At 38.5% G+C, this 144,179-nt stretch overlaps 3 protein-coding genes across 5 annotated transcripts; 2 read left to right on the top strand and 1 right to left on the bottom strand.

Annotated features, from left to right (window-relative positions):
- The first annotated feature begins 44,267 nt into the window (after positions 1-44,267).
- On the top strand, positions 44,268-82,256 carry LOC127425242 (RNA-binding motif, single-stranded-interacting protein 3-like). Of its 3 annotated transcripts, none has more exons than XM_051670987.1 (14): positions 44,268-44,749; positions 51,185-51,342; positions 53,113-53,171; positions 58,209-58,300; positions 66,626-66,780; positions 67,117-67,196; positions 68,606-68,697; positions 74,372-74,415; positions 74,906-75,002; positions 76,603-76,653; positions 76,852-76,965; positions 78,621-78,704; positions 80,227-80,336; positions 80,435-82,256. In XM_051670987.1, the coding sequence occupies exons 1-14, from the start codon at positions 44,675-44,677 to the stop codon at positions 80,436-80,438; spliced, it is 1,215 nt and encodes a 404-aa protein (XP_051526947.1). In that variant the 5' UTR covers positions 44,268-44,674; the 3' UTR covers positions 80,439-82,256. The 3 variants fall into 3 exon arrangements, with proteins under 3 accessions (XP_051526947.1, XP_051526946.1, XP_051526948.1); XM_051670986.1 differs by having other exon boundaries at positions 66,623-66,780; XM_051670988.1 differs by lacking the exon at positions 44,268-44,749 and adding an exon at positions 46,530-46,636 and having other exon boundaries at positions 66,623-66,780.
- An 8,806-nt stretch (positions 82,257-91,062) lies between these two features.
- rnf5 (ring finger protein 5) lies at positions 91,063-106,181 on the top strand. The gene is made up of 6 exons (XM_051670994.1): positions 91,063-91,631; positions 96,249-96,267; positions 97,046-97,158; positions 98,888-98,942; positions 99,016-99,127; positions 104,496-106,181. The coding sequence occupies exons 1-6, from the start codon at positions 91,429-91,431 to the stop codon at positions 104,603-104,605; spliced, it is 612 nt and encodes a 203-aa protein (XP_051526954.1). The 5' UTR covers positions 91,063-91,428; the 3' UTR covers positions 104,606-106,181.
- Positions 106,182-108,284: 2,103 nt separating this feature from the next.
- LOC127425231 (choline transporter-like protein 4) lies at positions 108,285-141,918 on the bottom strand. The gene is made up of 22 exons (XM_051670971.1): positions 141,766-141,918; positions 131,123-131,171; positions 129,825-129,898; positions 126,593-126,671; positions 124,698-124,797; positions 124,329-124,460; positions 124,171-124,231; positions 123,940-124,063; positions 120,029-120,112; positions 118,855-118,967; positions 118,465-118,587; positions 118,198-118,297; positions 117,011-117,103; positions 115,324-115,426; positions 114,852-115,111; positions 114,009-114,103; positions 113,805-113,908; positions 113,617-113,690; positions 111,417-111,487; positions 111,234-111,328; positions 109,822-109,906; positions 108,285-109,717 (listed from the first exon to the last, which is right to left on the bottom strand). The coding sequence occupies exons 1-22, from the start codon at positions 141,809-141,811 to the stop codon at positions 109,611-109,613; spliced, it is 2,172 nt and encodes a 723-aa protein (XP_051526931.1). The 5' UTR covers positions 141,812-141,918; the 3' UTR covers positions 108,285-109,610.
- Positions 141,919-144,179: the final 2,261 nt, after the last annotated feature.

Raw genomic sequence — 144,179 nt, 5'->3', positions numbered from 1 at the left:
TGCTCTGCTTCATTGGTCCATCTCTTTACAGTCTTTACTACAGGTTTAGCTGATTTTAGTTTCTGCATGTAGGTTGGAAGAAGATGAACCAGACAGTGATCAGAGTGTCCTAAAGCTGCTATAGGGTCAGAGCGATATGCATCCTTTAATATTTTATAGCAGTGTCCAGTACATTTCTGTCCCTGCTGGGGCATGTAATGTGCTGGCTGTATTTTGGCAGTTCACAGGTGAGGTTGGCTTTGTTAAAATCACAGAGAATAATAAGAAGTGAGTCTGGGTGTAGTTGTTCCTTGTCTGTGATCTGATCAGCCAGCTGTTGCAGCGCTACATTCACGCACGTGTGTGAAGGAATATAAACACTCACCTGAATAAACGAGGAAAACTCCCACGACGAATAGAAAGGCTTACAGTTGATAAAGAGTGATCCAAATTAGGACAGCACATCTTCTTTGACGCTGTAACATCTGTACATCAACTTTCATTGATGTAAAAGCATGTTTCACCGCCTCTCGTTTTCCCCGTTAACACCGCAATGCGATCCGCTCTGAACAGCTGAAAGCCCGGCAGACGCTGTCTGGAATGGCTTCACTCTGCCAGGTTTCTGTGAAGCACAAGGCAGCAGAGTTTGAAAAGTCCTTGTTTTTACAGGTGAAGAGATGTAGTTCGTCTGTTTTGTTAAGGAGAGAGCGGAGATTTGCTAGATGAATACTTGGCAGCGTTGTTCGAAAGCTGCGCTGTCAGAGCTTGACCAGCGCACCTGCTCGCTTCCCTCACCTGCGTCTCATAGCGCCCTTAAACAACACAGCTGCGCCTCCGACTAAAATGTCCAGCAAAATGTCCGAATAGTCAAAAAACAGGAAAAGATTGTCTGGTATGTGCTGCCAAATGTTCAGCAATTCGTCCCTGGTAAAACTGATAGGATAAAAATTACCAAGCACAAGACAAACAAACAAAAACAACAAAAGAATGTGAGAGCTCCACACCGAAGCGGCCATCTGCGGCATCATCTTCATCGATCGTGCATATATACGTGCAATATGCTGTTGCTAGGTTGTTGCTATGTGGTCACTAAGGTGTTTTGCATGGTTGCCAGGGCTTTGTTATGCAGTTTCCAGGGTGTACCAGAGGTTGTAAAGGCCTTGCTATGCCGTTTCTAGCATGTTCTTGAAGGTTGCCAGGGCCTTGCTATGCGGTTGCTAGGGTGTACCTGATGGTTGCTAAAGCATTGCTATGCATTTTCTTGGGAGTTCTGAATGGATGCTAGGACGTTGTTATGCAGTTTCCAGGATGTACAAGAGAGTTGCCAGGGCCTTCAAGGCTGTTCTGAATGGTTGCTAGGGCATTGTCATGCGGTTTCTATGGTGTTCTTGGTTGTTGCTAGGGCTTTCCTATGTGGTTTCTAGGTTGTTCTTGATTGTTGCTAGGGCATAGCTTTGTGGTTTCTAGGGTGTTCTTGGTGGTTGCTAGGGCTTTCCTATGCAGTTTCTAGGTTGTTCTTGATTGATGCTAGGGCATAGCTTTGCGGTTTCTAGGGTGTTCTTGGTGGTTACTAGGGCATTGCTGTATGGTTTCTAGGTTGTTCTTGATAGTTGCCAGGTCATTGTTATGCAGTTTCTAGGGTGTTCTTTATAGTTACTAGGGCATTGCTATTCGGTTTCTAGGCTGTTCTTGATTGTTGTTAGGGCATTGCTATGCAGTTTCTAGGGTGTTCATGGTGGTTGCTAGGGCATTGCTATATGGTTTCATGGGTGTTCTTGATGGTTGCTAGGGCATTGCTATGTGTTTTCTAGAGTGTTCTGGATGGTTGATAAGGCATTGCTATGTGTTTTTTAGAGTGTTCTGAATGGTTGCCAGGACATTGCAATGCAGTTGGGTGTTCTGAATTATTGCTAGGGCATTGTTATGCGGTTGCTAGAGGGTTGCTATGCAATTTTCACAGCTGCTCTGGATGGTTGCTAGGCCATTGCTATGCTGTTGCTAAGGTGTTCTGGATAGTTTCTATGGCATTTTTTGCAGTTTCTAGGGTATTCCAGGGGGTTGCCAGGGCCTTGATGTGCAGTTCCTAAGGTGTTCTAAATGGCTAGGGCATTGCTATCTGGTTTCTAGGGTGTTCTTGAATGTTGCTACTTGCTGGGACACTGCGGTTTCTACGGTGTTGTTGATGGTTGCTAGGATGTTTTGGGTGGTTGCTGGGACATTGCTATGTTGTTGTTAGGGTGTTTTGGATGGTTGCTAGGCCATTGCGATGCGACTCTATAATTCTATAAATAATAATAATAGTGATTCTTGCATGAACAAACAACACTATTGACGTGTTTGTCTGTATGTTTTGGTGCGTGTTTGTGTGTGTGATGTTGGTTGTGCCCCTGCTGTCTGTGTCTTTTTTCTGGCACCCACAGTTGGCATCCTAGCAGCAGGCACCCCCTCTGGTCCACCTGGAATCGCTGAGACCCCTCAGGGTTTGGTCAGCACCCGGGTGGGAGTCGCTCCAGTCCCTCAGGAGGGTTTGAGGGGTGTCCTGCTCCCTGGGGAGACACCAGAGAGCCAAAGTCCAGCGCAAGACAGACCCATCTGCCCTAGAGAGCATGCCCACTAGATACACACACGCACATGCACGCACGCACGCACACACACTCACACACAGGGATAACCAACTGCTCGCCTTGAGTTCTCACACTACACAATAGAGTCATGCTTATGAGAAATACTGTATCTGTCATAGTAAAATAATCATTTGTTTTATTGTATTACAATTATGAAAATTGTGTGGACATGGTACCGTCGTAACATACCATGTTTTTGACACTATTATAATGGTAATACCATTTTTTCACCCCTACTGACTGAGACTCCACTTGGGACAACAGAACACAACACAGCTGCACACAAAACAGAGAACAGAACTTACTTAACATGTCTAAAGAGTTTGTAGTCAAAGAATTTATGCATTTCTATGCCCAGCCTTATTTTTTTGAATGGAGTCCTCGGAAATCAAACAGAAACACAGAGGAGCTACAGGCAGATACAGATATATCATGTCCTAACCTGACGGAAAACGATACGTGATAATAGGTATATTTTCTATAGTAATCAGAGTTTTTGTCCTAACCAGCAGTGATGAACGACGTTACATTCTATCGATCGAGTTTTCTGTTTTCGGCATCACGCGGGTAACTCTATCCACTGTGAACTGGCACCGGTCCAAATTTTTTTTTTACAAAAATAAGGCTGGACATAGAAATGCATCAATTCCTTAACTACAAACTCAAACAAGAAAGTTCTGTTCTCTGTTTTGAATGCAGCTGTGTTGTGTTTGTTGTCACTATTGCTATGGAGAACCTGTTTTTAGATAAACAAAACGAGTTTTCACTTGAACGCCCCAATGTCACGAGGGGGCTTCGTGAACTGTTGCTCTCATTCCCTATCATGAACGCACACAGGAGATCAACGGTCAGTGAACATTTTCACTAAATAATACATTAGATTTCAGTTTGTTTCTCACCAAACCTTATCGTCTGTTTTCATAACAATCACGAGTGGAATAGAATAATTGATTCGACTTCTGAATTATACTTTTGAGTTCTTTTGAAGCTTGAAGGGGTGGTCACCAATTTTCATTTTTGGCTGATCTAATCCTTTAATGATGCAAAACTCAAATATTTAGTTTTGCGCAAGTTGAATCTTAGTGTCCATTTACACTACAATAAGGCTAAGTTGTAACTTAAGCATGGTTGGTGTAACTGGCTCCAAAATATAATTCCAGAATATAATTTTGAGGGCCATACCCTCCTGTAAGACTAACATGACTAATCAAATGTATTCATTACAAACACTATCACAGCTACTGTGGCAAAATAATACATCATAACATAGTAATGTACAGACATTCACTCAAATCATATCTGTAAACTTCAGAGTTTTCACAGTTCATTTCCAGCTAAATCCCAAACAGAGTTGTTTGTACTTATTTTAACTTTATCTTCACAAATGTAGTGTGTGAGCATTCAGAGTGTGTGCATTTACTGTTTTGAGCGCTGCAGGGCGAGTTACTTTTAGTGTTCTGGTGAGAACTGTGAGTTTCTGTGCTGAAGGGATAGTTTTGTGCAGGACCAGCCACAGACCAAGAACTCTTGCTTTTGCGTATTTGTGTAAGTGTGTGAGCAGACACACACACACACACACACACACACATGTCAGTCTCTGATTTTTAGCTCATTTAATAAGAATCTTGGCCATATTTACTTTAACAGTACAACATTAAAACACTATGGTGTAACAGTGTAACAGATTAAAACGATGACAGCATACACGTGTAACAGTTTATCCTTGTAACAGTGTAACTGTGTAACACTGACCATATAAGAGAGTAATGATATAACTGTGAATTACACTGATTGCTCTTTATTAGCTTAAGAGCCTTAATGGAGATCTCAGTTATGTTTTAAGTATAAACTTTTCTAAAATTCCTTATGGTGAATAAAAATAGACACAAATGAGTCAATTGTTGACATACAGTGGGTGGATAGAGCTATTAATTTAATGTGACTAGCATTGCTGAGATCATTTGATCTTGGAAGAGTTTGATCACAGATGTTTACGTTAATTTTGAGAAGTCCAGGAGAAATTATTGAGATTTGAAAGAGATGTCATTTTGTGATTATTTTGTTTTTCTAAATGAATGAATCCATCATTGTAACATGATACCATTGAACATACTGTACAGTGTAGCCTACAGTGAAACAGAAAGTTTCACACTGATTCATTTAGTTTGAATCTACAGTTCAAGTGGTGAGTTAGCTGTCAGTAAGGCAGGTGATTTGTTTTTCTTTCGTTTGGGACGGATTGAAATAGAACATACCTGTTTCCTGCCCACACAACCACAACTCAATTCAGCTACAATAACAGCAGCCTCACAAATCACCTGTACAGTAAAAGAAAATCAAATAAAACCCACTTTAGGTTCAGCATAGAACACTTTACCTACAGTGCATTCAGAAAGAATTCAGACCCCTTCATTTTTTCACATTTTATTATGTCGCAGCCTTATGCCAAAATACTTTAAATTATTTATTTTTTTTCACATCAATCTACACTCCATACCCCATAATGACAAAGAAAAGAACAGATTTTTGATAACTTTTCAGAAAAAACTGAAATATCACTTTGACATAAGTATTCAGACCCATTGCTATGGCACTTGCAATTTAGCTCAGGTGCATCCCATTTCTCTGGCTCATCTTTGAGATGTTTCTAAACATTGATTGGAGTCCAGTTGTGGCACATTTAATTGATTGGACATTATTTGGAAAGGCACACTGTCTATATAAGGTCTCACAGCTGAAAATGCGTATCAGAGAAAAACCAAGACATGAGGTCAGAGGAACTGCCTGCAGAGCTCAGAGACAGGATTGTGTCGAGATACTGGGGAAGGCTACAAAATGTTTTGGCTGCTTTGAAGGTTCCCAAGAGCACAGTGGCTTCCATAATTCTTAAATGTAAGAAGTTTGGAACAACCAGGACTCTTCCTAGAGCTAGCCACCTGGCCAAACTGAGCAATCGAGGGAGAAGGGCCTTGGTACGATAGGTGACCAAAAACCCGATGGTCACTCTGGTTGAGCTCCAGAGATCATGTGTGGAGATGGAAGAAACTTGCAGAAGGACAACCATCACTGCAACACTCCACCGATCTGGGCTTTATGGCACAGTGGTCAGATGGAAGCCTCTCCTCAGTGCAAGACACATAAAAAAGCACCTAAAGGACTCTCAGACTGTGAGAAACAAGATTCTCTGGTCTGGTGAAATGAAGATTGAACTGTTTGGCCTCAATTCCAAGTGTCATGTCTGGAGGAAACCAGGCACCACTCATCACCTGCTCAATACCATCCTAACGGTGAAGCATGGTGGTGGAAGCATCATGCTGTGGGGGTGTTTTTCAGCGGCAGGGACTGGGGGACTGGTCAGGGTTGAAGGAAAGATGAACGCAGCAAAAAATCTGGTCCAGAGCGCTCAGGATCTCAGACTGGGCAAAGGTTCACCTTCCAACAGGACAATGACCCTAAACACACAGCCAAGACAATGCAAGAGTGGCTTAGGGACAACTCTGTGAATGTCCTTGAGTGGCCCAGCCAGAGCCCGGACTTGAACCCGATTGAACATCTCTGGAGAGATCTGAAAATGGCTGTCCACCGATGGTCCTCATCCAACCTGTCAGAGCTTGAGAGGATCTGCAGAGATGAATGGCAGAAAATCCCCAAATCCAGGTGTGCAAAGCTTGTTGCATCATACCCAAAAAGACTTGAGGCTGTAATCGCTGCCAAAGGTGCTTCAACTAAGTACTGAGTTAAGAGTTTGAATACTTATGTCAGTGTGAAATTTCAGTTTTTTCTTTTTAATAAATTTGCAAATCTACAAATTGCAGATTGCAGTTATCACAAATCTGGTTTTTGCTTTGTCATTATGGGGTATGGAGTGTAGATTGATGTGAAAAAATTATAATTTAAAGAATTTTAGCTTAAGGCATGCAAATGAAGAGGTCTGAATACTTTCTGATGCATTATATCTAGAACCATTTCTGGCTGTATAGGGTTCTTGAGTTGCTATATGGAGGTATATACAGTGTTGCCAAAAGGCTACAATTTATTTTCTTTCACTTTCTCGCCCTTTTAGAAAAAAAGAAAGAAAAAAAACATAATACTTTGTTGGAAAAAAAATAGCAGTCTTTAAAGTAACTTATAATATGCAGTTTTTAAGCCACATGACACTTGATTTAGTCTGGGATCACCCTTACAGAGGATACACCTCGTCAAATTGATCTATTGAATACATTTCGTCTCTTCTGCTTTATGATTGTTTTGCTGCATCTTTGAGGAGTTAATTAGATGTTGTTGTTAACTGATCAACTTTATCTAACAAGGTTTACAGAAAATTGAGAAAATATGAGCGTTGCCATATGGCAAATCTGTATTATAGATAGCGGCATCAATTATATTATTTCATTTATTGTGTGGTTTACCATATTATAATTGCATTTATGCATAAATAATACAATTATAATTTGTATTTCGTCTTATCAGACAAAAACGATCACAGCAGTGTTTTATGGAAAAGGCAGTATTCACTTCTGCTTGACAACAGTGAGGATGATCTAGACTTTAGTGACAGTGACAATGACATTGATAATCATATGCTAATAATTTACTACATTTTTTCGTTTGTAAGTTTGTAAGAATTCTGAGTATATAAATACATCAATTAATTAAAGAAATCTTAATTTAAGGACAAATTGATAATTTTTCAGAAAAACTTGTTTTGGGATTATTTTCTATTGTGGTACAGAGTTGCCATATGGCAACATTTCCCTTTTATTATTATTATTATTATTATTATTATTATTATTATATATTTTTATTATTAAAGCTATTTAATGTCAGAAAATCAAATGGGGATCTAATGGGTTTTACATCTCATTGGAGACATTTTTACAATGGATAGTATTTTTAATAAAAACTGATAGTGGTAATACTGTATATGGAAATCCACTTCAGCATCATCGATAAAAGCATTTATAAAATCCTCATTCAGTAATATAATAATAAACTACTGTGATTGGCCCATCCTGGCCAACACTGAGAAAAGTAACAGGTACCATGTGACACCGCCGTTTACGCTAGAGGGGATTGCACGACACTAGTTGGGTGATACAAACTCGTACAATGGCGGGGAGACTTCAGTTTTGCTATGTGGTTGCTAGGGTGTTCTGGGTGGTTGTCAGGGCATTGCCATGTGGTTGCTAGGGTGTTGTGGGTGGTTGTCAGGGTGTTGCTATGTGGTTGCCTGGGTGTTTTGGGTGGTTGTCTATCTATCTTTATTATGACGGCTGTTGCTAGGTTTGTGTCCTACATGCTTTTCTGAAACCAGACTATATGACGTATGCGGCCTCCGAAACATGCAGCATTCGAAACAAAACACAGCTTATCCATCTGTCTGTCTGTCTGTCTGTCATTCAAACACACTTAAACACTCTTTAAACAGGACAGGTACTGCATTATGGCTGTATTTACATCAAATGGCACATGTTCTACCCTGCAGCTCTGCATTGATAGAGAGAAAGACATGGAGTGGGCGGAGTCGATCTCAATACACTGACATGTGGCTCTTTATTACAGCGAAAGCTCTCAGCCGGCAGATTATCATTCGTTAATGAGCGTTTGGATTCGTCGTCTTCTCTCACGCTCTGCAAGTCTTTCTTGCGCTCTCTGCCTGCATCTCTCGCTGTGGGCTTTGTTGCATTTGTTCAGATGTAGTATAGACATGCCAGTAAAGGGGGGACAGACACTGGTAATTAAAGCAGCGGGTGGCATGTGTGTGTGTGGGTCTCCTCCTTTTTCCAGGGCACTCCCAAATTGATCATTGTTTAAGGCCAGTGTAGCCTCAGGCAGTTCTGACACATCCTAATGATGCTTTTCACACACACACACACACACACACACACACACACATTTTCTCTGTTCTTGAACACTCAGTCCTTTTGGCCTCTCTGTAAGTATAATAGGTATATTAAAGGTTGTCTGGTTAATAAAAATCCACACACATCTCTGGCCTACAGCTCTGTGGAGTGTGTTTGTATGGGCTCAGTCAAAGCCTGTTGGGACCGTCTCGCATATATCCTGATTAGAGTTGTGTATGGCAAGGAAAGACCTCACTGTGTTCACAAACACACACACACACACACACACACGCACTCACGCACACACACACACAACAAACACTCACAATTGCTGAAACTGTTGAAAAGGCCTGAATTGCTGTTCACCAGAATCCTGTATGTTGTGTTTTGGATGCTAGTTTGCTGGTCAAACAGCATCAGGCTTCTTAACTAGCTTAACCATCAACCAGAGAAATTCATGCTGGTCTTTTCAGCAGGGAACTCTACATCCTAGAACTGATATATAGAAAGTTTAAATCAGAAATACAGATCCATGGGCCATTGGGAACATTGAGAACTCTCTCTGGATTGAAACAGGTGTGTTGAGCTGAGGAGTGTTCAACAAGAGAACAAAAATAAATTTGTTGGGTGAATTCAGGTCAACTGAGCAACACTGAGATGTCTGTCAAAAAGTGACCCAGTTGACTTGAATTCACCTTCTGACCTCTGCTTGTCCACACTGACTGCTGTTGCTGGTTGTGTTTCAGATGTCAGTCAGATGACTCAGAGATGTTAAAAACAGAAATATGTCAAGTACTGTAGAGCTGAGAAATCTCACTTGTTTCTGTCTCACTCTTTCTCTCTGTCAATTGCAAGAGGTACACAGTGCCTCTTCCTCTCTTGTTTTTCATGTTCTATGTGAAGGTGTATTTAAATAATCTCACTATTAAAATGGGTGTTTGGTGTTTTGTTTTTTCTCTCTCTTGTTCAAACTGTTGTCATTTTTATCCATTTATGTTTTACATAAGTGTCAACAATGGCTGGTTAAAAAAGACAAAGAGACAGATTGTAGAAATTTGTGAGATGAGTGTACATCATCTACTCATTTCACTTATGAACCAAACTTATAAGACCTCTAACTCTTGGGAAAATGATGCTGAATTGCTCCGGATTAGAGTTTTGTTTTTGGCCCTTTTTGGTGCTAAATTGAACCTTTAATTTAGGTTCCATTAAGAATGCTTTAAATTGGAAGAGCCAAAAAGTTAAACCCCAATAGAAAGCAATAGTCTGGATCCGAAAGTAAAAATCCCATTAAATGTTTTAGCATAGGGGAATTTATTATTGACAATAACTTATAAACCTCTGAGGTTGTTAATCAATGTATACGCTTCTGTGTGCTGCTGATACAGTTCTACTCAGCCGTCATTGAGTCTGTCCTCTGCACTTCAATAACTGTCTGGTTTGGTTCAGCTACGAAATCAGACATCAGAAGACTACAAAGGACAGTTCGGACTGCTGAGAGGATTATTGGTTGCCCCTTGCCCTCCCTTCAAGAACTATACACTTCCAGAGTGAGGAAAAGGGCTGGAAAAATCACTCTGGACCCCACTCACCCAGCTCATTACCTCTTTCAACTGTTGCCTTCTGGCCGACGCTACAGCGCTCTGAGCACCAGAACCGTCAGGCACAGGAACAGTTTTTTCCCTCAGGCTATCCATCTCATGAACAGTTAAAACTGCCACATTGTGCAGTAATTATGTGCAATACACAGCTTAGTCTATTTATATTTATCCAACATACCATACCTCTTCTGCCATACATTCCCTTGCTTCTGTATATAACAGATTTGTATTTGTACATACTGTACGTATATATATATATATATATATATATATATATATATATATATATATATATATATATATATATATATATCGTGTATTTCTATATATACTTATATTTTATATTCTATTCTTTATTTTTATTCTATTTTTTATTATTATCTCTGTCTTCTTGTTGTATTGTTTGTGCATTGGAAGCTTCTGTCACCAAGACAAATTCCTTGTACGTGTAAGCATACTTGGCAATAAAGCTCATTCTCTGATTCTGATAAAACATATTACTAACAAGATCTCATTCAGTTCCATTCTGTGTCATTTGAGTCATCATTGAGTGTGTGTCATGTACTTAGCACCATCTAGTGGTGGCCATATGTAATTAGAGTGAATGATCTTCTCTGCCCATATTTGGATGACTTCCACCTCTGGTTGCAGCGATCTGAATCCTAATACGATTGGTTTAGCGTTCCATGACGCTGGACAACGTACTACATTATTTTCGATGAAGTCATCTGATCTGGATGCTAACGTGTTTTTAGCCAGAAAGCACATTATGTGCTGTGTGCACATTGTGCTTCATGTGGATTATCTAATGATCTATGCATCCGATTACCTTGTGTGTGGGCTTGTTTGAAAGATAATCACCTCCTCTAAGTAATGGTATGTCATATTTTATGTTCCTGGTTGTATTCTACTCTTTGAGAGCTTTACAGCAACATATGACACATGGATATTTGATCAGTTTGATGTTTTTACTGATTACAATAATATGTGAAGTGCAAAATTATTAATAAATGATCAAAACGGAACACTTCTGATTTGTCTGCAAATTTCAAAGCACGTGTTCAGTTGTGCTTCTACCTTTGGGTTAGTAAAGACTGTAGTTATTAATATCCCAGCTTAAAGGGTTAAAGCAGATTTTTTATAAAGAACTTCTCAGTATTCAGGGTTCTTTTTTTCTTTTTCTTTTTTGCATACCTGTAGTGTAGATAGACTTGTGTGTGTTATTTTCACCTCCATCTCTTACTTTGAAAATAAACCATCATTTTGTCATTAAAAAGTCTCGAGAGAAAAATGCAGATAATTCCCTCAGAAAAACTCCTCAGGCCTTTAGAGACATGTGACCACAAATCTGAGAGGGAAAATAGTATAACATTTCAGGCACATTAGAGTGCGTCCTCTGACTCTCTCTCTCTATCTTACTTTAATTTACACCTCTCGTTCATGTGTATTTAGGGAATTCTCTCACCACAGTGTCCGTTTGAGACGACCATCATTACTGAATCTGCTGTGAACACACACACACACACACACACACACACACACACACACACACCCTGTTGTCCTCCCCTGGTAATACTGACACTGTCACTCTATTAGAGTTTCACATGTTTGCTGGTCATTATCATTAAACTCCTATTGTGAAACACAACACGCACACAAACACACACACACACACTCATGCTCATACACATCCTTGACAGTCATATTTGTGTGACAAATCTTACTGCATTAAAGTCTGACACAATGCTAGAGCTTGATAACCATTTCACCACTAACACAAACACTTGTGAAAACACCCGCAATAAAAGTGAATCATTTATGCACACAAACACACACATCCACGCTTACCGTCATTAAAAAAGGAAATAGATTTTACTTTTTCATTTTGCTTTTGCTTCTTAATCAATATTGCTGCAATAATCTGTGACATTTAAAATAAGTTCCATTTTAATCATATCAAAGAAAGCAAATTGTATTTATTTTCCTTTAATTCCACCCCACCTCCTTTTATTCTGTATACAGTAGCTACACTGTTCAACAGAATGTAAATAGCAAACAATTTAAAATAAAAGAATCACACTAATATATCTTACTGGGCTGTGAAGTAGCATTGCATTACATATAGACTAGTAGAATTGTTTATAAAGCATTTGGACAATTAATTCATTACACGAAACCGTTTTTTATGTGCTGTACAAAAATACTTCAAGATACTTGATATGAAGGCAGAAATGCTTCTCGGCTGGTTCCAAATGGTGCAAGACTTTAATCAGTTTTGACACATCTGTGAGGGTTCGGCTATAGTTAGAGAGAGCTCACAGAAGCACCGTTTGAGAAAGAACAGGTGTGAAGCTGTGGTCGCTTTATCATTGACACCAGCAGAGCCAGCCAAAGCCTGCGCTCAGAGCCACGAGAGACTCATGCATGCACTGCTGCAACCAAAACAACATACTGCTGCTGAACTCTGACATCACAGGGTGGAGTACAAAACTAAAACAGGTTGACAATGACCTCAAAAGTACTTGAAAATGTCATCGCAAGTCATTTTTTTCAATGGTTTTTAATCGACTGTTGTCTCTTTAAATGGATGTATGAAGACAGTTTCCATTAAGTTCACACAGGTGTCCTAGCAGAGTAACCACATGTGGAGTTCAGAACTTGAGACACTAATGTTTAAAGAGGGCAAAATGCTTTTTATCTTCATTTTAACTAACTTCTTTTTGTCAGACATTTTGCTTTCACCTCCTGAGACCCTGCGTCCACTTACGTGGACATTACATTTTGGCTTCGCTATATGCTATGCATAATTTAATTTAATTTAATCCGACTGATCTCAATTCAGGAGACCCTGTGCTGTCATTAAAAGGTTAAACTTTCAACACACCGAGTCATGTGACCAAACAACATGCCGCCGACCACAGCTGAGTTTGTCTTTTGGAGAAACGGCAACAAAACTACATTTGGGAGAAAACTAATTACGTTTTTACATTGAAACCTGTTTGAGTCAAAAGATTAGAGTCTCTATTTTCATACAATGTGCCATTTTTAAAATCTGAGTGATTTACCGCGAAACAGCACGCAATGACCACATTTGTGGACTATAGGCAAATTTTCCTTAAAATATCCTATATTTACTGTGCATTATCACATTGAGAATCAATGGATGCATCCAAAAGCTGTAAAATGTTGCTTTCAGAGGCTTTATATGGAGTTAGGATGAAAATAAGGTGCATTATGAACTGTTCTGAGACCAGTGCAGACAGACAGCACACTGGAGGTTAAGTCATTCACTAAATAGGGACCAAGGGAGCATCCTATAGCTCTCTATGCAGCTAAGTGCATTCATCCAAAAATCAGGGGGATTGTGAGTGAGGGGGCACATGGGGGGGCCAGGTTTCTGTCAGGGTCCCCCCTCTAGAACCGCCCCTGAAACACAGTATATTTTTTACACCTTAAAGAACTCTTATGTACCCTTTATGGAGAGATAAGGTACATTCTGTAAAGGTTACAGTACAGTGGGTGTACTTTTGATGGTGCTGCTCCAGTGACAAGCTGATGTACCCCTAAAGGTACCATTTTTGGTACCAGGAATTGTTTATTCCTGCCAGTATAGGGGTCCAGTTTTCATCTGGGCAAAATGTTCGTCTTTTGTCCCTCCGTCGACGTTTTCACAACATTCAGTGATCTTTCGTTCGCTAGAATGCTTTTAATTGTAGGGATGCATTACTTTTCCTCCGAACATTTGTAAAACGCATCCATCCGTATCCGTGTGTTTCATTCTCTCATCAGACCTACTGACACCTTGTTCATTTTTCAGCAACTTTATTTTACCACAAACAACATAATTTTGATTTCTCAGGCTTTTTACAGATGTGGTCAGTTAAATGTGTGCCACATTGTGAACCACAGATTAAACATTAGATTTATTAGGCAACAGACACCATTGTAAAGTTATAAATGAAAAGTGTCAGTGTAAATTTGACAAATGTATAGTGGTAAGATTGATACATTCATTACAAACAATGACTATGTCCCCAGAAGTCTCAATGTTGATAAGTCAGAGAGTCTTTTTAAAGTAAAGGACATCGAATGTTTGCTGGGAGTCCTGTGTACGTCCCTCCTAAGCATCCTTTTAATGTTTAAAGAACCCTGGGGACGTTCTGGCGATCATTTTTTACACAGCTGGGCAGGTTCCAAAAGTGTCCAAACGTTTTGGGCCCACTAGAGTCTAGAATGTTACATCTATGCACATCTATAGACCTTTTTCAAGGACTGTGATGACGTGTTTCCACCTTATTTAGCAGCGTAAATCTAGCAAACATTTTTATATTAGCAATTTTTTAAATATTGAGTGTAAGTTTATAACATCATCAATATACAACAGCGTGGATGGTGAAAAAGTTCAATTGCATTAAGTTTCAAAAGTAGCGTCACAAATGGGACACTAATGTTTTTTATCACTACATGGAAGCATACGCTGTAGGACAAGCCACGACCACTGAGTGCATGAAGTGTCCAAGAATACACTCTCTGTTATTTTGATTGAAGAAGTACATAATCCGGGTACTCATAGTACACTTCCTTTTGTTGCATTGTCAATGAGAACAAACTACTCGCACTTATTACACAACAGAATGGCGTAGAATAGTGCAGAAGTGTGCGCTTTGTGACACACCTCATGCCTTTTACAATAAAAGATATATATATATATATATATATATATATATATATATATATATGTAGGCCATATTTACACTAATCACACTAAACCTCCATTTTCAGTTTCCTAACGACATTGTTTTCCAAAGTATGCGGTAACGGAGAGTTTTTCCGAAACTCAGGGGAGGAAAACACCATTTAAATCTGGATGAGAGGTGCGAACATAACGAGATCAAATGGTTTTAAAAAGAAAACGTATTTGTGTGAACTTAGATCTTTTTCTTGGAGCTGTGGTGCAGCAGTTTGTGCATGTGCTCCTGAGATGTGGTGCTCATGCGTTCAACACAGGTTCGAGTCCGGCCTGTGCTGCGATCCGCCTCATTCACCCCTTTTTTTCTGTACTATCCTGTTTAATTAAATGAACAAAACACAGTCAGATATTTCCCATATGTATTTACAGATTTTTGTTGTTGTTTTCAGATATTTGATTTCAGTCTGTCATGGGACGTGTAAACATTTGGGCGGTGATTGCTGAAAGATCTTTTTCTTAATAAAATGAGTTTGTGTAAAGTTATATATAATTCACAACTCTGTTCAACACTACAAGAAAAATATTGACATGCACAAACCACACGCATGACCTGTTGCTGCTCTTACAAACACACTCTTAAACTCTTAATACACTGTGATGTACGCTAAATCACAAAGTGACCTTGTTAGAGCAAATATGTCTAATGAACGCATCCCTGTGACAGTCTGCACACACACACAGACCCTGATGTACTGGATCATCACTAATGAGCTTTTTTCCAAATAACACAATATTCCCTCACACACCCCCTAACAACTTTTGGGCCGGTTTTTATTTACAGTCCAGAGTCCATTTCTCTTCCCAGTCAGAAGTATATTTTAGATGTTGTGAGTGGTCACCATTTATTTGAAGAATCACACATTTGAATCATTCTTTAACCTTTTTGAATTTAACTTAAATACTAATGTAGTGTGATACATTTATTTCAAAGAAATGTGTACAACATTTGACTCCAAATTTACAATATTTCATGTAGTATATCGGTTAATATGAGCTCATAAAAATGGCATGTATAATACCAATAAAATTACAGGAATGTTTAGATGATGTATAGCTTGTCAGAATGACCTGACACCACATCAGCTCCCCAAATACAGACTAAAAAGGACAGTGTGAGCTTTTTAATTTAAAGGCATTTTATTGTTCATCTAATTATTTTATGTTAATGAGAATGAGTAAGAGCTGTTGAGTTTGAACTGTGAACACACATGTGTGAAACACAAATGTTGTTGTTGTTGTTTTTTTGTTTTTGTTTTTTTTTGGTCTGAGTGGGCCACTGTAGAAACAGCAGCAGCTGCAGTTCAGTGCATGTGTGTGTGTGTGTGTGTGTGTGTGTGTGTGTGTGTGTGTGGATGGTGACCATCATCAGTGACTGAATTTTGCTTGTTCCACTGTGCTGTCAGTCACATGGTCCGGGGGCGGAGTCTGAGTCACAGCATCGCATGAGATGGATTTGACAGATATGAGTCCATCAACACACACACTGAAACAACAAAACAAACTGAAAGAATATGTAAGACCCAAATATATGTCCATAGATATGAACACCTAGATCCTGCATCAGCTGACCAGGTGTCGTGTTAACTGCACCTGTCATCTTGGAAAATTTGAAAATGGAAAAGGTCAGCATTTCTGATCAAATTCTTCCAAGATCAAATTATCTGAGCTATAATTTTCACATTCATTTTATAGCTCTATACTCTTACTGTATGTCAGCAATGGACTCAGTTGTGCCTGTTTCAACTTAATCTCATGATATTGTACGACTCGTACAAAAAGTTATGAATTTCAGACCAACCAATCAATGAACAGAATTTCAAATTTTAGCATGCCTCCTATCCTAACAAATTATTTTTAAAGAAAGTTAATGTCTGTAAATAAATGTGGTTATTCAATACATATTTATTCAAATGACTGAAACAACAAAACAAACTTAAAGAATATGTGACCCCTATACAGTATGTGTCTATAGATATAAACACCTAGATGCTGCATCAGCTAATTTTCCTATTAAAATCATATAGGTAACATTTTTTGGTTAGGTTTGTTATTGGTTAAACTTAACCGTTAAATGTAATAAAATCTTATTTACATAATTTATTAGTTCGTTTATTTTTTGTGGGAGTAAAAGTCATATGTTGTCCCACCTAACAGGAAACGTTCCAACAACTTTGGCTAACATTATTTTGAACAAATGTTGTTAAAATAACGTCTATGGAACATCCTTATGAACTCATTAGTATTAAGTCAAATGAAGTTTTCAGGAAGTTTTTACATTTGCAGGAATGTTATGCTGACCTTTAAATAACATTCTACTGACGTAAAAGGTGCTGTAAGCGATTTCAGCCGTTCTACTTCCACGAGACTGAGCTGTTGGATTAGCCATGCCCCCTCTTTCCAAGACCTCAAACTCCAAAGATACCAAATGAGCTTTATTGAGGCCGACATCATCCAGAAACAGTGTCAAAAACAACAGCAGCAAAATTGCGCCCTCAACTGACAACTGTTATGAACAACATGGCATAAAAATGGCATTAAGCCTCAATCATTTGCTGCAACCACAATACTATGAGAACGTGCAAAATGATTGACAGGCATAAAGCGTCATTGTCCGCGGACACATGTTTATTTGCTGTTTACAGAGTCTAGAGCTGTCACAGAGACCGGTGAGATATCTCACAACACTTATTTCATTCATATCTTTCAGGGAGTGTGAACATTTTTTAAATACCTTTCGATGAAAAAATCACTTACAGCACCTTCAAGAAAACTGGACTTTTCATGCTCCCACAACCACAATGTAACGTTTAGGAAACGTTTTAAAAACATACATTTGTTAGCTGGGTTTGTACATGCCAACTTGTAGGATTTCTTGCAATTTCGCAATCTCGTACTATTATTACGAACTATCAGGAAACAGGGTTATCTATTTCTAATTCTAAGAAATTTTAGGAGAAACATGTGACACCAATTTGACACAAAAGAAAGAACTCCATTTAGTCTCCTGAGCTATGAAAGAGCAACCTCTGAGCAATATAATGCCCCTCCTGTGATTCCTGGTCTAATTAATCTCTCCATCTGCACATCTTTTGATCTCTCTTCAGGTCAGGTCTCACATCCGTGTGGACGCCAGAGAGTAAAGTCATGAAGTGCCCTCTAGTGGTGAGAGCAAGAGCTCAGCTGTTCACCAAGGGACATAATATTCAAACTGTAGTCAAAGTGCTGACCCAGAGTCCATTTCTGCTGTGCATGTCGTAATGAGAGAGCTGTTGCAGACAGGTGGGAGCTGGTCAGCGTTCAGTGCCAGGTGCTGATGAGTCTCAACACTGGAAGCAGGCCTGTATTAACATCCTTCACTCGGCACAAGTGCTAATTGGAATAATTCTAAAGCGGAAACTCTCAGCTGTGCTTCTTAGAGGTTTGCAAGAGAGAAACGACATGAAGCCCAGCCATGATCTCCCCAGAGCGCTAAATGGACTGACTTAGACTAGAGCGTATGTGAAGACAAACTTGACGCAAATTATTAATATGAAATACAGTGGCGTTCGGAGATGAATTGACCTCTATCGGCTACACCACTGTGTGTAAATTTGCTAAAATTGTAAAACCATAGGAAACAACTGCTGACATATGGTGGCAACCAGCAGACACACGCAAACACACACACAACCACACATATACCCTAATAGCCCAAATGTACACCCCCAAAACACACACACACTGGCAGCAGCATCATTCCCCCTATCCAGAAGAAAACCAATTATCTGTGCTCTCTGGATAACAATGCCCTGAAAACATCTGTGTATGAGGCCCTATGAGGACCCACACAGGGCTGTCCCCGTGTGCCTGTTTAAATTAAACACAGCCCCTCCGCCGGCTGGGCACCGGGTGTGCGTCAGACGTCCGTACCCAGCTGAACGACGGACTCGTACCCCCTCGCTTGGCATCCGGCGCGTCAACACAGACGTGGGGACAAATGTGGGAGCAGTTGTGCATGCTGTACTGGTTTGGCGCGGCCTGAGATCCTTTGGAACGGTCTGGGATCGTTTAGCGGTGATGAGCAGCGAGTGCAGCCAGCGCACATGTGACGCCCCCGCTGAGGGTCTGTGGAGAACAGCCTGTAGGCCACATACACACCACACACACACAACACTAAACATACAGTACATGGACAGATAGACACACACACGCTCTCTCAATAGATAGATAAATATACACACAGATTAGACAGACCGATAGATAGATAGATAGATAGGTAGATAGATAGGTAGGTAGGTCGGTCAGACAGACAGACAGACAGACAGACAGACAGATCAATAGATTAGACAGACAGACAGACAGATATTAATGTTTGTGATTAATCTGGTCAGGTCGAAATGTTTGTTTACCAATAGACTCTTTTCTCTTGTCTAATTCCCCCAGATAAACCTCTCTAAGGCATCAGTTAACAGGCATTCCAGTGTTGATCATGACTAATTTTGGAGATTTTGTAATTGGAGAGATCACAGAGGCGTTTCTGCCGTTCTTGCAGAGCGTTTTGTTTTTTCTGTTGTCGCACTGTGTGAAGTCTTACTCACTCTGTTTAATTGGCTCCCGTAAAAGTCTGTGTTTGATCAAATTATCCTTGTTCGCACTGAGGCTTGTTAGAAATCCCTTAAAGAAAATCGCCTCCAGCTTCACAAGCTGTTGAGCTGGGGTGTGAGAGCCTCGGTTATATTCAAACAGAGCTGACTGGTGATGGTTTAAATGGACGGGAAGGAAGGATAACCTGCTAAAATAAAGATGAATATATACGGTTTCAGTACAGAAGACAGATATTGTCATTTTGCACATTTACGAAGGACTACCCTGCTGGAAAATCCAGTTTAAAAGCTGTTAGCTATGTTTTGCAAGACGGTGACTGGTTGGTTGCTAGTCTAAGCTGGTCTTTAGCTGACTGACCAGTCGCCATGTTCCACAAAACAGCTTGAATAGTTTAAGATTGATGCTGGTTCAAGACAGTCCTCCAGCATATGTTTCAGATGTTGGTATAATGGTCCTCATCATACAGACAACATGCCTGTTCAAACTTTTTTACTGCAAGACCACCTTTATTTACCAGATTATCCAGCAAACATCTGCTGCTTCTCTGGCTTCCCTGATGAAAAAAATATCTTAAACCAGACTCAGCTAGTTTGCTAGTCTTAGCTGGTTTAAGGTGATCTAGCTGGTCTCCCAGGACGACTATTGTATTTTCAGCACTGTGCAGTATGTTAGTACATTTACATTAAGTAAGAAATATTCTGTGTAGTTTTCTTTAACACATATTTCTATGAATATTCTTATACTAAAAATGTTGAGAGTCATTTTCACTCAAACACATATGGAGGAATTGAACATGGACAGGATTTGTGATGTACAGTCTCCACCTGCTGGTGTTTTAGTGAACCCAAGCCTGCCAGTGTTTCCTGAACACTTCACATTTAGATTTATGGGGTTCAATGAAAAGAACACCAGAAAAGTATTTAATAGGATCCATTTCAAACCTGTGAGTCAGCCGTTGAATCGTTAACTCAATTGATTCTTTAAAAAAACTAAAAAAAGATTCATTAAAAAAGTATTACGCTAATTTGTTGTTATTATCTTTACTAATACATGCCTAACTGACATGAAATATTATAATAAAAAAGTAATACCTGTGAAGAGAAGACGTTCCCTCAAAATAAACTCATTGCCACATGAAAAGGATGTCGTTGGTGAACCGAATCCGTCACTGGCACAAGCCAATCAGCTTTCAGTATCACTTTATGGCGTCAGTAAGCGTGCTCGTGGATAACGCAATTAGGTGAAGACTTTTACTGAAATTGAAATAGCGATGACCAAAAGCTGGTTTGCTAACTGCTAATAAACACATGAACAAGAAATATCGATGAAATCCGAATTATTGAAGATTCCTAAAACGACGTGAGAGACTTTCAAATGTAGCCAAAACATCACAGGATATTGAAACAAGTGAAAGACCGAAAGACTGGGTCATTTATAAATTTGCCACAATGAAGGAGCGGATCCTGGAGTTCCTCAATGTTCTGTGGGGCCCTTCAGTTATTTTATTGGTCAGTCTGTAACATTGCGTGATTTTGTTCCTTTCGTTAACTACAGTATATCGACAAGTGTTGGGTTTGTGATCGGAATAAAGATTAGGCCATTTTATTTTAACATATCATCAGAGATCTACTGATTTCAGTTTCATGGACCTGTTGTGTAGGCCTAAACAAAATTTGTCTACATTTTCGAGCTTGACTTGGGCGGTTCAGTAAATGAGTCACTTTTAATTCAGTTACCGCTCTGACTGATTCTATGAGTTCATTCAGTGAAGGAGTCATCAGATTGATTCAAACCGATAACTTGAATCATTAGGAGCGATTTATTAAAAGAACCGGATCGTTTGTTCGTAAATCGGACTCCATAGAAAACGCTGCCTAGTACGGTCTTTTACTGGTTTCGGAAATTCTGAGATGAAACCATCTTTTATTTTAGTGAGATTCTGCATTTCTCTGAGGAAGCTCTTCATTTATGAGTAAATATATTTATGCGAGGAATTACAAATAAAAATGATTTGACCTGAAATCATTTTTGTGTGGACATTTTATTAGACGTATTAAGAAAGGTAAATCGGAGGTCGAAAATCACCTGGGTCCGTGTAAAGCTTTATATACCATACCAATCCACATGCAAAAATAGAAAAACTATTTGAAACTTTAATTTTTTTAAGGTTAATTCAAGAATGGATAATTGTCATTTTCTTCCATTTTACTTTTTCTAAATTGTGACTTTAGTAATAATCTTTTTAATAATTGACTAATCACCAGTTTTCCATTTTTCATTTTTTTTGTCTTGCAATTTGCACTGTGGGCCTTACTATTAGCGCAGGGGTGTTAGTTAGAGAAAGGACTGTATGTACGTTAAGGAGTAGTTTAAAAGGCTTCCCAAGGGGTAAACAACCAAAGGCACACGTGCCACCTTTGCCATGCGGAGGGGTTGTCACATGGGCAATAGCAAGAGAGTGGACAAGCCAGTTGCGCGACCCACTGTGCGCCATGCATGTCTCTACACTTTAAGTGGGTTGCGCAAGCATTGCATTGTGGATGATAGGGGTTTGATCTCTCTCTGGCTGGCAGAAGCTGGCACTGACGGATCACATGTGTCATTCCTCCTGCCACTGTATCACTTTTTTTGTATCAAGTTTATTTACAAATCATAGGATACTAGCAATAAACAGTGGTGACCTCTTCTGAACTGCTTTTCATTTCTTTATATTTTTAGGATTATTAATCTTTTCTTATGCATTAAGACCTTTATACAGAGTTTACTTGTAATTTACCCGGTCTGTTTATCCTTGTACGATATTCACTTCTATCTGGAAGGAAACTTGAGCTCATTGGTGGCTGGCTGAGTGCCAGCTACTATTGTGATGAACAGCTCCGAATGTTGGGCTATCTTTCCAAAAAAATAGGCTACATAAATGTATGGATATATTCTAATGTAATTTAATTTCAAATCATTTTCAATGTTCTTCACTGAGCCAGCCACCATATGGCAGTTTTTTTAAGTGAACATCATACAAAGAGAAATGGACCATGGGCCTCGTTTCCAATGACGATTAATCTTAGTTGTTAAGAGTGTTTTGTTTGAGCAATTTTACAAACTTTCTTTATTTTTTACTTGTGTTTCCCAAAACTGCACATAACATAAGGACATGCTTTAAGTGCTACTTAAGAGAGTCGCTGTCCGTGTGTGAGGTGCTGAAATGTGACCGTATAGTGTTGCTCGTCATTTTAACTTCATTATATTTGTGTATAACTTTGCATGAATGTGCCGGGTCTGGAATTAAAGGTGCTGTAAGTGATTTCAGCCGTTCTACTTCCACGAGACTGAGCTGTTGGATTAGCCACGCTCCCTCTTTCCAAAACCCCGCACTCCAAAGATACCAAAATTAGCTTTATTGAGAGCAGAAATGATTGTTAAAAACAACAGCAGCAGAATAGCGCCCTCAACTGACAACTGTTATGAACAACACGGCATAAAAATGGCATTAAGCCTCAATAATTCGCTGCAACTACAATACTGTGAGAATGCGCAAAATGATTGACAGGCAGAAAGCATCATTGTCCGTGGACACATTTTTATTTGCTGTTTACAGAGTCTAGAGCTGTCACAGAGACTGATGAGATATCTCACAACACTTATTTCATTAATATCTTTCAGGGAGTAGAAATATTTTTTGCATACATTTCCATGGAAAAAAATCGTTTAATTCTGCTCTGCACCAGCTTCCGTACCTGGGTAAAATTGCTTGTCGATTAGCGCCACCTAAAGGTGTGAATGTGCTAATGGCGAGCATTCGTTTCCTATGTGAAAGGGCCATTCATTGACCCATAATTGCATCACCTTTGGTGTGCCAAGGCCTTAATGGTTTCCACTACAAATACCATCGTGAATGTAGTGTGTCTGAGGGCATATTTCATTGTTTTGATGATGAATATTGGTCGACAAACACAGGTCGTCAAAAGGGGTCAGTGACGTGACACTTTTTTTTTTTTTTTTTTGTCCAGATCTTTTAAATGATTCAAAAACATTAAAAATGCAATTCACACCAAACAATTACTTGAATACACATTAACTATGATAGTTAATGACATGGGGGTTCTCAAAGTAGGAATTCGCTTAAAGCCCTTATATACTCAGAAACAGCCCTGGGTGTAACCAACATGCAGATAGTCATTTTGTTGTCAAAAACCATAAAACGGCCCCCTTAGACCCCTAAGACTGAGTGTGAAGTTTTAAAAATATATCCAATATTTTGGACATTTTTATGAAAAGGCACACTAGATTTTTAAAATATTTCTCATGTTTATCATCTACGATGCAGATATGTCTATTATTGCATTTTAACACCCATGGAACTAATGGCCCAACTGGGCCAGCATGATATACTGTTATTGTTGAGCCCTGTATGTGGTCAGATTTGTCTTGTCTTTGGGCAGAACAAAATTCAGGACATGTTTCGGGTTCTTTTTGAAGATGTTCTCATTCAGATTGGAATTGGCCTTTAAAACTCAATTGACACTCACTTTTTCACTCTACACAAGCTTCTATCATCTTTACTCCTTATTCAGCCATTTTAATGGCTTTAAGAGGACGTGTTTGATATCCTGGAAGGTCCTGACACTCACACACACACACACACACACACACACACACATATACACACACTCCTCAAAGCTTCTTCTAAAGGTAAAGGCCAGCTTTGAGCTCCTCAATCTTTTATTGACCTTTTGTAGCCCTCAGTAATGCAGCCTGTGAATGAAACACATCGTGTGAACTGCTGTTGTGTTGAATATTGAAGTAATTGGTGCTGTAGCATCCAGGTGAACTTTTAGCACTGTAACTGTGGAGGAGGTTAAACCAGCGCTGAATCTACACTTTCACAATTGCATCTCATTATCAGTAATAAACACACACACACAGTCATTTGATATGTAATGAAATGTGGATCTGATTAAATGTGCTGTGATGAGACTACAAAAACCATCTCAGACAGACATATTTGTGCATTTCAGTTGTTTTGGTTTTGCATTGATGAATCAGAGGATAAGATCAGATTATGTGCTGAATAAAACAGTATATTGTGCACATTTGAAAATGAATTTTGCTTATTGCTGTCGGGTTCTGTGAAGATCTGTAATCCTCTTTACTGCATCTCGTCAACACTTTAACTAATCACAAACATCAGCAGATGTTTAAACTAGTTTTTCAACAGCGCTGTCCTGCAAACATGGTTTATTTATAGTGCTCCTAAAATACAAAACCAAGTCAAATACAGATTTATAGTTTTGCACAATTTCATGGCTCGTGCTTGATATTTATGTTCTCTTTTTTGGAGTTTGTGGAAATCTGCGGAGCTCCTATACTGTAATTTAATATGTTATTCTGCCCCATCTCTAATGCTGTTATGTATTTGTGGTTGAACAGTTCCCTGCTTTTGTTTATTGTTTGCTTGTCCCGAGTTAAATGCTGGATAATAAACACTAATATTACAAAAATAAAACATGTTAATAGCATTACAGCTGTGCAGATAAAAACGTCACATTAAAGAAGATTCACATAACCGCATTAGTGCTGCATCAACAAAAATAAACATTCTTAAAATACAATAACTGTCCTAATGCAGCATTACCGTGGAGAAAAAGTGTGTGTGAGTTAGCGTGCTATGACATTACCAACTCAAAAGACTTCACAGGTCATAAGTCACTGCAAACAAAACTAATGAGTACATAAACAACTATGTGTGTGTTTGGACATAAGTGCTGTTATTGCTTTGGATAGATCACAACCTGCATTTGACGGGTCAAATGAACAACCAATCAAGGGTTTAATTGAGTCAATGTGAAGTTACATTATTTATGCAAATTAGATCATTAATATGCAGGCTTGAATTAACTGCCTAAATTAAAAACAGTCCCATCATGGAGGGGTGGATTATTTTTTTTTTTTAGACAATTAAAAAGGTAATTATTCAAAAAATACATAGCCTGTTTTTTTTATCATGAGCAACACTATTCAAAAAGAGCATAAAGTCAAGTGTGTTTTGGGCTTGTCTCTGGCCCATTAATAACAGCTCTAAAATCTGCAGGGTTTTTGTGTTTTTAATTAGATTTGAGGAGGAAGTTTGGTGTTGATTACTTTTGACACTCTTAAAAGAATGTGAGAATGGAAATGAGGCAGAGAGAGACCTTAACACACGACTCCAAACCTGTCAATCAACATGTCAGAAAACACACACACTCGGCCACTGTGTTCCCAAAGTGTCATCAGACTAGCGTTGTGATCCTTTCCTGTCTCGCGACTCACAAATATGTGAGTGTTAAGAGAGTCCCCCCCCCCCCCACCCCAAAAATAATATTTCTATCATCATTTACTCACCCTCATGTTGTTCCAAACCTGTATGACTTTTTATCTGTAGAAAACAACAGAAATATTCTGGACCATCTTTTCAATTTAAAAGTTTAATTTTAAAGCTTAGCAAACATTGTAAGAACTTGCAATGTCTTTACTGCTAAACAAATGTATAATTATAATCATCATTATAGTCATCATTCACTCACTCTTGTGTTGTTCCAAACCTGTTGATGTGCTTCAGTCACCATTCACTTTGCATTTTTTTTTTTCCATACAATGAAAGTGAATGGCAACTGAGACATTCTGCTAAATATCTGCTGTTGTGTTCCACAAAAGAAAGTCAAAGGGTTTTTGGAACGACATGATAACGAATAAATAATTACATCATTTTCATTTCTGGGTGAACTATTCTTTAATTCTTTAAGCTCGGATGGGGGAATAAATCATCAAAATATTAACAACTTCAATCTTGACCAACGCAACGTAGGTATCATTTGAAAGTAGAAGCTCTACTTTCTAATGCACGTAGATATTATGACCAAAACTGAACAAGTGCTTTGAAATTTGCAGACAAATCAGAAACGTTCCGTTTTCATAAATTAAAAACAAATTGCACTGTACTTATTAATGTAATTAGTAAAAACATCAAACTCATCAAATGGCCATGTGTCATATGTTGTTGGAAAGCTCTGTTTTACTCACAGACAAAAATATAGTGAGTAATAGCTAAGTATATGACTTTGATAGTTATTTGGTGAACCTTTTATGCAGCATTTTCACTTATAACTTCACGAAAAATAAATAGAACATAAAATATCAAATAACATGACTTAGAGGAGGTGATTATCTTTCAAACGTGCCCACACACAATCTGATGCAATCTGATGATCATTAGATAATCCACATGAAGCACAATGTTACATATGACCACCAGGAGATGGCGCCAAATACAAGACACAGACTCAATGATGACTCAAATGACACAGAATGAAACTCATTCTGTGAAATCTCATTACTAAAATCATGTCTTCATGCTATGCAAACCTTTAGTCATTGTTGTGTTTGCATGTGTAATTAGTTCTTATGTACAATTATTATGTTTTATTTGTTTGGAGAGGCTTTTGGACACCAGGAGATGTTTTTTGGACACTATGATAAATAATGTTTGTAATGCTAAAACTTTTAATTGCTTTGTCGGATCAACACAAAATTTCTCTCAGATGCAGTTGACATTATTGGAAACAAAAGCAGTTTTTCAGAGCCAACTTATTTACACCCAGAGATATAGAATGTCAAATAAGGAAAATAATAATAAGAAAAAAATAACATTTTTGGCTCAATGTTTTTTTTTTTTGTGATTTATTTCCTCAGCAGTTTCTTAGGCTGAGAGTCTCAGAATGTTTCATAATCTATATTATTAAAATGTAAAAGTTTTCTTTACAATGATACCAAACATTAGTTTGAGTTATAAGCCTTTAATTTTGGGTATGCCACTGGAACAGGAAATCTTTAAAAACACCTTCAGAGCTTAAAGGGTTAAAAGTTTTGGGAAGTGTGTTTCTGCTGACCTCTCTGAATGTATTTAGCATGAAACACACAAACACATCTTGTGTTTTTCTCTCATACATACACACACACACACACACACACACACACACACACACTTTGCTGACAGTGTAGAATTTGATGTAATTACAGTGTGTTGCCAGATGGTCCAGTGCTCTTCAGGTAACCGTGACAACCGCCTCCGTCTCTTGGTTGCCTGCTGCAGTACATCCTCTCACTGGTTATAGCAAAGCTATGTTGTTCACTGCAAAATCCTGGTCAGCCAGTCTGGTCTTTTCTGATCAAGCCAGTTGTTTTAAGCAGGCTTGTTGTTAATGCTCATTTTGTTCAAAAAGAAGTTAAAAATGCAGTTCACACAAAACAATTACTTGAATGCACCTCTTCTATCTTTTAATTTTCAGAAATCAAAGTTCTGAGTCATTTTGATATTTTTTGTGTGACTAAAAAGTGTTGTAACCATCCAGAGACAGTTCAAAAAAATCTAATTAAAATCTGAAATTCTTGAAAAATAAATGTTGGCATGAGTAGTGCATTATTTCTTAAAAATATAGTAAACAGTTTTAATAGCAAACAACATGCTGTATAGTGCTTTACTCAAGTAACTACTTAGCATTTAGCATGCTTATGTATGCTATTGCTAGCTCAAAGTTAGCTAGCTAGTGTAACTTTATAACATAAATCAGTAATGTGATACAGAAATATTATATAAAACTGAAGAAATGAATCATGTTAGGGACACATTTATAATTACTTTGAGGCTACTTAATTGGGTCTTTTAAAAACAATTTTATTCCATTATGTTGAAAATACATGAATACATTCTGTTTTCTGACAAATAATTAATGAGCTAAACCAAGAGGAAAAATATGTTGATGTAACTTAAAGCCTGACATATTTATCCCAACATAAGTGTCACTTTTCGCACAAGTCTGCCACAATTTTAAATAGATCGATATAAACATTGAAACCACTTTTTTTCCACAAATAACCACTAGATGGTGCCATAAACATGTGAAACTTACATCCCATAGGTTGTTTGGGTCATCAGCTTGAACAGAGAGTGAAACAGGAGTTGTCAAACATTGTGTATCATATTTGATACACACGGCATTAATGTGAAACCGATGTACGTGATTAAATAATGCTTTGAATTTACATTCAGTGCAGATTTTGTTCACTTTGAGATTTTCAGATTTTTGACCAAAATAAATCATGATATTTGTCAAAAATACAATCCCAAGCCCAGTCCTGTGCTCGAGCCCCTCCGTTATAAACAGCACAATCGATGATTATTTTTTTTATTATTTTATAATTTTATATTTGATTTCTCATTTGTATCACCTGACAGTCTTATTTGTCAGTGACCCACTTGCCTGGTACAGACACTAGCAAACCAGCATCCAAAACACAACATGTGCTCGTGACCTTGTCTTTCCAACAGGGATAGAAAACAAGATGATTTTAAAATGCAGGAAGGAAGTTAATGTAGTCGTTTCAGCTCTTAAATATCTTTAAACATCGGTCAGCCTAGTATAATGCACTATTTTAGATTTAGGAGTGACTTCCAATAACTGATTATTTGGGCCTGGTTTTTGATAAAATTCCTGAACTCTACCTGTCCGATGCCCGTGTTCCCTTTAAATGTCCATATGGGGGCAGTACTGTTCCTCAGCAGTCAAACACAAGTGTCTGCATTAGTGTGTGTTGATCTGATAGAGGACATCATACAGCCTGTTTATGTTCTGTTTACTCCAGATTTAAAAAGTCATTAAGGGTTCATTTAATCACTGTCGCTGTGAAGGGCCATTTAAAATACAAGATGATAGTCTAGGTAAAGAAACGTGAAATTTGTACACAAAACTTGCAGATCTAATTATTTCATGTTATGTTGTAAACACAGTTGTCTTCCGTCTGAATGTTTTGTGGTTTGTCCTGCTGGGCTTTATACAGGAAGTGAAATCATACAAAAACTTTCAGGTTATTTACATTCAGAGACGTGATGGGTCACTCATGCTCTTCCTGTTTACATATTTCCATCGGCTTGTGTACATAAATCTCATCCTCGTGTACAAACAGTAGTGAGTTTAAGGTCAAAACAGACCAAATAGCTTTGACTGGAAATCATTTCTAGTGTTCTGTAATTTGTTTAATGTATACAACACTGGTTCTGAATGCAAATCTTTGCTTGTGCACCTCTTTCTATACCAGACCTGCGTCCCCTGTTATTTCGTCTATGTTTTGTAACTATGTAATTTATTCATGTATTGTAACTTTTTTTTTGTCACATTATTATCTGTGACATTAAACTGTGTTCTCGTCTCAATCTATGAATAGAATCCATGAGATCAGTAAACAAGTTGTTTTAACCAGTCAATGACGATATATATATATACATTATGCCGTCGATAATGTGTAATTTGTTGTGTTTACACTCTGCATTCACAGTGCTAATGCTAGCACTCTGTGTGTAGCCAAAATATGCGCCGGTTGCCCTCTGATATTGTATTTTATAGATTTTGTAGACTACTGTCAAGACAAACTTTGTTGCACTCAAAAAATATTTTAACCTATTTGAATTTTGACAGATAGAGTTTGAATTAACAAGTTTTCTGTTGGCCCGTTTAAACATTGTCAATGTAAGTCAATGGGGTTTTTTTTCAGATGTTTTTTTTAAACGTCTGCTGTGCGAACATCGTTATTCAGGTCAGTTAGAAAAGATATAGCAACGCGAATCAGAACAGTCTGAAGGTCTGTGCAACATTTAGTGGATTTAGCTTAAAAGCTGTAGGACACCGGACGCATCTGGCGGACAACATGGTACATTCTAAAATTTGAAACAATTGTTTTCTATGAATGTACACACACCGCCGCCGCCACTCGGTGTCTGTCGGCAGTGCCCACCTACAACTCCAGAGGCTGCTCAAATTTCTGCTGTGCCACGGAGCGCAACTCGAATATTTTCCATTAAATTCGACCCAAATCATTATCAGTGGACATATATTATTTACTCTAGCCTTGTTCATTCTTTAAGAAGAGGAGAACCTTGCTAACTTTTGTGTGTACTGTCTGCCACGTGAACCTCATCGGCGTGCCTTGTGTTTGATACCAGTGCCATGTCCTAGCCGTGGTGCGGCGCTTCTCGTCCGGTGTGCAACCACCTTAACAGCCAGTACAAAGTCTGCCCCCCAGTGGCCGAAGCTGGAAGTGATTTGAAGTTTTTGGACTGGTTTCCTCGGGACATCTGCTTTTACTTAGTCATTTGAGTGAAATATGTTTCATGTTAACAATGACGTCACTCTGTAGGAGCCGATGCTCCACGACTTTCTCAACTTGTTTTTGAAGATAACTCATTTTTCCTTCGTTCTTCGGCACATGAATTATGTAGTCTGTGATGTGAGCTATCAGTGTTTGCTGTGCCAGGACTTTGTGGATATCAATTTCCCCATGATATACAGTGTGGCTCTACACAAAGGAAATGCTGGAATTTGCTGTCTTGGTGAAATCTGAGCCGGTGAGCTGCTTCAGCACTTTAATGCAGAACGGCAACAGAAACAGAGCTCATTAAGACCGCGCATCATCACTACACCTGGCACCCCTGGTCTCACAGTTTGTTTATCTCACATTTGTTTCCTGCTGCCAATCTCTGGAGGCTGTTTCTAATAAATATGAAACAGCCTAGTCTAACATTAACACAACATTGGATAGGATTAATAGTTCTTGTGTTCTGTCTGTGCTATTTCTGTGGTATATGTTGAATTGCTTTTTTGCCAGGAGCCAGCGATTCTATTTTATTTTAATAAATTTTATTTTTTGTTTTATTTTAAATTTATTTGTTTATTTTATTTTTATTTATTTTATTAATTAATTAAATTTATTTTAATTTATTAATTTTATTTTATTTATTTATTTATTTTAAAGATTTAAAGCAATAGTGCACCCCCCAAAAAACATTTACATACCCTCATGTCGTTCCCAAAGTGACATTCTTTCCTCTATTGAATCTGTTGATTGAAATCTGTTTTTGTTTTTTATTTTCCAAAGCGTTTTCGAAACTCACGGTTGTCGGTGGAGGAAAATGCCGTTCCATTGTGGATGAGAAACGTCACCGTAATGAAATCAATACATTTTTATATGTAAAAAATATTACCGTGGATGTGGCCTGAATAAACAAAAATAATAATATTGTATCATTTTCATACAACAAAACATACAGTCATAAAAAAAGCATTATTTACTTACATACATTTTTTTACATTTTATTGTTGTTGTGAATGAACAGGATGTGAAACTACAACTTCACTCACTTGTTTTTATTTATTATTATACTGAATTTTTATTTTGGGATCTGGTAAAGTTTATTATTACAATATAATACTAAATTATTATTATTATAATCATTATTTTGAGGATTTTATTTATTTTTAGTAATGTTTTTTTGTTAGCTTTTATTTTGTACAGTCTCCCTCATTACAAACCTGATCAATCAAAAATAACTAAATTAGATCATTTGTAGAAGCTGCTCTTTTCTATACAATGAAATATGGTCGATTTGTGTCAAGAACATTTAAGTCGTTATTAACTGAAAATCTTGCCCTCTGCCGTAGCTCTTAAATCTCATTTGTGCAGGTGCATATTTAAACTGCAGAAGGGAATATCTTCATTTCAAACCACTGATAAATTTGCAGTGACACTGACTTTTGGACAGGGATTATATCTGAGCTGAGGGGAGTAATTACAGATGAATTATCATATATTTGCCAACACACACACTTCACACTGACCCCTGTGATTTGAAGTACCTGAAGCATTAAAATAGAGAAACAGAAACACATGGAGAAAGAGAGATAATAAGGAAGAAAGAGCAAAAGAAAAGGAAATAGTAGTTGAATTAAGCCCCAGAAGATCACTCATAACAGACATTAGTCAGGGAAGATGCCAAATTGAATGTTTCACTTTTTTATTGCTGTCTGGGTTCTTTAAACCCTACAGGAATAACTCAGAAATGTTTTATTCCCAATGTAAAATGTGCTCTCAAAATGCAGCTTTAATGTAAACGTGTGTGTTTGTACACAGCTGGATAAAGATTAGTGTTCACTCAATGTATTTAGTGCATGTGTATGATGTTGTGTGTACTGTATATCATATTATAGTGCACAGTGTTGCAAACGGAGCACATTGTTGTGGTTTTATTTTGTGTTTCACAGTAATCTGGCATTTACTCCTGTTCAGGGGCGTAGATTCTGGGGGGATTGGGGGAGGACAAGCAAGTACAGTAACGAGTCACCCTGTTATGCAGTACGGGCCACAAAATGGTGGCGCGATATGCCGAAGGGGGCAGCAATATGCAGAAAAGGACAGCTTTTGGGCCAGTTTCTGTGTAAAATCCCGGGACGATTTCTCTTCCCAGTCCACCCCTGGCAAAGACTACACTCTCTCACCTTTATGTTCATTTCGATTAATCTATTACTCACAATAAACAAACTCTCTCCTCCTTAATAGAGCCGTGTATCACCGATTTTCTTCACGATAAGATAAACACCGCGACACATACAGTTTATTATGATTCGATATGTCAGGAGCCGTCATGTTATAATATAGCTGCAGCAAACACGTGCGAGGGACAACGTCGACTAATCGCTTCAGCCCTATTTCTTACTAGTTACAATGACATTATAGATATCTGAAATATACTTGTAGAGCCGAGGAGGGCGGGGCCGGGCTGGAATGAGACACACCCGGTCCCCAATCAGCCTGATGGGGCACGCGAGGGATAAAGGCGGCCGGGGACGACAGTTCGAGAGAGAGAGAATTGCAGACAGCTCTACTGTGTGTTTTTGGTTGTGTGTTTTAGTTGTTCATTAAATTATTATTTAAGTTGTCAAGCCGGTTCTCGCCTCCTCCTTTCCACTGAACCCCCTTAAACTGGTGCCGAAACCCGGGAAGGAGGAGGGATTCCCGTCGCAGGGTCCTCGACACTGCCGTCCACCCAGGGGAGCACCGCTGCCGTCCGACGGGGGACGGAGTAGCCCGACCACCCGGACGCGGGGAATGGCCGCCATCCACGAGGCGAGTGGGGACGGACTCCCCGACCGCCTGGAGCGAGGGAGCCACTACCGGGGGCGGAGGAGTGCCCCACCTGGAGTGGTAGGGCCGCTGCCAGGGGTGGAGGAGAGTCCCCACAGGACGCCGGGAACGCGGAGGGGCGTTCTGTCCGCTGGGGGTCGGAGGTCTGACTCCGGTCCGCCCAGGGAGGAGCGGCTGCGGTCCGCCTGAGAGGGTGGAGTAGTGATCGAGGACCATGCGACGGCGCATCAGAGAACCGGTGAGTTTCTTTTTATCTCTCTCCTCTCTCTCTCTCTGTCGATCCGTGTTGGCCTTTCCCTCGCCATTTTGTGGTGTTGTTGTTGTTTTTTCTCCTCCTGTTTCCTCCCAGGTCGAGGAAGGCGGGGAGGACCCGCCGGCAGTCGGGGCATAAGGCACGCCCCCCCCCGGAGAGGAAGGGTGGGGGGGATGTATGTCATGCCGTGGGCTCCCCGGCCTGAGGCAACGCCGGGAGGAGTGTAGAGCCGAGGAGGGCGGGGCCGGGCTGGAATGAGACACACCCGGTCCCCAATCAGCCTGATGGGGCACGCAAGGGATAAAGGCGGCCGGGGATGACAGTTCGAGAGAGAGAGAATTGCAGACAGCTGTACTGTGTGTTTTTGGTTGTGTGTTTTAGTTGTTCATTAAATTATTATTTAAGTTGTCAAGCCGGTTCTCACCTCCTCCTTTCCACTCAACCCCCTTACAATACTGAATACTGATATACTGAAAACCAAATTACTGATATCAAATATGACCATTTTCACTAATTGAAGTGTAATTGTTGATATCAGGAATGGATGTTTGCACTTGTAACAATGTAATCATTGATATCAAAGATTATAATTTTTACTGAGAAAAACATACAGTAGCTGATGTGAAACTGGAATTTCATCTAGTGAGAAATTAACTAGATATCTGTAATTGAATTTTTTTTTTCTCCCCAATTTGGAATGCCCAATTCCCAATGCACTCTAAGTCCTCGTGGTGGCGTAGTGACTCGCCTCAGTCCGGGTGGTGGAGGACGAATCTCAGTTGCCTCCGCGTCTGAGACCGACAATCCGCGCATCTTATCACGTGGCTTGTTGAGCGCGTTACCGCGGAGATGTAGAGTGTGTGGAGGCTTCACACTATTCTCCGCGGCATCCACGCACAACACACCACGCGCCCCACCGAGGGCGAGAACCACATTATAGCGACCACGAGGAGGTTACCCCATGTGACTCTACCCTCCCTAGCAACCGGGCCAATTTGGTTGCTTAGGAGACCTGACTGGAGTCACTCAGCACGCCCTGGATTCAGACTCGCGACTCCAGTGGTGGTAGTCAGCATCAATACTCGCCGAGATACCCAGGCCCCCTGTAATTGCATTTTTAACAGGAGTGAACGACATGAAATTCTACTAATGAAAATGCTGTTACAGATATCAATAATTGATTGTTTTTTTACTCATTTAATTTTTTGTTGCATTTTCTCTAGTAGAAGTTATTTCATTGCTGATCTCAAGAATTTGCATTTTAACTAGTGAAAATTCAATAGTAGATATCTACAATTCATGCACATGATTACTGTAAATGTCAAAGGGCTTGTGCTCCATTCTTGGTGAATGTTTGTCTCATTGGTTGTGAATCTCTGTTTGTTACACGTTGACCTGCAGAGGTGTTTCTGGGTCATTCTGTTAGATTCTAAGTACCACAGACGTCCTGTTGTCACAGTGACTGTCTACTGCAATGATGAGGAGGGATAGATTCTGATTGGCCATTTCACGGTTTGCCAGTTTAAGGAAGACAACAGTTAAAATGGCCATTGAATATACAGCTCACTTTCACCACACCATCTTTAGATAGATAGAAACACACTGAGCAAAGAGAGGAAACTGAGAGATGAGATCCAGCAGAGCTCAAGATACAGCGCCTCGGGTGTTTGGGTAATTACCATAGTAACGGATGCATTTCACTGCATTATGGGATGCATTTGTGTCTCCAAATGTGGTGTGCACTTTCAAAACAAGATGACAAAAATAACCAAATGAGATGTAGACAGAATCATTGGGTCGCATCCCTATTCTCATACTTCTACTCTGCTGTAAAATGAAATGTGCTTCATTGATGATGGGAAGGTACCCAGATAGCACACGTATGTCTCCGAGATGTCTGTTTCATGCACAGATGATCTTTTCATTTGGAAAGCATCACAATCTAATTAACATCTGCTAAACATCTTAAAAAGATCAGATTTAAAAACATTCGAGTATGCATTGACATACTACACTGATAGCACATGTATATCACCCAGACGTCTATTTGATGTGTGTTTACATCTGGAAGACGTATTTTTTAGGTTGTTTGCTCATCTGCAATACGTCTATAAGACGTTTCCTCTCGGATGTCAGTAAAACATTCAGCAGATGTCTTTGAGATGTTTATAATTTAGAACATTTGTAAATCTGGTCTTTTTAAGATGTTTAGCAGATTTTAATTAGATTATGATGCTTTCCAGATGAAAAGATCTCAAACAGACATCTCAGAGATGCACGTGTTCTATCTGGGTAGCTTGTCATATAAGTGCATGTTGACACCACAGACCCCATCATGACATACTGCAGTGGTTTGTGTTTGCATGTACAGTATGTCTTAGCATCCAGCTAAATTGCTTTCATACATTTACCCTTAAACTCTATGGACCCGACGGCGGGTCCAAAGGGGGGCGCTATATTTTGCGAACAAAGTTACGCTTTAAATGTGAAAGTCCCCGTATACATAAGTCAGGCATATGAGGTATCATTTGAAAGCTTAGAATCTGAACTTTTCACAGATGACCATCACTTCTGCATTTGTTTCTTAAAATAACAAAATAAGGCCTCAAAACATTCGCGTTACAAATTAGCGCCCCTAGAGGTAATGAGGTAGAAATATTTATATGAATAAAAAAAACTTTCATATAGCACCTAAATGGTCAAATCATATATCTATATATATCTATATATGATATAATCATATAAGCTCTTACTCTCAGGAATGTGACTGTATAGTTTATTTTGTTGCCCTGATAATGCAGTTTGAAAGATTTTTGAAAGAATCACAAGGTGAACTATGATTTCTGTAAGTCATCAAATACAAACGTCTCTTTATGCTCTGATAACAGCTGCTGTAAGCTCCAAATAGCCAAAAACTTTATATCTGCTTTTACATTAGGAAGTTCCCTAAAAAAATGAGCCATTTTTTACTTGTCTGTGAGCTTCCTTGGCTGAATAATCCAATGTTATATTTTAGATGTCCAAAACAAAATATGCCATCCAGAAGGAAAATCTTTGTATCATATGATATGTCTATATCATCACATAGGGGAGGATCTCAGCTACATTGAGCTTCTAGTCCACTCAGAGGCCGAGATATTCAATGAAACAATGAGGGTGGTGCATGAATTGATAATTATCCTGAATGTCTATGGAGGAGCACATCTGTTAGGCCTAAAATGCGTTAGAGCGCCACCTACATTTCAGATCTGTACTGTGATGGAATGTGATAGAGAAAAAAAATATTTCCTTGTACTTGCTGCCATCTAGTGGAATGAATTAAGACTTTTCAAGTTAACAGAACCAGAATTACATTTTTACAAAGTTAGGACAACAAATTTGTTTTTCTTCAAAAAATGAGACCAAAAAATTAGATCAATTTTGTGCAATGAGTCCACAGTATGTGTGAATGGTGAGCTTTTAAATTTGAGTTGTACATTTTTCTTGCTGTTTTTATACAACAGAAAATGTCAAAAGGACCTTTACAAACTCATCTTCTGTACCACACTTGCTTGTGGGTAATATTAGTGAAATTCAATGAAAATAATAAAACACCCAATCAGTTTTGGATGTTCACACAACGATTCTTTTGTGTTTTGTTTTTTTATTTATTTTTTATTGGATTTTTCCCCTTTTTCACCCAATTTGGAATGCCCAATTCCCAGTGCGCTTTTAAGTCCTCGTGGTGGCATAGTGACTCGCCTCAATCCGGGTGGTGGAGGACGAATCTCAGTTGCCTCCGCGTCTGAGACCGTCAACCCGCACATCTTATCATGTGGCTTGTTGAGCGTGTCGCCACTGAGACATAGCACGTGTGGAGGCTTCACGCCATCCACCGCGGCATCTGCGCTCAACTCACCACACGCCCCACCGAGAACGAACCACATTATAGCGACCACCCCTTGCACTTTAAAGTAAAAGTAAAAAATCAGTCTTGGGATGTTAAGAATTGATATTGGGATCTTTCAACTAAACATTGTGATTTAATCAGAAAATTGATATTTTGTAGTGTGTTGTCCGTTGCAGGCTGTTTCACAAAAAAAAAATATCTCTTTGGCTAAACTTGATTCAATCGTGGACAGTGATTCCACGTGTTTGAAATGAGTTTTCTTAACTTAAAATTACTAGGTAATCTTAACACAACCACTTTGTGTAGAAAGAACCTAGTTAAATTGGGTAAACCCAACAAAATTAGACGTGTCAATGTAACTCGAATAAATCTCTTATTTCTTTATGTACTAACTAGTGAAAGTGAATGCTAAAAACACCCTGGTTGGAAGCACAACATAGTGTAGTTTAGTAACTATGATATAGTTAGCACTGCATTTGCTCATTGAAGCAAGTATTTACATTTAGTCATTTAGCAGATACTTTTATCCAAAGCGACTTACAAATGAGGAACATAGCAAGCCATTTGTGATACAAAGTTCAGCGACATCTACAGTGTTGTACTGCCAATCTCTCAAGGTGGCTGGAGTAGTATAGGTGCCAGCACAGAAAAAAGAGACAGAAGAATTTATTTATTTATTTTTTATTTATTTTTTTGTGTACAGTAAGTGCAAGTTAATTCAATAGTAAGTGTAATTAGTGTGGATTGGTTAAGTGCCCACAGAACAGATGTGTTTTCAGCTGGTTCTTTTTTTTTTTTATCCCCATTTTCTCCCCAATTTGGAATGCTCAATTCCACCTACTTAGTAGGTCCTCGTGGTGGCGCGGTTACTCGCCTCAATCCGGGTGGTGGAGGACAAATCTCAGTTGCCTCCGCTTCTGAGACCGTCAATCCGTGCATCTTATCACGTGACTCGTTGTGCATGACACCGCGGAGACTCACAGCATGTGGAGGCTCATGCTACTCTCCACGATCCACACACAACTTACCACACGCCCCATTGAGAGCGAGAACCACTAATCGCGACCACGAGGAGGTTACCTCATGTGACTCTACCCTCCCTAGCAACCGGGCCAATTTGGTTGCTTAGGAGACCTGGCTGGAGTCACTCAGCACACCCAGCGTCTTTTACCACTGAGCTACCCAGGCCCCCCACACAACGATTCTTAACATACCATGATTTGAGACGCTTTTATTTCGTAGTCCTGGATGGATAGGTTGGATATGAATTGGGATTTACCATTTTGCGAGTTGTTTATAAAAGGTAATGCAGCAGTGTCAAAAGATATTGAGTTTGCTTGTCTAAGAGCAATATTAATTTATAGAGTACCTAATAATGGAAAGAATGGAGAAGTTTATTCATTTTGGTAACTTTTTATTTTTACAGCTGATAATTGAAAACGGTCTGTTTGTGTCAGTACAGGATTTTAACTTGAGAAATTTGTTGGGGAATGTTAAAGTGATGTAGATGACAGGTTTTTCTATTTTTTTTTTTTTTTTAATCCCCTTTTCTCCCCAATTTGGAATGCCCAATTCCCACTACTTAGTAGGTCCTTGTGGTGGTGCGATTACTCACCTCAATCCGGGTGGTGGAGGACAAGTCTCAGTTGCCTCCGCTTCTAAAACGGTCAATCCACGCATCTTATCACGTGACTCGTTGTGCATGACACCACGAAGACTCACAGCATGTGAAGGCTCATGCTGCTCTCCGCGATCCACGCACAACTTACCACACGCCCCATTGAGAGCGAGAACCACTAATCACGACCACGAGGAGGTTACCCCATGTGACTCTACCCTCCCTAGCAACCAGGCCAATTTGGTTGCTTAGGAGACCTGGTTGGAGTCACGCAGCACACCCTGGATTCGAACTCGTGACTCCAGGGGTGGTAGTCAGCGTTAGATGACAGTGTTGCTTTAAATTAAGAAAATGTCCCTTTTAAATCTGTGTATGAAACTTTTTTGATAATCAAATAAAATACTTTCTCCTATTCCAGCTAAATATGCAGAGACAGCTAAAAGCCATTTGTAGGTTGATTTCCTCAAACTGTAAACACTGTCTGTCTGGTGCTATAAAAAATTGTGCCATTTATATGAGCACAGCATAGACTCTACCAATTGGGAGTTGTCGGGAAAGCTATTTGAAAACTATGTTTATTTTTGCAATTCCGTTCAATGGTGCTAGTGGTGCAGAAATTACACACTTCAGCTTCAAATGTTCAGCCGTTTGTAAGATTGTTTATTCATCACCCACAATATACTTCGTTCAGCACACACATTCACACAGAATACATGTCGACACAGTGATGGTGTTAATATGTAAGTATTTTGTGATTATCAGAAAGTGTGTTTTTAAACCCCTGTGGAGTGTTTGGATGGCATTATTCTTGATTTGTGTGTGTTTGTGTAACTTGAACCTCAGTGTTATGAGTGGCTCAATCATCCAGAACCTCCGGCACACTCGTTTATTAAGACTGATAGAGGGATGACACACAATGCACCATTTCCCACAAGACAGTTCACCTTCCAGCAAATAATTCACCATCTGGAGAGGCAGAAATGGACACGAAGATGAGAAAAGAGTGAGACGGACTGTTGAAAGAGATGTTAAATGAGGGACAGATTGGCATTTATTTTAGGGATGGGCATTTTGTAGTAACTTTGTTGTCGGTTATTCAAACTAACAATAAACAATTGATTGATTACTTTTAAATTAAAATGTGAAATTTATATTTTGTTTTATTCAAAAACTCATTAAGAACAGTTTTAAAATGAATTAACTTAAACTGTTCTTTTCTTTGGGGGGAAAATAAAATGAACAATTTGCATTAATAAAAAATAAAAAAAGATTTAAAAATAACCATAAAAAACATTAGCACTCTACCGGAACTTACATTAAAAAAAACAATACTGTCAGCATTAGGGTAATGTGCATATGTAAACTCTGAGTCTACATAAAGTGCTATCAAATTTTTATCATTTTACATGCTCTTATTCAGAAAAACAAGTGGTGAAAGATGGCTTTTTATAAAATGCACTCTGGGCTGATAAGCTTCAGAGTTTCTTGTACCGCTTCACATTTTCAAAAGCAGATCCTCGTTCATTAATTTGCACGATTCCAAGAATTCCAAGAGTATTGCCACACTTGCACTGCGTCCGAATATCCATACTTCTCTACTATAGAGTATGCCAAAAACATTATGCCAATTGCATAGTATGTCCGAATCCACAGTATTCAAGAAGCAGTAAGCGGCTGAACTACTATTTCTGGCAAGATTTTGAAGTGTGGATCGACTGGATATTTAACGATTCCATAATTCCTCGTGAGCTGAGGCAACGTCACGTTCAAAATTCTGGATTTAAAGGAACAGCTGTGAATCGCAAGGCGGACACCTCTTCCCAGCTGTAAGTGCTATATTATTATACCAAGATGATAGTTCCTTGTGCTTGAATGGTGCTCATTTAACAAAACCAAAGCATAGTTTTTGCGGTTGTTGTTATTACGTCATATATTCGGGACACGAGATGATGCCAACGTCCCCGGATGAAGTATTTCCGAAATCTATTCATACTACTCGCATGGATACCTAAAAGAATGGATTTGCTGGCAGATAAGTGCGTCCTTCATCAAATGCAGTACATACTGTGACAGTACGTGGTTTCGGACGCAGTGTTGGCTTTGCTTTCAAGGGCACAGATGGCATCATATCATCTTCTCTCAAGCAATGCCTTAACAACACACATCCACAGTGCCCTCCAGTGGACTCAGTTGTAACTGCGAGATTTGAGATGCAATGGGAAAGTACAGTATAATTCAGCGCTGCTCACGGCAGGTAAATGCACAAAGGAAAATGTGCAATATTGGAGTAGTGATTTTAAAAGTCGACTAGCCTGGTGCAGAACGAGTACTCGATTAGTCGATTACTCATGCACATCCTTAGTTTATTTGTCATAAGCTTTTGGTGCAAACCCGAGATGCACTGTTTGTGAACGCACCCTGACGGAGTTTGTCATGAAACATAATGATGGCATATATTCATTTTATAGAGAGCTAGACATTTTATGGCTATAATGTGATTTGAGCAAAACACAAGGAACATTAAGCGACTGTCTTGCTGGATGATTTGATCAACAACTACTACATCCACCAAAACACAACGCCAGAAAATAGCTCTGCATGTGTGTGTGTTTCACACATGTGAATTGTGTTGTCAGTCATTTGCTGTAATATGAGTAAAAGGGTAATTGCAGATTTCATATCAGAGTCCATTATGCCATTTTACCATATTAATTTTTGATGAGGATCTGATTACTTCCATCAACAGAACTCGAGCACACTTCCAGAATGAATGAAAATCTGCTGGAGAAAATGCGTTCTGGTAAATGAATGATGGTTTAACCCTCAGAGACCCAATAATTGATATTGATAATATATATTGTTTTTTCTCCTACTTCAGAGTGATGATTCTTATGCATTCTAGAAAAATGTTGCAAAAATGCAATGCTGGCCATTTAGGATTGCCAGTAAAAGTTGAAAATTCACAACTGTTTTATTCACAATTATTCTGAGTGTTCAGTTCTGTTGAACTACAATGAACAGACAGATCGTTCTGCTCAATTTCTTCACTTCTCTTCTGTTTTCACTGTCATGTCTGACTGAATCTGACAAAACAAAGTGTAGTAGTAGTAGATCTGTGGTTTGTGTTTTCTTTTCGTAAGATCTCAAAGCTCCACACATTTCTGTCTCTGTCGGTCTCTAGTTCAGACATTGTATTTGTTTATGATATACATCAGTCGCCTTACAGTCCAGATAGCACACGTACGTCTCCGAGATGTCTGTTTTAGATCTTTTCATCTGGAAAGCATCACGATCTAATTAACATCTGCTAAACATCTTAAAAAGATCAGATTTACAAACGTTCTAAATTATAAACGTCTCAAAGGCATCTGCTAAATGTCTTATTGACATCCGAGAAGAAATGTCTTATAGACGTATTGCAGATGAGCAAACAACCTAAAAAATATGTCTTCCAGATGTAAACACACATCAAATAGACATCTGCGTGATGTACGTGTGCTATCAGAGTTAACAGAGCCAATCACCTTTTTGATCACGTCAAAATGTACGTGTGCATTAGTTGAACCAACCTGAAAAATAGCGCTTTTTAGCATGATCTGAGGTAAAGAAGCACAGTTTATGAAATTATTGTTGTCACATTTTATTGATGATTTGATTTTAGAGATTTTGGTCTCTCCCCATTCAAGTAAATAGCTGTACTTGTATCTGTAGAAAATAGCTGCTCTGATGCGTTAAAGGAATATTCGGGGTTCACACAAGTTAAGCTCAATCGACAGCATTTGCGGCATAATAAAATAATTTCGACTCGTCCCTCCTTTTCATTAAAAACAAAAAACTAAAATGTAAGTTACAGTGAGACACTTACAATGGAGGTCAATGGAGCCAATTTTTGTTGGGTTTAAAGGCAGAAATGTGAAGGTTATAATTTTTGTAACAGGTATTTGAAGAGTCCGCATGTGCGTGAACAGACCGGATAACAAACATCATAGGATGGAGCCCAACAACAAGTCAACAACGTGGAAAGAATTCAACATTTCTGGGAGCACAGTGGGAAAACCACAAATACCTTTTATACATGGCAAGGTAAAATGTCAACTGTATCTCGCATTCCCGTATATGTGCTAGTACACCGGGGGAATCCCAGAGTTTTACATAAGAGGAAAACCCCACTATTTCAGCACAGTTCCACTGCAGGTCATGATAGAAAGTTAAGCAAACAAACACAGTCTTCTTAAGATGCCATGTTTGTTATTTACACAAGTGTCACAGGGGAAATTGCATTGCTGTGGAGAAAGCTGCTTACTGACCAAGCAGCATGTATATAGGAGTAAAGAGTACACCGCTTATACAGTGTATGTAAACAGGAATGCTTCATGCAATAAGCAGCTTTCTGGTGCCCATGTAAACGTAGTCAGAGAGTATTTTAATGTTTACGGACTGGCCCATTCACTTCCATTGTAAGTGCCTCAGTATAGCACAGATTTTAGTTTTTTAAGTAACGCAACGCAAGTATGCGTTATCATTTTAGCGGGCATTAGCGTAAACTGTCTTCTTCTCTTTTAAGTCTCGGCAACAGTTTTCTGTGTGAATCTACGTCTCGTAGACAGTACACGGGAAATACATTTCATCATAAGCACAGTACACGTGGAATGTCCACATGCAGCCCAGGTTTTCTAGGTACGTGGACAGCCCGTGTTGTGCATGGTCGCCGTATGTGCCTGAGCATCACAAAGCAGTCGAAGTGCACATGAGTCCAATGTGTTCATATTGTGATCTAAACCATTTCTGCATATTTAGATTTATGCATTTGGTAGGTGCTTTTATCCAAAGCAACTTACGTTGCATTCAAAGTATACATTATCAGTTTCTGTGTTCCCTGGGAATCGAACACATGTCCTTGGTGTTGTTAGCACCATGCTCTACCAGTTGAGCTACAGGAACATATATTGTGTCTTGTAGTTTAATTTACCAGCTAAGGGATTAAACCCCTATAGACGCTCTTTCTCTCTCTCTCTCTCTCTCTCTCTTTCTTTCAGAAGTCCCTCCTACAGTTAGTGAAGGAGGAGTCACATAAATTCTGTTGAGACGAGCCCCTCAAACCGCCCTGTCACAGAGAGAGACAGAGAGAAGCACACAGATTTTTATCCCAGCAGGAGACACACAGATCACAGACGCTGTGTGTGTATTTTACTCCACTTCTCTCCGACGACGACAGACAGAGCACATGCTCTCTCTCTCTCTCTCTCTTTGTATGTCAATCTGTCAGAGACGTTTGTGCCTCCTCCCCTTCTCTCTCATCTTTCATTCTCTCTTCCTCTTCCATCACTTCATTCTTCCATTCTCTCCCAAGTGAACGGATAAAGGACGGACACCTCTCTCTCTCTCTCTCTCTCTCTCTCTCTCTCTCTCTCTCTGTGGCTCTGTACTGGATTATCGTGTTGGAATATCTCTGGACTTTTGTCATTGGAGGACAGCATCATCTCTCCATCTTTCATCCCTCGTGTTCTCCGGACTCTAGACTTGATCTTCATGGGAAAGACACTGGAGCAGCATCCGATGTACCCGCACTACACCTGTTATTACCCACCATACACACACAGTAAGGTACTGACCCGACCTGCTCATGCCAACACTTTATCATATCTCTCACTCTTTGATCTCTTTTCACATCTCTCTCTCTCTCTCTCTCTCTCTCTCTCTCTCTCTCTCTGTTGATTGATTGATTGATTGATTGGCCTTGACACTGATTTGATGAGTTGACAGTTGTGCATGTGTTTTTTGGAGATCAGATTGTAAGGTTGTTGTTAGGGCTGGATATCGATACAGATTTCCCAATTTGCTTTGAAGCTTTTGATTTAATGTCAATTTTGCTTACATGTAATAATCAACAAAACCAAAACTGAAGTAAAGCCACGTCCATAATTCTTGCTCCATTCAAACGCATTTGAACGTGACCACCCCTTGCACTTTAAAGTAAAAGTAAAAAATCAGTCTTGGGATGTTAAGAATTGATATTGGGATCTTTCAACTAAACATTGTGATTTAATCAGAAAATTGATATTTTGTAGTGTGTTGTCCATTGCAGGCTGTTTCACAAAAAAAAAATATCTCTTTGGCTAAACTTGATTCAATCGTGGACAGTGGTTCCATGTGTTTGAAATGAGTTTTCTTAACTTAAAATTACTAGGTAATCTTAACACAACCACTTTGTGTAGAAAGAACCTAGTTAAATTGGGTAAACCCAACAAAATTAGACGTGTCAATGTAACTCGAATAAATCTCTTATTCCTTTATGTACTAACTAGTGAAAGTGAATGCTAAAAACACCCTGGTTGGAAGCACAACAGAGTGTAGTTTAGTAACTATGATATAGTTAGCACTGCATTTGCTCATTGAAGCAAGTATTTACATTTAGTCATTTAGCAGATACTTTTATCCAAAGCGACTTACAAATGAGGAACATAGCAAGCCATTTGTGATACAAAGTTCAGCGACATCTACAGTGTTGTACTGCCAATCTCTCAAGGTGGCTGGAGCTGGATTTATTTATTTATTTAATTATTAATTTTTTGTGTACAGTAAGTGCAAGTTAATTCAATAGTAAGTGTAATTAGTGTGGATTGGTTAAGTTCCCACGGAACAGATGTGTTTTCAGCTGGTTCTTTTTTTTTATTTTAAATTTTTATTTTTTATCCCCTTTTCTCCCAATTTGGAATGCCCAATTCCACCTACTTAGTAGGTCCTCGTGGTGGCGCAATTACTCGCTTTAATCCGGGTGGTGGAGGACAAGTCTCAGTTGTCTCCGCTTCTGAGACCGTCAATCTGCGCATCTTTTCATGTGACTCGTTGTGCATGACACCGCGGAGACTCACAGCAAGTGGAGGCTCATGCTACTCTCCGCGATCCACACACAACTTACAACATGCCCCATTGAGAGTGAGAACCACTAATCATGACCACAAGGAGGTTACCCCATGTGACTTTACCCTCCCTAGCAACCAGGCCAATTTGGTTGCTTAGGAGACCTGGCTGGAGTCACTCAGCACACCCTGGATTTGAACTCGCGACTCCAGGGATGATAGTCAGCGTCAATACTCGCTGAGATACACAGGCCCCCTTTTCAGCTGGTTCTTGAATGTTGAGATGGTATCAGCGGATTGTGTGGATGTTGGAAGCTCATTCCACCACAGAGGATCAGAGAAACTGAACGATCGTGAAATAGACTTTGAGCCTCTTTGTGATGGGACCACCAGGCGCCACTCGGTCATAGACTGCAGAGAGCGAGTTGGAGCATAGACCTGAAGAAGTGAGTTGACGTAAGAGGGTGCGGTTCCATTAACTGCCCTGAAGGCCAGAGTCAAAGCCTTTAATTTGATGCGGGCAGCTACAGGTAGCCAGTGGAGTGAAATCAAGAGTGGATAAATTTTATGTGCGACATCTACCAGTCCTCATCGTTAGCTCAAGCTCCATTTGAAAATGTCTTAGTATCTGGTATGTGTCTCTTTTGCTTTAATAACAGCGTGCACTGGAGCTAACATGAACAACACCTGATTTAAGATTGTTTCAAAGATCTTGTGTGCTTTAATCTGAGCATCTGTACAAAGAGTTTACATGATCAATGTCACTAATGTTGTGCGCTACGTTTAGGAGCCCAACACTAATTTACTTCCAATTGATTAATGAGCTAGAAATAGTGCAGGATTGTAAATATTTCCTATTCATTTTACAACATATATAATAATCCTGAAACTTTGCTTATTTCCAGGTTTCAATTTGATTTTGAGTCCCAGAATTTTTATGTGTTGTCAGAGTTTTGGACCACACTTTTTTTTCTTGCATAAAGACACACAAGACGTGTCTTTACTGGAACTCTACAAACTTACAGCCAAGATACAAACTCTCTCTTTCTCTCTCTCTCTCTCACAAGCACACACACACACACACACACACACACACATACACACTCACACACACATACACACACACTCACACACACACACACACACACACACACACTAGGGAATCTTTCCTCTGTATTTTCACTCAAAACAAGAGAAAGAAAAGGAGAAAAACAGAGTTCATGTGTATTTTGCTTGCGTTCAGTCTCAATATATGTATCACATGTGAGTCACAGATAAATTGAAATGTTTTGAGTCAGCTGTTTACTGGAACGTTACATTCCACATTGGGACAAACAGGAACTGATTGTTTTGAAAAACAAAACAAGCAATTAAAAATCGTCACATGATGTGTTTCTGTCTGGAGGTAATTCTTCTAAACGGGAGCCTTTTGTGTCCTTTATTTAAATTCTTTTAAATGAAATTATGACTTTAAAGTGACTTAAAAATTACTTTGACAGCCTCAGTCACCATTCACTTTCATTGTGTGGAATAATGCAACCAAGTCTCATAGAATGAACATTATTATAATACAAGTTTTTGCAAACTGAGTTTTATGTGCCGCATTTCGCCGCAGTTTCCTGGTGAAATGAACACTAGGGGCGCTGCAACAACTGTGCATTTTATTCAGTTCCACACAAATCACAAGTACAATGGCTGATTATGACTTTAAACACTTATTTTTTGCTCTATTTCTCACACACTGCTATGTTATGATATCAAAACACGTTTGGAAAAACTATACATTTTAATGCTTGTTTTACAGACACATCTACATTTACACACTTAATCCAATGTGATTAGCTGGTGCGGTAGCTCATCTGTGCTGGATGCTGGATGCTGCATTCTGTGGTGTGCCCTTTGAGTCATCTTGGCTGGATGGCCACTTCTAGGGAGAGTACCCATAGTACTAAATCATCTCCATTTATAGACAGTTTGTCTAACTGTGGACAGATGAATATCTAAGCTCTTCAAGATAACTGTGTAACCCTTTCCAGCTTTATGCAAAGCAACAATTCTTGATCCTAGGTCTTCTGAGATCTTTTTTGCAAGACATGGTCCACATCAGCAGATGCTTCTTGCGAAAAGCAAACTCAAAATGTTTGAGTGCTTTTTATAAGTCAAAGTAGCTCTAACCCACACCTACAATCTCGTTTCATTAATTGGATGCCAGGTTTAACAACTTCTGAGTCAATACTCAATACTGAACAATACAATAATTTGTGTGTTATTAGTTAAAACAGATTGTGTTTGTTCATTATTGTAACTTAGATGAAGATCAAACCAGATTTGAAGACAAATTTATACATCAATGCAGATAATTCAAAAGAGTTCACATACATTTTCTTGCGACTGCATATACATATATAGAATGATCTCAGGGCTCAGGGGACGGTTGTTTTTCTATCTGAAAAGCATCTGAATTTTTTTGTAGTCTGATGCAGCTAATGATGATATAGAGGTGGGTGTGTGTGTGTGTGTGTGTGTGTGTGTTGGTGTGTGTGTGTGAGAGAGATTGTTGTTGTTGACTTGACCTGCACAGAATGAGAAGTGACCCTCAGTGCTGAAAATGCAGAGACGCAATCCAATCTTCTGTGTGTGTGAGTGTATGTGTGTGAGTGTAGTGTGTGTGTGTGTGTGTGTGTGTGTGTGTGTGTTTGAGTGTGTGTGTTTGTGTGTTTGAGTGTGTGTGTGTGTGTGTGAGTGTGTGAGTGTGTGTGTGTGTGTGTGTGTGTGTGTGTGTGTGTGTGTGTGTGTGTGTATGTGTGAGAGAGTGTATGTGTGTGTGCCTCCCCTCGTCTCTCCCCCAGGTTCCCAGGAGGCGGGATGGACCACCGGCTGACAGAACGGCCAGAAGGGCAGCGTCTCCCCTCCAGAGGGGGGGATGGGAGTTAGTCAGACCGGTGGCACCCCGGCCTGAATCAGGCGGGGGAGGAGTGTGACGAGGAGGAGGGCGTGGCCGGGCCGTGATGGAGCACGGCCGGCGCTCGGGAGAGAGAGAGAGAGATGCAGGCGGCCGCATTGTGTGTGTCTGTGTGTCTTTATGTTTTATGTTGTTTTAAGTTCATTTATATCATTAAACTTTACGTTTACTGTTCAGCCGTTTCCCGCCTCCTCCATCCTTTATCTGTTACACCTGTTAATTTTGTTCCGATAATTTCTTTCATGAAACTAAAGGTCAAAGGGTTTATCACAGTATATTTTTGGAACTACACCACTTCATGTTGCCTGAAAAAATGAAACATGTGTTTTGAACCTGAAGGAAATTGCTGCATCACACAAATGTCTGTTGTGGATGTCACATTCTGTGAATGAAGACCTTTTTAACAACTATGTATAATTACTACATATACCAGCATGGTTAATCCAGATACAAGGAAAACATTATTAAATGTTAAAAGTACTTTTCTCAGTTGTTTCCAAGTCTTCACTGAATAATTGTTAGATATGGTGTATTAATATAGATTTGATGCTTGTACATAAAATTGTACAGAACTGTTAATTAACTGTATGCTTATTACGATTTCTATTGTGATAAATCGCTAATTGTTTGCTTATTTTGAGCTTGTTTTTCCAGACCATGTTGCTTGCTTCTCTTGTGAGATCTGGCAACGTTGCAATTGGTATGAAAAACATGAAAAACATATCATTTTTAGTCCCTGTTTGTAATGTTGTGATTCTCCTCGGAGCTGGTTGGTTTGGTTCATGGTGCACAACTCTTATATGAAGGAGTTTATGAAATCACTATGGAAATATAATGAATGGGAAAAATACTTTTGGAACCAAGACAGCAGAAAAAGTGTGCGTGCACTGATGTACTCTATATTTCCTGTTACAGAATGTTTAAATAAGTAATAATGAACAAACACAATCTGTTTAATTAATAACACACAATTTATTGTGTTGTTCTTGTAGATATTGAATACATCATTCAAATATTCACAGTGTAGTTTGGAAAAAGTATGTGAACCCCTAGGCTAATGACGTCAACAAAAGCTAATTAGAGTCAGGAGTTGGCAAACCTGGCATCCAATTAATGAAACAAGATTGGAGGTGTGGGTTAGACATAATTTGACTTATAAAAAGCACTCAAACATTTTGAGTTTGCTATTGACAAGAAGCATCTGCTGATGTGGACCATGCCTTGCAAAAAAAAAAAGAGAACTCAGAAGAGTTTAGATATTCATTTGTCCACAGTTAGACAAATTGTCTATAAATGGAGATGATTTAGTACTATAGGTACTCTCACTAGAAGTGGCCGTCCAGCCAAGATGACTCAAAGGGCACACCACAGAATGCTCAATGAGATTAAAAAAGAGCCCTAGAGTGACAGATAAAGACTTGAAGGAATCATTGGAACTGGTTAGCATCTCTGTTCATTTGTCTACTATACAGAAAACATTAAACAGGCATGGTGTTCATGGCAGGACAACACGAAGGAAGTCACTGCTTTCCAACAAAAAACATTGCTGCGTGCCTGAAGTTTCACAAAGACCACCTTGACACTCCACAATGCTTTTTCTTGCCACTGTATATCATGCATACAAGTCATACAGACTACTTTTGTTTTTATTTTTTCTATCGTTTTTGGAGTGCGACAGCGTCTGTCCCCATTCACTTTCATTGTGTGGAGAAGAGCAGCTTTGTTTTTCTTCAAAATAACTTGTTATATGCACTTCAGAAGAAAGTCATACGACATGAGCGAGAGTAAATGATGACAGAATTTTCATTTTTAAAGCCAAGTTAGGTGAATTTTTTCTATGTGTGTGTGGTGAATAATGTGCAGAGATTGAACCTTCCTGCCTCATTGTCTTAAACTCCTACCTTTTCAAACGAAGGTGATCATATGCATGGGACGTACACATTCCTAGAGACACACACCAGTCGAAACGGAGTGTGGGAGATGGGCAGAATCTGGGTGAAAATGTGTATTTCAGTGCGAGTCCAGAGGAATAGATTGGATGCACACGGCTGAATTTGCATGTTAATGTTTCTGTCTGGCTTTCATGCACAGTCCAAAATTTTAACTGCAGCAATATAGAAGAGACAGCTGTGTGAGATAGGGAATAATGAGATTTAAGGTAATGAATTTAGATCATTCTAATGTCTAGTTTAACCACACCCTCTCTATGTCTACCAGCCCTATGCCCCTCCCCCTCATCATTTGATGGCTCCGCCCAGCCCTGGCAGCTCCAGCTGTAATCAGAGTGCTGTTGAACAGCACAGCAAAACCAACCTGTACATACGAGGACTTCCACCTGCAACTACAGACCAGGACCTCATCAAACTCTGCCAACCGTGAGTACACACATATACACACACATGATTAGTGTGATGATGGACTTAATGGAGGCCTGGAGTGATTTATGAAATCGTATCATCACACACTTTCACATTATGTGTGAAAACTGTGTGTTTCTATCCTCGTGTCTGAATATGCATACTTCCCTACTAGATAGTATGGCAGAGAACTGTCAGGTGGTTCCTTTCAACACCAGATCAAATTACAGATGAACCAGAAATTAAATTAACCACAGTTTTTAATGTTTTCCTCGACCCATTTTATGATCAGTCTGCCAAAAGTTTAAACTTTTTTTTTTTTATTATTTTATAAAATGTAATTAATAAATACAAAGTAACCAAATATCCGAAATGATAACTGGACACCATTCAACATAATGATGTCGTGACAACTAGGGCTGTCAATCGATTAAAATTTTAATCTAATTACATTACATAGTATGCCGATTAATTAATCGCAATTAATCGCATATTTAAATATTTGCTGAGAAAGCCCCTCAAATAACAATAATTCAATATATAATCATGAAATCATTATAAATAGTTATAATTCAAATAATCACAAATAATTTATATATAATAAAATCATATAATTTAAATGCATTATTGTGGCAGGGGAGTTAATTATTGATAAGACTATACAAAAAGTGGCTTTAGAATGCAATGTATCGTTTATTTGCATATTATTGAACATAAGCCAATCATTAGCCTAGAGTTCACAGCAATCCATTTTGCAACTGAATTCGTAAATCAGTCGGAGATTTATTATAAGTGATTTTCTAAGATTGTGTCAATGTACACCTGCATCAGACGGACGCATTTGTAGCGTCTCGTTTGTGTCACTTCATAAATATACCGTTTTTAGATCGCTGTGTCATGTTAAACATAGTTAAAAACTTATAAAAACACGTCTTCAGATCCCTAGGTTCTGCACTCCATCAAGCTGTGTTTTGAATGCAAGAATGTGTCCTGTCTGCCTAAAGTGTGGTTTGTTCTCTGTATAAGCTGCTCGTTGTCTATACAGCTGACGTTTTGCTTACTGCCCCCTGGAGAAAACAGGAGGCACTTCAAGCTTGAATTCCATCAATGGTTGGAAAATTGATTTCAGTTGAATGACATGATACATTGCATTAATTTTTTAATAATTTTAACATGTTAAATCGACAGCCCTAGTGACAACTAGAGGTCTACCGATAACTAAGATGGTGGAAAAGGTTTTTAAAATCAATTTATTTAAATGAAGAAATTTGTATTATGAGCACAGACATAGAGGCTACAAGAGTCCAAAATGAATAAAATTCCAAATGCAATTTTTTGTGCAACCAAAATCCCAATAATATCCAGAAAAAATTAAGATTTGGTGCATAATGCGGGACTTTTAGCTTTAAAACAAGCCTGAAATAATCCAAGGACATTTATTTTGAAATTACTGTGCATCCAGGTCACACAAACGCACAGGGGAAACAAAACATGCACTCTAATCACACACACACAAACAAACACACGCACACAGAAACACACACACACACACACACACACACACACACAGAAGAATTAATGTAAGTGCTTTTATAAAATTATAAGCTTCACATTTCTGCCTTTAAACCCTCCAAAAATTGGCCCCATTGACTTCCATTGTAAGTGTCTCACTGGAACACAGATATTTGAAGTGAAATTTTTTTTGTGTGGTAATCAACATTAAGCTTAACTTGTATTAAACCCGGAATATTCCTTTAATGCTTGTCTTAAATATGTCTTGTTTTAAAGATATGGGAAAATTGTATCTACAAAGGCCATTCTGGACAAGAACACAAACCAATGCAAAGGTAAAAACACAAGCAACTCATATTATAATAACATTAACAAGCATTATTATATATAATAGTTTTTTATTGATAGTATCTCTCTGTTTCATGAGATTGTTTGATCTTACAGCGTTTGATTTAATGTTTGTGAAATCAGTCCCTCTTCTCTTTTTGTTTGCTTATTTAGATTTTGATCCTAATTGTTTTGTTTTTTGCTCTAATTTATGTTTATTTAAAGCTTAAAGCTCTGAAGATATTTTTAAAGATTTCTTGTTTCAGTGGCATACCCAAAATTAAAGGAGGGTAAAGTGTTTGGTATTATTGTACAGATGAAATTATGAAACATTCTAAGACTCTCAGCCTAAGAAACTGCTGAGAAGTCACACAAAAAATGTAGTTTTTTTTCTTCATAAAAATGTCCATATTTTTCATACAGTATTGACATTATATATCTCTGGGTGTTAATAAGGTGGCTCAGAAAAACTTTTGTTTTGTTCCAAATCATGTCACCTGTAATTGAGAACAATTTTGTGTTAATACGACAAAGCAATCAAAAGTTATAGTATTAAAAAATAATTTATCATAGTGTCCAAAAGTCTCTCCAAACAAATAAAACATAATAATTGTACATAAGAACTAATTACACGTGCAAACACAACAATGACTAAAGGTTTGCATAGCATGCAGACATGATTTTATTCATGAGATTTCACAGAATGAGTTTCATTCTGTGTCATTTGAGTCATCATTGAGTTTGTGTCATGTATTTGGCGCCATCTCCTGGTGGCCATATGTAACATTGTGCTTCATGTGGATTATCTAATGATCTGTACATCTGATTACCTTGTGTGTGGACTCGTTTGAAAGATAACCGCCTCCTCTAAGTAATGATATTTGATATTTTATGTTCGGTTTGTTCTTTGTAAAGTTATAAGTGAAAATGCAGCATACAAGCAACACCAACATAATTGTCAAAGACATACTTAGCTATTACTCGTCTGTGAGTAAAACAAATAGGCTGGTTGTATTCTACTCTTTGAGAGCTTTCCAACAACATATGACACATGACTATTTGATCAGTTTGATGTTTTTACCGATTACAATAATATGTACAGTGCAAATTTTTATATAAATTATCAAAACGGAACACTTCTGATTTGTCTGCAAATTTCAAAGCACTTGTTCAGTTTTGGTCATAATGTCTACATGCATTAGAAACTAGAACTTCTAATCTTTCAAACGATACTAATTTTGTGTTTGTCAAGACTGTAGTTATATATATTGTAGTTATATATTTTGATGATTATTTTTTTTCTCATGGGCCCGGGGGTGAGCTTAAAGGGTTAATGTTGTAAAGATCTTTTGTTGTTTTGCTTTGTTATCATCATTGAAGTGTGTGATTTGCACTTTTTTATGAGACTTTCATTCAGGACAGAGGTTGTGTTTGGAATAGAACAGTAGTGTACAGTATACTACATCAATCATGAAAACACAATAATTGTGTGACTTTTTAACCATTCCTGTTTCTTTAACAAGCTTTTCTCTCTGCCTGATTGTCACTCTTAAAACTTTACGCTCATATGATTTTTTTTCCCAGTGTGTCCGTGAGGAAGGATTTGAGGATTTGAGCTGGAAAGAAGGTCTTATAACCTATTTCCTCTCTAATTAAACCTTCATCTATCTTGGATAACGGGTTGGCGCTGACAGCTTTAATCCAAAGAGAGAGAGTGTGTGTGTGTACACATTTAATCTGCCATGAAATTTTAATTAACACCAGTGTGACCCTTATCTGCCGATTCTGCCCTGAGAATGAAGGTATGACAGAAAAAGAATGATTGAGGGAAAGAGTGAGGGATTGTGGGAGAGAGAGATCGCTCATAAATATCTCATAACTCATTAATCAGGTTTGCGGGTTTCCTCTCGGCTCGCTCTCTGATGGATGGGGGTCATGAGAAGTTGAAAACACAACGAAAGAAAGTAAAGTCAGAGAATGAGGTCTCTATGCCCTCGGGTCTGGATGGGGTTGTTGTGATGGAAATGAGCATATGGAAAAAGATGTTTAATGCAAGATGATTGCAGAGAGCGCAGAATTAGCCGTAATGTTCAGGTGTTTCTCAAACAATGCTCGGATAAATGTGATCAGATCATCAAAACTGTCTGTCATTGGTGTTGGTTTTCGTTAACGAAGAAACAAATGTGTTTTCATTCACTGAAAATGAAAATTCTGTGCAACATCACTAAATCTCAGCCAGTAGAAACATGTTTTGGTGGTTAATGTAAAGTTATATAGGGCGAGTTTTTACACGCAGCAGAAATAGAAACCAAGCGACCAATGAAATGTCCCACTGGGGTTGTTCGTTTTACATGTTGGCAGAGGCGACTGATTACCTAACATGGCATCTAAAAAAACATGCTGGATGCGACGCAATGGTCAAAGACGTCCGTCTAGCGCATGCTTACGTAGAAAACGATATGGACAGATGCAAAAAATGCACTTCAGTTTAACGGCCCCTAACTGGAAATTTCTTGGACCAATGAGGTTTTCCTGTAGGGCTGGGCGATAGGACGATGTTGTCGGATATCGACGATATCTGACAAATATCCTAATGCCGATTGGGACACTCAATGACAGACGATGATCGGCAATATTGGGAAATAACAAAACCATGGAGCTGGGTTGTCGCCAAATATATTAACACTTTAAGCTCGTTTGGGCCCGGACCTGGGAGAAAAAAATATATAATCATCAATATATTGATAACTACAGTCTTAACCAACACAACATAGGTATTGTTTGAAAGTTTAGAAGCTCTACTTTCTAATGCATGTAGACATTATGACCAAAACTGAACAAGTGCTTTGAAATTTGCAGACAAATCAGAAGTGTTCCGTTTGGTTAACTTATATACAAATTTGCACTGTACATTTTATTGCAATCAATAAAAACATCAAGCTCATCAAATTACCATGTGTCATATGTTGTTAGAAAGCTCTCAAAGAGTAAAATACAACCAGCCTATTTGTTTTACTCACAGACAAAAATATAGTGAGTAACAACTAAGTATATGTCTTTGACAATTAAGTTGGTGTTGCTTGTATGCCGCATTTTCACGTATAACTTTACAAAGAACAAACAGTACATAAAATATCACATACCATTACTTAGAGGAGGTGATTATCTTTCAAACGAGACCACACACAAGGTAACTGGTTGCATAGATCATTAGATAATCCACATGAAGCACAATGTTACATATGGCCACCAGGAGATGGCGCCAAATACATGACACAGACTCAATGATGACTCAAATGGCACAGAATGAAACTCATTCTGTGAAATCTTGTTACTAAAATCATGTCTGCATGCTATGCAAACCTTTAGTCATTGTTGTGTTTGCATGTGTAATTAGTTCTTATGTACAATTATTATGTTTTATTTGTTTGGAGAGACTTTTGGACACATGAAGACACTTTTGGACATTATGATCAATTATTTTTTTAATGCTATAACTTTTGATTGCTGTCGTATCAACACACACATTTTCAGATACAGCTGACATGATTCGGAACAAAACGAAAGAAAAATAAGAAAAAAAAAGTAAATTTTTGGCTAATAGTTTTTGTGAGTTTTCAGCAGTTTCTTAGACTGATAGTCTCAGAATGTATCATCTATATCATAAATTAAGTTTAATATATAATAAGTCATAAGTCTACATCATAAGTTTTCTTTACAGTAATACCAAACACCTGACCCTCCTTGTTTTGTTTTGTTTTTTTCGAGTTATAAGCCTTTTAATTTTGGCTATGCCACTGAAACAGGAAATCTTTAAAAACACCTTCAGAGCTTAAAGGGTTAAACAGTAGCCCAGGGTATGAAATTAGCACATGCCAAATGCGGGTAGCTTATATCATGCACATGCTAGGTATTTTTGCTCATCTACCCATCACTGTGGCGGGCTAACTGTAAGACATCTCGGAATGACACATGACAAGAAATGCTGTTGAACACAAAGACATGTGCTTGAAGAAACACACTTCATTATATTTTTAAGAACAGACAAATGAAATACCGTAAATACCCGTGTCTGATGCGCTGTTTGTTCAGAGGCGAACAGCGGGAGCGTCTCGTGGAACATGTGCATGTAAAGAGTTATCACTTTCTTTTCTGTTTCAGTCTTCTGAAAACTGTTTGCAAGAATAGTGTCATGATTGAGAATGCTGCAAATGATCTAAGACTACCTCAGGAGGTGCTCGAAGTTTAGTTCGCTTTATTTCCACGGAGCAGTTCTTGCTTAACATGCATTTTGAACGCAACTCTGCAGGTACACTTGTGTGTAGACAACCTAAACAAGTTCACCTTGAACCTAAAATTGACTTTTATTATTATTATCATTATCATTATTATTATTAGTATTATTATGTTTACATTTTATAATGGTCTTTAGATCTTAATTTGTATTTGTAGTTTTCCACCTGTTGTCACAAGAATATTCACCGATCCCTCGGCCAAGGTGTTTGATGATGTAACCGGATATAACAATTATTTTTTAATAAAAATATAGTGAACATTTATTGCATATCGCCGAACACTATTGTCCTGTGGGCGGGGCTACCAATAGTGAGGCATAAAAAGTGACCGACAAAATGTTCTGTTGCTTGTTGTTCTAAATATCACGTTACACGCATTCTTGCGCTAAAAAACTAGATAACAGAACACAAGTGTCTCGAGAAAAATGTGTAATCCTGCAATCCTGTGCAAGACGCTAAAAAAACAGCTGGACGTGGTGGAACAGTCAAAAACGTCGGTCTATCACATGTTTACATAATAAAAAACATAGGGGAAAAACATAGACGAATGCAAAAAATGCACTTTGGTTAAACGGCCCCTAACTGGGCAGTTCTTGGACCGATTACATTTTCCTGTGGGCGGGGCTACCAAGAGTGACCGACAATGTGCTCTGTTTTAACGGCCCCAAAGTTGGTGGTCCTTAATCAGAATAAGCTTCAATGTGCACCAGACTTCATGACATTGACTGACGTCTCTCTGTGTATGTGTAGGCTATGGTTTTGTGGATTTTGACTGTCCGTCTGCAGCACAGAAGGCCATCTCCTCTCTAAAGGCCACTGGTGTGCAGGCACAGATGGCAAAGGTAAGCCTGATCTCATGAAAATTATGTGACCATTGCAACATTTTTGCATACACGTTTGGCTGCAGTTTCCCAGTGAAATGTCCAGCGGGGGGCGCCAAAAGAGAGTAAAATGTTGTTAATCAGACAAGGTTTTTAAGGTGAATGTTAGATGGAGGGTTTAATGAGTAAAATGTGCCACCCTTACCTAAAACTTTAACCTAAACTCAACCAATAGTTTCCTAAATGCAAACGAGAGGTAAACAAAACAGACATCCTTACACTAAACCTAACCGATAGTGTTTTAAAAGCAAACGCGAAATGATAAGCACATTTTCTGAAGCAACCTCGTCATTTCGTGTCACTTCAATGACACTTTCGTCTCACGTGTCATCTTGCATGATTGGCTGGACTCGACCCTCGGTCTTCCGAGTGCAAAGTCCAGCCCACTATCAGGTAAGCTACCGCACAAGCTAATCACGTTGGAATAAGTGTGTAAATGTAGGCAGGTCTGTAATACAAGCGTTAAAATGTGTCATTTTTCAAATGATGTGTTATAGTGAAAGTGTTTCGATATTATAACAGTAGTGTGTGAGTAATAGAGCAAAAAATAAGTGTTTATAAAGTCATGATAAGCCGTTGTTCTCGTGATTTGTGAGAAAGTGAATAAAAGGCACAATTGTTGTAGCACAATTGTTAAAACTGTGGTGAAACGTAGAACATGGTACATAAATTAAAGTGTTTTCCTACATAGCCTTATTAGTTCGACGCTGTCTGTCTTCTCACATAATTAAAATCTAGGGCTGTTGATTTAATGCTGTATGTCAGTGCATATATTTGTTAAAAAATGTAACGCAATAAATCATGTCCTAAGACTGTAAAAAGCAATATTCCTACCATCTGAGTTTTTCAGCAGGGGGCAGTAAGTGCAACTCCAGCTGTATAGGCAAAAAACACACTCAGGCTTGCTCGATTCCAGCGACAGCACAAGATGAGAATGCGTTCTTGCGTTCAAACACAGCTGGACGGAGCGCAATTCTGAATGAAGGGATCTCGAGATGTGTTTTCAAACTACATTTAACTTCACACAGCGAACTAAAAACGTTGCGTGTATGATGCGACAGAACCAAAATTGTCCGTCTGATGCATGTGTACTTTACACTTAATATAGACCCAATATTTCATGTCTGTTTATGTATTAATTTGGTAAGTAGATGTGTTATAAGTTCAGGACTGTATAGTGCAATAGTTTTGCTTGCTTTTGCAATTAAAAATGATAATATGCAATGACAAATTTGAACCTTTTCGCAGATGTGCGATAAGTGTTGCATCGCAAAACATGTACAATGAATCTGACATCTGCTTTGCTGTTGCCATATCGCGAACGCTCAAACTTTAGCGGGTCGTTGTCAGGATTATGCTTATAGTTGCTACGCTGCGCGCTGTTGGCGAGGCCGCAATCAGGAGTCTGCTCGCAATTAAAAGAGAGCAGCAGAAACTAACGTAATCAAATAAAACGTGAGTAATTGTTCTGTATTCCCTCAAAGCAAACCAATGTATTGTTTAGGCCACTTCCAAACTAATCCAAACTCATCCTAACATGATCGTTTTCCAAAGTATGTGGTAACAGTTTTCAAAATTCTTAATTTTCAACCCGATCACATGAAAATTCTTACATATTTGACGAGTTGGCTATTTCGTATGATTTCGTGCGATTTCGTTCGTATAAATTCAAATGATTTCATTACGTGCAAATGCCCGGATGCCTAATGCGGGAGTAAGCACGAGTTCTGTGCACGAAGCATTAAGGACATGATTATTATTTATTTAATTTTTTTTTTTTCTCCCCTTTTCTCCCCAATTTGGAATACCCAATTCACGCATCTTATCACGTGGCTTGTTGAGCGCGTTACCACGGAGACGTAGCGCGTGTGGAGGCTCACGCTATTCTCCGCGGCATCCACGCACAACTCACCATGCACCCCACTGAGAGCGAGAGCCACATTATAGCGACCATGAGGAGGTTACCCCATGTGACTCTACCCTCCCTAGCAACCGGGCCAATTTGGTTGCTTAGGAGACCTGGCTGGAGTCACTCAGCACGCCCTGGATTCGAACTCGCAACTCCAGGCGTGGTAGTCAGCATTTTAAGGACATGATTATTAATATATGCCTTTACCCAAACCCTTATCTAAACCTAACTGATCAGTAGAGTGTGTAAACATGATTGGAAGCTGCTGTGTTTGACAGAAGCAAGTAATTATCATGTATTAGATGGAAACGATGTCCAGCAACGTCATTGGCTGTGGTGAAAGTGCAGTCGTACGATATCATACGAATTAGCCAAATTTAGAAAAGTCGTACGAATCCTTACGATTTCGCCATGAGAGTGTGTTGTCTCTTTTGGTGAAGGAAAACACCGTTCTAGTGTGGATGAGAGATATAAACATAGCTAAAGCATATTAGTGTGGGCATGGCCGAAGTTTAATAGCAAAAATTGTAAAAACAAACATGCATCTAAAAAACTAAAATGTAATCAAGGTGCACGACCAAAAAATGCATCAAATCCGCACACTGTAGCTCCATAATCAATTTAATAAGCTCACCAAAAAAACAAAAAAATGTGATGTTTCAAGCTTCATGCACTTCATCAGACTCCAAAAGTGCTTTAGTTCAATAGCAACAGTGAGCGTACAGCCATGTGTTTTAATGGAAACTATAGTTAGTATAGTGATTTTTTTTTTTTTTTTTTTTTTAAGGGAAACTTTTGCATATTTATGTTTATGATTATGAATTTGGGTTAGAGTAAATTTATTCTGCCTTGTGTTTACATGTACATATCTCTGGAGAGTCTTAAACACACACACATTCACACATACACACAATCAGTCGCTGTGGAAACACAGCAGGTGTTGTTTACAGAGTTATCTCTTGATCTAAAGGTTGGTGCTTGTAAACATTTATTTTCAGGTGTTGACATTTGTGATATTACCCATATTTTCAGCAGTGTGGAGGTCCGCTCAGGCAGGTGTTTTGGTCACCTGTACAGACGACATACATTGGCTATGTTTACATGTACTCTGTATTATTGCAATAATCAGAGTATAAGGAATAATTAGATTAAGATGCTTACCTATTCAATCCTGTTTACATGCTACTTGCCATTACATAATGTGATGTTTTAATGTTTTTTTATAAATGAATATTTATTACAAAAAACTACTTGTTGCAAATATGTCTCTTTAAATACAATTTGGCATAAGGAATTTATTAAAAGAACCACATTTGTTTTTCAGACTACACTGGTTGCTCTGCCTGTTTTGATTCACTAAAAAGAATCGTTCGTAAAAGTCATTTGTTTGTCGGACTACACTGGTTGCGCTGTCTGTTTTGATTCACTAAAAGAATCGGTTCATAAGAGCCATTTTTGACTACACTGGATGCGCTGTCTGTTTTGATTCACTAAAAAGAATCTGTTCATAAGAGTCATTTGTTTGTCGGACTACACTGGATGCGCTGTCTGTCTTGATTCACTAAAAAGAATCGGTTCATAAGAGTCATTTGTTTGTCGGACTACGCTGGTTACTCTGTTTTGATTCACTAAAAGAATCGGTTCATAAAAGTCATTTGTTTGTTGGACTACACTGGTTGCTCTGTCTGTTTTGATTCACTAAAAAGAAACTGTTCATAAGAGTCATTTGTTTGTCGGACTACACTGGATGCTCTGTCTGTCTTGATTCACTAAAAAGAATCGGTTCATAAGAGTCATTTGTTTGTCGGACTACACTGGTTGCTCTGTCTGTTTTGATTCACTAAAAAGAATCGGTTCATAAGAGTCATTTGTTTGTCGGACTACACTGGATGCACTGTCTGTCTTGATTCACTAAAAAGAATCGGTTCTTAAGAGTCATTTGTTTGTCGGACTACACTGGATGCACTGTCTGTCTTGATTCACTAAAAAGAATCAGTTCATAAGAGTCATTTGTTTGTCGGACTACACTGGTTGCTCTATCTGTTTTGACTCACTAAAAGAATAGGTTCATAAAAGTCATTTGTTTTTTGGACTACACTGGTTGCTCTGTCTGTTTTGATTCACTAAAAAGAATCGGTTCGTAAAAGCCATTTGTTTGTCGGACCACACTGGATGCGCTGTCTGTCTTGATTCACTAAAAAGAATCGGTTCATAAGAGTCATTTGTTTGTCGGACTACACTGGATGCACTGTCTGTCTTGATTCACTAAAAAGAATCGGTTCATAAGAGTCATTTGTTTGTCGGACTACACTGGATGCACTGTCTGTCTTGACTCACTAAAAAGAATCAGTTCATAAGAGTCATTTGTTTGTCGGACTACACTGGATGCACTGTCTGTCTTGGGTGTAAACGTAGCCAGTTACAAGCTGTTTTATTTCAGGATTCTGTCATTTCTCTGCAGTTCTGAAGTCCTGAATGGATTCAGGAAATGCTTCAAATTTAGCAGCATCTTATCCACCTTGGAACCGTCTAAGTGACTAATTTTAGCATGCTCACAATTGATTTCAGTACACGTGACACGAGAGGAATGACACAATACTTTAATGAGCATAAATATACACTTACCGAGCACTTTTATTTGTTACACCTGCATGCCTACTTATTCATGTGATTATCTGATCAGCCAATCATGTAGCAGCAGTGCAATGCATTAAATCACGCAGATACGGGTCAGGAGCTTCAATTAATGTTCACATCAACCATCAGAATGGGGAAAAAATGTGATCTCAGTGATTTAGACTGTGGTATGATTGTTGGTGCCAGATGGGCTGATTATTTAATCTCTCATAATTAGATATCTCATGAGCACCAGCATTTGTAGATATTCCATTAACACAAAGTGGTTTGTGGTGTTTTGCACATGGACAGTCGAGGAGTGAAGTTAAGTCAGTCATCTTATTTCACTCATCCTCCACTGTCCCAGAATCCCTCACTCTATTTACCAGCTTACATATCTGTTTATTTACTCACAGATCGATTTACTCCTGCTGTGTCGCAAATGCAAAGGCATTGTGAAGTCGTCAGGGGCCGTTGGAGATCTGTGTTAGCTGCTCATAATCATCCGCTCGATACCGCTGACCTTGAGTCGACAAAACTCTCATGGCACGAACACGAGGAGAGAAAGAATTTGAATCGCTTTAGTCGCTTTGGATAAAAATGTGTAAAACTCATTCTTATTCAAGAGGAACAGACGCCGATGAATACTGTCTACATATTGATAAATACTAAATATTCCATAACACACAATAACACACATATGAGTCAGTTGTTGTCATACAGTAAGACTATAGAGCTCATATTGAGACTTTTGACTGCAGACTTTCTATCTTGGCAAATCTGAGCACATGAACAGACTTCATCTGTGATTTCATCTTTGTTATGGGAGCATCCCTCTGTCAGAAATGTTCTCATATGTTCATTTCCTTCATCTGCTTTTCTCTCTAATTAACTGCTGCCATCCGATACTAATTAGTATAATTACAACAGTAAGGGGTTATGAGAAAATCCGGATAGACAGGTTGTTGTTGAACTCACAAAATCCACCCACAAACATAACGAGAGATTGGATTACATGAGTGTATCGTCTGGTTAGTTTAATCATAATTGGGTGATTGATTTGAAGTGTGTATGTTGTGTGGGAGTTTTCCATTAGCCATTATGAGCCGTTTACATAAAGCTCTCTACAACCCACACACACACACACACACACACACACACACACAATCAAATCAATACAGCAACACACAACATCATCAGACCTGTAAGCAACAGACTCCGTAATCCAGTGTATATTAAGCAGTATGTGCTATTATAAAGTTAGTTCAGGTCAGGGTCAGCCGCTGTGTGTGTGTGTCTGTGTGTTTATGTTTGTTTAAGTTCAGTTATGTCATTAAAATTATGTTGACTGTTCTGCCGGTTCCCGCCGCCTCCTTGCCCTTCCGGCTGTCCTTCTGCTGGCAGGTCTTCCCCTCCTCTCTGGAGCTCTGGGAGAGACGAGGGGAGGGGAGGGAGAGGGAAAGAGTGAGGGGGAGAGACAGAGAGAGAGGAGAGAAAAACTCGCTCGCCAGTCCCTGGAAACGCCGTCGCCTCATCCTCAGCCACCCCTCCGCCCTCTGGTGGACAACAGCCGCTCCTTCCCTGGCGGACGGCAACGAGTCCTCCGACTCCCAGGTTTCGGCACCAGTGTAACGGGGTTCACAGGACGGGCAAGGAGGTGGCGGGAACCGGCAGAACAGTAATTTTAATGACATATCTGAACTTAAACGAACATAAACACACAGACACACACACAGCGGCTGCATGTCTCTCTCTCTCTCTCTGTGCACCAGGCCGTTTTTATCTCCCCCGTCTCTCTCTGCAAACACAGAAACAGTAATTACCTGCAATTCATCTCAGGTACACCTCCTTACCGCTTCCTCTCTCCCCAGACGGGTGCTCGACCACGCCCTCGCCTCCACAGTGTTGTTTTGTGTTATGTTGTATTTTGGTTTGTTTTTTGCTTTGTGTTTTTGTTTTATTTTGTTTGGTGTTTTTTGTTTTGTATTAGTTTTGTTTTTTGGTTTCTGTGTTGTGATGTTTTTGTTATTTGTTGTCTTTTGCGGTTTTGTTTTGTGTTGTGTCTGGGGTTTTTTTGTCTTGTTTGGTGTTTTTGTTTGTGTTGTTTGTGGTATGTTGTGTTTTGGTTTATTTGGCATTTTTGTTTTGACTTGGTGTTTTGTCTTGTCTTTTGTTTTTTGATTTTTGTATTGTTGTTTTGGGTTTTTTGGGTGTTTTGTTTTGTTTGGTGTTTTGTTTGTTTTTGATATTTATTTATTTTTGGTGTTTATTTTGTGTTTGGTGTTTTGTTTTGCTTTTTGCTTTTGGTGTTTTTTTGTGTGTTTTGCTTTTTGTTTTGTTTGGTATTTTTTTTGTTTGGTGTTCTGTTTTGCATTTTTCATTTGTTTGGTGTTTAGTTTTGTTTGGTATTTTGCTTCGTGTTTTAGTTTTGTTTGGTGTTTATTTTTTGTTTGGTCTTGTTTTGCTTTTTTTGTTTGGTGTTTATTTTTTTGTTTGGTATTTTGCTTCGTGTTTTAGTTTTGTTTGGTGTTTATTTTGTGTTTGGTGTTTTGTTTTGCTTTTTGCTTTTGTTTGGTGTTTTTTTGTGTGTGTTTTGCTTTGCGTTTTATTTTGTTTGGTATTTATTTTTTGTTTGGTGTTATGTTTTGCATTTTTCTTTTGTTTGGTGTTTTTGTTTTTTTGTTTTTTGGTGTTTTGCTTCGTGTTTTAGTTTTGTTTGGTGTTTATTTTGTGTTTTGTTTTGCTTTTTGCTTTTGTTTGGTGTTTTTTGTGTGTTTTGCTTTGCGTTTTGTTTTGTTTGGTATTTATTTTTTGTTTGGTGTTATGTTTTGCATTTTTCTTTTGTTGTTTTTTTTTTTGGTGTTTTGCTTCGTGTTTTAGTTTTGTTTGGTGTTTTTTTTTTTGGTGTTTTGCTTCGTGTTTTAGTTTTGTTTGGTGTTTATTTTTGTTTGGTGTTTTGCTTTGGTTTTTGTTTTATTTGGTGTTTATTTTTTGTTTGGTCTTGTTTTGCTTTTTGTTTTGTTTGGTGTTTTGTTTGGGTTAGTGTTTTGTCTTGTTTGGTGTTTTTTTGTATAGGTTTGTTTTTTGGTTTCGGCGTTGTGGTGTTTTTGTTCTTACAATCACTAGGTCAGAGAGGAACAGGGTGGATTAAACTACACAAACAGGTTTTTCATGTGTGATTTTTCTGAGTATGGTGTGTTTGAATGCAGTCCCTTCATGAGATATTGAGAATATCTAAAACATAAGAAAGTGTGATACAAAGAGATCGAAGAGATGAGAATTGAAATTAGGATTTCAAATGGAAAGAAAGATGTGACTGAGTGTTTAAACTCATTAACCTCTTTATTAAAATATATGAGCTCTGAAAGAGAGAAGCAGAGATTTCAACCTGCATCACTCTGCTGGTTACGTCAAGACATATCAAATAATAAATGCACCAAATGCTGTGCTTCCAAAACAACTACTATTGAACTCATTTTGTAATTTAAAAATAAGATTTTTAATATTAAAATACCATTACAACAAAGCTCTGTTGCATGTGTAGCCGCTTAGGAGTTTGTATCTTATCATATCTGATATGTATCTTTATCTACAGATCATCATTTGAACAAGCATTCTGAAAAATCTGATTCTTTTTATCCTTACACATTAACATTTTTAACATTTACTTACAAGTCTGCATAACAGGTCAGTTCGAGTCTGACAGTTTGCACCAGTTTTATGTAATATAAATGATCTGTCTGTCTGTCTGTCTGTAGCAGCAGGAACAGGACCCCACTAATCTGTACCTGTCTAATCTGGCCATCTCTATGGATGAGCAGGAGTTGGAGGCGGCGCTGAGGCCGTTTGGTCATGTGATCTCCACGCGCATATTACGAGACGCCAACGGGGTGAGCAGAGGGGTCGGATTCGCCAGGTACACAACCACAGCATGTGTTTAGCGGCAGATATTAAAGAAAAAGTTCAACCAAAAATGTTAATTCTGTCATTATTTACTCTCCTACTAAAGGAGATATTGGGCCCAGCCACCGTTCACTTTTATTGCATCTTTTTCCATACAACTTCATATTCAACTGATCTGTTTCTTTCACAATCCACGGAAGAAAATTAGTCATATTGGTAAATGATGACAGAATTTTAATTTCAGTGAACTATCTCTTTAATATAGGTTATTTTGCTGCATTTGAACCTATTGTGAAGGATATTTCAGTCATGCATGTAAATATCTGTCCTGTTTGCTGTTGTCCTTCAGAATGGAGTCCAGAGAGAAATGTGAAGTTGTCATACAACACTTAAATGGGAAATATCTCAAAACGCCACCAGGCATCCCAGGTGACCTTTCTCTCATATATATATATACAGTTATGATACTTTAACACTCTGCAGTGCTGAAGTCTCTTTTAATGAAGGAAAATTAGACTTGTTGACTGCTTTCGGTTCATTGCAGTTAATTAAAAGATGGTCATTTGGTGCCATCAGAACGAATCTGAATGAAACTTTTTGGTGAACAGCAGCCATATCATCCTGTAGCTCAAGACCGGTTGCTCACTGAAGATAAGCAGGGCTGAGCCTGGTCAGTACCTGGATGGGAGACCTCTTGGGAAAACTAAGGTTGCTGCTGGAAGAGGTATTAGGGAGGCCAGCAGGGGGTGCTCACCCTGCGGACTGTGCGGGTCCTACTGCCCCAGTATAGTGACGGGGACACTATACTGTAAAAAGGCACCGTCCTTTGGATGAGATGTTAAACCGAAGTCCTGACTCTCTGTGGTCAATCCCAGGGCACTTCTCATAAAGAGTAGGGGTGTAACCCCAGTGTCCTGACCAGATTCCCCCCATCGACCCATCTCAATCATGGCCTTGTAATAATCCCATCCATTAATTGGCTCTATAACTCTACTCTCTCCTCTCCACCAATAGCTGGTGTGTGGTGAGCGCACTATGGCTGCCGTCGCATCATCCAGGTGGATGCTGCACACTGGTGATGGTTGAGGAGATTCCCGTTCACTGTGTAAAGTGCTTTGAGTGTGGTGTCAGAAAAGCACTATATAAATGTAACGTTCATACATTCATTCATTCGAAAGAATCGAGTCACTAAAATTAATCAAAATCATCACCACTACTCGACTGTACTGTGCGTCTCTCTCCAGTTTTCGCCGAACTGGAGGTGTCAGAATAAGCACCTTGGCAACGGCATACTACCACACTACTTTTATTTCTGCCATAGACTGACATAGCAGTAGTAAGAGTAGTATGTGTAGTGTGTAATTGTGTACACAGCCCATGAAACACGTGTAACCGTTGTCACGTTGTGAGTCTGGCCAATCGCGAATAAGCTGTGTTGTCATTCAGATCTCTGCAGCGACTGAGCCAGACGGCTGCTCTCGAATCGCTCTCGCGGTACTTTGACGGCATACGTCACTTCTTGTTATTGGTGAAAGGCGGTATTGGAGGAGGGATGTTCTCATTCCTCAGAGTATTTGATTGGACAAAATTGATATACACCCATGCGGACAAGATGAGCCATCAGTATTTGTGATTTGTTTTCAGGGAAGAGGAAGACTGTACATTTTAAATACAAAGATCTGCTAAAAGCCACAAAAATGCAATGTTGATTTCATGGGGTCCTTAAAAAAAAAAAAAAAATCATACAAACTTCATAATCAGCCTCTCACACGCACACAAACGCATGCACAGCTTACAATTGTAATATTTCCTCCTCAAATCTCTTTCTGTCTCTGTAGCTCCCTCTGAGCCACTGCTGTGTAAGTTTGCTGACGGTGGTCAGAAGAAGAGACGAACTCTACAGAACGGCCGAGTGTGGAGAGAAGGAGAGGTGAGATCACACCCTCATTTCAGTGGAATCAGAAACTGATTCAGATGATGCAGATCTGATGTTCTGATGCAGCTGTTGTGTGTTACAGTCATTCAGCACACACACAAACATGTCTTCTGTCTTCAGTCATGAGTAGAACCTTCTATAAAGTCTCGGTTTCTGTGTTAAATCTCAATATTAATATTAATATTGTCCCAGCTCAGTATTTCAGGTAACGAAAGTGTGCAACAGCATACAACACTTTCGCAATGTTCGTTCTGTTGATGTTATCTGCACGATTATGTCCGTCAGAGTTTGCGGACACACAGGCCACAGAGCCCCATTGAAGCCATGCTTCAACGGGAGTCAATGGCAGAGGCGTGTCCCCCAAAACATCGATGTTCATTGGACAAGAGTCTCTAAACGTGTCATTTTGGGTCCCGCCCGGATGCCGTGCGTTTCTGGGGGTCTGTGGGAACTTCATGAGTGCTATTTGCATGAGGGAAATCATTTGATTGTTGATTGGACACTGGGCTTTCAATAAGGGAATTTTTTTCCCGCCTGGAAGCCCAGCTTGTCTATCTGATGATTGGTCGAGCTCTCAAACGGGCTGAACCACGTAACAAACGGCCAATCATTGAAACAGTGATGTACATGAGAGACAGCATTTCGAATTAATACACAAACACCGTCGTTCAGTTGGTGCAGAAGAAATTGATTGCAGTTTATTTAACACAATTTATTTCGTGATTTTTAAATCATAGCTTTTACCATTGGCAAATGTATAACTATCTGCCCCCTTAAACATAATAGCTGGTTGTGCAACCTTTAGCAGCAACAACTGCAGCCAAATGCTTCAGTCTTTCACAACACTGTGGGGGAATTTTGGCCCACTCTTCTTTGCAGAACTGCTTTAGTTCAGCCACATTGGAGAGTTTTTGAGCATGAACTGCCCGTTTAAGGTCCTGCCAATGCATCTCAATCGGGTTCAGGTCAGGACTTTGACTAGGCCAATCCAAAACGTTAATTTAGCTTCTTTTGAGCCATTCAGAGGTGGACTTACTCCTATGCTTTGGATCATTGTCTTGCTGCATAATCCAGTTGGGCTTGAGCTTCAACTCACAGACTGATGACTGGACGTTCTCCTTTAGGATTTCCTGGAAGAGAGCAGAATTCATGTTTCCCTCAATTATTGCAAGTCGCCCTGAAGCAGCAAAGCATCCCCACACCATCACACTACCACCACTACTGCCTTAATGTTTTTCTGGGTTAGTGGTATTCGCCTCGCCACTCTTCCATGGATGGCATTTTTGCCCAGTGTCTTTCTGATAGTGGAGTCATGAACAGTGACTTTTATTGATGCAAGAGAGGTCTACAGTTCCTTGGATGTTGTCCTTGGCTTTTTTGTGACTTCCTGGAAGAGTCGTCGCTGTGCTCTTGGAGGAATTTTGGAAGGTCGGCCACTTCTGGGAGGGTTCACTACTGTGCCAAGTTTTCTCCATTTGGAGATAATGGCTCTCACTGTTGTTCTTTGGAGTCCTAGAGCCTTTGAAATAGCTTTGTAACCCTTCCCAGACTGATGTATTTCAATCACATTTTCCCCTCATTATTTCTGGAATTTCTTGGCATAGTGAGACCTTTTGGTATTGGGTAACTTTTTTGCTTCAATAAATAACATTATCATTTAAAAACTGTATTTTGTGTTTACTCAGATTGCCTTTGTTTTTACGTTCGATTTTGTTTGAATTTTAAGATAAATACTAAAACAGAAAAAATCAGCATGGCGCAAATACTGTTTCACAGCACTGCATCCTTATTTTCATCAGCATTTCTCAATTAAGTTTTTTTAAGGTAAAAAGTATATAAAATTTGTATTCATGAATATGAAGTTTTTTAGGGTTGTGTCAGATTGACATTTGACAACCAGAACTAAATGTACCATGTCATACAAAGGACAAATTATGTGAACAACAGAGCAGTGTTAAGCTCGTCAACAAAATCACTGACTAAAACAGTTCGTTGATTTAGTCAACGATGACGAAGATGAAAAAGGCACATCATTACAATAATCAAACGATTTTATAATAGCATACTACTGATGAAAATATGACGAGATAAAAATAATACTGCAAGATATGAAAAGGAGAAGAAACATCTATAGAATCTGTATATAGAAGATGATATTGGATATAGATTCATCTAACCCATTGAGTTGCGTGAGTTAAACACAGGCAAAATGAACCGCTTCAAAACGGGGTAAATACCTCATACAAACGTATCCTATTCATACATGATTATAATCACTACAGTAGCCTATGTCCACAACATATACACTGGTGGCCAAAAGTTGGGAATAATGTACAGATTTTGCTGTTTCGGAAGGAAATTGGTACTTTAATTCACCAAAGTGGCATTCAACTGATCACAAAGTATAGTCAGGACATTACTGATGTAAAAAACAGCACCATCACTATTTGAAAAAAGTCATTTTTGATCAAATCTAGACAGCAGCCATCACTCCAACACTTTATCCTTGAGTAATCATGATAAACTGATCATTTGGTGCTAGAAAATCACTTGCCATTATATCAAACACAGCTGAAAGATATTTGGTTCATTAAATGAAGCTTAACATTGTCTTTGTGTTTGTTTTTGAGTTGCCTGCAATAGACTGGCATGTCTTAAGGTCAATATTAGGTCAAAAATGGCAAAAAAAGAAACAGCTTTCTCTAGAAACTCTGAGATTTATAAAAACTGAAGATTTCATACAAAGGTGTACACTACAGTCTTCAAAGACAAAGGACAACTGGCTCTAACAAGGACAGAAAGAGATGTGGAAGACCAGATGTACAACTAAACAAGAGGATAAGTACATCAGAGTCTCTAGTTTGAGAAATAGACGCCTCACATGTCCTCAGCTGACAGCTTCATTGAATTCTACCCGCTCAACACCAGTTTCATGTACAACAGTATAGAGAAGACTCAGGGGTGCAGGCCTTATGGGAAGAATTGCAAAGAAAAAGCCACTTTTGAAACAGAAACACAAAAAGAAAAGGTTCGAGTGGGCAAAGAAACACAGACATTGGACAACAGTTAATTGGAAAAGAGTGTTCTGGATCTTAACCCCATTGAACTTTTGTGGGATCAGCTAGACTGTAAGGTGCGTGAGAAGTGCCCGACAAGACAGCCACATCTATGGCAAGTGCTACAGGAAGTGTGGGGTGAAATGTCACCTGAGTATCTGGACAAACTGACAGCTAGAATAACAAGGATCTGCAAAGCTATCATTGCTGCACATGGAGGATTTTTTGATGAGAACTCTTTGAAGTAGTTTAAGAAGTTCTGAACATTTTTGTTACAGTTTGACACACTTAGCACATCGTCGTCAACTATAAGATTTTATATTCGTTGACTAAAATTACATGTCATTTTCGTCAGGCTAAAACGAATTAATATGAGGTGACGATATATTGACTCATTTTAAAGGACATTTTCATCAAAGATTGAAACAAAAAACTGAAAAAATGAACACTGCACCAGAGAAAAAGAGCTGGATGAATGGATGTAACGATAGATAAACAGACAGATTAGATAGCAGTGTTGCAGTTGAGACCAGTTCATCGAGTCCAAGTCCAGTCCAAGACCAGAAGAGGTAGAGCCTGAGACTAGACTCATACAGGCCTAATGCAATCTTAAAGGAATAGTTCACCCATAAATGAAAATCCTCTCATGATTGACTCACCTTTAAGCCATCCCAGATGTGTATGACTTTCCTTCTTCAGCAGAACCGAAATGTTTTTATAAGCACATTTCAGCGCTTTATGTACAAACAATGCAAGTGAATGGGTGCCAGCTGTTTGACGGTCCACAAGGCATATTTAGGCAGCATAAAAGTAATCCAGTTAATCAACTTCTGAAGCAAACCTATAGGTTTGTGTAAGAAACAAAATGATAATGAAAAAATGCTTCCTGGGGGCTGGGTAGCTCAGCAAGTATTGACGCTGACTATCACCCCTAGAGTTGCGAGTTCGAATCCAGGGCGTGCTGAGTGACTCCAGCCAGGTCTCCTAAGCAACAAAATTGGCCCGGTTGCTAGGGAGGGTAGAGTCACATGGTGTAACCTCCTCGTGATCGCTATAATGTGGTTCTCGCTCTCGGTGTGGTGCGTGGATGCTGCGGAGAATAGCGTGCATGTACTCAACAATAGCATGTCTCCACGGTAACGCACTCAACAAGCCACGTGATAAGATGCACGTATTGACAGTCTCAGATGCGGAGGCAACTGAGATTCGTCCTTCGCCACCCAGATTGAGGCGAGTCACTACGCCACCATGAGGACTTAGAGTGCATTGGGAATTGGGCATTCCAAATTGGGGAGAAAAAAAAAGGCTTCCTGCCAGCAGTCGACGCATCAGTGACGTAAGCGCAATGGCTCGTTCACGTTGGAAGTGCTTGCTTTGAGGAACAGAGGAACGAACATCATGCGAGAGTTAGGTAATTTCAAACAGCAACCGGAAGCAACGATTCATAGTTAAAAACATTTTAATTATCGATTTGCTTCAGAAGACATTCATTGATTGACTGGAGTCATTTGGATTACTTTTATGCTGCCTAAATATGACTTTTGAACCGTCAAACAGTCAGCAGTCTGATGGCACCTGTTTACATGTATTATATGGACATACAGAGCTGAAATGTGCTTATAAAAATCTTCACTTCGGTTCTGCTGAAGAAGGAAAGTCATACACATCTGGGATGGCTTAAAGGTGAGTCAATCATGAGAGGATTTTCATTTTTGGGTGAACTATCCCTTTAATAAATGTGTTAAATGTACAGTGTAAACAACTAAATCGACTCTAGGCTCATATATCAAATATACTTCATTTATTATATGCTTAAAGGGATAGTTCACCTAAAACAGAAAATTCTCTCATCATTTATTTTAATGCCATCCCAGATGTGTATGACTTTCTTTCTTCTGCAAAACACAAATGAAGATTTTTAGAAGAATATCTCAGCTCTGTAGGTCCATACAATGCAAGTGAATGGTGACCAGCACTGTAAAGCTCCAATAAGCACAGACCATCATAATAAAAGTGTGGTCTTCTAAAGCAATATGATAGGTGTGGGTGAGAAACAGATCAATAGTTAGGTCAATATAATTGCTTACTTCCGGTCGCTATCCGATCTACTGTACGTCCACGAAGGGACTCTGTTCCTGCTTGACATAATCGTGTTGGCATGTTCACGCGAGGAAGTCACGCAAGAGAATGATGTTTATAATCTTAATTGGTTTTGCTTTCATTCGAACATGTCAGCGCTTTTACGTCACGTGAGAGGCGGAGGGAACCGAGTCCCGTCTTTGACGTGCATTGGAGAGCGACCGGAAGTAAACAATTATAGTGAAAAGGACTTAAATATTGATCTGTTTTTTATCCACACCTATCATATCACTTTAGAAGACATTCATTTAACCACTGTAGACATATGGATTACTTTAACTACTTTAAAGTAGTTAAAGGAGCTTTAAAGTGCTGATCTCCATTCACTTGCATTATATGGACCTACAGAGCAGTAGAATACACTCTTCAGAGGTCTGACAGTTTAACATGTCAAAGCGATTACAGCCGCTCTTCACACACTGTCAGCGTGTCATTGTGTGTTAATTGCTCTGTCTCTCTCTCTCTCTCTCTAGACAGGAATGACTCTCACATATGACCCTGCTATCATGCAGAATGGGTATGTCTCACATATGAAGTGAAATACTAAAGGAAAACCTTTTTATTACACATTTTTCACACGTCTTTATAATAAAAGTGAAACTCAGGTTTGTCAAGCGCCATAAAGAAAAAAAAACCCACCGTTAACCACAATAAAAGTAGTCAACATGACCCAATGCATCACATTGAAGGCAAACAGTCGCTTTGTGTGATGAACAGGCAACAATTTAAGATGCCATTCACTCAAATTCACTCTGAAATGAAATACTGACATAGTCGACGTAATTGATTCATTCTCTGATCACAGGAGTTGATCACTGATTTTGAGAGTGAATAACGACTTCATCATACAAAGTGATTCTATGCCTTCTATAGACTTAAACTTGGAGTTGTATCATTTTACTTCATGGATTGAGGCAGATAGTGATGGTACACTGTCTTACCAACCCTTTGTTTATAGTCTGTTAGCTCTGTTTCTATTTTAAGATGTAATATATTTCTCCCTGTAGGCTGTACTCTTCTCCATACAGTATTACTACAAACCGAATGATCGCACAATCCTCTATCAGTCCATTTATCACCGCTTCCCCAGTTTCTACATATCAGGTGAGCATCTGTGTGTGTGATTCACCTTTATTGACGCTTGAGATTTCTTAACACTGTAGTGACATGTATTAGAGTTATTGTCAAACACACACACTCACCTGTGAGATCTTCTGCAGTACATTAATGCATTCAGTGTCTGCATGTGTTCATCAAATTAATCATGTGTTGTACAGATCGTGTGTTCTCCCAAGAGCTCGGGCGATCAATATGAATATTCATCTAAAAGACTTTTTAAACACAACAGCAAAAGGGTCATTGATAAATAAGGTTGTCTGAGGTGATAAAAATGAGAAGTGTTTTGAAAATCTAGTTGAAAACACATGAATCAAGTCATCTTTGTGTCCATGTTGGTTTCATACATTTTCGAAAAACATTTACATCATTTTATACAGAAGAATTGATTTAATGACTTGAAAAATGTCACGCGGTGTAACCATCGAGTAAGAGGTATTTAAAAAGCTTTGCTTAATCATTTATCACTTTCAAATGTAATCATTAATTTCAAAAAAGCTTTCAAACGGGGCCTGGGTAGCTCAGCGAGTATTGACGCTGACTATCACCCCTGGAGTCGCGAGTTTGAATCCAGGGCGTGCTGAGTGACTCCAGCCAGGTCTCCTAAGCAACCAAATTGGCCCGGTTGCTAGGGAAGGTAGAGTCATATGGGGTAACCTCGTTGTGGTCGCTATAATGTGTTTCGCTCTCGGTGGGGGGCGTGGCGAGTTGAGCATGGATGCCGCGGAGAATAGCATGAAGCCTCCACACGTGCTACGTCTCTGTGGTAACGCGCTCAACAAGCCACGTGATTAAATGCGCGGATTGACGGTCTCAGACGCGGAGGCAACTGAGATTTGTCCTCCGCCACCCGGATTGAGGCAAGTCACTATGCCACCACGAGGACTTAGAGCGCATTGGGAATTGGGCATTCCAAATTGGGAGAAAAAGGGGAGAAAACTTAAAAGGTATAAAGTCTTTCCAAGTCAAGTCCAAGTCATGCGACTCGAGTCCACAACCCTGGATAATAGATATATATTAATATTTTAAAACTAAATAGTTTCACTGTTTAATTTTTCACAGCTTATTTTTTCATCTTTTTTTTTATTTATCTTTTTAGAAATGATAGTAAAATTTATTCCAAGCTGCAACATTTATTTTTTCAAGAATTTCAGCTTTTAATGAGACTTTTTTTATACTGTCTCTGAATGGTTCAACCACATGACATTCTTAACTCTGAGCTTTCGAAAAAAATATCAAAATGACTATGAACTTATAAATTATAAACATGTTCATCAAGTCATTGTTTTGTGTGAATTCCACTTTAAATGTATTTTAAAGAATAATGACTTAATATATCCGGGTAACAAAAAAAAAGAATGTCATGTCATTGAACCACGAACTTTGGTCAATGTATCATTCAATTAGTTAAAAAAAAAAATATCTAAATTTTTGACCTAATATGACTTTAGCCCTGCTTTGTATCCCAGCTCAGAAATGTCTTTAGTGGCACAATGTGATTTAGCCCAAATATATCCCTCTCTTTGTTGTGTCCTTCAGGTAAATTACATGAAATATCTTTTGAACATTGTTTTTATGTTCCTCACAGGTTCACAGTTCTGCGTGGATGCCACAGCAGCAATATGTTATGCAACCAACAGTAAGTCAACCTCTCACCTCTGACCTTTCTCCTCAATATTGACCTTTCATCCTTGGAGCCCTTGCATAACAGTTAACATTTATTTTGCTCGTTTGTGCTGAATTATGAATATGATGAGGTTTTAATGGGGTTTAACCATTTGGCATTGTGTAAACACTTGTTTACTTTTATAATTCTGTCTGTCTGTGTCTCTGTAAGGGTGCGGTCATAACTCCGGCATTAGGACACACGACTGTATCCATGCCGCCAGCTGCTGTGATGAATCCGCTCACACAACATATGAACCAGCTCACACTGGGATCTACTGCTAATGTGAATAAATATATACAGTCTTACTCTTTCTGTACATACAGACCAAAAGCATTGATGTGCACAAACAGGCACAGACGATGTTTTTTGTCCATTAAAATCCTCTTTGCATGTCCTGCCCAAACCTTCAATAGCTAATGCGTCAACACCGGGGAAAAAAAGTGCTTGTCCAATCATTCAATGAGGTCTTTTAACAATATTCACTACAAGAAATGCACAACAGAGTGATGTGAATCAAGGGCTCAACAATATGGATGGCCCGCTTCTGTGTTTTTATGCTCTGCAATCTTAAAGATTTATTTTTCTGTGATATACTGTACGCTGTTGTTGCAAAACCCACTGATTTGGGCTGTCAATTTAACGCGTTAATTCAGTGCGATTATTCATGGGAAAAAATTTATGTTGAAAAAATGTACACGATTAATCATGTCCCCGGAGTGTAATGAGGAATATTCCTTCCATCTGAGCGATTCAAGCTTGAAGCACCACCTGTTTCTTCAGGGGGCAGTAAGCGAAACTCCAGCTGCATAGACAAACACACTCAGGTTTGACACCAGTGACAGCACAGGATGAGGACGCGTTCTTGCGCTCAAGCAAACCTGAATGCAGATATCTCCAGATGTGTTTTTCTACATTTCAAACTAGGTTTAACTTGAGCACAGCAACCAAATGAGACGCTCCACAACGGTCCGTCTGACACAGGTGCGTCTTTAGAAAAGCTCTTATAATAAATCTACGGTATTTTGGACAGTTTGAAGTATTCAGTTGCTGTAGACTGTAGGCTAATGATAGGCTTCAATAATGTAGAAATAAACAGTATATTTACTTCTAAAGCCACTTTTTATAATGTTATATCAGTGCTTTACTCGTCTGCCACAATAATGCATTTTAATTTGGGATTATATGTAGAATATATATTATATTTATACTTATTTAAATATAATTATTTAATCATTCTATATTGCATTATTGTTATTTGGCGGCCCTTCTCTGCAACATTTATAAATGTTATTAATTCGATTAATTAATCTGCATATCATTAAATTAATTCAGTACTTTTTTTTAGCCCTAATTTAAACTTGTCACCACATTAATGTCTAGCACAGTTGAGTTTTTGGCTGAAATTGCTAGAATAACTTGACGATAGTCTTTGCTGTTTTACATTGTGTTTGTGAATTAATGTCATTATATTATATACATTATAGCTCTATAATTTCCAGCTATTATTACAATTTAAAACCTTTAAAAAATGTATGAAGAAAACTTAACATTTAATGAGATTTATGAGATGTGTGTATATATATATATATATATATATATATATATATATATATATAGTGTGTAAAAATAAAAACAATAAAATAATAATAATTTATTGCGATTGGGCCGGTGAAACTGTTGGCAGGGCAAAAGTCGGCCTTTATTTTAAAAAGATGCTAAATGCATGCAGTCAATCATCCGTGTTGTGGCAGTGTTGTTTACGCTAGACTCCAGTTCAGGAAGTTAATCACCCATGACCCTTCTCATTAGTGCTGGTCTATGAGAGAACTGAACCATCCATTACACACATACACTCTGTTGATAACTCTGGGTGCCCTCTGTAGAACAGCATGAGAATTACACATGTGATTTATTCAGTTCTGATCTGTGTGTTTCAGTACATTACAGCTCCAGTGGCTCATATGCAGGGAACATTCATCCATCAGTTAACACCTGCGCCTCCATCTACACTACCAGTTGAGGTAAATAGCACACACACACACACACACACGCAACCATTTTTACATGTGCAGAAGGTAGTGGTGTACTCCTAGGCCAGTCCCACACTAATACAATAATTATAATGCAGTTGTAGCTATATTAAAAAAACACAGCACAATACCATAATCATTCATGCATACCGTTGTAAAAACGATATCTGAATCTGTGAGGGTTTGATTATACATACAGATGTCATGTCCTTAACACTGGAATTGCTGAAATATTCGATTACGCCTTGTGTCACATATACACGCTGTAGCTCGATTATAACTGTGCATGTAAACGTACTGTGCTTTCAAACGAAAATGTATTCATATGGACGTGGCCTTAGTATAGAGTTAAATATGCAGAAATGAAAGGGGCACAATACTTTATAACTATTGAGTCTCGAAAAATCATTCAATCTGAGCTGTTAGATGAAATACAGTATCTCAAGTCACCTCAGACTTTGTCACGTTCAGACTGTTTGAGGAGGAGACGGGCCATTTGTAGAAAACGAATGGGAGAAATTGCAACACTCAATATGGCAAGTATAAGAAGGGAAGTCCCGCCTTTTATATTAAGACCCTAATCGCCTTTTTTGGCAAAAGCATCAACTGGTCGTATTGCTTAAGATTGTGCTGTACCTGGACTCGGCTGGGAAAAAAAATTTTTTAGCTTCACTTGAGCAAAAACAGTATATTTATTGTCATGTTTTAATTTGACATGTTTATTAAAACATTCAAGTAGACTTTCTCTAATAGTGTAATTCCAAGTCAGTTCAACTAGAGTTCCCTGGCTCTTGAAAATCTTAATTTTGACATTATTGTTTATATGTGAATAAATAAAGGCACATTTCTACTGTAGTTTCAACATTATTTGTATTTCAGACCTTTTTTTTAGTTGGACAAGAAAAACTAACTTTACCATGTGACCCATGTTTGGTTTTCGACCATTGAAAATTGTGTCAAATTTACAGATGGAGCCACATTGAGAGCCTCATATCTCTGGGGTTTAACCATATAGGGCTTACCAATTTAAGATACAAAAAGGAAAGTTTATTTTGAACCAGAATCTAAAAGGATATTAAGATATTTTTAATACTTCTGAAGTTATAGACACGCCAACTTTGGAAAAACAACACAAAAAAAGTGTTTTTTCCCATTTTTGGACTCTTACCATTGGCATATAATGCAACAGCTGGAGCTGAAGTCAGCTGATCTTAGTAATAGATCTACTTATCTCTGTGTAAAAATAAAATAAAGACGCTGACACCTTTCTAAAGTTATGTTTTTGACCTGTCGTTTTACTCCAAAATCATAGCCGAAAATTGTCATTTTGACGCCACCTTTACAAAATAATGGATTACTCCATTGCATTTAATATTTTGGCCTTCATCATCATTTATGTTCATCTATCTTCAGAAAAAAGTATCAAAAAAAAAAAAAAAAATTCAGTCTGGGACATTTCTGAAATTTGGTTGATTTGGCATGGAATTATGATGATGTCACTTCCTGTTCTCAGGCTGTAGCAACAGAAGCGGCTCCCTCCTCACAGGAAGGCCACGCTCCACAACAACAACAGATCACCATGGAAACAAGTGACCATATTCAACCCTGTTCCTACCACACCAAGTGCGCACTACACCTTTAAGCATGTTGTGATTTTATCGTTTACTTGTTCGTTACAGTTAATTCTCACGGTTTTCTCTTTCTCGTTGTGTTCTTGTCAGATAACATCTTGAGGGGATGAATGTAAGTAACCGTTGCCTTCTGATAGAAACGAGACGCTCGGCACTGAACACGTGGGCAAGGAATGAACTTCAAGGTGACTTCAGCACCAAAAATAGAAGAAAATAGAATTTGGAAAATAATTTCCAACCTGGACTAAACAGACTGAAGCATTTAGCAGCGTCGACAGTGAAGGTGATGAGGTTTATTTGTGTTTTATGTCTGTTGGACTGATGCTTTCTTCAAAAACTTCATCAAAAATAACTATGAATAGTGTGGATAAATGAGGTTTATATTGATCACCTTCCTCAGATGTTAAGCTATCTCATCTTTATGTTGTTTATTTATTTATTTTTGTCATATGTTAGTTTTGTATGAATTTATAATACAATTTTGTGTTGAATATAGCCTTTTCATATATATATATATATATATATATATATATATATATATATATATATATATATTTCACTTGGAATCATGTATAAATCATGATGACTGACGCCCTTGTTTCAAGGCACATCTATCAGATTTTTCTTCATTTGAAGAATTTTCCTGTCACCGATTTTATCTTTACTTTTAACAACATTTTTTTATATTGAGGGAAGTACAGCAGTTTGCTGCAACATGCCTGTCTACAGTGTATTTTATTTGTTAATTTTAGTTTTTTGTAACTTTCGATTATTATTTTTACATTAGAACTTTTTTCTGTGAAGTTTAATATGTTGTCAGCTTGCTTTGCTTGATACATTTTTTATTTTTGTTTATCCCCTTTTTCTCCCAATTTGGAATGCCCAATTCCCACTACTTAGTAGGTCCTCGTGGTGGGCACGGTTACTCACCTCAATCTGGGTGGCGGAGGACAAGTCTCAGTTGCCTCCTCTTCTGAGACCGTCAATCCGTGCATCTTATCACGTGGCTCGTTGTGCATGACACCGCGGAGACTCACAGCATGTGGAGGCTCATGCTACTCTCCACGATCCACGCACAACTTACCACATGCCCCATTGAGAGCGAGAACCACTAATCGCGACCACGAGGAGGTTACCCCATGTGACTCTACCCTCCCTAGCAACCGGGCCAATTTGGTTGCTTAGGAGACCTGGCTGGAGTCACTCAGCACACTCTGGATTCGAACTCGCGACTCCAGGGGTGATAGTCAGCGTCAATACTCGCTGAGATACCCAGACCCCCATTGTGTATTATGTTGTTAGCTTGCTTTGCTTGATACATTAAAAATAGGAATAATTCAAATTGGGAGGGAAAAAAAGAGATTTGAAGACCACGGCGTGTTGGACTTATAGGGGATTATGGTGTAACTTTAGCAGTTTAAAGCAATAGAAGATATATCTGTAGATTTTTCATTATTGTGATTGAAATGCGGCACGTGGACAAACATATCTAAACCAAAGATGGAAAGACTTTATGTTGCAGATTTTAGTGCTGCTAGTCATGATTTTATTATGATTTAGTTTCATTATTTTAAACTTGACAGCCGAATAGTTGTCACATTTTGTCCTTATGTTTGAATTATTTTGCTCTTTAAGTATGGTTATGAGTTGTGCCTGCAAGATTCAGTTTATAAAAAAAGGAGCATTTGATAAGGTAAAAATCACCAATCAGTCTGATATTTTGTCCTTCAAATAATCTCCAAAAGCAATCTCTAGAACTATATTGTCCTACAGTCCCCTCGAGTCATGTCTCGAAATGAACCAATAATTTTTACTGTGTTACGTGGATTTAAAAGGAGAGAAATAATGGATGTTTGTTGACAGTACATTGAGGTTTGTTGTAATTAGTTGTATTTTACAAAAATGAATTAAAATGAATTAATAAAATAAACACACCTTTTGGAAGATCTGTTCAAATATGAAGGTTAATCATCTCATTTGGTAACAGGCTGATGTGGGTAGTAAATCCAGAAAGAATTGCATTTCTTATTTCACTGTATATTCTTGCTCAGATGAACTAAAAGAATCGTTAAAGAGATAGTTCACCAAAAAGTGAAAATTCAGTCATTGTTTACTCACCCCTGTGTTGTTATAACCCTATATGACTTACTTTCTTTTTCTGAACACAAAGGGAGAAATTGTGAATAAATGTTGTGTTCAGTGATGTCATACAATGGCAGTTTATGGTGACCATCTCTTCAAGCTTCAAAAGAACACAAAAGTATAATTCAGAAGTCTAATAAATTATTCCATGAGACTCATGATTGTTATGAAAGCATATGATAAGATTTGGTGAGAAACAACCTGAAATCTAATGTATTATTAAGTTAAACACTTGACCGACCATTGATCTCCTTACTCCTCTTTACACGAGAGCTACAGTAGTTATGCAGCAGGCGCGAGATGGGACGTTCAAGCGAAAACTCGTTTTGTTTTGCATCAACAGGACCACCAGCGATATTAACAACAGAAAACTACATACCTGCGCACAAACCAGACAACAGAACTTCCAAAACATGTCTGAAGAGTTCATAGTCAAAAAATTTATGCGTTTCTATGCCCAGCCTTTTTTTTTTTTTTATCCCCTTTTTCTCCCAATTTGGAATGCCCAATTCCCACTACTTAGTAGGTCCTCGTGGTGGTGCAGTTACTCACCTCAATCCGGGTGGCGGAGGACAAGTCTCAGTTGCCTCCGCTTCTGAGACCGTCACTCCGCGCATCTTATCACGTGACTCGTTGTGCATGACACCGCGGAGACTCGCAGCATGTGGAGGCTCATGCTACTCTCCACGATCCACACAGAATTTACCACGCGCCCCATTGAGAGCGAGAACCACTAATCGTGACCATGAGGAGGTTACCCCATGTGACTCTACCCTCCCTAGCAACCGGGCCAATTTGGTTGCTTAGGAGACCTGGCTGGAGTCACTCAGCACACCCTGGATTCAAACACGTGACTCCAGGGGTGGTAGTCAGCGTCAATTCTCGCTGAGCTACCCAGGCCCCCCAGCCTTATTTTTCTTTAACCAGATCCCCAATCAAACAGTGTGATATGGTAGGCTGAAGGTAGCTTCACATACACACCCAGATGCTACAGTCAGACATGCTTACTGAAAGTGAAGTGAAAGAACCAGAGAGAAAGGTGGAGGGAGCGGGAATGTCTGTCACCTCTTCTCCATTTTGAACCTGTGTGTGTATGCTCATCGAGATGCAAGCTTCTGACAGAGCGGCATGAGCACTCGCAGAACCGCGCTCTTTATCGGTAACATTCTCAGCCAAAATGAAGTAGTTTTAACCGGAAAGTGAAATGCTGGCTTCAATATAATATTATCAGAATGATTTGTGACTGGTGCCAGTTCATAGCAGATGGGGTTGCCTGCCCTGACGCCAAATATAGAAACCAAGCGATCTCTGTTTGATTGAGGTCTCTGGTTCAAACAAATAAGGCTAGGCATAGAAACACATCTATTTTTCATAAGTTTTGTAAGTTCTGTTGTCTGGTTTGTGTGCAGCCATGTTGTGTTTTCTGTTGTTAATATCGCTGGTGGTCCTGTTGAAGTGAAACAAAACAAGTTTTCGCTTGAATGCCTCACCTCGCGAGTGGCAATGTAACTACTGTTGCTCTTGTGCAAAGAGCTCTAAAGCTTGCGTGTAGACTCATGAATGCACACAGGAGATCATCCGTCAGTCAAGAGTTTCACTAAATAATAAATTAGATTTCGTTTGTTTCTCACCAAATCTTATCGTACACTTTCATAACAATCATGAGTCTCATGGAATAATTTATTAGACTTCTGAATTATACTTTTGTGTTCTTTTGAAGCTTGAAGAGATGGTCACCATAAACTGCCATTGTATGACATCACTGAACACAACATTTATTCACAATTTCTCCCTTTGTGTTCAGAAAAAGAAAGAAAGTCATATAGGGTTATAACAACACAGGGGTGAGTAAACAATGACTGATTTTTCATTTTTGCATGAACTAACCCTTTAATGGAATGATGATTGCATCACATGGTGACGGTTTGTCTGGTTCAGCTTTGTGTGTATTTCCACAGTTTGAGCATTCTGGTCAGCTTAACACCGCAACATTTGCAGACAATGGGGACTTCTCAGGAAATATTATTTTCACAATTGCCTTTGGTGACGCTACAAGTGGAGAAATTACACTCTTCATTAAATGTAATGTGGCTAAGAAACAAAAACAAAAAAACTCTTACCCATACCTTACGATTCACTACCGTATGTGTTTCGCCATTAACTGCTCATGTGAATCCAAACTCAGAGGAGTCAGTTTTACTTTTAAGTCTCATCTGTCCACATGTGGCTTTAGTTAAAGCTTCTCAAACTTCCAGAACTCTCTTCATCATTACGCAGGAACTTACAACGAGAAATCAGCCAATGATCAAACACGAAACACATGTCGCAGATCAGTTCAGAGCGCCACAGATGCCACAATAACGTGATTCATTTAAACCCAGAGGACGCAAAGCCACATTAATGTGCACAATACGAAGTGATTTGGAATAAAATGATGATGAATTGCTGGGAACACAGATGAATCTCTCTCTGGTGTTTTGTACTGGTGGATTTAATCTGTATCCTGTTTTATCAACACCAGAACCTCTGGATTGAAATATTATTGGTGAAAAAAGCTCTGATGAAATGAATGATGTCTAACTCTGACATAGGTAGGCTGCATTACAATTAGCATATTATCTGTCCTCAGTACTTTACAAAATTACGATTAGTGTGTTCCACATCAAAGTATATTGGATTTACTTTGTCAAAGGTGCCCGGATGGAGTGCTATTCCCAGTGGATTTTAAAACAACCCGACACAACAACATCGACTCAACCAATGCCATGAGTTGGGAGCGGGACTATCTGTTTGTTCCATTAACAGCAGACGGGGGAATATTGGGAAAGCATCTCGGGTGATCTGATCACATGTGGTCAGGTGAGACACATCGCTGATTACACCTGGTCACTTAAATGTATCTCCTGTGACCACTTGTGTTCAGATTTGGAGGGGAGGGTCTCTGTTTCATGACGACACACATCAGTCACTATATCAGTGTGCTACTGCATGATAAAAAAGCACAATAAAGTCAGAAAAGACAAAGAAGGTGTGAAAGAAACAGCGTGCTGTTTCTCCCAGATGCGGTTGAAACTTAATCTAAGCACAAACACAACATGTCAAGCAGAATTATCTGTTATTTTAGTGGATTACCTGTGTTAAAGGAGCTTCAGGTGTTCGTGCTAGTCATCTGTGTTGATCTCAGACACTAAAGAAGATCCGTGAAGCTCTCATGATTGTGTATGTATCTGCTTTTATATATTTTACAATCGGATGCTTATTTCCTTTAAAGCCGCTTGTAAACTGCAAAGTTTAAACTCTTGTTTTAGCGCAGTGGTTGATTGACAGGTGAAGGGGCGATGCTTCACTGCTGCCGAGACGCATACAGGACAGATTAGCGTTTACACCTCAAATGTGATCTGGTCACATGCATTTTTGACCACATTCCTATGAGGTTTTTGTGATCCGATCCCAAAACGTTTTAGACCCCCTTTAGACCTGTTTTTAGGGCTGACCACATGTGATCAGATCACCCAAGACACATCATAATACCAGGTGGAAACGGGGCCAGAGTAAAATATCTGTAGTTATGACAACATTTAGTTGTCATGTGTGTTTTTTGGAACACAGCTCTCTCTCTCTCTGGTTTCTGTTGTAGTTTTATTAGTACTGTTGGCTGGGTTTGTGTTATGTAAGATTCGGCCACAATATCAAAATTCAGAAATCAAATGACGTAAACAATGAATGTCTGCACTGGCTCATTTGAAAGGAGCTCTCTGTCTCGGGTTGTGTTTCATTCAGAAGTGATCATCCCTATTCCTTTCAGAGACTTTACAATCCACTGTGAGAGGTTTGGAAGGCCTGAAAGGTGAGGGGCTTAAAAATAATGGTCATTAGGAACTCACATTTTAAGTCATTTTTATTGGAAATTCTGTTTGAACCAATCAAGCAGCATGGCTATCAAAAATGTTTGTTCTGGCTGGGAGTCTATGACAGCCCAAAGAATCCTTTGGAGGAAAGTTGTGAAATTTGGCACACTGATAGGAAATAGTCTGAATATCAACTATAGCAAATTTGGAGTTTCTAACTCAAACCCTCTACAGCCACTAAGAGTGCAAATTTGCACTTATGGTTATGCCAATAACTTTTGAACCGTAAGGCCTAGAAACAACATAATTGTTTCCTCTGATCCCATGCCGAGTCCCAATGGGTCGCATCATTTAAATCTCTCCCCACTATATTTTCCACCATTTTAAATTTTCTGAAAATCCTACTTTTTTCTAACTCTTAGGCCGTATGTCTGTTTTAAACTACATTTGTTGTGTATCATCTAGTTCAGTGGTTCCCAACCCTGTTCCTGGGGGCCCCCCAACACTGCACATTTTGTTTATCTCCCTTATCTGACACATCCATTTCAGGTCTTGGAGTCTCTACTAACGAGCTGATGAGTTGAATCAGGTGTGTTTGATTAGGGAGATATCCAAAATGTGTAGTGTTGGGGGGCCTCCAGGAACAGGGTTGCGAACCACTGATCTAGGGATACTGGTGCCAAAAAGGAATCAAAAGCTTTTTGATTGACTAAACTGTATCTTTGTAGTGCTTTGGTGTACTGAAACGAAAGTTAACTTGACCTATCATCCTGTGACTGCTCTCTTTAGATTATTTAGGTCATGCCGAGAATGGTGATACCCAGTTTGCCATGGTCCACCATACTTGGATGTAATTGAAAACCTACATATTCGAACTCTTCCTAGGCTGTACATCTGATTCGCACAAAATTTGGTGTGTATCATCTGGAGACACTCATGACAAAAATGTATCAAAAGCTTTTTCAGGGGTACCTGGGTAGCTTAGCGAGTAAAGACGCTGTCTACCACCTCTGGAGTCGCGAGTTCGAATCCAGGGTGTGCTGAGTGACTCCAGTCAGGTCTCCTAAGCAACCAAATTGGCCCGGTTGCTAGGGAGGGTAGAGTCACATGGGGTAACCTCCTCGTGGTCGCTATAATGTGGTTCTCGCTCTCGGTGGGGCGCGTGGTGAGTTGTGCGAAAATGCCACAGAGAATAGTGTGAAGCCTCCACATGCACTATGTCTCTGTGGTAACGCGCTCAACAAGCCACGTGATAAGATGCGCAGATTGACAGTCTCAGATGCGGAGGCAACTGAGATTCGTCCTCTGCCACCCGGATTGAGGCGAGTCACTACGCCACCATGAGGACCTAAAGTGCATTGGGAATAGGGCATTCCAAATTGTGGAGAAAATAATAAAAAAAGAGCTTTTTCAGATCTCGAACCACTCTCATACAACGCATCAATGAATTTGCCGTGAAGCCGCCACACAGAATTTTATCCAATCTCTTGGCAACGCTTTGGCCAACTGAAATGAACTTGGTATTTCACCTTATAATCATGTCCTGAGTTATTATGTGAAGTTTCAGGACAGTGCCCCCAAGTGGTTGAAAGCAGTAAAAAATGGTTACATCTACAAATAGCCTTCAAACTGATTGATTTAATATTATGATTTTGGTTTCATTGGATTATTCGGCTATGGTTGCTTTTTTTTAACATGTTGCTAGCACATTTTAGCACTTAGGCTAGCATGTATTAGCTCTTAGCTAGACATTGTTAGCATGTTTTAACACTTAGCTAGGTGTTGCTAGCATGTGTTAGCATGTTGCTAGCACGTTTTAGCACTTAGCTTGGTGTTGCTAGCACATTTTAGCTCTTACCTAGGTGTCGTTAGCATGTATTTTCACTTTGTTTGGCTCTGCTTGCATGTTTTAGCACTTAGCTTTTTTAAGCCAACCTAATATGTATGAGTGTGTGCAAATAAATGGGTGTACAGGTTTAGCTATACTTGTGAATGCAATTTTTAGAAATTGTTTTCACAAATATAGTAAACCATGTTGAAAACTGACTTCTTAGGATATTTCTTCATTCAAAAGCCTCATAGAGAGAGAGAGAGAGAGTACTACAGCATGAAATAATTGAGTGTATTTGAGACTTCAGGAGAGATTTGTGACATCAGCATCTAAATTATTCCACAAGTTTTCATCTAAAGTCAACTGCCATAAATCATCTAATGAAACTCTTTTAGCAGAATGTCTGCAAGCACACCCACTTCCAAAGCCCTTTCAACACATTCAGATATATTAACATACAGATGGTGCAGTGATATTTTAGTTGAGAGTGTCTTATCCCACATAAACAACAGCACTGTCAATATCTCTATGCTCATAAATGGAATTTGCCAGTCAAATGTTCAATGTCAAGAACTGTATATAAATATTAAAAATAACAATGTCTTTAATTTCAGTCAACGTTAAACCTGTTATTTTTAGAAGAAAAAAAATCACAACATTTCCAATAGTTATTTCCAATTTGACAAAAATTATTCTGTCATAATCTGTGCATCATTCGTTCATTTCATATTCAATCAGGAATTCAAAATCGGAAAAACTAAAAACGACTTGTTTCATTATTTGTTTACAAAACCAATATAAAAAACTAAACAAATAATGACTTGTTTTTCGTAATTTCGATTTAATGCTCAAGTTAAAAATAGGAAATTGGAAAAATAGTGACAAGACACGTTTTGATTATTTGTTTTCACTAATATATGGCTATATTATTTGATACGCACATATGGGTGTGGCCTGAAACGGCCCTTTCTTCTGATTGGTCAACCTGCACCGTCGTCTGTTCTTCCTCAATGACTAAAAGTTCTCTGCTGTTTAATTGTTCAGATGAATTAGTCTTTACCATTTATTCTCCAAAACTCACCATGTTTATTGCAGCTGAGCGATTTCTCTCATCAAATAGTCAGACACAGTGCCTACACACAAACACACACACACACACATTAACGCATAAACACACACATAAAAACACATAAGCACGCGCAGACACAAACACACTAACACACACAAATACACAAACACACACATAAAATACATAAGCATGCGTACACACACACACAAACACACTAACACACACAAATACACAAACACACACACACTAACACACACTAAAACACACAAACACACTAACACACATAAAACACATAAGCATGCATACACACACACAAACACATTAACACACACTAAAACACACAAACACACACAAACACACACACATTAACACATACTAAAACACACACACACACTCGAACACACGCACAAACACACCACACATACACACATAAACTAACACACACACTAACACACACACACACTAACACACACACTAACACACACACACAAACACACTAACACACATAAACGCACAAACACACTAACACACAAACACGCACAAACACACACACTAACACACACACACACACAAACACACTAACACACACATAAACACGCACAAACACACTAACACATACACACAAACACACACAAACTCGCACAAACACACTAAAACACACACATAAACACACTAATACACACTAACACACACACACACAAACACACTAACACACACACATTATTAAGATATTTATTAAGATTAATTCCTCGCTCTGTATGCCAAATATCTTCTCACAGGTCTCCTTCTTGTTTTATTCATTTATAAGTGGTGCATGCGCAGATAATTTCCATGATGAGCAAATCCCTCACACCTAAGCTCCCAGAGTGGGGTTAAGTTAGTTAAGGTTCGATATTTTTTTAGATATTCGGTTTCTCATACCCGCTTTTATTGCTTGGCATACTTAAGGGACCGTCTGAAAATTCCACTCACTATTAAACGCAGGTGGCGTCCAATCACTCATTCAGTTGACGTGCGAGTTAAGTACACTTTTACATTCCAAATGTTGTAGTAGGTTACCAGTTAATAGACTGAGCTACTACAAATGAGATTTTTACAGTAAGTCCAATAATATGAATAAAATATTTGATTATTTTAAATAAGTAACTAATAATTCACCAAAATGTTTTCACATTCCAAAGGTTATAGTAACTGTAAAAATCTCACCTGTAGTAAGATAGTCTATCTACTGGGAACTTACTACAATCTTTGTAATGTGAAATTAATGCTTTCGTTCATTTTAGTGTTTTTTGTTTTTTTTTTTTCACAATATAAGTAAATACTGTACATTCATATGCACAGCTATCACTCTGGCGATCTACTACAACCTGTGATTTTTTTATTTTTATTTTATTTTAAGATATAACATGCAAGTTAACAGTCAAATTAATGACTGTTCCAGTGACGTTTTAGTTGTGGGTGGAGTTTTCAGACGGTCCCTTACGCACCATATGTGAATAACCAACGAATATCGAACCTAAAACTAACTTTACTCCGCAGTTAAACGTAACCTATTGAATGTGTGGTTATTTTCGTCATCTAATTTAAAACAAAGAGAGCAGGTTTATGTGTAGGACTATCTGATCAATCTGAGTTTTGGATAATATGGTAAAGAATGTAATATTAACTGAGACGAGTTCATCTGAACAATGCAGAGAACTTTTATTCTGTCTCACAGCATTGAAGAAGACGACGGTGCAGATTGACCAATCAGAAGACAGGGGCGTTTCAGGCCACACCCATATGTGCGTATCAAATATTCAAGCCATATATTAGTGAAATCAAATAATCAAAACGCAGTTTCCCGTGAATGTTTTTTTTCCAATGTCCTATTTTTAACTTGAGCATTAAATCGAAATGACGAAAAACAAGTCAGTATTTGTTTTATTGCTTATTGTATATTGCTTTTTGTAAACAAATAATGAAATAAGTCGTTTTTATTTTTTATGATTTTGAATTCCTGATTGAATATAAAATGAACGAATGATACACGGATTTTTTCATGGTTTTACAAAAAAACAAATATATAGATTTATTTTTTTTGCCAAGAATCAGTTGTTTACTTGCTCTCGCCCCGCCCCCTCCTCCTGACGTCACCTGAAGTCGTGTCCACGCTCGGTGGGAGTGACGTCAGAGCAGGAGTGAACGAGAGAGGATGCAGGAGGCCGCGGAGCAGCAGCGGAGCTCGAGTGACGGCGCGTCCGCCAGAGAAGCGGGAGTCCCGGGCAGCGGAGGCGGATCAGGGCCCGGAGGTGGTGCTGAGGGCGAGCGGGACAGAGATCGGGCAACTTTCGAGTGTAATATCTGCCTGGACACCGCCCGAGACGCGGTCATCAGCCTGTGCGGACACCTCTTCTGGTACAACCAATAACCGATCGATCACTTATCAATACATTTACAAACGCAGTCATTATCACAACAGCAGTAGCAGGCCGGAACAACATTAAAAACACAACAACATGTCTGCTGTACTGTAGTAACACAGACACAATATGTGAAAGAAAATGATTGATTGATAGTTTTACTTGATTGACATTAGAAAGAGTAGTAACAAAGCATAGTTTTAACCCATGGTTACTAAAGTGTATTAACTAGAGTAAAATGGGGACCAACGCTGTTATTAAGCACTATAAAGGACCTAATGTTAATAGCATGGTGAATTTTGTAAGTGGCAGTTTGACTTGATTGACAGGGAAAACTCTGATGATGTCATTAATGTTGCTGCTGCTTCTAAACTTTAGCTTATTGTTGTCATGATGCACTGAACTAAAATATTGTGTTTTATCAGCCTGTTTAACCCTTGTGCGACCTTCGGGACATTTTTGTCTTTTTCATTTTTGTTTTTTCTATTCTTTTGGCTGTGTTAATGCCAACGGTATAAAGTTTGCCAAAGGTGTGTATTATTTGGGGAATTTTGAGATTTCAACCTCAGTTCCTATAATACACTGTGTACACAAAACACTCAGGACCTTCAGGACAAAAATGTCCCCATTGAAATGCATTAAAGCTGCAATATTTGATCCCAGTGCCATTAAAGCATAAAATCATGAATTCTATGATATTATGCTTTCATTCTGGAGCCCTGTCTTCAAAATTTACATTTTTAATATTTTCCACCAGATGGCGCCATTTTTCTCATGTTTGGCCTATGGAGCAAATACATGCTTTTTCCCTATTTTCTGTTTGCTGTATTATAGAGCACTGCAGGCCAATTGAATAAATGATGCAGATAAAATTGTGTGTGTGTGTTGGTATGGATGTCAGAGTGTGTTTTGTATGTGTGTATTGAGAAATATGTGTGTATGTGTAAAAAACTACAGTGGCATTATGTAAACAAACTGGCATTTAAAGGGTTAAAATCCTGAAAATGAATGAATATTTGGTAGTTATGATCAGGACTGATGTTAGTTTAAAAAAATTAGCTCATTGGGGGCCTGGGTAGCTCAGCGAATATTGATGCTGACTACCACCCCTAGAGTTGTGAGTTCGAATCCAGGGCATGCTGAGTGACTCCAGCCAGGTCTCCTAAGCAACCAAATTGGCCCGGTTGCTAGGGAGGGTAGAGTCACATGGGGTAACCTCCTCGTGGTCGCCATAATGTGGTTCTCGCTCTCAGTGGGGCGTGTGGTGAGTTGTGTGTGGATGCCGCAGAGAATAGCGTGGGCCTCCACGCGCGCTACGTCTCCGCGGTAACGCGCTCAACAAGCCACGTGATAAGATGCGCGGATTGACGGTCTCAGACGCGGAGGCAACTGAGATTCGTCCTCCGCCACCCGGATTGAGGCGAGTCACTACACCACCACGAGGACTTGTGGCGTAAATAAAAATAATATGAAAATAATATGAATATATAATATTATTATGGCAGTTTTTTGACAGGGACATTTTTGTCCTCTAAGGACCTCTGAGTAACTTTTTTAAATTGACACACAAGGGTTAAACACTGGTTTAAGTCTGTAATTACTAAATCCAACTGAAGCTTTGATAAACTGACACAAAATTTCACATAATGTGCAGTCAGCTAGTCATTATAGCAAAATATTTCAGCTGATTGTACATTATCTTGCTCATTAGATCAGCTACTTAACAAATGAATAAATACACGGCCATATTGATTTGATATTAAACATATTATGTTTCTGGGGTGCTGTTAGCGAGTGATTATCAGGTTAAAGAGAGATTACAGCAGGACTGAGGGCTTTAAAGCTTGTTGTAGTGAACGAGTAAGAATAGATAGACAGAAAACACTGACACACACTCTTTCTCCTTTGAGGATAAACAAAGATATGATCTGAAATCCTCTTCTGCATGTGACGTGCGTTTAGATTGCTATGAGCCATTATTTCAGTTGTAATCTTGTTTGTTTTGCAGATTCACAGGTGCTCGAGTCGTGTTTGTTACTATTGCTGATGGGACACACCTGTGTTTGTGATGTGCACATGACAGTTAAAGTCAACATAAAATCCAAATGTACCTTATTTACATGTTGTTCAGTTTGGAGGCCAACCCTGAAGGTCATTCCATGGCATCTCTATTGGATTCAGGTCTTTTGAAGTCATTCTGTAGTGGATTTACTTCGATGTTTTGGGTCATTGTCCTACTGGATCTCCCAATTTCTACTGAGCTTCAGCTGGTGCACAGTCACCCTGACAATATCCTGTAGGATATCTTGACAAATTTGGGAATTAATATTTCCCTTGATGATGGAAACTGTCCAGGCCCCGAAACAGCAAAGCAGCCCCAAATCATGATGCTCCCTCCACCGTACTTCACCATTGAGATGTTTACATGTTGGTATGCGGTGCCCTTTTTATGGCATACGTAGTGCTGTGTGTTCTTTGCAAACAATTCAACCTTAGTTTCATCAGTCCACAAAACATTTTACCAGTAGTGTTGTGGAGTGTCAAGGTGGTCTTTGGCAAACTTCAGGCACGCAGCAATGTTTTTGTTGGAAAGCAGTGACTTCCTTCATGATGTCCTGCCATGAACACCATGCCTGTTTAATGTTTTTCATAGAGTAGACACATGAACAGAGATGTTAACCAGTTCCAATGATTCCTTCAAGTCTTTATCTGTCACTCTAGGGTTCTTTATTACCTCACTGAGCATTCTGCGGTGTTCCCATTGAGTCATCTTGGCTGGACGGCCACTTCTAGTGAGAGTACCCATAGTACTAAATCATCTCCATTTATAGACAATTTATCTAACTGTGGACAGATGAATATCTAAGCTCTTCAAGATAACTTTGTAACCCTTTCCAGCTTTATGCATAGCAACTATTCTTGATCGTCGGTCTTCTCAGATCTCTTTTTTGCAAGGCATGGTCCATGTCAGCAGATGCTTCTTGTGAATAGGAAACTCAAAATGTTTGAGTGCTTTTTATAAGTCAAAATAGCTCTAACCCACACCTCCAATCTCGTTTCATTAATTGGATGCCAGGTTTAACAACTCCGGACACTAATTAGCTTTTTTATCGTCTTTAGCCTATGGGGTTCACTTACATTTTCCACAGCACTGTTAATGTTTAATGGGATGTGTTCAGTAAAGACATGAAAGATTATAATTGTTTGTGTGTTGTTAGCTTAAACACATTGTGTTTGTCTATTAGGGGTGTAACGGCACACAGAAGTCACGGTTTGGTACGTACCTCGGTTTTGGGGTCACGGTTCGATACGAGTTCGGGACAGCAGGAAAAAGCAACAAATCACAAATGCTAGGTTTATTTTCATTTATTTTGAACAGACAGTAGTGCAAATTACAGTTTGTTCCACCTAGTGGCATTTAGTCCCCCCTGAGGTGGTTGTTACAGTACAGCCTCCTTTAGTGTATTTTAAAAAAAATATGATTTAATTAATTATTCTTTTTATCCCAATGTGGAATTCCCAATTCCCAATGTGCTTTTAAGTCCTCGTGTTGTGTAGTGATTTGCCTCAGTCTGGGAGATGGAGGACGAATCCCAGTTGCCTCCACGTCTGAGATCATCAACCCGCGCATCTTATCACGTGGCTTGTTGAGCGCGTTGCCACGGAGACATGGCGCGTGTGGAGGCTTCATGCCATCCACCGTGGCAACCATGCCCAACTCACCACACGCCCCACCAAGAACGAACCACATTATAGCGATCACGAGGAGGTTACCCCATGTGACTCTACCCTCCCTAGCAACCGGGCCAATTTGGTTGCTTAGGAGACCTGGTTGGAGTCACTCAGTGGTAGCCAGTGTCTTTGCCACTGAGCTACCCAGGCCCCCCTCCTTTAGTGTATTAAGCACTAAGCAGTAAACAGAATGCACTCTTGTATAGGCCATATTTTTTTGTAGGGTTGATAAAAAAAACAAAAGGTATTTGGTCACAATCAGCTACAAAACTGAAAAGCATCTCTTGTGTTATAAATGTACAAAATAAATAGAATAATGAAAAATAAAACTCGTACATTAGGAGAAGCCATTCTTGTTTTGGGTTGGTGTATAGAAGGTCTCTTCTTCTTCTGCTCTTTTTCCTGTTGTGGTGGTTAGCAAACAGCGGTGCATTACCGCACTTGTGTATTCTTTGTCTGACTGCATGCTCCGAACCGTGACTCTTTGGGACGAATACATGTACCGTTACACCCCTATTGTCTATACTTGTGACTTTGATGAAGATAAGATCACATTTTATGACCAATTAATGCAGAAAACCAGCTAATTCCAAAGGGGTCACACACTTTTTCTTGCCACTGTACCTCAAAAATAACATCAACTCAAATCCATGTGGTAGTTGTAGCCCTTATGTAGCAATTTGTAAATGACTTCACATTCAAGGTATGAAATCTTAGCCATCTAAGAACTCATTTCAAATATGTGGAACCACTTTCATGATTGAATCAAGTTTGGCCAAAGAGTTATTTTTTTGAGTGAGAAGTGACTGTAATTTGTGTTTTCATTTAGCTGAAGATTAGCATGCTAACTCTCTCTCTCTCTCTCTCTCTCTCCATTCAGTTGGCCATGTCTTCATCAGGTGAGTCCATTTTTAAGATTTCTGTCATTTTTGTGTAATTTCCAGCACATCTCAAATTCTGTATTGTGTTTAAATAGAATTCTGTGCTGGAAATGATGCTGATGGAAGTGACATTTTTAACCTTTTTCAAATAAAATGACCGACTGTTTTGTCTTGCTGAGAATAATTTCAATGTTAACATCGGAAATACACACAATAAAATCATATTTTCACCATTTTTTGCTCGGTTTGGCAAAATTACAGCCTGATTGGAAATTACACCCAATAAAAATATTTTTATAAAATGCACATTTGAAAAATACCAAAAATATATGAACAGGTTGAAAGTTTCCAATTCAGTTTAAATGAGACGTTCATATAAAAAAAAAAGTTGAAATCTGTTACCTGGGACATGAAAGTGCCCAAAGTGAAAGAAACACCCGTATATATGTTACTTGTAGTCCACACTTATAACAGAGAGATTTTAAAGCATCTGTAACACTTTATTGATTACTGATAATTATTATCTTATGGCAGATACAGTATAATAAATCTAAACTGTTCTGTCTTTTCATAAATATAAAAATACCTCCATACTAAATGAAACAGTATTAAAACATTATAATGTACAGTAGAAATGAAGGGTTTAGTACTTTGCATATCTGCAATAGAAAGAGCATGACATATCTGCTGCCAATATCAGTCTAATCATATGATGAGTTATAGTTACAGATATCTATTGAATCTCCTGATGTCATAGTGCTGTAGAGGGTGATATGTCTGCATTTGTATATTTCAGTGGTTGGAGACGCGGCCCAGCAGACAGCAGTGTCCCGTGTGTAAAGCAGGAATCAGCAGAGATAAAGTCATTCCACTGTACGGCCGCGGCAGCACCAGCCAAGAGGATCCCAGGTACAGGAGGGAATACTAGCGTACCGCATACTGCCAACTACTTATGTCAAACAGTATGTGGGATGCATCAATAAACATTTCAAACTGTAGTGTACAGGGCTCGACATTAAGCAATGGCATGTGCTTGTCCGGAGACAAAAACATCTTTTTTTTCCATGAAATAAAAGTGAATTGAGACTGAAACAAACATCTGTAGGTGAGTAATGATGACAGATTTTTTGGTAGCACTTTACACTATAGTTCATTAACATTAGATAATGCATTTAGCTATCATGAACTAACAATGAACAATATTTTACAGCATTTAAACCAAATTTTCATTCTCTTTGAGAGTACAAGTCAATTCTCACCAGTTGCATTAAAAACGGCTGTTTAATATTGACAAAATGCATTGAAAATGTGAACCGATAAAATCCTGAGAGAACCTCGCTGCTAAATCAGTTATGTTGTATATTCAAAACAGATATGCATATTTGGGGCCTGGGTATCTCAGCGAGTATTGACGCTGACTATCACCCCTGGAGTCGCGAGTTCGAATCCAGGGCGTGCTGAGTGCCTCCAGCCAGGTCTCCTAAGCAACCAAATTGGCCCGGTTGCTAGGGAGGGTAGAGTCACATGGAGTAACCTCCTCGTGGTCGCGATTAGTGGTTCTCGCTCTCAATGGGGCGTGTGGTAAGTTGTGTGTGGATCGCGGAGAGTAGCATGAGCCTCCACATGCCGTGAGTCTCCGCGGTGTCATGCACAACGAGTCACGTGATAAGATGCGCAGATTGACGGTCTCAGAAGCGGAGGCAACTGAGACTTGTCCTCCGCCACCCGGATTGAGGTGAGTAACCGTGCCACCATGAGGACCTACTAAGTAGTGGGAATTGGGCATTCCAAATTGGGAGAAAAAGATATGCATATTAAAGATAGATAATATTTTAATTGTGTGTTGATGTATACTTATTAAAATTGACTGATTCGCATGGCAGAGAAAATACCTCAGATACATCAGATGGAGCTCTAGAAAGATGAGAGATGTAACGGGTGCATAAATCTGTTTTAAGCGTTTCTCTTCACTCTACAGATGGGATTATTCCACAAAGTGTTTTTTGCAATTTCTCCCTTTCTTGTTGTATTATGAGGCAGTGCCATGATGTGACGAGACAAAATGAGATCTCTCCAACAGTGTGCGCTTGCATTATAAACATGAGCAATAGTTGTATCGCATCGCTCGCTTATAGAGACGTGGTACAACACCATTCACATGTCCAATTAACATGTTCATACCCATTTATATGTGTAAAATCTAAAGTTCAGTAGATATGCGCTTCCCCACTGCGCGCACTCACAAACTGTTGAACACTGCACCACGAGTGAAGGCGAGAGCGAGAGATGGCGACGCGATAGAGGGAATTCCCTGCATTTTGAAAGTGAAACATGCGGGAATTATTACAATTGTGCTCAATCCCCGCAATCCTGCACTATTGAGTTAACATTCGTTATTGAGGTTTATAACTTGCCCGTTCAAAATTGCACTTGTCCCGGACAAGCGTTAATGTCGAGGCCTGGTGAGTACATTGTTGGCACGTGACCTCTTTACAAAACATTTATCATCCAAGAATCAAATTAAGTTAGCATTTTTAGTCCAATATTTACATTGTGTTTCTTGAGAATGTTTTAGTTTTTTAGTCAGTTGTGTACTTTGAAAAAATGGCTAATATTTGTGTGTGTGGGTGTGTTACAGATTGAAAACGCCACCACGACCTCAGGGTCAAAGAACAGAGCCGGAGAGCAGAGGGGTGAGTTATCAACACATGAAAATATATCTGAAATGACACTGATTATGACTGTCTCTCGCTCTTCTCTCTGCAGGCGTTTCAGGGTTTTGGTGATACAGGGTTTCACATGTCGTTTGGAATCGGTGCTTTTCCGTTTGGCTTTTTCACCACTGTCTTTAATACCAATGACCCGTTTCACAGACCAGGTTAGTACTCCAGCACCACATTCATACAAAGTCGGTATTCTATAGACCAGGGGTCGGCAACCTATAGTACACGGAGGGGTAATCACTGGCACGCCAGCAACGGTGAGAGAGGTGTAGACTATTTTATGTATATAAATTCTGCACCTGCATTCCAATCTACATCTTGATGTAATCCTTCCTCATGATTACGCAGCGTGTTTTCATCAGCTGAATGGGAGACTAACACTATTAAAGTGTGACGAGACTTGCGCTCTGCGTGCAAGCCATTCGTGCATCATGAGCCGGCAGCGCGAGTAAACGTGCCCGCTTTGCTCCGGTCATGCTGCATGGATCACAGCCTACATTCAGTGTTTGATTAGTTTCTTTTTGCATTCAGAACAACACGTGATGTAATAAGGAAAACACCACTATTAATCCATGAGATTTCCAACCCAGCATACAGGAACACCCTCCTTAAACCATAGTCACACTCAAAACTACATTAAACAATTAAAAGAGAAAACATAAAAATCTGAGTCCATTCAAAATATAAATTAAACCTGGAAATAAAGCTTTAGGATTTTGCAGGTGTGTTTCACCAAAAAGGGCTAAATAGTTGATCAGATTGTGATGCGCGAATGGCTTGCACACGCAGCGTGAGTCTCGTCACACTTTAATAGTGTTAGTCTCCCATTCAGCTGATGAAAACACGCTGCGTGATCATGAGGAAGGATTACATCAAGATGTAGATTGGAATGCAGGTGCGAAAAATGTCATATAAATAAAATCGGCACAGCCATTGACCAGGAAAATAAAAAAATGGCACTCCATGTCAAAAAGGTTGCCGACCCCCGCTATAGACTATCTATAGCACAATGAAGTCAGAAGCACAGCGTAGCAAAAATGCAATTAAAGCAATAAAATAATACCTATTTTATATAGATATATATATATATACAGTGCATTCAGTAAGTATTCAGACCACTTAATTTTTTCCACATTTTGTTATGTTGCAGCCTTATGCTAAAATGCTTTAAATATTTTTCTCACATCAATCTACACTCCATACCCCATAATGACAAAGCAAAAACCAGATTTTTTATAACTGCAAATTTATTAAAAAGAAAAAGCTGAAATATCACATTGACATAAGTATTCAAACTCTTAACTCAGTACTTAGTTGAAGCACCTTTGGCAGCGATTACAGCCTCAAGACTTTTTGGGTATAATGCGACAAGCTTTGCACACCTGGATTTGGGGATTTTCTGCCATTCTTCTGTGCAGATCCTCTCAAGCTCTGTCAGGTTGGATGGGGACCTTCGGGCAACAGCCATTTTCAGATCTCTCCAGAGATGTTCGATTGGGTTCAAGTCCGGGCTTTGGCTGGGCCACTCAAGGACATTCACAGAGTTGTCCCGTAGCCACTCTTGCATTGTCTTGTCGGTGTCTTAGGGTCATTGTCCTGTTGGAAGATGAATCTTAGCGCTCTGGACCATGTTTTCATTAAGGATATCTCTGTATTTTACTGCGTTCAGATTTCTTTCAACCCTGACCAGTCCCCCAGTCCCTGCCGCTGAAAAACACCCCCACAGCATGATGCTTCCACCACCGTGCTTCACCATGGGATGGTATTGCGCAGGTGATGAGCAGTGCCTTGTTTCCTCCAGACATGACGCTTGGAATTGAGGCCAAACAGTTCAATCTTCATTTCATCAGACCAGAGAATCTTGTTTCTCACAGTCTGAGAGTCCTTTAGATGCTTTTTTATGTGTCTTGCACTGAGGAGAGGCTTCCGTCTGGTCACTCTGCCATAAAGCCCAGATCGGTGGAGTGTTGCAGTGATGGTCGTCCTTCTGCAAGTTTCTCTCATCTCCACACATGATCTCTGGAGCTCAACCAGAGTAACCATCGGGTTTTTGGTCACCTATCGTACCAAGGCCCTTCTCCCTCGATTGCTCAGTTTGCCTGGCGGCCAGCTCTAGGAAGAGTCCTAGTTGTTCCAAAGTTCTTCCATTTAAAAATTGTGGAGGCCACTGTGCTCTTGGGAACCTTTTTTTGTAGCCTTCCCCAGATCTGTGCCTCGACACAATCCTGTCTCTGAGCTCTGCAGGCAGTTCCTCTGACCTCATGGCTTGGTTTTTGCTCTGATATGCATTTTCAGCTGTGAGACCTTATATAGACAGATGTGTGCCTTCCCAAATCATGTCCAGTCAATTTGCCACAGGATGCCAACATCTCAAAGATGATCCAGAGAAATGGGATGCACCTGAGCTAAATTTCAAGTATCATAGAAAAGGGTCTGAATACTTATGTCATTGTGATATTTCAGTTTTTTTCTTTTTAATAAATTTGCAAAGTAAACAAAAATCTGGTTTTTGTTTTGTCATTATGGGGTATGGAGTGCAGACTGATGTGAAAAAAATTATAATTTAAAGCATTTTAGCATAAGGCTGCATCACAACAAAATCTGAAAAAAATTAAAGAGTCTGAATTCTTTCTGAATGCACTGTGTGTGTGTGTGTGTGTATATGTGTGTGTGTGTGTATGTTAGGGCTGTCGATTTAACCCGTTAATTTAGTGTGATTCATTATATGAAATATAACGTGCAAAATTTTACGGAGTTAATTGATCATCGTGGCAATTAACGATCAATTAATTGTTAACGTTAATACCGCAAAACACACGTGGAGGACTCCAAATAATAATAAAACATAAAACGAGTCCTATATCGACATAACCTGAAAGGCTGCTCCGCAAGGAAGAAGCCACTGCTCCAAAACCGCCATAAAAAAGCCAGACTACAGTTTGCAAGTGCACATGGGGACAAAGATCTTACTTTTTGGAGAAATGTCCTCTGGTCAAATGAAACAAAAATTGAACTGTTTGACCATAATGACCATCGTTATGTTTGGGGGAAAAAGGGTGAGGCTCGCAAGCCGAAGAACACCATCCCAACCGTGAAGCATGGGGGTGGCAGCATCATGTTGTGGGGGTGCTTTGCTGCAGGAGGGACTGGTGCACTTCACAAAACAGATGGCATCATGAGGAAGGAAAATGATGTGGATATATTGAAGCATCATCTCAAGACATCAGCCATGAAGTTAAAGCTCAGTTGCAAATGGGTCTTCCAAATGGACAATGACCCCAAGCATACCTCCAAAGTTGTGGCAAAATGGCTTAAGGACAACAAAGTCAAGGTATTGGAGTGGCCATCACAAAGCCCTGACCTCAATCTGATAGAAAATTTGTGGGCAGAACTGAAAAAGCGTGTGTGAGCAAGGAGGCCTACAAACCTGACTCAGTTACACCAGTTCTGTCTGGAGGAATGTGACAAAATTCCAGCAACTTATTGTGAGAAGCTTGTGGAAGGATACACAAAACATTTGACCCGAGTTAAACAATTTAAAGGGAATTCTACCAAATACTCACAAAGTGTATGTAAACTTCTGACCCACTGGGAATGTGATGAAAGATATAAAGGCTGAAATAAATCATTCTCTCTACTATTATTCTGACATTTCACATTCTTAAAATAAAGTAGGGATCCTAACTGACCTAAGACAGGGGATGTTTCCTACGATTAAATGTCAGGAATTGTAAAAAAATAAAATGTATTTGGCTAAGGTGTATGTAAACGTCTGACTTCAACTGTACCATTACTTATAGGAGGTGATCATCTTTCAAACGAGCCCACACACAAGATAATCAGATGCATATATCATTAGATAATCCACATGAAGCACAATGTTTCATATGGCCACCAGGAGATGGCGCCAAATACATGACACAGACTCAATGATGACTCAAATGACACAGAATGAAACTCATTCTGTGAAATCTCATTACTAAAATCATGTCTGCATGCTATGTAAACCTTTAGTCATTGTTGTGTTTGCATGTGTAATTAGTTTTTATGTACAATTTTTATGTTTTATTTGTTTGGAGAGGCTTTTGGACACTATGATAAATAATTTTTGTAATGTTATAACTTTTGATTGCTTTGTCCTATAAACATAAAATTTTACTCAGTTACAGGTGACATGATTAGGAACAAAAGTAGTTTTTTGGAGCCACCTTATTTACACCCAGAGATATATATAATGTAAAATCAGAAAAATAAGAAAATCAATTTGGCAATTTTTTTTTTTTTGTTTTACGTTTTCTTTAAAATTATACCAAACACTTGACCCTCTTTTTTTAATTTTTTTTTTATTTATTTTTTATTATAAGTCTTTAATTTTGGGTATGCCACTGAAACCATAAATCTTTAAAAACACCTTTAGAGGGGGCCTGGGTAGCTCAGTGGTAAAATACGCTGGCTACCACCCCTGGAGTTCGCTAGCTCGCTAGTTCGAATCCCAGGGCGTGCTGAGTGACTCCAGCCAGGTCTCCTAAGCAACCAAATTGGCCTGGTTGCTAGGGAGGGTAGAGTCACATGGGGTAACCTCCTCGTGGTCACTATAATGTGGTTTGTTCTCGGTGGGGCGCATGGTGAATTGAGCGTGGTTGCCGCAGTGGATGGCGTGAAGCCTCCACACGCGCTGTGTCTCCGTGGCAACGCGCTCAACAAGCCACGTGATAAGATGCACGGGTTGACTGTCTCAGACGCAGACGCAACTAGGATTCGTCCTCCGCCACCTGGATTGAGGCGAGTTACTATGCCACCACGAGGACTTAGAGCGCATTGGGAATTGGGCATTCCAAAGTGGGAGAAAAAGGGGAAAAATCCCCCCCCCCCCAAAAAAAAAACACCTTTAGAGCTTAAAGGATTAAATTGTTATATAATAAATTATCTTCATTTGGAGGCCTTTCTCAGTAAATATTTAGATGCTAAACATTTTAATTGATTGACAGGCCTAATATAAATATATAAAACTACACATAGCAGTAGCTGAAACTCTGAATTGCTCACACAAAATTCACCCTAAAGAAAAAAAAATAGATAGAAAATTTAAAATATCCTAAAAATCTAGATTTGTATAGTCAGTGGCTTCCTAAAAATACTTTCAAGCTGAAAAAATAATATTACTCCATTTTATTATTGTCCACTCATAATGTTAGTCGGTTTAGTTTTCCACCGTCTCTCAGACACTTACAATTAAACACTGTTTTACAACTGTACCTTTAAGACTCGATTATGATTGGCTCACCTCACTGTCCTGGTGTAGATTCATCAGGGCAAGTCAAGTAGGGGAAATGTGCTTAATTCTCATGAAAATGATGTAATGTTCGTTTTGCAAAATATAATTGTATTTCTTTTGATTTTGGGGTGAAATAAGACCTGCTCATGTTCTTGACAATTGTGAGATTCACTCTGTTGAGAATAATAAGTTTAATTCTATATGATATTTAAGCTGCTTATTCTTATTTGTTTTGTGTGTTTGTTTAGATCCCCATTATGTGGCAGATCACCAAGGCAACGGAAATGCAAACAACTGGCAGGACTCGCTCTTCCTCTTCCTCGCCATCTTCTTTTTTTTCTGGATGTTGAGTGTGTGAGATGATGGACACACACACACACACACACACACACACACACACACACACACACAAAAGTGGACCCTTGTTTGATTGAAGCAGATGTAAAATGTGCTTTCAGTGTAAGATACATTCACTCACCATCGTTATCTGTCTGTCTGCACACGTACATGTATACACACAAACACACACGGCGCGCAGGTTGAACTGTTGCTGGTATCAGTGTTGAGGATTAGAGAGAGACAGTATTAATGACTGCTGTCAATAAATTAAACACTACATGAGTTTATTCAAAGGAGAAATATGAGCTCTGTTATTAAAGGAATAAAAGGTCTGTCATTATTTACTCACTCATCATTAATTACTTCTAGTGGTCAGCGGTTTTGAAATGACATGAAGGTGAGTGAATAATACAAATTTTCTTTTTTGGGTTCTTGAGAAGTTATTAAACATTCACTGCTCTCTTTAGCGAACTGTTTTCATGCCAAAGAAATTCTGAAACTCTTAGAGAAAGATGCAGACAGAATGTGATGTAGTTAGGACAGACACATTTATTTAGATACTCTTGAAAGAGATTTGCCTAGAAATGTACGTTTTGGTGTGGTCTTACTAAAACACGTTCGGGCCATTGCACTGTGCTTTCCAAAATGGGAATAAGTTTGATATTTGATAAACAGTTATTTACTAACGCTCTGAGGGACTTTTCTCATATCGTCTCTTATTACTTATTAACTTTTCTTAGAATTAATTCTGACTGCTTTACTAAATCACATTTCTTAAGTCATTAACTTACTCTTTTATGGTTGTATTCATGAAATCTCAAGGAGAAAGTTCTTAGGAGAAGTTTTAAGAATCTTGCTATAAGCGTTGACGATTTAAGAAAAAAACAGATTTGTGGGAATACAAAATGTAAATTTTTTTCTTAAGTTAGAAAATATAAAAAATAACTAAACATTCTTAAAACAAGAGAAATCTACTTTAGAAGCAAAATGACAAATATTTTGTCTTTTTTTCAGAGAAATATTTAAAAAAATGAGTAATGTTTATGCTTAAAAAATAAAAAACTCTTTGTCAAAGGACAATGGGGGAAAAAAACTTGATTCAAAGGGAAAACAAGTTTATTTTTCTGACCCACTTGGCAAAATGTTTTTTCTTGTTTTAAGCATAAACTCCACCAAATTTTGTTCAATTTCTCTGAAACTAATACTTAATATCTTTGTCATTCTGCTTCTCAAGGAATTGTTTCTTAAGGATGTTTATGTATTTTTGCTTGGTAAGAAAAATGATTTTTTGCATTGAAGAATTTTATTCTTAAAGTGATAATTCACCCAAAAATGTAAATTCAGTCATTGTTTAAACTTAACTCACCCCTGTGTTGTTATAACCCTATATGACTTTTTCTGAACACAAAGGGAGAAATTGTGAATAAATGTTGTGTTCAGTGATGTCATACAATGGCAGTTTATGGTGACCACCTCTTCAAGCTTCAAAAGAACACAAAAGTATAATTCAGAAGTCTAATAAATTATTCCATGAGACTCATGATTGTTATGAAAGCATACGATAAGATTTGGTGAGAAACAAACTGAAATCTAATGTATTATTTAGTGAAAATGTTCACTGACCGTTGATCTCCTGTGTGCGTTCATGATAGGACACGAGAGCAACAGTTCACACAGCCCCCTCATGACATTGGGGCGTTCAAGTGAAAACTCGTTTTGTTTATCTAAAAACAGGTCCTCCACAGCAATAGTGACAACAGAACACAACACAACTGCACACAAAACAGAGAACAGAACTTACTAAACATGTCTGAAGAGTTTGTGGTCGAAGAACTGATGCATTTCTATGCCCAGCCTTATTTTTTTTAATGCCGTATTCGGAAATCAAACAGAAACATAGAGAAGCTACAGGCAGCCACAGTCCCACCGTGTCCTAACCTGACGGCAAACGACACATGATAAAAGGTATATTTTCTATAGTAAGAGTTTTTGTCCTAACCAGCAGTGACGAGCGACGGGACATTCTATCGATCGCTTGTTTTCTATTTTCGGCATCACGCGGGTAACTCCGTCTGCTGTGAATTGGCACCAGTCCAAAAACTTTCACAAAAAATAAATAAATAAATAAATAAGGCTGGGCATAGAAATGCATCAATTATTTGACTACAAACTCTTCAGACATGTTTAGTAAGTTCTGTTCTCTGTTTTGTGTGCAGTTGTGTTGTGTTCTGTTGTCACTATCGCTGTGGAGGACCTGTTTTTAGATAAACAAAACGAGTTTTTGCTTGAATGCCCCAATGTCTGAACTGTTGCTCTCGTGACCTATCATGAACACACACAGGAGATCAACGGTCAGTGAATATTTTCACTAAATAATACATTCGATTTCAGTTTGTTTCTCACCAAATCTTATCATATGCTTTCATAACAATCATGAGTCTCATGGAATAATTTATTAGACTTCTGAATTATACTTTTGTGTTCTTTTGAAGCTTGAAGAGGTGGTCACCATAAACTGCCATTGTATGACATCACTGAACACAACATTTTTTTTCACAATTTCTCCCTTTGTGTTCAGAAAAAGAAAGAACGTCACAGGGGTGAGTAAACAATGATTGAGTTTAGGCACATTTCCTGTCCTAAAATTGGTTTCATTTTCTTTATGCAAAATATTTCTTTTGATTTTTAAATGAAATAGACATGAGTGATTAACCCATCAATAAGTTAGATCATATTTGCAGTGTTCTGTAAATGCATCTTCCGTAAGAGTCTACAGTGTTGTGTGTCATATTCCGAGTTGTTTTGAGAAATGTCCCAAAGATGCACACTAGTCATAATGAAGCTAAACTTGAGCAGTTTCCTGGACCTAGAGTTCTGGTTTAGACCAGATTCTCTTAACAGAGAGTTTTACGTCTCGCCACACTTATACATTATATGGCGTTATAACTTTCTAATCACCAGATAATGAATAAACACAATTCACACATGTTAAATTATCAAATATGCAGCCACATGGTTGCCATATTTTTGTCATGTCCTGTAAGATTTTAATTATGGAACTTAAACAGTCAAATTTAAGTGAACACCACTCCAGTCAAGTTATCATGATAATGGATAATGTTATATATTTATATATATTTCTCACAGGGGCAAGTGTTTTCTGGAGCGTTAGCTGCTTGTGTGTATGTGGGTGTATATACAGTATGTGTATAAATGGATATTGTAAATGATGTTTTTAAGCATATCTCATTTATTGGCTTTGAGGTTGATTGACAGCTGGGAGGTGGTCTGTAATTCTGTTGGTATTAACTGTGTTTGTCAACGTAACAAACATCCTGTGAAAAAGAATACTTGTTTCCTATTGCTGCAGCGTGATTGCTTTGGACCTGTTGATTAAAGTGAGCCAAAAGATGTTTTATTATGTCATAATGCAGGTCGTGTTGATTGACATCTGCTGGGCGTGGCCACAAAGTGGGTGGGATTTAGTCATGATGAATTTTACTGGGTGACTTTGGTTGACATTTCTCGTTTGTCTTTTCCCTGTTTGCGTATCACTGTTTAATCAAACTATATGTTTGTAATTAAAGTCTTTTTGCCATAAAAAGTCTTTTGGTAGATAATTATTGTGCAAATGGGCAGAAACTAAAGTGGGTGTGGCCTGTTCTCTGGCACTTGATAAATAAACATTTAATACGATGAGTGATTTTTTTATTTTTTATTTTTTTTTAAACAGTTTCTCCTAAAATGTACTCAAAAAATGTGGCAATAAAATATGTACAGATAATCTTTATACAGTGTATTAAAAAAAGATCACTTGGTGCAATTTAATGTTTTAGCAAATGAAAGTACCAAATATCACACACCACTTTCGTGCTGTTTGTTCAAGTAAGATAAAATAAGATAAATAAATGTGAATGAAGTAAAGACCGATGTTCAATGGACAACAGGGTCTAAAGACATAATTTTGGGTCCCGCCCGGACCCCGTGCATCTGATTGTTTATTGCTGGTATAATGGGAGCCAGCTGATAGATAGCTGTGAATATGTATAAACCTCACTCTCCTGACCTCAAGAGGTGCACTAGCGACTGACGCTAGAGGCTGTAGCCTTTAGCCTCCTTGTTAGCGCACCCGCCTCCCATGCCGGAGATGCCGGTTTGAGTCCCGTACGGAGCAAGTAGAACAGGAGTGTCACAATGGTGCCGTGACCCGGATGGGAGTGAGGTTTAGGGGGGTGAGTGTAACGGGAGCCAGCTGATTGATATAAACTGATTGTATAAACCTCACTCTCCTGACCTCGAGGTGCACTAGCGACTGACGCTAGAGGCTTCAGCCTCCTTGTTAGCGCACCCGCCTCCCATGCCAGAGACGCCGGTTTGAGTCCCGTATGGAGCGGGTAGAACAGGAGTGTCACAATGGTGCCGTGACCCGGATGGGAGTGAGGTTTAGGGGGGTGAGTGTAACGGGAGCCAGCTGATTGATATAAACTGATTGTATAAACCTCACTCTCCTGACCTCGAGGTGCACTAGCGACTGACGCTAGAGGCTTCAGCCTCCTTGTTAGCGCACCCGCCTCCCATGCCAGAGACGCCGGTTTGAGTCCTGTATGGAGCGAGTAGAACAGGAGTGTCACAATGGTGCCGTGACCCGGATGGGAGTGAGGTTTAGGGGGGTGAGTGTAACGGGAGCCAGCTGATTGATAGCTGTGTAATGTGTATAAACCTCACTCTCCTGACCTCAAGAGGTGCACTAGCGACTGACACTAGAGGCTGTAGCCTTTAGCCTCCTTGTTAGCGCACCCGCCTCCCATGCCGGAGACGCCAGTTCGAGTCCCGTACGGAGCAGGTAGAACAGGAGCGCTTAATAAAACTCTATGACATGAAGTTGTGAACATTTGCTTTGATAGAAAATAAAATGGAGAATAAAACTGATTTTAAAAGCATCTGATCATGGATTTGCTGTGATCTGTATGTTGAGTTTAAAGTGACTGTGCTTGAGAGTGTGAAGACTTTCATCATCATCATCTTCAGCCTGTCTTTGGCTGTTTGTTTTTCTTGTTCAAGATCTTCATCAGGTTTTTGGACATGAAATATGGTTTCTGTGGACTGCCGTCGTTCCGCTCCAGATCCTCCACTGAATGACAGACAACAACAACAGTCATGTGATGAACTCTAAAAGACCTCAGATTTACTGTAAATGATGTAAATCAACAGTGTGTGTAAATATGTGTTACTTACAGAAACACAGGAAGAGTGTGTCAACGCCCATGTTATAAACACTGAAGAATCCGTGAGCAATGAGGTACGCACCAAATACAACAGTCTGTAATAACACACACAATTACATTAGTGCACACTTACATCTCTTTCAACACTAAATACTCAATATAAACACTTTCTATCTTGATGCAAAACATTTTTCCATTTCCATTGCCTGAAAGAGAGGGGAATAATACAGGAAAACCAAAACTATGATAATAAAAAATAATAATTGTCAAAAAAACAAACATACTTATTTTTACTAAAGTAACACCATGATTAATTTGTGGTACATGTATGTTTTTTAACCCTTTAAGCTCTGAAGGTGTTTTTAAAGATTTCCTGTTCGAGTACGAGTACGATACTTATGTTTTTTCTATTTTTTCTGCATTCCATATCAAGAGTTTTATCAATTTTACCATCAAAATGGTGTTTAAATAAATTTAATCATTAAAACTATGAAAACAGAACAATTAATTTTCAACATAATATTGTATAATTTTTATCAAATGAAGTGCTCTTATGCAGAACCTCGCAGAACAATCCAAAATACAACATGGGAGTTATTTTTGTCAAATAAATTGCTGCGTAACAAGATACTGCTTAAATATAATAATTACTCTTGATTTATTATTAGTAGTAGTAGTAGTATTAGAGTGCATATTACATAACTATACAGTAGTGATATATTTCTGTCGTACTTTTTTCCATTTAAACTTTTATTTTGGCAGAAGCTTTTATTTTGAAGCCCTTTACGTTTGTGTGTTTTTGAGAGTAGCTTCTCCTGAAAAGCCGGTCACTACGTGACAAAGTGATTATTAATCCGCAAAAGGGTATTTAATTAATTAAATATGTAGTCTGTATGTGCCTCGCACTACAAAGTGAATTAGCGCTCTGCTCACTGTCATCTGATGCAAACAGAGCGCTCGATTCTCATGATGATGGTGTTTTCCGTGTTTGAGTCGAGGATCTCTAAAAGGTGTGAGAACTTTGTGTCTTTATATCAGCATTACACCGGCTCCACACATTCAAACACCCACATTTGAAGTGTGCAGCACATGCAAACTATATACTTATCTCGTTAAATCGCAGTCTTTGCGGCTAAATAATCTCACTAGTACGTGACGTCCACGTGACGTGATTTTAATTTGTGCGTTGAATGTTTTTTTTACCAGCACGAGTACAAGTGCATGAGCACGGTATCAGTATCAGGGCATCCCTAATAAATACATGAAGGAAAGGAGACCAAGGGGCATTTTGACATTTCTAAATAAAAACACAACGTTTATAAAAACCAAACATACGACTGTACGTGAATCAGTTCATGCCTAACAAACACTGTAATGAATCTAAATGTTCAGAAGTGAATCAGGAGTGAATGTGAATCTCACTATGATGGGCATCCAGTAGTAGTTAAGAGCGGCGGTTTCAAACGTGGTTCCTGGAGCCTCAATTCTGCCGGAGAAGAAGAAGAAAGCCAGCACGCCTGAGGAGAGACCGGAGAGAGATCAGTTCAGAAATCTGCTGTTTGTGTTTGTGTTCTTCAGTGTGACGAGAACTTTAACATCTCTCACCAACTCCACCAACAACCAGCAGCTTCCCGAAGAACAGCAGAAGATCCGTCACTTTATCCAGCACCACAACTCTGAAGAAACAACAGATGAACATCAGACAACAGGAAACAAGTGCTCGTCAAATTTTGCTCCTAATAAAGTTTGTTCAAAAGTTAGTGTAGTTGTTAACCAAGTGGACAAAAGTGTGAGTGAAGAGCTTGAGATGAAATATGAGACAAAACAGAAAAATCAAGAGAAATATCAAATATTTTTATTGGCCGTCATTTCCAATCATGCTGTAATTTTGCCAAATAATGCGTAAAAATATGATTTAATTGTGTGTATTTAGGACACATAAAATGTTATTTAAGAAATTAGCCATATCAAGACAAAGGAGTCGGTCATTTTTTAGCTTAAAAATGTCATTTCCATCAGCATAATTTCTATTACAGAATTCTGTTAAACACAATAGAGAATTTGATGTGCTGGAAATGACACAATGACATAAATCTCCTGTGATACATGAACATAGACTGTCAACCATTTTTGCATTTACAGAAAAATGTTTTAAGACGACTTTACATTTTCTATTTGAAGAAACATCCATAACAAAAAAAATCAGATCAAGGTGTAACATTTTAATTGTTTTTATTATTATTATTATTATTATTATTTTACTATATATTTAATTATTTCATATATTTTTTTCATTTTTTTTTTATTATTATTTAATTTATTTTTTTTCCATTTAATTTAATTCAAATAATGCAAAAAAGTGTGAAAATATGATTTAACTGTGTGTATTTAGATACATCAAATGTTAGCTATGAAATTAGTCTTAACAAGACAAAGGGGTCAATCATTTTATTTAAAAAAATTTAAAATGTCATTTCCATCCACGTCATTTCCAGCACAGAATTCTGTTCAACACAATACAGAATTTGAGATGTGTCTTGGTAATGACACACACATGACAAATCTCACGTGATGCATGAACACACAGTCAACAATTTTGCATTTACAGAAATTATTTTTAAGACGACTTTTTCTAGTTGAAGAAACTTCCATTAAAAAAAATCAGATCACGGTGTAACATTTTAATTGTTTTTATTATTATTATTATTATTGTTTACTATGTATTTATTTATTTTATTTCTTTTTAATTACATTTTATTTCATTTTTCTTATTGATCTTTTTTCATATATTTGATTTGATTTCATTTTATTATTTATATTTAATTTATTTTTATTTTATTTCAAATTATGCAACAACAAACAAAAGTGTGAAAATATTATTTAATTGTGTGTATTTAGGATACATAAAATGTTAGCTATGAAATAGGCCGAGTCAATCATTTTATTTTAAAAAAAGGTTAAAAACGTCATTTCCATCAGCATCATTTCCAGCACAGAATTCTGTTCAACACAAAACAGAATTTGAGATGTGCTGGAAATGACACAAAAATGACACTGTTGAACACTATTAGTATACAAATTAAGTCAACTAGTGAGAGTATGAAAACTGTTTTAACCAGACTTTACTTTCTAGAAGTTTACATTGCTAAAAGCAGAGATGGGCAGTATCGAGTAATTTTGTAATATTCTAAACCCACAAAAATAAACCAATATTAAAGGGGTCATGACATGAGGAATCAAATTTTCCTTGATCTTTTGACATATAAGAGGTCATTATAAAAACATACTGTAAGTTTCAGAACTCAAAACTTCCTCCTCACTGCAGAAAGAGCATTTGTTGAAACCAAGCTGCCAAAACGAATCGTTCTCTACTTCCTCCACATTGTGATGTCACACTGTGGTTCATTTGCATCTGACCGCATCCACAACAACACGTCAATGCCTACTTTACCTGTAATCACTTCCGAAGCCCCGCCCATTAACAGTGAACAGTAAGATGGCAAGAAGAGAGAACATGTCAATCAAGAGCAGAGAGCCAATCAGAAAAGTGGGCGTGTACTGTCAAGTCTTAAAGGAGAAGTAGCACCAAAACAGTGCATTTCTGACAGAGGGTGGAAAATGGTCATGTTTTACAATTATATAATGTTTTTTTGAGCAAAAAAAACTTTACTAATATTAAAAGTGAACCTTAAGGAACATATTAAAGTAATAAAAAAAAAAAAAGGCAAGTTATGACTCCTTTAACTCTTTTGCTACATCTGAAATACTTTGACATGTCCAAACTTCAGGTTGATCATGAGCTCACCTCACAATATTCCTCATGAGCAGGGAGAAAGCATTCTTAGCCGACACACAGAAGTTTTTCCCGTATATGGCAATCTATAAACCAAACAGAGAAACATTTACATTTAATAAATAGATTCTAGAAAATAGAAAGTTTATGTATTTGGTATTGAGAGTGTTTATATGCATGTAATGAGAAGGTTTACGTACCATGATGTAAGCGTTTCTGTTGATAAACTTGATGAACTTCTCCAGACACCAGAAACAGCATTTGAGACAACACATGATGAACCGCGTGCACGGGTTCTGAACATCTTCACACACATAAACACGGCTCTTTTAAATCAGTGCTTCTAGAAACATCTACTTTTGGATTAAACCTCAGAGTATGGTACAGTAGAGATGATCTCTTACCTCTAAACTTGTGGTCCAGATACTCCAGAATGATCCTGACGAGCTGAACCAGCGTGAGAATCAGAGCGCCAAACGCCAGTGACCCCACGTGATACCTAAAAATATCAATAAATATGGTAACGTAGGGGCCTGGGTATCTCAGCGAGTATTGACGCTGACTGCCACACCTGGAGTCACGAGTTCGAATCCAGGGCGTGAGTGACTCCAGCCAGGTCTCCTAAGCAACCAAATTAGCCCGGTTGCTAGGGAGGGTAGAGTCACATGGGGTAACCTCCTCGTGGTCACTATAATGTGGTTCTCGCTCTCGGTGGGGTGCGTGGTGAGTTTTGTGTGGATGCCGCGGAGAATAGCGTGAAGCCTCCACACATGCTACATCTCCACGGTAACGTGGCAACGCGCTCAACAAGCCACGTGATAAGATGCGCGGATTGACGGTCTCAGACGCGGAGGCAACTGAGATTTGTCCTCCACCACCTGGATTGAGGCGAGTCACTACGCCACCGCGAGGACTTAGAGCGCATTGGGAATTGGGCATTCCAAATTGGGGAGAAAATAAAAATAATAAAAAATAAATAAATATGGTAACGCCAATAATAAATACAAAAATAATATTGACCAGAAATATCCCAGCATATTGATCATGATCCAAACAAATCCCACCCTACATTTCCTGTTAAATATTCTATTTAACCCTGAAATACATCGTATTACGGACGTACAGTGTGTTTCAAATGCCCTTTTAAATTTTAAGGTTTGTGAGCAAGAACTGAACCAGTTAAAAACATCCGATATATTGACCACTGATCACTTTCAGGTCGTTTCTGTGGCAATTCGTCGTCTTACCGTAGGGCTCTCATGAAGGACTGTATCAGAGGGAATGTTGGGATATCTGCAGGTTTACTGAAGGCCCAGTAATACGATCCAAAGGCTCCGGCCAGTGTACAGTGACCCAGAGCAATGACGAAATTAGCACACCACAGGAACGCCACCACGTTATAGATCTGCAGGTTAAAGAGATTCTTCTGGAACAGACCCTCTGTGTTATAATTAATAAACACACAGCGAGCAGATGGACACGTGGGGTACCGAGTGCTGTTAAACATCTGCAGAAAGAGAGAGAAAAAGAGGTTTAGGAACAGAACTCTGCAACCCACAGTCATTTTATAGCTCTATACTCTTGCTGTATGTCTACAGTTTTCTCACTTTTGTCTGTTTGGATAAGGACTTTTAGGAAGATATAAGTCTATCAAGTATCCTGAGCTATGAAAGAGCAACATCTGAGAAATAAAAAGTTAATTGTGTGTGTGTTTATCACCTCAGGGTTGCAGGTCTCATTGGCGCCTATGGTGGTGCAGTCACCCTCACTGGCGTTTAGTGCCACAACCTTGTACACGGGCCCACCTGACGTAGCCAGATATCTACACACATGCTCAGTTAAAGAAATCATACAAAGAATCTAGCTAGACATTGTTAACATGTTGTAACATGCTCATGTGTGTTGCTAGCCTGTTTTAGCATGTAGCTTGGCATTGCTAGCATGTTTTTAAGCGTTGCTGACATGCTTTAGCATGTCCCTAGGAGTTCCTAGCTTGTTGCTAGGTGTTACTAGCATGTAGCTATACGTTGCTAGCATGTTACTGTGTGTTACTACCATGTTTTAGCATGTTGTTAGACGTTGCTTACGTTTGTAGGTGTTGCTAGCATGCTAGCATGTAGCTAGGCATTGCTAGCATGTTTTAGCATGTCCTTAGGCATTGCTAGTCTGTTGCTAGGTATTGGTAGCATGTTCTGCATGTAGCTGGGCATTGCTAGCATGTTGTAGGTGTTGGAAAATGTGTGTAACTGTCAGGAAATAATGCCACAATGTAAAAATTCTTAAAGGCCCTAAAAAAAAAGAGAAGAATATAATCTCAGAATGATATTCTGAGATGTGGGTTGACGCTGTTTTGGTGGCATGAGGGGGACCTACACAATATTAGGCAGGTGGTTTTAATGTTGTGGCTGATCGGTGTATTCTAGCATGTTACTAGGCATTGCAGTCTTTTTTTTTTGTTGCGTTGCAATGATGAGAATTTTGAGATAAAATGTGCGTAACTGTCATGAAACGGTCACAATGTAAAAATCTTAATGGCCCTAAAAATAGGTTTAATTTATCTACAGTATATACAAAATATAATTTCTTTTCAATTTGGAGTAAAATAGGAGCAGAACATTTTCTTGATGGGTTTTGAATGAGAATGAGCCTTTTATTCATTCGGCAGATAGTTTTATTAAAAGTGACTTACAGAGCATTCAAGCTTTACATTTTATCAGTACTTACACACCCTGGGGAAATAAACATATGGACATATAAACAGACACACACACACACACACACACACACACACACACACACACACACACACACACACACAAACAGACACACAAACACACACACTCGCACACACACACACACACACACTAACACACACACACACACACACTCACTCACTAACACACACCCACACACACACTCACTCACTAACACATACCCACACACACACTCACTCACTAACACTCACCCACACACACACTCACTCACTAACACACACCCACACACACACTCACTCACTGTAACACACACTCACTCACTGTAACACACACTCACTCACTGTAACACACACTCACTCACTGTAACACACACTCACTCACTGTAACACACACACACACACACACTGTAACACACACACTGTAACACACACACTCTCTCACAGTAACACACACTCTCTCACAGTAACACACACACACACTGTAACACACACACACACTGTAACACACACACACACTGTAACACACACACTCTCTCACAGTAACACACACACTCTCTCACAGTAACACACACACTGTAACACACACACTGTAACACACACACTGTAACACACACACTCTCTCACAGTAACACACACACACTCTCTCACAGTAACACACACAGTAACACACAAACACACACAGGTAAAGGATACAATGCTGTAATGCCCCAGTACGACACACACACCAACAACAGCACAAATGTGATGACGGGGTAGAAAAGCGTCGACATCATGTGACCCAACGCTCTGCAAACATAAACACATCTCCATTACTCAGTATACAACATTTTTACAACTCACTCTCAGAGAGCATAAAAACATCAAATCTTTCTCATGTTTACATGTTTCTGTTTCACCTTCACAGGAAAACCTGAAATCATCTACATTTAGGAGCAGCCAACAGTCCCCACAATTCAAACAGCATAATTAACAGATTAAATCAGGATTCATGTCATTTCTCATGCAGAATGGTTTCAGTGTGGGTCAGGTTTAGGGGTACAGTACAATACTTGTAATCAGGGTGTGATTTGTTGAAAAGCCCTCGGCTTTAATTATCATCCGTGTGTCTGAAGATGATAATCATAATGTCAGAAGATACCATAAAAGATGCGCTTCACAACTAAGATAACGTATGGATGGATGCATGTTTTTCTCAAGCATTAAATGCAATTAAGTGTTTATTTACTCATGTAAAAGTGAAACAAACCAGCATGTTTTCTTTTGATTAGGGAAATTACTACACAAGCGTGTCATTTTGTTATTTGAACAGCTGTGTTTTAAGTGTTGTTCGGACACTGCAGCCTCTCGTTTCGGAGGGTCAAAAAAACAAAAACACATACTGTGAACGGATTGTCCATATTTTTAATTCAAGAGTGTAATTTAGGATTACAGGCTCACTAATGTCACCAGTTGTGTTGCATTTAGGCAGATATTCCAGTCAATTTCTTCTAATAATACCAGATAGGCTACAGCATGTGTTCATGTATAATATTTCTTGATAATTAAAAATCAGCACAGCTATACATTTTCGGATGGGTTATTTACGTGTGACGTCAGAGTTTACGCACCCATCTCTGGGATCTCTACAGACATCCTTTATCCTGTGCGAATCGAAAATAACATTACAAACGGCCGCGGTAACTGTTGGATACGGTAAATGCATTCAGTCTGACTAGAAATGTATAAACCGTATCCCCTCCGGAGATCAAAATGAATGAGCAGAATGGGGGATATCAATAGCACAATCCCCCCGGCAAATCGCACCCTGCTTGTAATGATAGTAATACCAACATGCACATGTTTCAGTGCATGTTTGTGTGTGCGTCTGCATGCATGTTTACTTGCTGGTCTCTTGAATAAGTGCGATGGCAATGAGAATACGAGTCCTCAAGAAGATTAACGCCAACAGCAGAATTGCTTCGACAATACACAGAATAATCACTACAACAGACAGACAGACGAGAGAGAGAGAGAGAGAGAGAGAGAGAGAGAGAGAGAGAGAGAGAGAGAGAGAGAGAGAGAGAGAGAGGTATAACATTACAATATATAAATTAAAGATGCATGACAATGCTAATTGTCAAAAATGACAGAAATGTGAAATGACTCACAGAATGCCAGCCAGGTGTCTCGCACCTGCAGATAGACTTTAACATTAGAGGTGAAACCCACATTACTGAAGGTCAGGTTCGAGTTAGCCAGCGACTGATATTCATTATAACAGTACCAGATCCCTGACACAGAGAGAGAACAGACATGATTAGTACAATCTACTGACATTTGGTTATCATCCATACAATATACAGAAGTAGGCAGATATAATTCATTAATCGTTTGTTAACCTTGAAACCACTGAGTTTATATTTGTGCTGCATGACACCTAATGAGTGCACTTAATGAGTGTGGAAAATAAATATATCACACAGCTGCAGATTTGCAGAAATTGGCGTTTGTGGTTTTTGAGCAGACTGCTATTAAAAAAAAAGGTTTACAAAACTCACCAAAAGCGCCCACCACCAAAACCCCGACGATGAGCACCCACACCAGGATGGGCGCCGTGAAGCGCAACAACAGCAGGAAGAGAACGCTCACCACCATTGCAATGACCAGACCACTGAACGAGAGAGAGATTTATTATGAAAACCAAATGAGAGATTTTACACTATACCGACAATATAAGATTCGACAACTTTATTATCAAGAAAATATCAAGCTGTACTCAAACACATGCATCTGTCTTAATCTAAAGAGGAATATGACTATTACTTCAACACTAGGGGTGACCAATAATAAATACATAATGATGATAATAATAATAATAATAAACAAATAAAAGAGCTCCAATCATGCTACAATCCACTGCTACAACTTCAAATAAACAAATCACCACTAAAGGGCAACAAATAATAAACAATTTCATAAATAATAATAATGATAATAATAATAATAATAATAAACATACAAACAAATTACTACAAAATAAATTATAGTAAGAATAAAAAAAAAAAAAAAAAAAAAAAAGAAATAAAATAGCCCAACTTATGCTACAATGCACTGCCACAACTTCAAATAAATAAATAAATAATAATAATAATAATAAATAATAATACCCAAAATAAACAAATTATAAATATAATATTATGAATAATCCACTGTCACAACTTCAAATAAAAAATCACCACTAGAGGGCAACAAATAATAAACAAATGCATTAATAATGATAATAATAATAAAACAAATAAAAAATATGATAATATAAAAAATAACAAATAAACAAATACAAGAGCCCAACTCATGCTACAATCCACTGCCACAACTTCAAATAAACAATAAATAAAATAATAAAAATACAAAAATAATAATAATAAATAATACCAAAAATAAACAAACAAATTAATAATAATAAAAAAATATGAATAATCCACTGTCACAACTTCAAATAAATAAATAACCAATAAAAAAAGAAAGAAATCATCACCACTAGAGGGCAACAAATAATAAATAAATAAATAATTTTATAATAATAATAATAACAACAACAACAACAAAACAAAATATGATAATATAAAAAATAAACAAATAAAAGAGCCCAACTCATGCTACAATTTACTGCCACAACTTCATATAAACAAATAAATAAAAAATAAAATAATAAAAATAAAAAATAAAACTTACGCTACGATCCACTGCCAAGATTTCGCAAAGTCCTCAAAGATCCTCAAGCCGACATCTTTGGCGTTAAAACCGTTTGCCAGGTCACTGTGGATAGAAGTAATGATGACCATAAAATCAAACTTAGAGTCAACCAGCACCAAACAAAAATATTTGCTAAACACAAACTATCGCTTCCCATAGTCAATGCCAACGATCTCCTTTGTAAAGCTGTTATAACTTTACAAAGATCTTCTAAATGAAGCTCAAGTGATCTGAAAACAACCAACATAAACAAACCTAAAGCTAACACAGTATAAGAACACTACATGAACGCTACCTGCGCCACGCAGAGACACAATTAGACACAGAGAAACAAAACAACAGAGACAGAGACAGGTGATCTGAACATTAGCAGACAGACAGATAGACAGACAGACACTATCTGTCACTCACTTTGATGCACCTGCAACACTGCCAATAAGAGAGACACACGTCATTATAGCACGTATGTGTGTGTGTGGCACATTTCATATTAATGGCCGATACCTCTTTAAAAAATTGTTGAAAACAGAAATTGTTTATCCATTGATAAGACTCTCTGTAGATTCTGAATCAACACAAGGAGACTAAATGAGTATTTCGTTGTCTGAAGGGTTGTGTTTTATATACACTATATTGCCAAAAGTATTTGCTCATCTGCCTTTAGACACATATGAACTTAAGTGACATCCCATTCTTAATCCATAGGGTTTAATATGACGTCGGCCCACCCTTTGCAGCTATAACAGCTTCAACTCTTCTGGGAAGGCTTTCCACAAGGTTTAGGAGTGTGTTTATGGGAATTTTTGACCATTCTTCCAGAAGCGCATTTGTGAGGTCAGACACTGATGTTGGACGAGAAGGCCTGGCTCGCAGTCTTCGCTCTAATTCATCCCAAAGGTGCTCTATCGGGTTGAGGTCAGGACTCTGTGCAGGCCAGTCAAGTTCTTCCACACCAAACTCGCTCATCCATGTCTTTATGGACCTTGCTTTGTGCACTGGTGCGCAGTCATGTTGGAACAGGAAGGGGCCATCCCCAAACTGTTCCCACAAAGTTGGGAGCATGGAATTGTCCAAAATCTCTTGGTATACTGAAGCATTCAGAGTTCCTTTCACTGGAACTAAGGGGCCAAGCCCAGCTCCTGAAAAACAACCCCACACCATAATCCCCCTCCACCAAACTTCACAGTTGGCACAATGCAGTCAGACAAGTACCGTTCTCCTGGCAACCGCCAAACCCAGACTCGTCCATCAGATTGCCAGATGGAGAAGCGTGATTCGTCACTCCAGAGAACGCGTCTCCACTGCTCTAGAGTCCAGTGGCGGCGTGCTTTACACCACTGCATCCGACGCTTTGCATTGCACTTGGTGATGTATGGCTTGGATGCAGCTGCTCCGCCATGGAAACCCATTCCATGAAGCTCTCTACGCACTGTTCTTGAGCTAATCTGAAGGCCACATGAACTTTGGAGGTCTGTAGCGATTGACTCTGCAGAAAGTTGGCGACCTCTGCGCACTATGCGCCTCAGCATCCGTTGACCCCGCTCTGTCATTTTACATGGCCTACCACTTCGTGGCTGAGTTGCTGTCATTCCCAATCGCTTCCACTTTGTTATAATACCACTGACAGTTGACTGTGGAATATTTAGTAGCGAGGAAATTTCACGACTGGACTTGTTGCACAGGTGGCATCCTATCACAGTGCCACGCTGGAATTCACTGAGCTCCTGAGAGCGGCCCATTCTTTCACAAATGTTTGTAGAAGCAGTCTACATGCCTAGGTGCTTCATTTTATACACCTGTGGCCATGGAAGTGATTGGAACACCTGAATTCAATTATTTGGATGGGTGAGCGAATACTTTTGGCAATATAGTGTATATATATATATATATATATTTATTTATTTATTGGTTATATGAATGTCTCATTAAAACTGAATTAGAAACTTTTCACTTTTATTTTTGGTACATTTAAAAGGCCTTTTATGTTTAGATTTGACCGTTTTAGCCTTCAGACCCAAACTTACAATATTAAACTATGAAAATACATTGTAAACATACTGTAATTACTATGTGTAAAACTATGATAATCTAAACAAAGAGTGAAATAAACCATTTCATTATTTGTGTGAAAGTGATTTCTATAAATGTTTCATACATTTCGACTGTCCCACAGTTTTGCCATCATTTCCACCACACCAAACCATTTTGCTCCTAATAAAGTTTGTTCAAAAGTTAGTGTACTTGAACAAGTGGACAAAAGTGTGAGTGAAGAGCATGAGATGAAATATGAGATAAAACAAAGAAAAATCAAGAGAAATATCAAATATTTTTATTGGCTGTAATTTCCAATCAAGCTGTAATTTTGCCAAATTTATATAAAAAAAAAAAAAAAAAGATTTAATTGTATTTAGGATATATCAAATATAAACAATGAAATTAGCTATAGCAAGGAGTCATTTTATTTGAAAAAGGTTAAAAATATAATTTCCATCAGCGTCATTTCCAGCACAGAAATCTATTAAACCTTGAAGCTTGGATGGGCCCGCCAGAAAGTTTTTTTTTTTTTTTTAATTGTCAAAATATTAATAACTACAGTCTTGACAAACACAAGTTAGGTATTGTTTGAAAGCTTAGAAGTTTTACTTTTCAGTGCATGCAGGATTTATGACCAAAACTGAACAAGTGCTTTGAAATTTGCAGACAAATCAGAATTGATAATTTTCAGTTTTGATAATTTGTAAAATATTGTGCATGGTACATATTATTGTAATCAATAAAAACATCAAACTGATCAAATAGCCATGTAACATATGTCATCAGAAAGCTCTCAAAGAGTAAAATATAACCAGCCTTTTACTCACAGACAAAAATATAGTGAGTAATAGCTAAGTACATGTGTTTGACATTTATGATGGTGTTGCTTATATGCTGCATTTTCACTTATAACTTTATGAAGTATAAACGGAACATAAAATATCACATACCATTACTTAGAGGAGGTGATTATCTTTCAAATGAGCCCACACACAAGATAATCAGATGCATAGATCATTAGATAATCCACATGAAGCACAATGTTACATATGACCACCAGGAGATGGTGCCAAATACATGACACAGACTCAATGATGACTCAAATGACACAGAATGAAACTCATTCTGTGAAATCTCATTACTAAAATCATGTCTGCATGCTATGTAAACCTTTAGTCACTGTTGTGTTTGCATGTGAAATTAGTTCTTATGTACAATTATTATGTTTTATTTGTTTGGAGAGGCTTTTGGACACTATGATAAATAATTTTTGTAATGTTATAACTTTTGATTGCTTTGTTGGATCAACACAAAACTTTTCTCAGATACAGGTGACATGATTGGGAACAAAACAAAAGCAGTTTTTCGGAGCCACCTTATTTACACCCAGAGACATATAATGTTAAATCAGAAAAATAAGAAAAGTTTTCAGCAGTTTCTTAGGCTAGAGAGTCTCAGAATGTTTCATAATCTATATTATTTAAAAATTGAAAAAGTTTTCTTTACAGTGATACCAAACACTTGACCCGTCTTGTTTTTGTTTTGTTTTTTTTAAGTTATAAGTCTTTAATTTTGGGTATTCCACAGACACAAGAGATCTTTAAAAACGCCTTCGGAGCTTAAAGGGTATAAACACAACACAGAATTTGAGATGTGCTGGAAATGACACTGTGGTGCAAATTTTCGTGACTTTCAGAAAAATAAAAATGACACAGTTACTGGATGATAACCTCAAATATCAGCCGATTAATTGGCCAGGCTGATGTATCAGTTTATTACAAGAGTGTAAATCAGGATATGATTGTAAGCGTGTGGTTTAGTAGAGGTGTGTATATTGTATTAGTGTGTGTATTTACCCAGTCGCGTTCATGATGGCGGTCACAGTCTGATTCACACTTGTGCCTGGAAAGCTGAAGTTTGAGGGAATGTTACTCGGATTAAACGCATTTCCTCCAAAACTGGGCAAACATCTTCCCAACACTACAGAGACAGACAGAGAGAGAAATTCAGTAGTGTTTTGTTGAATAAAACTGAGATGAGGATATTATTTATCTATTTACAAATACAGAATATCTGCTGTCACTCACCAGAAGTTGTTGGTGTGAAGAAAAATGGACACAACTCTTTATTTATGATATCTACAGCTTTCTGAGAGAACACGAAGATGAAGAGAGATTGAAAGTGATAAAAAATAAAGTAGTTTCTTTATTAGATTACGTGTTTGTTTCTTTAGACAGATACTCACATATTTTGTGCCTTGCAGTTGAAATGATGGAACACAGAATTCCTGTTTGAAATAATCCGCTGGGTTTGCACCCGGTAAATAGGCGCTTGGAGACAACATCCAGAACTCAGACGGACACGACTTCACACAAACCTACAGGAAACACAAACTAAACTGTTATTCAGTCTTTAGTATCTCTGTGAATCTGAGCACAGTTTGACACATTGTTGAGATCTCTTCTGAAATGCATGAGAGATTAGTGGAGTATTTTTCTTAGGAGAAACATCTGAGAAACAGGAGACTTCAGCAAATGGATGGATGTAATCTCATCGTTGTAGGAGAAACAGTTGAGACATTAGAGAGATCTCATGTGTGATGTGTTTCACACACCTGTGTGGTTGGACACTGGAGTCCCTGTAGAGCTGCGGCCATGATGTTTGTCGCTGTGGCACACTTGAGGATGTCAAAATATAGGACATTAGGCTTATCTCTGAGAGAGAGAGAGAGAGAGAGAGAGAGAGAGAGATTAAGAAATTTAAATCAATAAAAAGCAACTGCAAACTTAAAACATTTACATTTAGTCATTTAGCAGACAAATACAAAAAATCTAGAAAGTAAAGCTCTGAAAAGTCCTTTGTGATTTGAGTTCTCGAAAACAGTTTTTCATCATCTGTCGGTCACAAAATAAATGTGTCGCAGTTCTGTTCTGATCGTGAAGAACAGAGAAAAACAATGAAAAATGAAAACCAGATAGACAGAGACAAACTTGATGTTGACTTCACTAATTCTTGTCTGAAAGTGCACACTCTTATTAAAGTTTAAAAATTAAAGGTTTTACAGACCCAACAGTCAGATGGATGGATGAATGAAAGAAGAAAGAGAAAGACAGAAGAGAGAGCGATAGAGAGAGTGACAGAGAGAGACAGAAGAGAGAAAGAGAGAGCGCAATGGAGAGTGAAAGAGAGAGAGAAGAGACAGAAGAAAGAAAGAGCGATAGAGAAAGAGAGAGAGACAGAAGAGAGCGATAGAGAGTGAGAGAGAAGAGAGAAAGAAAGAAAGAGACAGAAGAGAAAGAGAGAGAAGAAAGAAAGAGACAGAGAAGAAAGCGATAGAGTGAAAGAGAGAGAAAGAGACAGAAGAAAGAGAAGAAAGCGATAGAGTGAAAGAGAGAGAAAGAGACAGAAGAAAGAGAGAGAGCGATAGAGAGAGAGTGAAAGAGAGAGAGAGACAGAAGACAGAAAGAGAGAGAGCGATAGAGAGTGAAAGAGAGAGAAAGAGCGATAGAGAGAGAGAGAAGAAAGAAAGAAAGAGAGAGTGATAGAGAGAGAAAGAAAGAAAGAAAGAGAGAGAAATAGAGACAGAAGAGAGTGAAAGAAAGAGACAGAAGAAAGAAAGAAAGAGAGAGACAGAAGAGAGAAAGAGACAGAGAAGAAAGCGATAGAGAGTGAAAGAGAGAGAGAAAGAGACAGAAGAAAGAGAGAGAGAGCGATAGAGTGAAAGAGCGAGACAGAGAAGAAAGTGATAGAGAAAGAAAGAGAGCGCAATAGAGAGAGAGAGAAAGAGAGAGAGACAGAGAAGAGAGAAAGAGATAGAGAGAGTGAAAGAGAGAAATAAAGAGACAGAAGAAAGAGAGAGACAGAGAAGAGAGAAAGAAAGAGAGAGCGATAGAGAGAGCACATTGTGTGGGTTTGTTTTAGTCTTATGAACAAGTTTATGGTATTTAAAAAACATTATTCCAATCAGTTCAAAAAGTCGTAGCAACTCAAGTCAGAACAGTCTGAAGGGGGTCACACACCGGACGCGTCTGGCGGACGACATGGTGCGTTCTTAAATTAGAAACAACTGTTTTCTATGAATGTACGCACACACATCTTCTGCTGTTTACAGATGATACTGCCGATAAAACGAAGATATCATTCAGACTGGACAAGGAATCGGTTCTCTTGCCTCTAAAAATGCACATTGTCCAGGGGAGAGCGTTTTATATAACCTGCAGCAGCGCTTAATGCATCATATCTTCACTCTCTGCCTGGCAATGGATGACGTGAGCTCCTCTGTCTTCACTCTCATTGGTAGTCGCTTGCGAATGTCGCTTGTCATTTGCATAAAGCTACAATTTTCTCAGCTTGTCTAGTCGCTGCCCACAGCGATCTCTGTCGCCAACGTGTCGCCGGAAGTCGCTGTGCTCTCGTTGAAAATTATATGGGTGAAGATATAAAATCCTGAAGCAAAACCAGTTGAGAATCACTGCACTACAAAAACCATCAGACGCCATTAAATCTCACTTGTTCACTCCGAGCCCACAGAACATTCCCGTGGAGTTTCTGGGATACAGCACATGCCGAGGATCTCCATACAGCCAGGCTACAGGAAACAAACACATTTCAGTCTGATTTTAGGTCTCATATGAAACATGTCAAATAACACATTTGGCATTCAATGTCAACGAATATAGTTAAACTTCTAGTCCACTCAGAGGCCAAGATATTCAATGAAATAACAAGGGTGGTGCTTGAACTGAAAATTAGACTGAGGTATCAGAGATCAACAACAATCCTCAAGTGTGTGTGTGTTTATTTGGCTATTCTTTAGGGACATAATTGTCTTCAGAAGTGAGTTAAATCTGTCCAAACCATTGGGGACATCCTAAAAGGTAAAAATGATTCATGTAAATAGTGTTTTTGTTTAAGTTTTCTTTTTCAGTCATTCTAATCAGCTTTATATAAATCAACAGTCTATATTATGTCCTCATTTAGATAGCCAAGTAAACGTGTGTGTGTGTGTGTGTGTGTGTTGTTTATTTACTGGGTTTGTCCACCCTCCAGGATTAATTTTATTGTTGAACAAACACAATGCTCTCAGTCAATCCAAAATGTTATTGAACCTCAAACCTGAATGTTTAACAAAGAAAAAGTGAGTTTTGTCTTTCTCGGGGGAATATATAAGTGTGCACAATTATTAGGCAAGAATTTCTCCCAACTCAATTGTTTATTCTCAGTTTTTAGAGTAAGTGCAACAAATAAGTAACACAAAACGACAATTAAATAACATTTTTAGCCTTTCAAAAATATTCAGTGACCAATATAGCCACCCTTCTTTTCAATAACTGCCATGAGTCTTCCATCCATGGAGTCTGTCAGTTTCTTGATCTGTTCACCATCAACTTTCACTGAAGCAGCATCCACAGCCTCCTAAATGCTGCCCAAAGAGTGTATTGTCTTCCCTCACATTTGAGAAGGGCCCACAAGTTCTCAGTAGGATTTAAGTCAGGTGAGGAAGGGGGCCAAGTCATTATTTGGGCATCTTTGTGGCCCTTGCTGGCTAGCCAAGCAGTGGAGTACTTGGATGCATGTGATGGAGCATTGTCCTGCATAAAGATCATGGCCTTCTTGAATGCTGAGGACTTCTTCCTGTACCACTGCTTGAAGAAAGTACTTTCCAGAAACTGGCAGTAGGTTTGAGAGTTGAGTTTCAGTCCATCTTCAACTCGAAATGGTCCACCTACCTCATCCTTAATCATAGCAGTCCATACCAGTACCCCTCCTCCACCTTGCTGGCACCTGACTCGAAGTGGTGCCCTGTGTCCATTAGTGATCCAGCCACGGGCCCATCCATCTGCTCCATCAAGAGTCACTCTCATTTCATTTGTCCATAAAACCTTTGAAAAATCTGTCTTCATGTATTTCTTTGCCCAATCTTGACGCTTCAGCTTGTGAATATATTCAGTGGTGGTCGTGTTTCAGCCTTCTTGACCTTGGCCATGTCGCTGGAGCACTTGACACCTTGTACTTCTGGACACTCCAGGTAGGTTGCAGTTCTGGAATATGGTAGCATTGGAGGATAATGGGTTCCTGGTAGCTTCACGTTTAATTCTTCTCAAGTCTTTTGCAGTTAATTTGCGCCTTTCCATCTCCATGTGTTTTTTGCGCCCCAGTTGACTATTCGCAACAAAGCGTTTGATTGTCCGGTGGTCACGCCTCAATAGTTTAGCTATTTCAAGAATGTTGCATCTGTCTGAAAGGCATTTTACAATATTTGACTTTACAGTGTCAGTTAGATCTCTTTTTTGGCCCATTTTACCTGAGGTAATGAAGCTGCCTAATAATTATGCACACATTGATATAAGGTGTTAATCACTTTCGCAACACCCTCCCTCATTACACAAATACATATCACCTGAAAATGATTGAGTCCAATAAGCATTCAAGTTTATATGGTTTGGAGTTGGAAAATGTGCATGGAAATAATGATAAGATCAGAATCACTTGCCTAATAATTGGGCACGCAGTGTATTTTACAAAGTGTCACATAATCCCATGATCTCCTGCCCCACTCCTACTGTATATTTATTTACACGTTGCACATGTAAAGGGGTGCAGCATGAGTTACATTTCTATACAGCTTCAGAGGCAAAGTAAATAATACCACACACACACACATGCGCACACGTGGACACATACACACGTGCACGTGCAGAGTAGAGACTAAAGTGAGTGACAGACAGACAGGACAGACAGACAGACAGACAGACAATCAGTGTTGGGTATGTTACCAAAAACAAAAAGTAATCCACTACAAATTACTAACTACTTCTCAACATTTTGATTAATTTACTGATTACTTCATTGGAAAAGTAATCACATAAATGTTTTTCTTTTTTTGGGGATTTTCTCCCAATTTGTAACGCCCAATTCCCAATGCGCTTTTAAGTCCTCGTGGTTGCGTAGTGATTCGCCTCAATCCGGGTGGCGGAGGACGAATCTCAGTTGCCTCTGCGTCTAAGACTGTCAACCCGCGCATATTATCACGTGGCTTGTTGAGCGCGTTGCCACGGAGACGTAGCGCGTGTGGAGGCTTCATGCAATCCACCGCGGCATCCGTGCTCAACTCGCCACGCGCCCCACCGAGAACGAACCACATTATAGCGAACACGAGGAGGTTACCCCATGTGACTCTAACCTCCCTAGCAACCGGGCCAATTTGGTTGCTTAGGAGACCTGGCTGGAGTCACTCAGCATGCCCTGGGATACGAACTAGCGAACTCCAGGGGTGGTAGCCAGCGTCTTTACCACTGAGCTACCCAGGCCCCCCCCCCCCCAAGTAATTTTTGTTACTTTCTAAAACACTGTTTTTCCACTCAACAAATTCAAAATAATGTCTATTTTTTCCTTGTTCATTGTCACACATCTTTCAGCTGTAACAGAAACGGAAACAGACGACCATATGAATATATGAATTCACATTTTAACTATTATACATAAATAATATTTTTTTTTAAGAAATATTTGTAACCCAAGTAATGTACTTAATAGTAATTACTTTCATTGAAAGTCAGTAACTGTAATCTGATTACAATCATTAAAAATGTAACGACTTACACTACTTTTGTGCCTAAAAGTAATCAGATTACATTGACTAATTACTTTATAATCTGATTACACCCAACACTGCAGACAATCATTAAGACAGAAAGAGGCACTGAGAAATGGAGCAACAGATGAAGAAAGAGCAACTTACCGAGAATTCCTACCACCATGTAACCGGCGATGACCAGCATGAACAGAACACAACATATGATGTCTGTACAACTCCTACACAAACACAAAGAATGAGTTTACAAACACACACACACACACACACACACACACACAAAACATGGTCACAAACATGTCTAGGTCATAATTAAGCTCAAAATTATTATAATTTTTTGTTATTTTGATTTAGAAATTATATTTGGAATTAAGAAAATGAAGTCGGTTTTACAACCTTTGCATTGTGTCATTATTTTCGTGACAATTAAGCACTTTTCCCCCCAAAATTCTAATTACTGTAATACAACAAATAAACAATGATATATTTAAATAGCAAAGAACTTATATAGAGTGTTGGGTAGTAATGGACTACATGTAATCTAGATTACATAAATGTTTTACATTACATTTTGTATTGTGTGTAATCAGATTACAATTACTTTTTCATGGATTACTTATTGATTACAAAGGAGTGCAAATTGGTTCTTAATACACGTAAAATTACTTTGTAATCCGAAAGTAATCAGATTACCTTAATATTGTAATCTAAAAGTTTACGTTAGAATTTTATTTATTTTATCAGTATCAGATTACATTTGAAATAAAACACTGTTTATACATCATGGTCATATTTGTTGTGCTGCCCTTTAATTTATGCCAATTTTAAAACAAAATAATTCTACTCAAATAGTTTGCTTTACTGTAATACAGTATAAAAATACAGTACTAAATGACAAATAAGAATACAAACAAAATGAAAATAAATCATTTGGACGCTTTGCAATAATGGGAATTATGAACAGGGCTTAATTATCATGAAATAATAATAATAATATAATTTATTAAATATAATCCACGTTTAAAATGTAATAAACACACAAACACTAGGACTGGGTATCAATACAGATTTCGCTATTTGATTCCGATTCACACAAGGTCTCGATTAGATTCGGATACGTTTTGATTCACTTCAGAGTCATTTGGGTGTATTTCATCTCAGTTAATGCTGTAGATTATACAGGGAAAGTCATGGTAGACAAGGAAAATATTAATTAAAAGATTAACAACAAGGCCCAAACTGCAGTTCAATTTCTACTTTTAAACAGATATAATAAATCAACACAACAAACACTGAAGTAACCTTTAAAGTAGAAGTAAAAGATCGATCTTGGGATCTTATGAATCGATATTGAGATTGTTCAAATGAAGATCACGGTTAATAGGAAGATTTATATTAATACCCAGCCCTACATACAGCAGAGCCATACGGTGATGTATACACACCTTTTGTGAATGGGGCCATTAAATGTGGGGTCATATTGAGCCGGTTCACCTGTAATAACAAACACAGATTACATCAGTGGTCAGCACCCTGAACTGCTGTTTGTTTGTGGAGTTACGCAATGGAAATTCTGAATCAGATATTTAATGACTCTTCCTTTTATGGACAGGGTCAAATTTGCATTTGCTTTATTTTGTTTGGAAAAACCAGTTTGGCTGGAACTACTAATCAAACAATAAAAGTGTGTGGCTTCTGCTTACATTATTTTTTGCATGAAATTCTCAATGGCAAAAAACAGGAAGTTGAAATACAACATTTCCATGAACTTCAAAACAGTGAGAAGCTCAAATGTAAAAAGGTATCGTACACAAATACCAAACCAAGTGACAACTTACTGTACTCAAAACTTTATAGTTACTGAGATATAACACTTGTGACAACTTCCCACTCCCAGTGTGACAACTAGCCCCGGTATTTCAATATTATTTGTACATCAGACCTTTGTTTTGTTGGACAAGAAAAACTAGCTTAATACCATGTGACCCACATTCAGTTATCGACCATTGAAAATGGGTAAGATTTATGGCTGGAGCCACTTTGAGAGCCCCATATCTCTGCGATTTAACCATATAGGGCCTAAAAATATGACAATACCAAAAGAGAAGTTTGTTTTGAACCAGAATCTAAAAGGATATTAAGATATCTTTAATACTTCTGGAGTTATAGGCACTCCAACTTTGGAAAACGACACAAAAAAAGTGTTTTTTCCCGATGTTTGGACTCACACCATTGGCATATAATGCAACAGCTGGAGCTAAAGTCAACTGATTTTAGTAATACATCTACCTATCTCTGTGTAAAAATAAAATAATGATGCTGACACCTTTCTAAGATTATTTGTTTTACCTGTAGTTTTGCTCCAAAATCATATGCGAAAATTGTCATTTTGACCCCCTCTACAAAATAATGGATTAATCCATCGCATTTAATATTTTGGCTTTCGGCATTATTTATGTTTTTCTTTCACTAGTAAAAAAAGATATAATTTTTTTGAGCTGGGGACCATTGAGTCGACACGAAACGACCAATGTAGTTTCCTCAATTAACATCTGATTAAAACTGCATGCATACCTAAACATCAGTCAGCAAACTGAGAGGAGCCTGGGTAGCTCAGCGAGTATTGACGCTGACTACCACCCCTGGAGTCGTGAGTTTGAATCCAGGGTGTGCTGAGTGACTCCAGCCAGGTCTCCTAAGCAACCAAATTGGCCCAGTTGCTAGGGAGGGTAGAGTCACATGGGGTAACCTCCTTGTGGTCACTAATGTGGTTCTCGCTCTCGGTGTGGTGCGTGGCGAGTGGTGCGTGGATGCCGTGGAGAATAGCGAAGCCTCCACACGCGCTAGGTCTCCGCGGTAACGCGCTCAACAAGCCATGTGATAAGATGCGCGGATTAACGGTCTCAGATGCGGAGGCAACTGAGATTCGTCCTCCGCCACCCAGATTGAGGCAAGAAATACATCACATCACACTACAGGACATGTCACGTAAACTATCCAAATGCTAAAGTTCTGCAACATGTATAACCCCTCTGGCTAAATGTCACTTTTCGATTGTGTGTCTGTGTTTCTCTGTTGCTGGTGCCGAGAGGGCTTTTTGCCTGGCAGCTTCAGTGTTTGTGTTCGTTTCTGGGACAGTTCCACCTCTAAAAGACTAAATTGTGCCCAAGACAAAAAATGACCAAAATGGCAATTGCGAGTGGGGTGGCCAGGCTTTGGTCCATGGTTCCACGACCACCCCTGGCCACACCCTAGCTCCACCACTGCCTGTGTGGCCAGGGGTGGTCGTGGAACCATGGACCAAAGCCTGGCCACCCCACTCGCAATTGCCATTTTGGTCATTTTGTCTTGGGCACAATTTAGTCTTTTAGGAGGTGGAACTGTCCCTGTACAACCGCAACACACAGGAGACTTAACATGTGCGCACACCAAGGTCGCTGCACCTCTCCGTCCCGTGTCACTGTATCCACTCCCCTCCGTTTTTGTATCCACGTGCCTCCGCTTTCTACACCAACCACCACCATTCCCCCTTACTAAAGCAAGAAAATTTTTAACCTTGTCACAACTTGATTTCATTGCATTCTATCCATTTAAATTTGTCAAAAGGAAGTTCACTCAATCCATTTGAGTTGGGACTACATGAACAATTTTGGTAGTGTTAAATGTAGCATTGATGAAACTGGGCAAGGGATTTACATTTCCCATCAGGTTTTGCATGGGACTTGATAGGGAAAGAAAATGCTCACTAGTTATTACATAAAGAAATAAAGATTAATTTGAGTTAGTGACATTTATAATTTTGTTGGGTTGACCCAATTCAACTAGGTTCTTTCTACACAAAGTGTTTGTGTTGAGATTACACTGTCATTTTAAGTTAAGAAAACTTATGTCAAACCACTGTCCACGATTAAATCAAGTTCAGCATAAAAGCTTTTTTTTGAGTGTATAAATGGAGATAGAGACAAAATAAGCAAGAGAAATGGGATCATTTGAATCTTATTTGAATGTGAAAATATGGACAAACCTACTGTGTAAGAACTCTTTCAAACAGCACATATTTCAATCAAACACAAACAGTGATCAGACATCATGTTCTCATGCAGAAACTATCAGTTTGAGTTATTCAACATATCCTGAAAATAACACTTGTCGATCAGGACTATTGTTGTGTTTGACTGGATCTTCCTGGAGTTTAGGATGTTTCTCATGCTTTTGTATATCAAGCAAGACTTTTTATTTCCACTTTTATATACAGTTGTGCTCAAAAAATTAAGGGAACACATAATCATCACAGTATAATACCAAGTCAATTAAACTTCAGGGATATCAATCTATCCAGTTAGGAAGCCTAAGCGATTTGGTGTTTTGGTGCAAATGAAAGTGACAACAGGTGCGCTGGAGAGGCAACAGCAAGACAACCCGCAAAAAGGGAATGATTCTGCAGGTGGTAGCCACTGACAACTGCTCTCTCCTTATCCTTCCTAACTGATTCTTCTCTAGTTTTGCGTTTTGCTAGTGTCCTTGTCACTACCGGTAGCATGAGGAGGTACCTGCAGCCCATTCAGGTTGCACAGGTAGTCCAGCTCCTCCAGGATGGCACATCCATACGTGCCGTCGCAAGAAGGTTTGCTGTGTCTACCAGTACAGTCTCAAGAGCATGAAGGAGATACCAAGAGACGAGCCGTTACACGAGGAGAGCTGTACAGGGCCACAGAAGGGCATCAACCCAGCAGCAGGAGCGGTATCTGCTCCTTTGTGCGAGGAGGAACAGGAGGAGCACTGCCAGAGCCCTACAAAATGACCTCCAGCGGGCTACTGTCAGGAACAGACTCCATGAGGGTGGCATGAGGGCCCGATGTTCTCTAGTGGGACCTGTGCTCACAGCCCAGCACCATGCAGCTTAATTGGCATTCACCAGAATTGGCAGGTCTGCCATTGTTGCCCCGTTCTCTTCACAGATGAGAGCAGGTTCACACTGTGCACGTGACAGACGTGAAAGAGTCTGGAGATGCCGTGGTGAACGTTATGCTGCCTGCAACATCATCCAGCTTGACCGGTTTGGTGGTGGGTCAGTGATGGTCTGGGGAGGCATATACTTGGAGGGTCGCACAGACCTCCACGTGCAAGCCAACGGTACCCTGACTGCTGTTAGGTACCGGGATGAAATCCTCAGACCCATCGTCAGAACTTACGCTGGTGCAGTGGGCCCTGGGTTCCTCCTGGTGCAGGACAATGCCCGGCCTCATGTGGCCAGTGTGTGTAGGCAGTTCCTGGATGACGAAGGCATTGAGGCAACTGACTGGCCCTCATGTTCCCCAGACCTGAATCCAATTGAGAACCTTTGGGACGTTATGTATCGGTGCATCCGACGCCGCCAAGTAGTGCCACAGACTGTCCAGGAGCTCACTGATGCCCTGATCCAGGTCTGGGAGGAGATCCCCCAGGACACCATCTGCCATCTCATCAGGAGCATGCCCAGACGTTGTCAGGAGTGCATAAAGGCACGTGGGGTCCATACACACTACTGAGTCACATTATGAGTTGCCGTGATGAAATTCACGCAAGTTGGAACAGCCTGTGATTTCAATTGTTTACTTTGATTTTCGGTGTGAGTTTGAATCCAGCCCTCAACCGGTTGGTGATTTTGGTTTCCATTGACCGTTGTTACGTCATTTTGTTCTCAACGAATTACACAATGTACAGTAAAGATTTTGATCTTCAATATATTTCGTTCATCGAGATCCGATGTGTGATTCAAGTGTTCCTTTAATGATTATTTATAAGGGCTGCCAAAGATAAGTTGAGACAAAATATGTTTATCATTGTTACATTACACATTAATTTGTTAATATTAGTACTGAAAATGCATTAGGTTTCATAACAATGACCAATATTTATTTTAACAAGGATTAATAAGTGCTGTAACAGTATTGTTTATTGTTAATAAATGTTAACAAATGCAACTTGTACATTTTTACCATATTTTATTATCGCATTAATAGATCTAGGTTCATGTTAATTTATGTAAATACCAATTTTCATTGTTGCTCATCATGCATTTTTTAATGTTACCATCTACAACTTTTTATTTAAAAAAATGTATTAGTATATATGTTAAAAATTAAAATTAACTAGGATTAATAAATGCTGTAACAGTATTATTCATTATTAGTTTATGTTAAATAATGTAGTTAACTAATGTTAACAAACAACCTTATTATAAAGTGCTACCATATTTTATTACAGCATTTATAGATCTTGGTTAATGTTATTTTTATGAAAATACAATTGTTTAATGTAAGTTCATGTTAGCTCAAATTGCATTTACTAAAATGTTAATGCATACAACTTTCAGTTTGAAAATAGCTTGAAATATGTTAGTTTAAGCTAACCAATTTTAACGAATACTTCCTGAATCTGTTTTATTGTGTTTATGGTCATTATAACGAGCAAGTTTGTTACATATTATTTTGTATTCTTACCTTAAAAGAGGAACTGAATGTACTACATTTGTGAAAGGATCAAATATATTTGTCCAATTAAGCCACACTTAAAAATATATGAATGCCTTTGCATTAAATAAAATATCAAAACAAGTGTGATTTATTTTAAAGATCGCACAAGCACACTTTCCAAGCAAAATGTTTGACAAAGAAGTTTGTTAGGTTTAAAAATATTAAAACAATAGATATAGTGTTGAGAACGAATACAAAAAAGCATTGTGATATTGTATAGTACTTTTTTGTTTGCGGTTGTCACTCCTGTAAATAACGAACCTCAAAACCCATATATAGCTGCCCTTAATAAACCTGTACACTAGCTTTAATCTTTGATCCTAAACATTCATCTTTCCTGTAAACACATACATGAGTTAGGAAAGATTAGTAAAGTGTAAACAATTAACTTCTTCATTAAACTCAAGGTACACAGTACACATACTGCAATGGAGGGCAAATCTACACGCGTCAAATACTGTTCATGAGTAATAATGGAGGAAGCCTTAATCTGACCACATAACAAAAAAAGCAGGAAATTAATTCTTCAAAGCACCTGAATGATTAATGTGAGCTGAAACCCACAGGCGAGAGTTTTAAACCAGGAAACACTTAAGAAAATAAACCACAACACGAGGGTGGCGATGTCTAATATTAATAAACTCTGTGGTTCATTTACAAAGGCACAGTCACATATTAATTAGCTAAAAAGAGTGTAAATAATAAATAAATGTTAGATTAAGCACAGAATAGATGTTTTTATACCTTAAAAAGGTATAAAGTGAATTCCCATGACCTTTACAGTCATTTGTACGGATGAGGATTAGGGCCAAGTAAAAATTAAAAATAAAAACATCGAGATTAAAGTCATTATAATGCGAGAATTAACTCGCAATATTTTGAGAAAAAAAGTTGAAATAAAATGTTGAGAATAAACTCATTAAACTTTGAGAATAAAGTCGCTGTGTTTCGAGAAAAAAAACTAGTTACAATTCAAGAAAAAGTTGAAATAAAATGTTGAGAATAAACTCATTAAACTTTCAACTTTTTTCTCTCTAAATATTGCAAGTTAAATCTTGCATTATAATGACTTCAACCTCGAGATGTTATCATTGTTTTTATTTTTTCTTGGCCCTAATCCTCTTCCGTACATTTGTGATTTCTGGATAAGGATTTTTTTTTAAAAATAAAAGTTGATTCAGACAATTTAACTAATGAATCATTGAAAAGAATCGACTCAAAAGAACTGAACATTACTATGACTTGCAAGCAATATCTAGCTGTTGAAATATTTTATAACTTTAAAAATTAAAGTTTTTAATTTTTTTTATAACTTTTTTCCCTCCCTGGGAATTTATGACTGTAGCTTATGACCATTTTAAAATGTCAATATTTTGCATGACTGTGAGAACCCTGTAAGGTAAGAATAAAAAGGAGACAATATTCTGACGACAATCATGTCAGACCCAAGACACAAGTTTCTCTACCTCACTATGGACAATCCAGTATCATGTTACGCTAATCACAAGATCAGTTTTTTGGCTTTAGGACGCTGATGTTCAGAACACGATAATGTTCAAGGCGTGTGGATGGGCTGAAGAGTTTATATGTGTTCACTTGCTCCGTTTGACATGTAAGAAAAGGTTTACAGTAAACCATAAGATCACACACAAGATAAATGTAAGACGTTTAGGGGTAGGGTCAGTCTGTACTGTAGTGATTATAATTAGCTATATAAAGATAGTGAGCTTGTTGAACAAGTGGACAAAAGTGTGAGTGAAGAGCATGAGATGAAATAAGAGACAAAAATGTAAAAAACTGATTGGCCGTCATTTCCAATCAAGCTGTAATTTTGCCAAATTATGTAAAAAGTGTGAAAATATGATTTAATTGTGTGTATTTAGGATACATCAAATGTTAGCTACAAATTAGTCTTAGCAAGACAAAGGAGTCAGTCATTTATATTTGAAAAAGTTTAAAAATGTCATTTCCATCCACGTCATTTCCAGCACCGAATCCTGTTAAACACAATAGAGAACTTGAGATGTGCTGGAAATGACACAAAAGACATACATGTGTCATCCTGTGATGCATGTACACACACTGTTGGACATTGTTTGTAGACAAATTAAATAAACTAGTGACTATGAAAAATGTTTTATTAAGACTTCACTTTCTAGAAGTCATAAACGTGCTCTGAGAGTCCAAAGTTGAAGACACACCCATATTTAAAATTCTAAAAATGGGTCTATGGTCATAAGAAGCTCTTTATAAAAACAATAGAAAGTCCTGGTTTAGATACCCAAGCAAACGTGAGTGTTCATAAAAGTGTCTTTCTTTCAGGAAACGATTTGCTCAGTTAAATGGGCCAATTAAGTGATTAAATGTTGGCAGTGTCTCAATGTGTGTGTTTTTGATTATCCGTTTGTTCCTGGTTAACAGGCTGGTTACCCAGTGACCGAGTCTTATCTTCAGCTCGCTCTTACTGACGTGTACTGAACTGACGAAGACCGGGAAGAAGAAATATCTGTTTGTTTGGCACACAGTACAAACCCTGATAGTAAACATCTAACAGGAAGTGGGTGAAAGACCAAATGTAATTTGATTATTAAATTTCCTGAAAAAGGTGCGAGAGGTGTTCACACCACCACACTAATGTTTTGTGCTAGTCTGTACTTAAGGTGTCTTAAGGACTTGTTAGATGTTTCTATGAGGTTGCTAGGCTGTTCTGTTTTTTTCCACTCATTTTATCATCCATTAGGTGAAAAGCTGCATGTTTTGAAGTGTATTTCATGTCCGTAGCACAAACGCTCCAGGACGAATTTCACACTGAAGTTGAATAGTTAGTGTTAGAGGTTTGTTCAAATCACTAACACCAAGTATGTGCAATAGAAGGCTTATAAGTAATGCCTGACTGAGCAAAAATCACTAATAAGTAAAAGAACAGCGACAGAAAGAAGTTTTGACTGCTCTGTGAACCTGTTAACCAACCAGAGCGGTGATTTCAAGACTGGAAGAGAATACACTTGAGTCATCAAAAAATGATATGATCACATTGCAATGAAACGTTCAAAAGAATTCAGACGTCTAACGGATGGTGTTCATTCGACGTGATTTTTACTGCTTGCACAATTAACGTATTTTAAATGAGCTAAAGCAACACAATTCTTATGCATTTGGTCTCAACTTAATTCAACTGTGTACAATACATCTATAGGGTGGCCCAAAAAAACAGGGCCACTATGTTTGATTGCTCCTTTCTTAAAAATGCATAAAGCCGTTTGCGCAATTTTTGGCATACTTTTTGTAAACAACAAAATGATGCCACTGTGATGTCATTGTGAGCAACAATTTGCTACAAACAAATAAATAAGTAAATCATTTGGCCCAAAACGGGGCCACATGGCGAAAGAGAATCACGTAAGTTTGTTGCCATTGAAAACGTAGCTAAATGATACACTTATTTATTTGTGGCAAGTTGTTGCACATGATGGCATCATCATGCTCATTTTGTTGTTTACAAAAAGTCATAGAAGTATGCCAAAAATCACACAATTGCCTTTGCACATATCTTAATGCATAATCTAACATACATTGCGGCCCCCATTTGGGGGGGGGGGCACCCTGTATGTTTACATAATCCAACTGTGTTGCAACTATGTGAATAATATTTGTTGCATCAATGTATTGCTGAAACCAGGGATTTCTAGTTACCAGCAAGCTTTGCATGTGACTGGATTGGGAGTTACATTTTTAAATTTTGTGTTATTTTAATATATTTCTATATATGCAAATGAAAAGAGTGGAGCTAATCGTTAGTTTGAGGTTGGGTACATTACTAGCAAAACATCAGAGTGTATTGCTTTTCTAGCAAAGCAAATTCTGAGGGATCATCAGTATAATGACTGTTTAGGGATCTGTAACCTTTCAGCAGCACCATATATATTATACAGTACAAAAAGATATGCATATAATATGCTAATGTGTTTGTTGCTAGCTAGCAACTAGCTCCAAGTTTCAATAGAGTTATTTGAACAAATTAAATTTAAGTTAGCAAGGTTAACTCATTTATTTACATATTAACATTTATTTAGGTTTTTGATACACCAAGTATTTGAGTAGAGCCTACATTTTAATATCATATCCAAAGAAACTCATTTTCATTTCAAACTAAGCGCGCTTTTGTTTAGCTCCCCGTTTGTTTGGCGCCTCCATGCATTGCATATGAAGTTTTTGCGCCTCTTACTGACCATCTAGACTGTGTTAATTCCCTGTTAACCTCTAAATGTGACTTGGAGAATAACCTTAATTGTAACTATCATTTGACGAACTATTTGGTTAAAATGAGTTTGCAATTTAAAGAATTTAAATCAGAAGTTGATACCGTTCAATAATATGGATCAAAAATATCTGAGTCTCATACAGAATATTTTAAAAAAGTTGACACACTTCCCTCTTTTCTGTTGCTCAAAGGAGGTGCACAGGAAGAGATGTGCCGAGACATTTGTGAGGATACTGAAACTATGTTGACCATGAATGTTCTAATGGTCCTTTGTTCTATGTTGTGTTTGATCTCAGGATCCATTGTGACATCATAAACGGCGCATCTGATCTCAGGATCCATTGTGACATCATAAATGGTGCATCTGATCTCAGGATCCATTGTGACATCATAAACGGCGCATGTGATCTCAGGATCCATTGTGACATCATAAACGGCGCATTTGATCTCAGGATCCATTGTGACATCATAAATGCCGCATCTGATCTCAGGATCCATTGTGACATCATAAATGGCGCATCTGATCTCAGGATCCATTGTGACATCATAAACGGCGCATCTGATCTCAGGATCCATTGTGACATCATAAACAGCGCATCTGATCTCAGGATCCATTGTGACATCATAAAGAATGCAAGTGAGCTCAGAAACCATTATGGCATCACTAAACCACCACAGGCAATGAATTCTCAGGAGCAGGTTAAACCCAATAAATATTATAGGGATCACACTCCAGTCAGAATGAGGTGCACTGAATGATCAGGGAGGTTTGAGTGTTTAGTTCTGTTTAACTGAAGAGCCAGAGCAGTTTCATTACAAGGTCAACCTTTATAAAACAAGCCATTGTTTGCAAGAGCCTCTAAATGAGGACATACCATAGACCTATATTGTTTTTATATAAAGCTATTTATAATTATTACAGACTAACCCTAACCCATAACAAACATTACTGAAATCTTAACTACAACACTGTTCACTTTATTTAGGCTTAAGTTTTCCATAACCGAGAACGTCTATGTCCCCAGAGGAGATGTAGATCACTTTTGGGTTCAATTTTGTAATTTAAAAACTAAACCCAATTAATCAGTCACTCACTCCCCAACTCAGTTATTATTTCCAAAATTGCCAAACATCTCTATTGATGGAAAACAAACCCACAAATAACCTTAATGTCAAGTATTATAAAAATAATAATAAATAAATAAAACGAATTTGAATAAAGCAGGCAAAGACTACATGAACCACCTGTTATTAAAGATGCGTAAAATATTTCAAGTAGATACTCTCAACATACTCAGAAATACTCTCTTACCATACTCGGAGCTGTTTTGCTCTTCCTCCTGTCTCTTTCTGCCCATCTCTTCACTTTCAGTTCATCTGTTTAAAACATCAAAACCTCTGAAGTGATCTCGAGCTGTTTTACTCGCGGATCTGCTGTTGTTGTTCAGTAAATCTTTGTTGGAGTAACTAACAAGGCACTGGCGATGACGTCACAGAGCACCTGCAGCTCACCTGTGTATTGCGCTCAAGCTCCGCCCACTGCTCTTGAGTGTTTACTGCAACTGGAGTAAGAATACATGTAATACTTCAACTAGTTTACCGATACAAAACAAATGTAACGAAAAGTTAGTTTAATAAGCATGTACAAATGACGAATACCATTAACCTCGGGAGGTGTTCTCCTTACAAACCCTAGTGGTAAAAAAACCCATACTCTAATACTGTTTTATTTTTAGTAAATACATATATATATATATAAATGGAAGACATTTTCAGTGTCCTTGGCAGAGATTTGGTACATGATGCATCAACAAACCATAGTTTTATATTTAACAATCAAGGGTGTAGATTCCAGGGGGGATGGGGGGACGTAACCACCCCAATAATGGCAAGCAAGTGCAACACCCCCCCCCCCCCCCCCCCCAATAATCCAATAATAAATATATTTAAAATTTGAGTATATTTTTGACCTGATCACAGTCATGAAATTCCAGTATGGTCATATTTAGAGTTTAAACAGAAGAGTTATTTTTACACACACACACACACACACACACTGAGCTTCTGTTTATAGTCACATTTCATCATTAGTCTTGTATCAGAATGGTGCTGTTATGGCAGATAACACACTGACCCTGGATTATTAATTTATCTATAGTTACACACTCTTATCAGAGTAATAAAAACAACTCAATGACACACTGACACAATCAAACACCTGCTGAGAAAATGTGCAGCCAAAGCGAAACTGCAAGATTAGCTTGAAAATATTGTTCCATTATGAAAATACACCAGTGACCAAGTCTTATAAATATACAGATATAGTTACTACCGGTACACTGTATAAAATGTCCGTAATTTTAATGGTAAAAGAATTAAAAAATGCTACAGAAAAAAACGTTAATTGGTTAACGGGTAGTTTTACCGTGACATATACGGTAAGAAATTATATTTAAGAAGACAAGTAATTTTACTGTAAAATATTGTACAAATTAAATTTTCAAGATGTAAAAAGTACGATTTTACCATATAATTAACAGTAAAAATGTATATTATGTTTAACAAGAGAATATGGAAAATGACAGTGAAAAACAATAAACGGGCGTTCCCAGAAGTCCCTGCCTGAGCCATCACATTCCATTATATTTTATGGGAATAGCTATGTTTCTTTTTCTTTTTAATATCAGTTATGACATTGGGGTGTGCATTATTTTAGCATCACGTGTTACCCTGTGTAGTCGTCATTGCTCGTGGAAAGGTCACTCTTGGTGAAATGTAAATTTAAATACATTTTAAAGTGAAAAGCAGATCTTTATAGTTCCAGATGGTAACTATATTAACTTTGTATCATTTAATAATATAATATAATATAAAAACCTGAAACGGCGTATTTTTTTAGGGTACATTTCTGGCAACCACAGCTGCCGGTATTTTTCAGTAAATTTAACAGAATTTTTTAACAGTGTTCGGTAACTATAAATAAATAAATATGGCAAAAATATGAAAAGCTGCACCATTGTGATACAATGATATTATTGGAAGTACCCTGGTGTACCATGTAAATACATGAATAAGGCTGTTATCACTTATTAGTGCTATGATATTACCATCTCATGCAGTCATGGTATAACCAAAGTGCTTTTCTAAGTTAACAAAGTAGTAACAAAACAAGATGCGGTTTGATGTTGGCTTCACAAAGCCTTGTCTGAAAGTTTTTACATTTTAAGTTTGATAGATATACAGCAATACAGCTAGCTCAACAGATAAACCATCAGACAGATAGATCGATTAAAAAAGAATGAGAGAGAGAAACTTAAAGCAAATCAAAAAGGCCTTTTGTGGATTTGTTTACATTTGAATTTTTCACAGCTGGAATTTGAATTCACAAACATTCCGTTTAATAAATGTTATTTATTGAAGCAAAAAAGTTATCCAATAGTTACTAAATCCCCAATTCTTTGAAACTGCTTTCATAATGTGATTCAGCTGGACTAGACACACCCAGGCCTGATTACTGCCAGCCCTGTTCAATCAAATCAACACCTAAATGGAACTTTTTCAGCAGCATAAAGTTGGCTAAAAGGTCTCATCCAGTAGCACACTATGCCAAGAAATTCCAGAAATGATGAGGAAAAAGGTGTTTGAAATACATCAGTCTGGAAAGGGTTACAAAGTTATTTCAAAGGCTCTAGGACTCCAAAGAACAACAGTGAGAGCCATTACCTC

The sequence above is a fragment of the Myxocyprinus asiaticus genome, chromosome 34 (assembly GCF_019703515.2).
Source record: "Myxocyprinus asiaticus isolate MX2 ecotype Aquarium Trade chromosome 34, UBuf_Myxa_2, whole genome shotgun sequence".
NCBI lineage: Eukaryota > Metazoa > Chordata > Actinopteri > Cypriniformes > Catostomidae > Myxocyprinus > Myxocyprinus asiaticus.
Note: the sequence above shows the minus strand (reverse complement) of the source record. Positions and strands in the feature narration are given on the sequence as shown.

Bases quoted from the DNA above. Each gene is read 5' to 3' on its own strand.
- LOC127425242 (XM_051670986.1), top strand. From the start codon at position 44,675: ATGGGAAAGACACTGGAGCAGCATCCGATGTACCCGCACTACACCTGT. The intron at 44,750-51,184 runs GTACTGACCCGA...TATGTCTACCAG, and splicing joins CACCATACACACACAGTAAG to CCCTATGCCCCTCCCCCTCA. The intron at 67,197-68,605 runs GTGACCTTTCTC...CTGTCTCTGTAG, and splicing joins AACGCCACCAGGCATCCCAG to CTCCCTCTGAGCCACTGCTG.
- rnf5 (XM_051670994.1), top strand. From the start codon at position 91,429: ATGCAGGAGGCCGCGGAGCAGCAGCGGAGCTCGAGTGACGGCGCGTCC. The intron at 97,159-98,887 runs GTACAGGAGGGA...GGTGTGTTACAG, and splicing joins ACCAGCCAAGAGGATCCCAG to ATTGAAAACGCCACCACGAC. The intron at 98,943-99,015 runs GTGAGTTATCAA...TTCTCTCTGCAG, and splicing joins CAGAGCCGGAGAGCAGAGGG to GCGTTTCAGGGTTTTGGTGA.
- LOC127425231 (XM_051670971.1), bottom strand. From the start codon at position 141,811: ATGGGCAGAAAGAGACAGGAGGAAGAGCAAAACAGCTCCGAGTATG. The intron at 124,798-126,592 runs GTGAGATTTAAT...TCTCTCTCTCAG, and splicing joins TGTGGGCTCGGAGTGAACAA to AGATAAGCCTAATGTCCTAT. The intron at 124,064-124,170 runs GTGAGTGACAGC...CTGTCTCTGTAG, and splicing joins CTTCACACCAACAACTTCTG to TGTTGGGAAGATGTTTGCCC.